This window comes from Amphiura filiformis, chromosome 7 (genome assembly GCF_039555335.1).
Source record: "Amphiura filiformis chromosome 7, Afil_fr2py, whole genome shotgun sequence".
Lineage (NCBI taxonomy): Eukaryota > Metazoa > Echinodermata > Ophiuroidea > Amphilepidida > Amphiuridae > Amphiura > Amphiura filiformis.
Window position 1 is genome coordinate 65,688,160 of NC_092634.1, and position 127,538 is coordinate 65,815,697.

General features: G+C 37.0%; 3 protein-coding genes and 1 non-coding gene across 4 annotated transcripts; 2 read left to right on the forward strand and 2 right to left on the reverse strand.

Annotated features, from left to right (window-relative positions):
- Window positions 1–8,400: 8,400 nt before the first annotated feature.
- LOC140156436 (solute carrier organic anion transporter family member 5A1-like) lies at window positions 8,401–34,390 on the reverse strand. Its single transcript, XM_072179385.1, has 10 exons — window positions 34,034–34,390; window positions 29,475–29,786; window positions 18,758–19,093; window positions 18,033–18,185; window positions 16,832–17,051; window positions 15,535–15,709; window positions 13,709–13,905; window positions 12,896–12,960; window positions 10,444–10,661; window positions 8,401–8,723 (listed from the first exon to the last, which is right to left on the reverse strand). The coding sequence occupies exons 1-10, from the start codon at window positions 34,371–34,373 to the stop codon at window positions 8,646–8,648; spliced, it is 2,094 nt and encodes a 697-aa protein (XP_072035486.1). The 5' UTR covers window positions 34,374–34,390; the 3' UTR covers window positions 8,401–8,645.
- Window positions 34,391–66,537: 32,147 nt separating this feature from the next.
- LOC140157489 (sodium- and chloride-dependent glycine transporter 2-like) lies at window positions 66,538–97,221 on the forward strand. Its single transcript, XM_072180692.1, has 13 exons — window positions 66,538–66,751; window positions 81,505–81,636; window positions 81,833–82,151; window positions 83,528–83,660; window positions 84,099–84,233; window positions 85,834–85,937; window positions 87,379–87,503; window positions 87,925–88,037; window positions 89,300–89,440; window positions 90,530–90,629; window positions 91,049–91,149; window positions 92,629–92,799; window positions 95,111–97,221. The coding sequence occupies exons 1-13, from the start codon at window positions 66,637–66,639 to the stop codon at window positions 95,309–95,311; spliced, it is 1,890 nt and encodes a 629-aa protein (XP_072036793.1). The 5' UTR covers window positions 66,538–66,636; the 3' UTR covers window positions 95,312–97,221.
- Trnat-agu (transfer RNA threonine (anticodon AGU)) lies at window positions 88,291–88,363 on the reverse strand. Its single transcript has one exon. It is a non-coding gene; the product is annotated as a tRNA-Thr (tRNA).
- Window positions 97,222–107,039: 9,818 nt separating the features above from the next.
- On the forward strand, window positions 107,040–121,193 carry LOC140156522 (sodium- and chloride-dependent glycine transporter 2-like). Its single transcript, XM_072179463.1, has 7 exons — window positions 107,040–107,294; window positions 109,040–109,174; window positions 111,978–112,081; window positions 113,041–113,165; window positions 114,763–114,875; window positions 120,342–120,482; window positions 121,170–121,193. Exons 1-7 carry the CDS (start codon window positions 107,118–107,120, stop codon window positions 121,191–121,193), a joined length of 819 nt encoding a protein of 272 aa, XP_072035564.1. The 5' UTR covers window positions 107,040–107,117.
- Window positions 121,194–127,538: the final 6,345 nt, after the last annotated feature.

Genomic DNA, 127,538 nt, shown 5'->3' on the forward strand with positions numbered 1-127,538 from the left:
TTTAATTCTATCGATTTCTTTTTATTTTATTAAGTAAGAGGAAATAATAATGGTAATAAACTCGTGTTATATCTAGCCTCATAGGCCTATAATTTACATGTATGTACTACGTGTTATCGCATTGCGGCCCATTATGGTTGCAGAAAGAAATAACGCGTCCTGGACGCGGATTATTTTACCGTAGTTCACATTTGAATAGGGAGCCTGTTTAGGCAATTATATACCTATTAATATTGATCGGAGATTATACCGTATTCACTAGTAATAGTATATCGTGTGTTTGCGCTTTATTCCGTAATCAATAAGTATGTTAAACAGACGCATTTCTTGCAGAGCTACTCGTAGCACAGTGGTAAAGCGTCTGACTATGCATACATAGGTTGTTGGTTCGAACCCCGATCAATCCTTTGGTAGAATTTTAAATCTAATGTATTTAATTTCTTTTTGTTAAGTAAGAAGAAATTAATCGCAATGTGGTGGAACCTAGCCTATAATACATGTAACACTATACATGTACATTATGCATTATAAGTTTCTCCTATTCAAATGTTAACTACGGAAAAAAATATTGCGTCCTGGACAGGTAAGCAGAAGCATTGGCAATACCTTTATTGGATTGTATGTATAATTAGAAATGTCATCACTGATCATATGATAATTGTACTTTGGAGTTAAAGAAAAGGTGAGCTGATAAAACAAAATAAATGATGGTACGTTTCTAGATTCAATAGAAATTAAACGGGACATGTGTCCAGTGTACAATTTTAGGGGAGTTATATTTTTTATTGAATCACCTTTCAAGGGTGGGGTTTGAATGTTTGGGCAGTATTTTTTGTGGGACATGAGAGCACATCAGACATATCTAATTGAATTCTGAATACGAACAATGATATCAAATAATTTTGATTTTTTTTTTTTTTAATTTGCGATAATTATAATACACATTTTATGACGAATGATTAAAAATTGATACTTTTGATATTTAATAATTATCAAAGTAAAAATGACATATAATTAAAATGTATGTAGCTGGGATAAAAAGCCAAAATGAATTGAGCATTTTGACGTTTCGTATTGAAGATATGGATCTTTCCCCCCAAAACACACGAAAAATTTGTTTGGGGGGATGTATATATTCAATATATCAATTAATTTTTAATTGATCGTCGGCTTTACCCCAGCAAGTTGCCACCGCCGGGGATTGAACCCATGTCCTCATGAACCCGAGGCATGTACCCGAACTACTGCGCCACGTTATCCCTCCGTTTGTTATATGTGATGTTATCAAGCAAAATCAGTTGGAAGTTGGTAATATTGATTTTGAGATGTAGCCAAACAAAGGATATATTTTCTTTTATCTCCTGTTGTTTTGGAAACTCTTTAACAGCGCATATCTTTTGAACTGGTTGTCCAAATTCCACGGGGTTTTCTGCAAAATGTAGCTGTTTACAATCCTATAAGACACTGAAACTTGATTTTGTCCGACTTCAGACTCATTTTGCTTGATCACATTACGTGTGTGAGTAAAGCAGCAAATACTGATTTAAGGCTAACTTTAAATAAAATGGTAATATTTTGCATTCGTGCAGGTATCATCTCTGTGTGAAAGAAACTCAAAAATAGTTGATTTACTCGATATCCAGAGGATGTTTAAAGGCATTCCCACAACCCAATGGGGCTTCTGACCTTGTATGTCTGGCTTTTGTACACATGTGGTACAGTTGATCATACCTTGCATTGGGAATGTGTGCAAATATCTGGTGTTTTCATCCTATTATTTAACATTCAAATCATCGAGACTTAGGAATAAAATTAATGCAGTGGGACAATGTGAATGTTTCCTGTAAGAAAATAAAATATCAGTCCTAAGTCTCAACTATTAACTCGTTGGCTGCAGTTTTAAAATTACCATTTTGTGTGTGTGGCAATGGGGACTTTGCCTTTAAAATTAGGTTATATTGATCAAATTTCCCAATCATAGTGCATTGTAGGAATGCCTTTAAGCCTCCTCTGCTCGATATCACATTAATCATCACTTCAACAATAATACAATGTTGTCGATTTATTAGTTAATCTTTTGTTGTGTCTCAATATCATAGCGAAATAAGGTTTGCATTGAGTAAATTCTACTAAGAAAGCACATGGCTTTGTACATTCATAATGTAGTTTTTTGTGAATAGTCAAGTGGCTGCAGCAACGGTCCTCTCAAAATGCACAGCAGCTTGTGCCCACCAGATCTGAAGACACTTCTGCTACCAAAACCATTTGCAGTCAGAAGAGCTATCAGTTCCAGCTTGTCCATGCCTGACCATGCTCTCACAGTACCCGTTTCTAGAACCATATCTACTGGCAGGACCTTCATCCACACTGCAGTTCATGTTTGGAAAAGCCTACCAGATGGAGTAGTCGGAGACATATCTGACAACGGCGTACCATCCTTCAAGAGCAGAGTGCAAATTAAATTTAAGCGTCTTATTTCTTGTGTCTGATGCTTACACTGTACCCCTAATACTCTTATTGTCCCTAAACTGCTGCTGTGGTCTTTTATATAGTGCCTAGGTGCTTATATGTGATGCGATTAAGCAAAATCAGTCGGAACTCGGAAATATTAATTTTTCAGTTTCTTATAGGATAGTAAAAAGCATTTATAAATCTGGATTTGGCAGAAAACACCACTGAAATTGAAGATATGAACAATTAAAAGGTTTCCAAAACAAGAGAAAACAAAAGGAAATATTTCCTTTGTATGGCTATATCTCAAAATCAATATTTCCTAGTTCCGACTGATTTTGCTTGATCGCATCTCATATAACGGATGTGGTGATGAACTATTAAAAGTAAGTCACTATTTTGTTGAGAGAACTGTTTAAAATGTTCATTCTAACATGTTCTTGACCTGTGTCACTCCTCATGGGCTTATGAATGGCCAAGTGGACCAAAAAACGTGTAAGATTATACGTGTAACCTTACACGTATAAGATGCAATCTTACGCGTATAAGATGCAATCTTACACGTGTAACCTTACACGTTTATCTTACGCATTTTTGGACCACTTGGTCATTCATAAGCTATTGCTCTCTCTAGCAAAACCAGAATCCATACGTCCACACATCAGCACAGTAACAGCACATACACATAGAGTGATTATTTTGAATATGAAAAGAATTCCCATTCCGTACATTATTTTATTGATAAGAATGTTATTGCATCCATGCGTGTAAATAATGTTTCCTGCTTCGGTCGGAGTGTCTGATGCGTTCGCGAACTCGCAGGCTACAACATCCGTTTTACAACATGATTTCGGCACAGTATGGGCCATTCTTGTAGAGTTACATCTCTTACACAGGGTAAACCAATCTGTGTAATCATTATAACCACAACATTTGAAATCCCGATGAAGTTGGTCCATTTGTACGTTGGAGTCGACGTATGGATTGTAGTTTTCCATAAGTTCGTAAATATGATCATCAATGTCCGTTTTCAAATCGCGGTTGTGCTGCTGTCTAGTTATCGATAATATTAATGTTCCCATGAAAATAGCATATAATATTAACAAGTATATTACCGAGCAGCAACCGTAAGGTAGACGACCATCAGCAGCACGGGGATGAGCTCCCCAGCGACGAGCTCTAGATCTTGAGTCATGACGGAGGTCTTCAACTTTACTGCACTTTGTTAGGTCAATAATTATATAAACAACAGAGGTTACGACGGCAAAAACACCAACAGCTGTTCCACCAACGATGCCCTTGGTATAGAGATAAGAATGCTTGTTTAGAATAGAATACTTGTATAAGTCATTCATTACAATAGATCCTCCAAAAACTAGTGAAATACCGCAAACCAGAAGTACGAAGCTGATAGATATTCGTATTAAACGAAAGGTTGTAGATGAGTCCGCCATATTGGTATAACCAATTAACTGTTATGATCAATGTCATTTGATTGCATTGATGCCGCACATTTTATCACCACGTCACTGAGGCTGATAAGGCACCCAATTTTTAGCACGGTGATACCTATGGAATCGAAATTCTCTCTAGGCGTGACGTGACGTACCTATTTCGATATTTTTATGTCCCCAAAGGTAAACACAATTAAGCAACCGTTAGCGTTTAGCCATTTATAGGCCCTACAGATCACGAATATCTCTTGGGCGAAACCGTGATCGTTAGAATCGCCCAATGTGGCGGAAAACACAGCTTTGGCAACAGTGTCAGTTAATACAGTAGCTATAATAACAATTGATCATTGCCCATTTTGATATAGGATTCATTATCTAATATCGGGTCAAATCTACAAGATTATACATGATTTTTTTTTATCTCACTCGAATTTGTATCTCGTAATAGATGCACTTTGGAGCTAATGGACCAGGGGAAAGATAAATAAAACCATTATGATACAGTTTCCGTTTTAATATTGTAGCCAACTTTTTTTTTGTTAAGAAAAGTGGGGGATGATGTTGCGGGATCACGAAATGCCCTTTTAGATGTTTAGATTGTTGACGCACGGTGTTACTGCGGTTAGGCATTATGAGGTATACATAACTCGTCAAAAAACTACATACATTGATAGCAGTGTTGTAGTCCTCGAGTACTGTCCTTGGCCTCGAGGACTCCTCGAGGACAGGTTTTGAAGTCCTTGGTCCTCGGACATGTAGTCCTTGGCCTCGGACTTGTAGTCCTTGGCCTTGGCCTTGGCCTTGGACCTCAAAGTCCTTGGTCCTCGACAACAAGGACACGACAAGGACAGGCAAAATCATCAAAAATGCAGGCGAATGTTTAAAGAGTGATAGAGTTACAGAATTTGCTGTTTAGTTATCAATTTAAACTTTTAGAGAAACATGACAAGGATAGCTTTTTATTTTACCTGGTACTCTGTAACTATCATCTTTGCTTTTTGCAATATGTCATGCACATGGAAGCCAAATATGTGGTTTTATGTTAAAATTCCACTCAGCCAATATGATTCCTAAAATAGGAATATCGAATAGACACAAGAGGTTCCTTGAATATTTTAAGAAACTGTAGGACGCGTTTCGATTAACTGTGATCAAATTAATTTGATCTATTTTGGTTGATCTCATCTCTTACATTTTGCGGCGTTTGATCTTTTGATAGATGCACATTTTAGGCTGCTTTGTCGCACATATACCACATTTAACTGTCTAGCTTTTTGACATCAAAATGGTAGCTATTCAGATCAAACACATTGCTTGATCAAATTGCTTGGCGTGAGACACCAGTGGCGGATCTAGGGCAGTGAAAAATATGCGGCCATCGCATCGCGCTTGCGGGACGCAGGGGGGTGTTTGAGGGGGATGTGGCCCCTCAGATTTAAGAAACTTTTATAAAATGAAGACCTACATGTATTTGAAGCGATTTGGTGGCCCATCTTTGGCACTATTAGTGTGTAAAATTTTAGTTTGTAAAAGCGATTTTGTGGACAAGTTTCCCCTATTATTGTAGACCTATAAATTGCTTTAAACATACATTGGCAAATGTTGAAAGCAGAAGCAAAAATGGCGACTTGTTTATTCACTACGCATGGGGGTGTCTTAAAAGTTGGAAAATTTTGCAAAATGAAGACATAATTCAAGCCATTTTGGCACTATAGTGTGTAACATTTTAGTTTGAAAAAGCTGAAAATTTACTAAATGATGATTCATCAACCCTGTCGTGGACAAGTTTTCCCTATTGTTGTAGGCTTATAGGCTTATATTGTGTTAATTTAAATATAAATTGGCAAATGTCGAAAGCAGAAGCGAAAATGGCGACTTGTTTATTCACTAAGCGGGGAGGGGGTGTCTGAGGGAGGATGTTGCTCCCTAGGGAAGTTGGAAATTGTGCAAAATGAAGCCAAGGTCCAATTGAAGCCAATTGGTACCTCATTTTTAAATCCCGGGGTTGAAATCATTGCTTATTAGGCCTAAAGAGAAATTTACTGCCTGGGCATGAGATTATACTACCTTGGCGTGAGACTGTGAGAAAGTGACCGAATGCGTGAGACTCACGCCCAATGCGTGAGAGTTTATAGCCCTGTAAGTGTGTGATATTATAATCTTCACTACTTATATGGATGCATCTTGGCTAGATAAAACTAAGAAACAAACCGATATAATGAACAATTAGTTTGAAAATACAACATACTTGGGTTTTGTTGGTTGAAACTAGGATAAAGAGCCCATTTTAGGCATGTTTACATGTATTTCATAAAGTTCTATAGGCCTAATAGGCATACCGTGCAACGTTATGTAATGTGCATATAAAATTGCCTCATGTTGACACCAATATGGCCCCGCTCGGGCGTGGTTTAGTATGGGTCATTATTATGAAAGTCCTTGGTCCTTGGCCTTGGCCTCGGAGACAAAAGTCCTTGGCCTCGGAGGGTTGTCCTTGGCCTCGGACACAAAGTCCTTGGCCTTGGCCTCGGACACCAAGTCCTTGGCCTTGGCCTTGGCCTCGGACATGAGGTCCTCGACTACAACACTGATTGATAGCAATGACGCTGTAATAAGAATAATTTTTAGAAATAGAAATAAACGTTCTCCGCCCCACCAACACTACATTATAAACAGTTTTTACTCACATTATATAGTTTCTGTGACATTTTGCATAATCCCTTGCAACATGGACCTGCGGAATGATTATTTTATGATAGGCCTTCTCTTATGGTTTTTACATGTTATGATTAAACGTCTTGTAAATATTGGTCACAAAGAATATATTTTAATAAATTTGATTGAAGGTGGCCCTATCGGCTAATGCAAAAATTTAGATTCTCTTTTAATTTAAATATGTTAAAGCTCTTACCTTGTAGATTACAAGACTGAAAATTTTGTTTCAATCGGACATTCGGTTCTCGAGATATGGCATGTCAAAATGGCGCGAAACCAACAAATTGGCAACAACTTTCTTTTTATTTTCTATTTTTCCAGTTAAGTCCAGTTGCCAGGTAATTTTCTAATTATATATGCATGAATTATGCAAAGTAAAGTTTTCAGATACAATTAAAAGAGCTATGGTACTGAGGCTTGGTACATGGGTAGTACACACAAGGTGCTACAAAATTAAGGTTGCGTTTGGCAAATTTCAATTTGCATAATTAATTAGGGCCACTAATTAGAAAAGTTGATTAGGGCCCTAATTAATTATGCAAATGAAAATTTGCCAAACGCGACCGTAGGTTTGTTGCATTTCATATGTACTACCTATGTACCAAAATTTCAGTGCCATACCTCTTCTAATTGTATCTGAAAACTTAACTTTGCATAATTCATGCATATATAATTAGAAAATTACCTGGCAACACTGCATGCCGAAAAATTACATTTTAAAATGCGATAGAAATAGCACGCTTGCAGTATTTCATAGTAACTTTGAACTACAAAAATAATCGGCAATCATAATAATATTGTTTTGACTTTTCCATTATTTCATAATCTTATGAAGTCACTTGCACGCGAAGTAAGTCAGATGTAAAAATAGACCTTTTATAAAATAAAAACTTAAAATTGACTTCATGTGATATTTATTTCAAATTACAGAATTTTACCTTAAAATACTATTGAAATAATTTCATTATAGTCAGTAAAACAAGAAACTACTTTATAATAAATATTTTACATAATACTAGTTAATAAGATAAATAAAAAATACCGTTTAATATCACCACTTTTATAAAAGGCCGACTATGCCTTCTTAGGCCGACTATGCCTTTTTAAATGGACCGTCATGCCTAAGAAACAAATATAGACCTAGCTTTATTTATAAAATATATAAACCATTATAAAATGGATAGACCTATAGCCTTTATTATTTTCCTGTGTTATTAATTTCCTCTTGCCCAACCTTTACCAAAATTGAGTATAGATTACATTACATAACAAAGTTACACTTTATCCGATAAATAAATAGGTAACCAAATGAGAGATGTGTAACGCTATCACCATTTCAATTACAGCATAATTTTCTTTTTCATGAAATTTTACATTTTTTGGATTTCATTTTGTTATCTTGATTATTATTTTATTTATCTTTCTTTTCCCTCGTTATTTAATTCTGCCTTCATTTTTCTTTCCTTTCCTTCTTCTGTCTTTACGGGGTTTTTTTTCTTTGTTATTTCACTTTGTCTTTCTTTGTTTATCTTCCGACCATTTCTTTATTTCTTTCTTTTCCTTCCTTTTATTATGTACTTTTCTTTCTTTCTTTCTTTCTTTCTTTCTTTCTTTCTTTCTTTCTTTCTTTCTTTCTTTCTTTCTTTCTTTCTTTCTTTCTTTCTTTCTTTCTTTCTTTCTTTCTTTCTTTCTTTCTTTCTTTCTTTCTTTCTTTCTTTCTTTCTTTCTTTCTTTTTCTTTCTTTCTTTCTTTCTTTCTTTCTTTCTTTCTTTCTTTCTTTACCTCTGTAATTGTTTCTTTCTTTCTTCTACTCTTTGAGTAGCGTATTAGATTGAATTCCCAAACTCTATTGTGTAATATTCGACATGGCGGGCGAACACGTAGTAGGGGAATGAAATAGTAACACAACACCAGATTACATATTGTTCAGATTTACAGCAACTGTACATCGCCAAATGTTGCAGTGTTTTGTCCATAGTAGAATGAATAGCCTCCATCTGATATCAAGATATCTCTGGGTGATTTCTAGGCAGTGTTCAATACGCCTAATTTAGTGCCGTCGTTCTCATATCCCTGGTTGTCCCAACCATCATTCTGCATATTCTGGAAATAATTAGAGAATAAAGGTATTATTTTAGCCGCTGTCGTGCATCTATCATCTCATATAACACGGGCGACATCATTATTTTAAGTAAAACAACGAGGCGAAGCCGAGTTGTTTTACGCCAAAAATAATGATGTCGCGTGTTATATGAGACGATATATTCTTTATTCTCAGTCTTAAACACTTCAATTCAAATAAATATATTAATCATAAGTATACCATATTTTAATTGAATTAAATCCTACATTTTACAAGGAATTACCCAGGGCTTAGAATCGATCAGTCCTGTTGTTGCTATGCACATCCAATTGGTTCAAATAGCGTATCGCATCGACACGCACGCGCTATGGTGTGTGATATCGTGTCATATCACACGGGTATTAAGAACCAATAAGATTGCAAGAACATTCACAAGTGTTTAAGAATACGATATAATTGGGCTATTCCAGTTGAAATCCACACTACCCCTGTGGATGATGTTGGAAATATATCTTCCACAGAGTATGTTTTTCAAATGTAATTTGTCATTTTGAAACCCATACTCCCCCTGTATAATGGCTTTACCTATAATATAGATATTATCTTTCACAAAATGGAGTGAGTAGCAGGTTACGCAATTGTCTATTCTATTCAAAACTCATACTCCCTCTGTGAAAGATTGTAGCTAAATCATCCACAGGGGTAAGGGACCGTTCACAAACACTTGTTATGGGGGCTGATGCAAAAAGAGGGGGCCTGAAAATCTTGTGGATTTTAAAGGGAACAACTCTACATTTGAATATTGTGACTAGATTAATCGAAATTGGGACAATGTTGGCCATTTGTCTTGAAATACTAGTCAAAGCCTTAACGGTTGTTTCATAGATTATGTTTTTTTATTGTTTAAGGCAAGTAGGGTAGCGGAAGCTATATTTTTCCTATAGGGTCCACAACTTATAAGTTCCCCGTAAAATACTTTTTAAAATAAATCGAAAAATATTTGACGAAATGCAAAGGTGTAAAAAAGTATGGGTAACCTTATTTGTTTTACACATATGGACCAAATTATAGCGTCACACGTCATTGCGTTCAGTCACAATGGTTCATTATGTAAAGAAGACTGAGACCGTTTTAAACAGTGTTAAAAGTTGTATCTGAGTCTATAGGAGTCAGCTCTCAAACAATACAGTAGGCCAGGTCTATCCATGTGTTTGTTAAAGAAAACCTGACAGCTATGGATTCAGGTGCAACTTTTAAAACGGCCTCTTTTCTTACACAATTAACCATTGTGACTGAACCCAATGACGTGTGACGCTATAAATTGGTCCGCATGTGTAAAACAAATATAGGGCTAATACAAACCTTTTGTATTTTTGGACTTATTTTAAAAAGTATTAGGGGGAAACTTTAGGCAATGAACTAAAAAACTTCAGTGTATTTCTTAATATTAAAACATTGATCTATATAGGAAATGATATAATGAGTAAGAAAATCGCAACTATATTTATTTCCTTCTTGGGTCAGGAGCAATAATATATCAAAATTAACGTTTTGGGTGTTTTCCCCCTCCAGGCAGAAATTATGCACATGGGGCGAAAATGACACGCCTTATATCAAGCCTTGGGATTCCCTTTATAGAACGCATACTATTAATTACTCTTGTGTGTCAGCTTCGTTTGTCTCAATATATGAGTGAAAACACCGTTAGGTCAGACAGAAAGAAAGAGAGACATACGGTACCTTATCAGCACTGTTTGCTCGCCGTTTCAAAGCTACAGCAACAACGACCATGCATATTATGAAGAAAATACGCAGTCCAAACAAAGTCCCAAAGTATCCAATACGGTATGCTTCAATATCATACAGCCAACATACACCACGTTCACCACATGAACGTTGCCAAAATATGCATGCCGAGTTGATGATTGCCCCAAAATAGACTGGAGTTGGGAAGGAACCTGTGCGAAATTAAATTAAATTCGGACAGATTTGTTGCAACACTATTAAATACGTGTCATGTCAAAAGGAGACACTTTTGGGCATGATCGTAAATGGAGAAATAGCCAAAAATCTGCCCGGGGAGATTTTTTCACAATTTGGGTTTGTTGCGACTTTGTGATGTTATTACTGTTTAAAATATTGTCTGACAGTTTCAGACCGGGATATAACTCGCATCTTGTATTTTTTGAGACATTTTTCTAGGTAATTCCTACTCTCAACATAGTCAATAATATTTTTAAAGACCGATATCTTAATTTCCAATTTTATAATACCATAACTTACGAACTCAATATCTTCGCTTAGGAATGTCCGATTTCATTGGGAAAAACAGCATTGTGGAGCGAAATATCTCTATATTTAAGATATGTAAAAACCTCAAAATTGATAACCTGCCCAAAAGTGTCTCCTTTTGACATGATACGTCACATTTTTCCTCATTAAGTTACGATTTGATTCACATGGCAATACATAAAGTTTGTTCGGCTTATATAAGGCGGAAATTATTCGGGTTTTCTTACTGTGCGCGTCAACTCATGCTCGCTTCACAGAGTGGTGGTAAACAATATCTTACCCCTAGCCTCATAACTCCATGGCCTACCCATTTTATCTTATTATCAAGCACTTTAAAGTCCCTACTTTAGCGTAGCGAAGAGAAGAGGACGTATCCCCGGGGACGTATGCCTGTCAAATGTTACCCTTCCAGTATCACCCGTCCCTGCACCACTGATATTGGGCTATTCCATTTAAAATCCACATTACCCTGTGGAAGATTTTGGAAATATCTTCCACAGCGGGAGTATGAATTTCAAACGGAATGAACATATTAGCAGCTCCATTTGAATTTCATACACCCCCTGAAAAAGATTAAACCTAAATCTTCTACTGAGGGAGGATGTGTTTCAAATGGAGCTGCTAATTTGTTCATTCAATTTGAAATTCATACTCCCCCTGTGAAAGATATTTCCAACATTTTCCACAGGGGTAGTGTGGGTGTGGATTTTTAGTGGAACAGCCCATTGCAGCGATATCAGTATACTCACGTATATCAGATTTACTCGGGGAGCTAGGACCACTTTCTGTGCACCCCCACAGGACCAAACCAAACCAAATTTTTTAGGTTCCTAAGATGACCCTAACACATAATCAGGATATTCCCAAAAATATAAACTGGCCCCAAGGGGGGTAAAAGGTCATCGAACTTTGCATAGGGTCAAAATTTCAAACTTGCTCAAATTGTCTTGAAAACCATTCCAATGTATTCCCCTAGTCACAAAGATTCAGAAAATGCATAGTTTGACCTATCTAGGATGTACCGTTCTTGAGTTATAACCAAAAAGGTCAAAGGTCACGTTTTTGTCTCAATGGGGTTCGAAAACATCAAAGTGCTCCGATTTTGCCAAAAGAGGTGTCAAAATGTTCGTTTTGATGAAACAAATCAAATAAGGATAGGATTGCACCATCTTGGATATTTCGTTACCTAGGTAATACAGCAAAATAGGTCAAGGTCAATAGGCCTCAATGGTAGGGCCTACTTGAGCTATTTTGCTGTGTTACCTAGGTAACGAAGCATCCAAGATATTACAATCCTATCCTTATTTGATTTGTTTAACTAAAACGAACAATTTGACACCTCTTTTGGCAAAATCGGAGCACTTTGTTGTTTTCGACCCCTATAGAGGCAAAAAATGTGACCTTAGTGACCTTTTTGGTTATAACTCAAGAACAATACGTCCTAGATAGGTCAAACTATACATTTTCTGAATCCTTGTGACTAGGGGAATACATTGGAATGGTTTTTAACACAATTTTTGACCCTATGCAAAGTTCCATGACCTTTTACCCCCCTTGGGGCCAGTTTATATTTTTGGGAACATCCTGATTATGTTTTGGGGTCATCTCAGGAACCTAAAAAAGTTGCTTTGGTTTGGTCCTGTGGGGGTGCACAGAAAGTGGTCCTAGCTCCCCGAGTAATTACTGGAAAAGGTGCACTACGTGTTTACAAATTTAGATTGATTTGAAAAATTGTTGCATAGTAATATCAACGTCAAAATGTATGGTATCATGACCACCATCGCCTCATTTTTGCAAAGCTCCTTTCATTCGTTTTATTTCTTTAAATAAAATATGGAAAGTTCAATCTGAGGCCATATTTTCCAAGATCCCATTAATAATCAAATCATATTGCACTTACCTAGTGCACTTGAGATAACTTGTTTTAAAGCTAAAGCAACAGATCTGTCTTTTTCGTCAACAACTCTAGAAAAACCAAAAAATATACAAACAAAGTCATGAATTATGTGAAATGCCTAAATGCTTTTAAAGAAACATTTACAGCATTAAGTGAAAAGAATATTTTTTCCCATTGAACATGCCAAAGAATCACTCATGCAATATATGCTGCATTCTTGGACCCCACACTAGAAAGTTGGAATTGTCAACCTATGTTATGTCAGCACAGCGAGAAACATGTTTTGCATGATTTGACTGTTATCGTTCTATTTGTCCTTTTTGATAATAAATTTGAGGATTTGTAGTGCATCGATGCCAACCCACAGGCCTCAGCACACTTTACAGATTTTACTTTACAACATTTAGGGACGCAGCTCAATATATATGCGCAGTCTCCTCGTCTATCCACAAATAACCATCGCAACCAGAATCGGTTCCCCAAGTAACGTACACGTATAAACAGATACAATAAGGTAGCTTCTTCCATATCCAGTGGATATTCATGTTAGCGCAATTATTTTAACGAGAATATATGCCAACCACACTGGGGCTCGAACTCAGGACTTCTCGCACTGAAGTCTGCTGCCCATCAACCGCGCTAACTTGACTGCGCGTAACTATTTTGCCAACCTTCCCTTGTCAAAAATGATTTTCGGATGAAAAAGTAATTTCTTTAGATTCCCAAACATTCATTTATATAGATTTCAATGTGTACAAATATAAATTTAATGCCAGTATCGAAACCAAATTGTATTAATCGATCGTCGCCACTCACCGCAAAGTTATGTAAATAAATGGATTAGCTACCATGGTTCCAAAAGCTATACCAAGGAATACCAGAACCAGAAAGGTAGTTAACATCCTATTTGTGTCACAGTCCCCAAAACATTGCCCGGAAGTCGCAGTACCTAATGGGATACTTTCAGTTGCCATGGAAACATCGGGCATGATGCAGTGACAATTGCTGTAAGTCTGAAAAACAAGTCATAAGGGAGACAATCAGATTGAAAACGAGGACAACCTTGTTTTTGTTTTATTAAACGAATCTAATTTAACATCGTCCGATCTAATGTCTCAGCCGCTTGAACTTACCTTTTTTCACGCAATGAGAATAAAATTCTACGGGCGGACGTGTCTTTAAAGTAGGCTCAGCCGGTCGGGCGTTTTGTTTTTGTTTGTTGTTTGTTTTCTGGAGGCTAAGATTAGATTTCAGGTTTTTGCCAGCCTAAAAATCGCTCGGGGCCGTAGAACATTGAAGTTTTTCGTCGTCTAAAGGAAACATTAATTGTCAGTTTGCCGAATCTCTATACTAATAGGCCAACCTAGTGCCCTGCAAGAGATATTATTATTATAATACTATAAATATGCACGAGGGAGTCCACATTGACAGCCATTGTATGCAGACACGGTGTGAATTTGAAATGCCAACACATCTTACTAAGGGGAAATAAGCAACCAAATAACTTTGGTTAATCTTAGAACCATTCTTGCGGTTATTTTGGCCAATAATCTTGCCCGTGATTAGGGTGGACGATAAGCATTCGATGGTAAGGAGGAGTTTGTTTTTTGCTCACATTAAAAGTGATATTGAGTTCAAACTTATTTTTTCATTACGTTTCACTACCTGAAGATAATTGAATAAAAATTGAATTCCCTCCTGAGGTTAGTATCTGTTAATGAATTCGCCAGATCACCAGACTGTCATTATAGCTAGAGGCAGTATATAGCACACATGGGTCAATGAGTTACATAAAAATGACCTTGCGTGGTATTTAGTTCCCAGGAAGTGAGTTTTGCCTGAGGCAATTTGTGGTTAAATGTTGATCCCTCACTATAAGACTTATTAACATCGATTTGGTTGAAAAAGGAGCTAGGTGAGACATGATCAATTCTATTTTGGCAGTGAAACCTAATGTATGATTAGATTAAATACGTGATTTAGTTTATATCTCGCACGTTTGTACAATTTTTTATTTGTAGCCAATTTATACATAGCTAAGATTTGTGATTTTCTCAAAAAGTTGTTTATTCGCGGTGGCCCACCTGTATGCCACTATGTAATGAAGCCGACGAATTAAGCTGCCGGTTGGATATATTTAGGGGAACTGTCATTTTCTTCGGAAGGGGGTGGGTTCGGTCATGAATATACTGGGGGTCATAGAATTTTTACACCAAGATTAGGGGGGTATAGAATTATTACGGGCTGGTGACCCAAAATTTTTGCGAGCTGCGCGCGCATTCTTTTATCTTACTATCGAAATGTATGCACAATCTTTAGTTATATGAGTCCAAATTTTTGCGTGCTTCGCGCGGCTTCTTTACACTTACGATCAAAATTTTAATGCGCTCCAAACACTTTCTTCGCATTAAAAGTTTTGGGACGCTCCGGGCCTTGGTTCTGGCGATGAATAATTTGTCATCAGTCTGTGTAAGCGGGTGGGGTTGGGGTCATACATTTTTTGAGCCGAGATAGGGGGGTAGTAATATAATTTAGCCCGCGATAAGGGGGGTCATAAAAAATTTACTCCGGTCACCGACCTATTCATGACCCCCACCCCTTCTGAAGAAAATGACATCCCCCTATGACCAGGAAAACCTTACGGTATTGGTCTCAGCGAGGAAACCTGGGCCAGTAGAACCGTCTGCAGTGCTAGTAGTACACCCGGCGTGACACGGAGATATATAGGTAAGTCCATCTGAACCACAAACAGGTCGAAATATCTCGGATGGACAACTACAATCAGCGTTACATGAGCCATCTATATGAACTTCATTACTGGAAAAAATACAAACCGTATAGGTTTTAATTTTGTTATAAATTATTGCTAAATTAATAACCAGAGGATGATTTAAGGAAGCCCCATCATGCACTGTAAAAGTGTTATCACTAGAGTTTCAACAGCCACTTTACTTTTCAAATCCCATTGAACTCTGTGCAAAAGATGTTGTTTTAGAATTGCCCGTGTGTCATTATTAGTTGGTCGATTTCAGATCTAAAGTGATGTATGCACGAAGGATCATTCACACCTTCTGTAGATAACATAAAATGTGAAATCGACCAACCTTTCAAAGGTGTTTTTACTGTAAATATATCTGTCCAAATTCAAATTTAACCATGCACGTGTGTATGCAGTGGGCGGGCAGTGGTGTCATGTTCACTCACGCAGCTGTGCTAACCGCAAGACTTGCTGGGAAGTGCTTAAATCATCCTCTGATTAATAACTAGCTGTATAATATTCTGTTCATATTTCGAGGGGTCAGTGACACAAAGACGTAACTCCATTTTGGCCATTATGGGAAAAATGAGTTTAAAGATAATTGTCCACATTGACTTATGTAGTTAAGTCTATGTTTCACTGGACACTGATTTCAATGGGGCGCTAAATGGAGTTACTTCTAGGTGTTTATTGGAAAGTCCTCTTGTTTCTGAAATTGTTGATATCAAAATCTCATTTTTGTAAAAAAAAATGGAATTACGTCTTTGTGTTACTGACCCCTCGATTCGCTTTGTGCTTGCTGTTTCTTCGTTTTTCTTAGGTTTCTGTATTTTTTTCAAGAGAGAGCTACGACCATGATTTATCAGCTCGTGTAGGTAGTCTATGTGTGCACAATGTGTACCGTTAATGCATGTCGCTTTTAATATTACAAGTATATGCCACAAAAAGGTTCCTTTCGGACTAAAATGCCTTAATCATATTAGTGCAGCCTTGGCCATGTTGGCTCAAATATAAATTGCCTGGAAGAAGCGCGCTTGTTTTCTTTTAGTCTCGGTCCAAGCCGGTTTGTGCTCCTTTGTCACCTTAACGGAGCTCAAACCGAGACTAGTGACGAGGGAGTACAACCAGCTGGGACCGAGACCAGCGCTAATAGCATGAATGGCATGTTTGTCTTTACGTACCTGGCAGATCCAGTAACCAATAAATCCGTATAGGGAACATTCACACCCGCTACTCCACGATTGCTGCACCCGATGAAGATAAGTACAAGCATCATTAAGGCGGCACATATATTGCTTACGAGGATTAACACGGCACATCCATAAGATTCGAGCTTGAACTTCCTACAGATGAAAGCCGATGCCGCCTGAGCAATTATAGATGCAACAAAAACTATAGCACCTGTAAAAGAAACACAAATCCCCTCTCAAGAAGTTATACACCTGAACATTGTATCTTTAGAACAATTTAAAAATATTTGAGTTGTTTTTTAAGCATGCTTAAATTTGCGGCAAATGGGGTTAAAGCGCCCTCTTGAATCCTCCGTCAGTAGACTTTGCATTGAAAATACCCATTTCAGCCCATTAAAAAAAGTTCCATTAAAAAGAATCCAATTCAATTGTGATATTAAACTACTCTTAATTTGCACAAAATGCTAATTGACAAGTATAATTATGTATTGTATGTAAAGGAGTCAATTGTGCCAATGAAATCAAATCAGGGAACTGGATCTCCGGGAATTGCGACTGAAAAAGGTCACGATTAACACAAGTGGTATATCATATCTACGATCTGAATTGACATAGGTCAGTATATTTCTCGGCATTTAATAAACGTTTGGTCACATATTATCAATGATAAAATATAAATACAAAAAACATGGTATAGGAACTATTCTATAGTAAATCAGTTACAACAAGTAACGGATGAGGCAATAATTATGAGGATATCAATAACAGACGTGGCTTTTTACTTTCGCAAATAAATAGCCGTTGGTCATGTTGGTGGTACATCATCTCTTCTCAAGTTCGACAAGTTGTGACCTGCAATCCCGAAAAAAGGTTGGCACACTTAATTTGCCTGTCTTTTAGTATATCTCGGTCCCCGCTCCCCCAATTCAATGATGGACCAAGCCATGTTGTCAACAGGTCCGTGAGACCCTCCAACATTGAAAGATAGGGAGTGGGGAAGGGTGAAATATAGAGGGGAGTCTGTACTTCACATATATTGCATGCATCTTTCACTCGCCTCTCCAATTTTGATAGGGCACGCATTTCCATTGTTTAGTGCAAGTGTGCCAACTATTTTTTCCTTGATTGTAGGTCCCGATATTTAACCCTGTGCAGTCTCATCCTCCTGCTCGCTCAGATTTAGGTCACTTACCGAAAATTGGGGCAGCCACTGCTACACTAACAACGAACTGAACTTGAAGAGTCTTAATGAGGAAAGAACCCAGCGCGGCTACAGATGCAATATCCACGAAGGAGCCCACACACAAAAACATCAACGGAACATTGGTGACCATGCGCTTGAGAGCTAAAGTGACAAAACAAAAGCAAAGAGATTTGAACCAAAGAATACTGACTCCGCCATGGAAGGTAAAATATCATAACTCAGGATCGTTTTACAATGCGTCCGACGCTCGGTTAAAGTGCGAGCTTGTTGGAGTTCTACGCCTAGTGCGTTGTGCCAATAACGTGAGCCAAGAAGGTCTCCTGCGCGCTGAAACTTTTTTAAAGCTTAAGCTTAAAGACTGAAATCGTCGTTCGATTCCGGACTTTGCCGATAAATGCCGAAAGTAACCCTTGCATGCTAAACCATTCCTAATTTGCATGAATAGTAGATTGGTTAGGCAAAAAAGTATTTCTCAAAGCTTGCGCGCGCATTTGGAAAAAAAGAAATGCGGATTTTTTTTATTTCAATTTTTTTTTTTTTAGTTTTTTCCGGAAAATTAACATAAAAAAAGTTGGGGGGAAATATATCGTATTTCTCATTTGTTTTCAAACCACTCGTGAGCTTTGACACAAACCTTTTTGGGGTCTTATATGAGGTTTTTCCAGCCCTGGTTGACAAATTTCGAACCGATGATAAATTTCAGGATTATTTACCTTTTGAAACGCCGACAACGTGATGCAGAAACTGCTTGAAGACAGGCCTCTTGTCCTCGTTAGTTTTTTCTGTAACTCCACTACCATTTGACTTTTGACCTGACGACCTCGGCATTTGTTTTGGATAAAAGCACATTGGCAACGATACCAAAATCCATAGGAATGCACATGCTATCAATCCTAGCCACCAGGCTCCTATCCACCGTGGATCAAACTGAGGAATGTCGGGAATGGTTTCCGCGGGAATCCTGTCGAAGTCAACAAAGAAGGATGTCGTCTGCGCGCTAAGCATAAAGCCTGCTGGTGCACCTAAGGATCCAATCACGAACACGATTGCTGAAACAGAAGTGAATGATCAACGGATAAGGTTAGTTTGTGTAATAAAATTAGGTAGTGGCGTAGCGTGGGTCGTCATATGGGGGCATGATTGGGGCACCGTGTCTGATAGGGGCACAAGCCGTTTTCGGTAATTTTCCTATGGGATTTTCTAAATTTTGCAATCGATTGGGGGCACCCCCATGCCCCTATGACGCTACGCCACTGAAATTAGGAGGGGCACAGTGGCGCAGTGGTAAAAACTTCCACACATTTTCCGCTCGATGCCTGGCAGCGCTAACGTGATATACACTTGAGCAAGGCACTTCACCTCACTTGTTTCATTCACACCACTACGGAATAATAGCGAGCTGTTTGGGGCTAATTACAATCTAAGCACTGAGATGAGCTGTTCTTTGGGTTGAACCTTGTAAAAAGCAAAATGAGATTCTTTTGTATCTCAGTGCAGCGGAATAAATTGTTGTAAGTGAGCTGGTCAACGAGAAGTTCACGTTCAATTCCAAACTTGTACTAATTTATTTTAGGTAGTTACAGTTTGACAGAGTACAGGAAATTCTTTACTTGAGATTTGGCCACAGTTTAAATGTACCTTCCATTGTCGTCGTCTGTGGCTTATATAGGCCTACCACTTCCCCCTTTGTAATGTTTGTATAGCGATCAAGGTCAGGAGTCGCAGTCATGACATAAAAAAAAATCGGCACCGAGAGGTCTGGGTGAAACCTGGATATCACCATCTAGAGCTTCACTCTGAACTTTGATAGGTGCTTAAAAATGACAAGACACTATTCTTTGGTTCACCTCAAGTTCGGTACTGACGTCAATGCTTTTTCGCGCTTGCGCTACATGCGTGCCCACAAATCACCCTTAATCAATGAGGTAGAAAGGATAGAGTGCCCTGCTCGCCGAATCTGTGAAGCAGGTTTGGGTAACGGTTTGGGTGCTGTATAAATACACAAAGTTGAACAAATCATTTATTAAAACGCATTAAATTTCCCAGTATACCATTGTTTTTATCAAAAAATTGCTGAATTATAAAGGCAAGCACGCCTGAATCTGGTATATCACCAGTTTTGCCACGCTAAACAACTCTACCACTTTGCGAAATTTCGCCTTCAGTCGCCGTTCCTGTAGAGCCCTCATGGCAACGGGCGAATGAACTAGATTTAGGAGCGTGCTTGCCTTTATTATTCAGCAATTTTTTGATAAAAAAATGGTACACAGTAAAGTTGAATATGCTAAAACAAGTAATTTATTTAATTTTATTAATCCATACATGCTAGAGTAAATTCAATTCCCATTTTAGTTATATTTAGGCACATGCATATTTGCCTACATAGAGTTAAAGAGAGCCCTCAAGGATTATTTTCAGACTTTCTGGTTGGATGGGTTTTCATCTCTAGAGGGGGCTATTATTGATTCTCAGCAGTCTTCATCAGGTGATGAGCTAATTTGCATATTGCCTGGTGGAAAATTTTAAAGTGCCACATGTACACATGTGGCATCTTCATTGGGCAGGCTGCTTGGAAATAGAATCACTTTTGTGAATGCTGTTGGAGTATCAACACCTTGGACAAGTTTGCTGCTGACAAGAAGCAGTTTGTAATTTTCTCATCGGTTACTGCATGGAGATAGAAGATTTTCTTAATTTTTCATCGGTGACTGTGTGGAGATAGAAGATTTTCGAATTTTTTCATCGTTGACTGAGTGGAGATAGAAGATTTTCTGAATTTTGACTGTGTCGGATATCGAGTACGGTGTGGAGAGAGAAGAGATCCTCAGTATCAGTAATTGGAATACTGGTAGGTTGAATTGAAATTTTTTTGTGATACATGGGGAAAGTAAATTATTATCGTTGCATTTCGTTATCACTGCTGTGTAGCCAATTTGAGAGAGAATAGTATGCGTGTTATGGGAGCATGGTACGGTGTTTAGCCGTGGGTGCTTAAATTTTGTTGTATTTTTACGCTTGAGCTATTGGGCAGATGGGGCAGTGGTGAGAGGGCTCCCACATGGGAATCACATGTTTGAATCCTGCTGCAGCACATTTTTTCCTATTCATGCAGAGTCATATTATTTGGGTTAAGTTTCTTCTCTTCGCTCAGGAAGAAGAAGAAAAATAAATAAATAAATAAATAAATAAATAAATAAAAAATGCTATAGTTTATATTGCAAGGGTTTTATGATTGCAATTCATATACTGCTTGTCAGCGAACCAAGGTGGTATTTCTTTGATTTTGTATGACCAAATGGTGTACAAGTTCAATTTTGCTAATGGCTAGCGTGTGTCTCAGTTCATTTGTAGATCCTAGGATGCCGAAAGCAAGACGTGGTCGGAGCTGTCGGTGGGCCAGTGCGACAAGGAAGAAGTTTGGGTCAACAACGGAGACAGATGGCGGAGCCGCAGCTTGAGGAACCATTCCAACTTGTGCGGCAAGGGACTGAAGAAGCTCAGCACCAGTCTCTTCGAGTTGCCAGTCCTCAAAGACGAGTTTCCGAGAGTACAGGACCCCAAGCTCAAAATCCAGGGCCTTCCTGTGGTCTAGGGCAATGTCGCCCAAACAGTAGTGACGGGATGTTAAACCCCACAAATGGTGAGTTCAATTGTATACCTCATTTTGCTTTTGTTAATAATGAAGGAGTTTCTTCGAAACCTGAAGAATCTCGTCAGTAGATTGTCTCCACTTTCTACTGCGTTTTTATAGAGGGTGGGGGAGTTTCTTCGAAACCTGAAGAATCTCGTCAGTAGATTGTCTCCACTTTCTACTGCGTTTTATGGTATTGATTGGTTTTATTGGGCTATTGAATGCTTTGTATGGAGTTTCTTCAAAACCTGAAGAATCTCGTCAGTAGATTGTCTCCACTTTCTACTGCGTTTTATGGTATTGATTGGTTTTATGGGGCTATCGAATGCTTTGTATGGAGTTTCTTCAAATCCTGAAGAATCTCGTCAGTAGATTGTCTCCACTTTCTACTGCGTTTAATGGTATTGGTTGGTTTTATTGTGCTATTGATTGCTTTGAATGGAGTTTCTTCAAAACCTGAAGAATCTCGTCAGTAGATTGTCTCCACTTTCTACTGCGTTTTATGGTATTGAATGGTTTTATTGGGCTATTGAAAGCTTTGTATGGAGTTTCTTAAAACCTGAAGAATCTCGTCAGTAGATTGTCTCCACTTTCTACTGCGTTTTATGGTATTTGTTGGTTTTATTGGGCTATTGATTGCTTTGTATGGAGTTTCTTCAAAACCTGAAGAATCTCGTCAGTAGATTGTCTCCACTTTCTACTGCGTTTTTATAGAGGGTGGTGGAGTTTCTTCAAAACCTGAAGAATCTCGTCAGTAGATTGTCTCCACTTTCTACTGCGTTTTTATTGAGGGTGGTGGAGTTTCTTCAAAACCTGAAGAATCTCGTCAGTAGATTGTCTCCACTTTCTACTGCGTTTTATAGTGGGCTATTGGTTGCCTTCATGCTTTCCTCCCTTTCTACTGCGTTTTTATACCAGGGTTATAAATGCTTGTTGCTTATTTGGAGTATCTTTATTTACTTGGTTGTAAATAACGGTGGATTTAATATATTATATATCAGTAAATGGTTTAAGCATTGATGCCAGATCTTGCTGAATACAAAATGTTCGTTTGCTAGTGTTGGCATTGTTTATTCTTTTGGAGATTTCTAATTATTTAATTGCGGTTAAAAATGCTGTTTTCCAATCCAATCCTCTGTTTGATCCAAAGATGTATCTGTTTAAGATATGCTTAAGATTTGCTTAAGATGAAATTGGTTAAATGTGATTCAGAAGTCAACTTTTGTTTGTCCAGCCTGTATGGTTGGCTTGTACACATTTTTCCAATAATTTGTGTGTTTATTGATTTATATGAAGATAATCAATAATTCCAAATGCTTGCTGCAATTAATTATCTCAATGTATATAATTTGTTTAATTGATATGAATTCTGTTATTATCTCAATATAGTCTTAATTTCTATGAGATTGTGAAATTATTATAAATAAGCTTATGGGTATTAAATGGTCCTCATGATCGTGGGGCAATGCGGAGTCTATTCTTTGCGTTGTTGTGCTTTCCTGCTGTCTCGAGACAATTGGATGTGAAAGTCTTTAGAATGTCTGGTATCTTGGGTATGGATGTCTTCATTAGTAGTAAAGAAGTTGTCGTAGAGGTTATCTGGTAGCATTTTGTAATGAAGTTTATGCATAAAAATTGCTGTTTGAAATTTGAACATGATGGATTTTAAGGGCATTTAATTGGACGAAAAGTGGGTCAGTGGTAGGAGAAAAAGAGAATCCAGATTGAGTTGTTTTTATCTGCCCAGACAATTGCACAGTAAGTTAAATAGGGAAGGACAATTGTATTTTATAAGGTTTGCAAAGAGGCCTCCGGTAGAAAAGGGCGGACTTCACGTTTAATACCATTATATTTTGACACACTTTTAGTGACGTGTATAGTGTGGGATTTCCAGCTGAGGTTATCATCAATAAGTAGGCCTAGAAATTTGGTAGTATGAACCAGATTTAATTCTGTGTTATCTATCTGTTAGTACTTTTATATTTGTTTCAGATTTATTATTGTATTTATTTCTGAAAGCATGAGTGAACATTTAATTTAAATCAATTTGATATTAAATTAAGCTTAGCATTAATAATGATTCGAGGTGATGGTGATTTTAATGCGAAAAAAGTGTGGGACTTTGGAACAAAGGGGAAGGTCATTAATATATAATAAGAAGAGGAGGGGACCAAGAATTGACCCCTGTGGAACTCTGCAGGTGATATTAGTGAGAGGAGAAACTGCTTCATTCAATACCACACATTGTTTCCAATCACTGAGATAATTTCGAATCCATGTATTGGCCAGACCTCTGATACCATAATGATCGAGTTTGTTCAAAAGGATGTTGTGGTTTAAGGTATCGAATGCCTAATTACTGAGGTCAAGGAAAATGCCTACTACGTGTTGCTTTTTATCAAGGTTTTCGGCAATTTTGCAATAAAGCTCTTAGAATATCATGGGTTGAAATAAAATTTAAAATACGATTATAAATGACTTTTTCAAGAAGTTTGATAGTGATGGTAGAATTGATATAGGCCTATAATTAGAGAAATTGTGACAATCGTATACTTTAAAAAATGGGTGTGACTTTAGCAATTTTTAGTTTTGTGGGCACAATACTGGTTGATATTGAGGAATTAGAGATGTGGGTGAGAGTAACGCTTATTTTGAAGATAATTGATTTTAGAAGATTGGAGCTTATTCCGGCTACACCAGAGCTATGTGTTGTTTTTTGAAGAGAGCTTGATAATTTACTCAATTGATGTTGGGGAAAGGAAGAGTCTTTTGTTGTTTGGAAAGTCATTGAAGGTTGACGGTTGACTGTGTCATTGTTGTTTGTAATGAATGACCATTGACCAATCCACAAGTGCAAGAGCATTTAAAAACCTCTGATGCTATGGGAAAGTACTTGGAAGTTGCCTCCCAATCTAAAAAGATTTTGCCACTTTCAAGAGCATCCATTTCAGTCTCATTCACTTCGAATTGGTGCAGCAACAACTGCTGGGCAAATAGGCATATCGGACCAACCGATTCAGGCAATGGGATATGCATATGTTATATTGCATGGAAGCCTAAATGGGGTGATCTGCAGGAGCTTCTAGTATCTTCAGATGACGTCCCCGACTTGCTTGTCTTTCACCTTGGGTGCAACAATTTGAATTTTATTAGCAGTTCAGGTAAAGCATTTCACTATATGGTGAGCAACCTTTTCTCTTTCTGTGCGGATTTTTTGCCTCCTACCCAACTCATTTGGTCCTGCATATTCCCTCGGAAAATTTGTAGATTTTGTAGATACGATGGGTTGGAAGTTGACGCAAGTGAACAGGAATGCAAAAAATCCCTTCCTCAGGGCAGGTGGCAAGGCCATTGGCCATCCGGAAATCCATCCCTTTGGGTGCAGAATTTGTTTAGGGGCGATAATGTTCATTGGGACACGCTTGGATTAGACTTGTTTGTCAATAACCTGAAAGGTGCCTTGTGAGTTTTTCCACCTTCAACCTTAGGCCTTGGTATTTCCACATTGGATGCTGCGGTAAGCTTACAGACAGTTTGGGCGACATTGGTGGGCCCAAAAAGCGTCTTTTTGGGGTGGGTCAGTTTGTTTATAACAAGTTCATTATTCAGCAAATAAAGTAATAAGGTTAAGCAATGTTCAGGCTCTCCACAAGCACATTGTATCCAGTAAACGGGATAATTTTAAATTCCAATTTGAAATGTTGGAATTTCACAATTCCATCAAAAAGAGACAATCCTCAAGTCACAATCAAAAATTACATAAGTTTGCAATTGCAATAATGCAACAATTAAAGAATAAGAAAGGAATCATCAAGTGCACAAGCACAAATACTGTAATTTCACAATGTTAATCTTAAAGAATAGTAAAACAATCGTCAAGTGCACACGCATGAATTTTATTGATTTTCACACATTGTCTTTTAATGACCAAACCGTGTGCCATGAGCTTGAGTACTTGGCACATGTTGATTGTAGTCTGGTATGATCAGTATGATCATGGTCATCGGAAATAAACTTGCATTCACAAATGGCAATACATTTTGTGTTTTCAGCTTCTTTCTTGAGGTGTCTTATTTAATTATATTTAGGCACATGCATATTTGCCTACATAGAGTTAAAGAGAGCCCTCAAGGATTATTTTCAGACTTTCTGGTTGGATGGGTTTTTATCTCTAGAGGGGGCTATTATTGATTCTCAGCAGTCTTCATCAGGTGATGAGCTAATTTGCATATTGCCTGGTGGAAAATTTTAAAGTGCCACATGTACACATGTGGCATCTTCATTGGGCAGGCTGCTTGGAAATAGAATCACTTTTGTGAATGCTGTTGGAGTATCAACACCTTGGACAAGTTTGCTGCTGACAAGAAGCAGTTTGTAATTTTCCTCCCACCCTCCCATATATTTTCTCTGGGAGGCAGCTATCTTGCCGGCAGTTTGGAGGTAGTGGTTAATTAAATCTGTGTGGTTTGGAGGAGTTCATGTAAAGATGGAGCCATGGATTTGGGTGGTTGGCCTTTTAAAGGCTGAGCTATACTCAGGGAATGTATATACTTCTTATTTCAAGTAATATTTCGGGAGGAATAATGTTCAGTATGGACTAGTTTTATGCAACCCTTGTGTCTACATACTGGGTAAAGCAATGTTATGGAATTGCGACTGCCTTAAATCATATTGTTCCTTTTTACAGGTTATGCTTTAATAAGGTCTTGGAGGATCTAATTAGTCACATGTCTTGAGCCTACGCACTTGGCAAAGCAAAAAGATGGCATTGTGACAGGCCTGAAAGGTCCGTGATGGGCGATTTATATGCAAGCCATGAGCCTTTGTACTTGGCAAAGCAAAACATGGCTTTGTGAAATGCCTTAAATGTAGTCCAGGATGGGCTAATTATATGCAATTATGCCTTGAGCCTGTAGATGTACTTGGCAAAGCAAGATATGGCTTTGTGAAAAGCCTTAAATATAGTCCATGATGGGCTAATTATATGCAATTATGCCTTGAGCCTGTAGATGTACTTGGCAAAGCAAGATATGGCTTTGTGAAATGCCTTAAATGTAGTCCATGATGGGCTAATTATATGCAATTATGCCTTGAGCCTGTAGATGTACTTGGCAAAGCAAGATATGGCTTTGTGAAATGCCTTAAATATAGTCCATGATGGGCTAATTATATGCAATTATGCCTTGAGCCTGTAGATGTACTTGGCAAAGCAAGATATGGCTTTGTGAAATGCCTTAAATGTAGTCCATGATGGGCTAATTATATGCAATTATGCCTTGAGCCTGTAGATGTACTTGGCAATTATTTACATTTACTGGTATAACAAGATGCATGGAAAGTGTACCTATGTAAGGTGTATTCCGTTATGAATGACTATCTACGTTGATATGTACATATTCTAACTATGATGGTTTGCTTTATTCCAGATTGAGAGCTTCAGGAGCAGCGAGTTACGGTCGAGTACGGTGCTCAATAGGATGTCGAGTCAATATTGGAGGGTTGGGATGGGTCAGTTTGTTTATAACAAGTTCATTATTCAGCAAATAAAGTAATAAGGTTAAGCAATGTTCAGGCTCTCCACAAGCACATTGTATCCAGTAAACGGGATAATTTTAAATTCCAATTTGAAATGTTGGAATTTCACAATTCCATCAAAAAGAGACAATCCTCAAGTCACAATCAAAAATTACATAAGTTTGCAATTGCAATAATGCAACAATTAAAGAATAAGAAAGGAATCATCAAGTGCACAAGCACAAATACTGTAATTTCACAATGTTAATCTTAAAGAATAGTAAAACAATCGTCAAATGCACACGCATGAATTTTATTGATTTTCACACATTGTCTTTTAATGACCAAACCGTGTGCCATGAGCTTGAGTACTTGGCACATGTTGATTGTAGTCTGGTATGATCAGTATGATCATGGTCATCGGAAATAAACTTGCATTCACAAATGGCAATACATTTTGTGTTTTCAGCTTCTTTCTTGAGGTGTCTTATTTAATTGCATTTGATGCTGATTTTGTTAGGTCCATTCATTTCATAATGGCTTATTCAGTGTGTGATTGTCAATGAAACGGCAACGTACCAGTTCGAGCTCAGCGATCTATGTTTTTCTACGTCATTGCCCTTAATTGTACGCGTGTGTGAAGGCTCTGCGCGATTTACTTTACGCACGCGATTCGATATTACGACCAGCATATACGCACCAACGTCACTACCGAACTTGATTCGAATATATATCTTCTGTCTGTCCAATTAACTTAGAGACTCGGTTTTTATTATTTATTTGGAAAAATATATGGGTTAAAAAAAGTCATGAAAGAAAATATTCTAGTGGACCTCGGACCTAACAAGATTTTTGGTAACATAATTTAGAAAATGTTTTTCTTCATGTCGACGATAATTCAATTTTGGTCATATTAAAAAATAGAACGGGACCATACAATTATTCCTAATGATTAAAAACTTTTGAAAGGAAAGTCCATTTCAAAGGTAGGGGCGATTAAAATCGAGGTCACGAAGTGGCAAATTATATTGATCAGCAAAATAGGCCGCTGCAACTGATTCACGATTTGAACCAAGTACTTAAGGGCTAATCAAAATTCTGGATGTATTTTTTCAATTTCTATAACACAATATTACAATAACACATAATACATAACACTATACCCTTTTCAACATGATAAATAAAGATATATAATGCGGTATACAGGTAGATCATTTAGAGGTCGTTGTCTCTCAAGGGCAAGCAGAATAGCATTTATTGTATGTCTATTCGCAGTAGAGGTGACGTCATAATCGGATTAACTACCATACATAGCAATAGATGAATACAATTTTTGAATAGATCGCTCTGCACTACCAGCAGATTGCACTAATCACCTGTGTATGTCAGCACACATAGATTGAATACAATACCGCTCTTTTTAAAGATACTAATCTAACAGGTGCGAGTGATCAGCCTTTCTTTGACATCTATGGTTCAATGCATCGGTACCGCGTGAACGTTGTAGTGCAGGGTGATATAGTCAAAATTGTAATCGTCTATTGCTATGGTAGTTAACCCGATTAACTACGTCACCTCTACGGCGATTAGACATACAATAAATGCTATACGCTGGCGAAGTTACGTAATTAATCAGATTAACTACCATAGCAATAGGTACAAACAATTTTGAATATACCGCGCTGCACTACAAGCAGGTTGCACTCATCACCTGTCTTCAATCATATAATAGATTGAATACAATACCGCTCTTTTCAAAGAGACTAATCTTACAGGTGCAAGTGATTAGCATTTCTTTGACATCTACGGTTCAATGCAGAGGTACCGCAAGAACGTAGTAGTGCAGCGCGATATAATCAAAAATTGTTTGTACCTATTGCTATGGTAGTTAGTCCGATTATTACGTAACTTCGCCAGCGTATTCTGCTTGTCCTTGAGTGACAACAATCTACCTGAATACCGTATTGATCGAAAATGGTTTTCCTTCATTTAACTGTTACATCCGTAGGACCTCTACCTTCGAAGTAAAATCATCGAACAGTCCATATACGTATTTGGTAAATGGTAACCAACGTTTCACGGCTCATTTTCAAACTTGCCGTGAGATTGCTTAAATTTCAATAGATGTGTGGTTATAATGTATATCAAATATCTTTGGAACAAGAAATATTCTTAGGTCTGAAAGTCACTAACAACTTTTCTTTCATGACTTTTTTCGAAAACATATATTTAAATAAGTAATAAAAAACAGATCTCTAAGTTAATTGGACAGACAGTAGTCTTACCGGTATATGTAGTAAGATGCTGTTTGCTAACCCCGTCGTCCAGATAGGAAAATATAAGAGGGATAATACACGCCGAGCCGGCACCAGATATAACCCTGCCAATAATCATCAATGCTATAGAGCGTACACGTTCATTATCACTGCCAGCACATGGATTAAAACTAGAAGCATTCATGAAACCAGTAGCGGCACTGCAAAGGCCATTTCCCCTTGGAAACATGTCACTTCCGAAGATAATGGATGCGGGATCTAATGGCTCTGTCACATAGTGAGGCATGCCACTTATCAACAAGCCAATCCCATAGATTGTACCTATATATAGAAATAATAATCAAGGTATTCGTTAGGTATAACATCTTTTTGGCCCTATAGCGCTATTGGTGCCCAAGAGGTACCGATGACACTTTTTATCGTATCCTGAACATTTATACAGTGTATTCGTTTTTATTTAAATGAAAAACAATAACACTATGCAAATGTTAATTATTATGCTTGATACAATGTATTACATCTCCAGGGAGTGATGTTAAGAGTCTTCGGTACCTAATCGGGCACCGATAGTTCTATAGGACCAAATTGGATGTGGTGCCTTACACCAAATAAAAAAGGACATTTGTCTTAGGAGCAAATAAAGACATGAGCGCAAGAAGACCGTAAATCCACTTGGCCCCTCAACATGTATACATTAAAGTTGTGTATAGTTTCGAATAGTTTGGTAATGTTTCATACATGTTCAGGGCCCAAACAAGTCTTTCACAACCTTTCATGATGTTTTCAACCTGGAACATGTATTAAACATTATAAAACCCTAAAAAAACTATACGTAACTTTAGTATATGATCCTGTGCCATATACTGGGGTACACAAAAAGGTGGCTTTGTTACATTTTGATGTGCAGTTTGGATTTCAAAACACTGTCTCTTGAGTATTCCTTCACTTAGAAGATTCAATTAGGTCTTAAATTGAGGCTAATTTATTCTATATTACTCATGTTTTTATCCTGTTTTCAAATATTTTTCAATTATTTTCTTATGACGTTTGGCATGAAATGTGCCAAGGGTGGCTGAGGATTAGGGGAGGAGGATTAGGGGAGGGATTCATATTGTAAATTTGATTTAAAACCCCCTTTAAAAATTTGAATCTAGTATAAAAATGTCTAAATGAACTCCCAGACATCTAAACCAAGTGAATAAATACAAAAGTTCATTTAAAAGACCAATACTTGCTCAGAATGATTGTAAATGTGGAAAAAAGAGGTGGGGTTACATCCTCCCTACTTTGTGATTGTTTTTGCCCGCACTCTCTCATTTTTTAACCGATTTCCATAAAAAAGGTGTCAAAATGCTCAGAAGGATGAACCACTTCAAATGAGATGTGTAGGTAAAATGTATGAACCATTTCATTTTTTTACTATGTAACACAAAGGTACCCGAGGTTGTGACACAGGACCATATACATGTTGAAGGTCAAAGTAGACTAACGGTATTCTTGCGCTCATTGTCAAATGGGAAAAAGACACAGCGGTTTGCCCTCCCCCTTTTTTGAAGTAAAAAGGCTTTGCACTGTTAAAACCCCTCTCTCTTCAAAATTGTATTTTTGACCAACTTTTTTTTTCGGCCACATGGCAAACAACAACAAATCCATTAAACATGGAAACAAATTATGCAGTAAAATACGAATTTTATAAGCACGGTCTCCTGAGACAAAATTCTTTTTCATTCCTCCTATTGGAGAAATTGTTGCTGTGCACTCACAATATAATCGCAAAATCTTTTACGGTCAGTGTTAAAACCCAACCGCCAGTTGAACACCGACTCCCTGGTTGAACCGTTGATTTAACCATACACTTTACAAATTGTGTTCTTTTGTTCAAAGGAAGCCAGATTCATTCGCCGGTTACTACCTGGGTGCAGGCGCTTGGGTTTTAAAGCAACCTCTAACAGCGACAGAAACGTCATGTTACAAACCCCAAAATTAATTCCAAGTTGGTGTCTATTTGGTTCATAATGCATTATATGAGAGGTCAGATGCATGACTGTAATCACCATTTGATGCTTCGAATTGAGTCTAAGTGGCAGACGCTTTTAAAATTGGTAATTATATGATATCGTAACAATTGACGAAGACGTGATTCAGGAACAAGAGGGAAAATATTATATGAGAGGGATGAAGGGCGCCTTCTGGGAGCGGATTGAACAGCTATCACTAAATAAGAAAAGGGGACTCTGATTGCAAGGGACCGGGCCATTAAGATATTACCTAACCGTCTATCACGTGACCATTCCAGCGGCTCAGATGCCTGATGAATTCTGGAGTTTCCATTCCAGACGTAGCGAGTTTGAAAGTTCAAGTAAGATTTGTCAAGTTTCGACTTTATCTACGCTGTAAACTTATATTTAAAAACACACAAACAAAATAACAAACAAACACATAAAGCACTTTACTGTTATTTGGCTATTCCAGTTGAAATCCATACAACCCCTATGGAAGACATGATCTAAATCTCCCAAACAGGGAGTGTGAATTTCAAATGGGGTTACCTGAATGGGTGATTTCATTAAGGTTATAGCAACTATTTTAACCTGTTGTGATTTGTTAGTTCACAGCATCTTGTAAATGGTAGTGAGCTTCGGCAAAATTGCATTAATCATTTCATAGCGAGTGTGTAGAAGAATTTAAATATCACATACTTTTGTAGGTCCTGTGATTCTTGAGTTATGTTGTAAAGAGGGCTGGAAAAAACAACACTTTTGTAAAACTCATATGTGATGCGATCAAGCCAAATCAGTCGGAACTCGGAAATATTGATTTTGAGATATAGCCAAACAAAGGAAATTTTTCCTTTTGTTTCCTCTTGTTTTGGAAACTCTTTAATTGCTCATATCTTTGGAACTGGTTGTTCAATTGCAATGGGGTTTTCTGCGAAATCCAGCTTTGTACATGCTTTTTACTATCCAATAGGATAAATGTATTATTGCCGAGTTCCGACTGACTTTACTTGATCGCATCACATATAACAACAATAAATCAAGCAAGTTTTGAAAGAATGAAATTTTGCAAAACATCAAAGTGTTATTTTTGACTATTGACTTTGACTTAAAATATATTGACTAAAAAAATGAAAGATATTTTGGCTGCTTCGACCAACAATACTGAGTCTACCCTTAAGTATATACGGGATATTAAGACTGTGTCTTCCATAGGGAATGGATTGATTTCAACTGGAGTAACCCATTCTCTGTTTCAGCTACCGTGTCACCTCATGCATATCCTCAGGAGTAGGATTTTGAGGACGGAACCTTGTGTTGATTTGTGTTATTGTACTTTTAAAATAACTATACCGTAGAATTCCGTCTAGAAGCATATATGCCTCTAAATGAGGTTTTTTTAACGAAAGATATGAAAGGCCAATACTCTTCTCAAAAACATTGCAATAGATTGGTCTTACAAATATACATGTTTGTACAGCCGCCTTTATCAGTAATATAGTTGTTCAAACTCCAAATAACGTTTTTGTTGAGAGTGTCTGCCTCTTGTCTCTTGTGTCAAAAAAACCTCGTTTAGAGGCATGCTTGTAGACGGAATTTTACGGTATACTAGCACTGATTCCCCGGGCATTATTCCACTCAGAACGCTAGTCACTAGCCACTCCTCCCTACGTCATACATAAATTCCTACATTTCAATTTCCCTGTAATGAAATTTAATATATATAAATTTATATATATGTTCGGCAGAGGTGGGCCTGGAACCCACGCTATATAATTTTACCGTCTTTTCCAGCTTTTATTTTCACTAAAAAGGCGTAAGTAGAATTTAAATAAATACTCTACCTTTCATACTAATTCAATATTATTGTGAAGTATCAAAATCAAGTTGGATCTGAACGCACGCATTCTAGAATCTCTTGCCGAATGGCGTGGACTGTTGTGGTCACTCGTGGCTAGTGTTATACTCACTAAGTCATTTTAATTAGGCTATGCACCGATCGAATTCGGGGGTTGAAATGAGCGAATTTTCCTCGGCTAAATAAAACACAATAATTTTCATTCTTTCAGTAAAATATCAGAAGAAAACAATAATGCTTGATTCTATATTTTTATTTTAAATCCTGGTGTTAACTTAGGTGTGAAATTTAGTCGCCTGGTTTAAGTGTTCGATTTTTACATGCCTGAACTTCGCCCATGAGCTTTTGTTTTGGCGTCAACTTTTTAGCTTTTAAAAGCAATATAATTTGCTACTGAAAGAAATTTCCCATCTTTCTAAAGCACATCATACTGGGCTATAGCCTTTATGCGTTACGTAATTAAAACGTTCAGACAGATGTATTTCACACCTGCCAAACACATGTCACCCAATTTTGAAAATATACACTTTCATGAATATTGATTGGCAATATTTTCCAATATGTCCGCGCTCTAATCGGAAACAATAGAACAATAAGTCCTGCAGTGCGTTGGTCAGTTGCGTTCTGAGTGATGAAGCATGATTCGACCTATTACTATTATAAATGATGGGATGACATTGGAGCTGAAACAGTTCATACCTTTGTTTACATACCTCCGGCTGCAAGGATTCGTGGTCTGTGAGCATTGTGTGCAAAATATGAAATAAAGAAGATTAGCGACAATTGAACAACATCGTCGATAATCAGCAAAGCACCGGCAGTAGAACTCGAAATCTTGAAAGCTCGTTCGATTGATGAAACTGCGCCACCAAGGTATGTGCTCGCCATAATGTTGAGAGCAAACATGATACCGGCGTGAACGACGAAAACGTTGGGGTGTGCGAGTCGACGAGCCCATGACGGTGAGCAAGGACCACATCCGCAAGACATAGAAGTTGAATCCTGCCCATCCTTTGTGTTTGGGTGCTTTTTATTCTGATTGACTTCGGTCATTTTTCCCAAATGGCTTACCAGCTACCTGTTATATGGGTACGAGAATAACAACATAAATAATATGAACTTCTGTTTAGCAATAAATAAATTTTAATAGTTTTTAATAATACGTCTGGAATAGTAATGAACACACCAACCTTTATAGTGACGTTATCATTTGGCTGTCTACCACCAAAGGATCCGTAAAAAATGTTCAGTATGATATAAATGTCAATGAAGCCTATTAGGCAGGTCCATCCGAGGAAAAAGCTACTGCCTTTTCCTACCAAAACCATACTTGACATGTATGTTACTTTGGATGAAAGAAGTAAAATAAGCCTTTGGGTCACCTCAATTTTTTCCTTAAATCCAGGATGGCGTTCAAACTCCCCAAAATCCACTAAAATCTCTAAAAACTAGAGTCTTACAGTTTTAGAATGTTATGGAACTATTTCATTTTACCTTGGACTTCGGTTAACATAGTCAATCAAAGGGTTCTTATAAATTGCACTTACTGTGTATACGTTTCGATAACCAACTCTGTTATCTTTATCAACACTGAATGAAGACTGCTACTGTGAACTGGTCATCCAATCACCTATTGGTTTTTTGGTGATTGATTTGGTGTTGCCAGTTGATTTTTTCCCTGTTTGATGTTTTAATGGATTTTTAACAGGGAGTAGCAGTTCATTAAAAATGTGAGAAAGTTGATGTTGGCCTTCATCTCTGCTCATGGTGGTATTTACGCGAGCGACATTTTGAGTGTGTAAAATGCATTGAAAATTTTGGCTAAAGAGTGCATAAATTTAAATCGCGAACGGTAATATCAACAATAACAATCTACATTCCATTCAGAAATATATCATTATTAAATTTCAGGCAATCGGATAACCCTAGTTAAAAAGAGCGTGAACACATTTTACTATGAACTTGGGACATCACAGCACATGTTTTAATTGGTGTCAGACCTATTATAATGATACGATAATTATGCCCCCAATAATGGCTTTCATTTTAACCATTATTTGTTAAACGGCTATTTTTACTTTTTGAGAATAATGAATGTATCGAAAAACTTTTCGGAGAGTACTACCTTTATGACCAGTCCCCTTAACACGCGAAAAAAAATGCATAGCCATGTATCAAGAATGATAAGAGATGAAAAAAATAGGCCTATATGAGAGCTGCACCCCAATGAAAGAATTACTTAAAATTAAAACAATGAAAAATCATAAAATGTGAAATGTATGATGATACACTTATAGAGAAAGTAATACTCACAATTCTGAAATTAAAAAAAGAGAACATGCCCCTATCAAGAATTGGTTTGAAATAAAATAATAAAATATCTTAAATATGTAAAATGTGTATCATGAATGATATACACTTGAAACAAAAATAAAGAAATACACGACCATGATAATGTGACATTAAGGGCGCACACCACTAATTAAGCGTCCCATTTGAATATACGTAAAAATTGGGGCCTTTTGGGCTATCATGTATAGTTGCCTGATGTACATTTATTAGGAACCAACGTAGCATAGTTCCTCACCTTTGAGTTTGCATGCATTTGGATATAAACATGTGCATAAGAATGATTATTTTAATATTCGATCTTTTCTTTTGTATGTTTTATGTAATTAGATTTTGGTTTTTTGATATATTTTAGCGGAATTTGTAAAATAAAATAAATTAAAATAAATATTAGGCCCAGTGGCGTAGCTGGGATTTTTTTTTCCAGGGGGGGCGCAAGCCTGTATGGGCGGGGCCCAAATCCACCAAACAAAAAAAACAAAAAAAGTACACTTTCAAATATCAATGATAAATAAAAAACAAAGGTAATAAGTTTCAATTTGGCAATACAGTGGCCCAAGAGAGAAAATGGTAAACTGAGTTATTACTTTTTCAAAGAAATTGCGCGCTCCACAAGAAAAATTTGCTTTTTTATTACTAATTTGGTCTTAATAGAAATGAATTTTGGCCACAATTCTTGCTAATTTCCTGGTTAAAGTGCGAAGCGCGCTAAAAATGTCCAATTTCAGACAATTTTAGCCCAAAATGAAGGTAAATTTGACGTAAAGGCCAGTGCGCGCGAAGCGCGCAAAATTTTGCAATGTTACCATATTTCGGTCCAAAACATGGTGTTTTGGGGAACATACCTTAGGCTATTTTAGGGGCCTGGACCCGTACCCATCTGGTCTAATGGTAAATCTGGCCCTATAGTTTGAAATAGCTCAATGGTAAATGACTTAATCGGCCAATTTTGTGGGATGATACTGAACATTTCCGGTTGGGGCATGCAATACAAGAAACATGTCGGCCACAGCCTTCTTGACCACCATTTTCGACTTTTCTTTTTGGGTTGGCCATTTTATTGTTTTATTTGTTTTAGTCAATATACTGCTCCTATAGGTGCTTTCCGGGAGTACTTTTGTGCAATTAGCATTTCAAAAGATTTCTATTTCTTTGTCTTCAAGAAGTCAAGTATATTCAGATATTGTCGAGTATATTGAAAATAATCGTATGGCACTACATATCGTAGGCCTATGGATTCCCTCTTTCTCTTTCCCTTCTCCTCCCCCATCTTAACCTCTCTCTCTCTCTCTCTCCCTCCTTTCTCTTTTTTCCCTGCACTAGGGGGGCGGGGGCCCAAAATATTTGCCAGGCTTATTGACAATAATAATCGCATGGTTTTGCATATCGTCTGGATTCCCCATCTCTTTTCCCCCTCCTCTCCCTCTCTCTTTTCCCCTCCTCTCCCTCTCTCCTCCTCTCTTTTTCATCTCTCTCTCTCTCTCCTTTTTCCTCTTTTTTCCTTGTGCCCCACCCCACCCCCCGGCAGCTACGCCACTGATTAGGCCTATAATAACAAAAACAACTGCTAAACTAAATCTTTGTATACTCTTGACAAAGAAAAAGAAGAAGAAAACTTTGTACTTCAAATATTATAGATCTTGTGAAGTTCATAGGAATATCAAATGTTGACTGCTATGAGCATGAGGACCGTGGTTAAAATTATAGGCTCAAGATAACTTCGAAACCATGCAATGACATTGCTTCAAGACCGCTGAGGGTTTATGATTATAATATAAAGCTAGCAGTCAATAAAATATTCAAAATAATGTATCGTATGAACCCAAAGCTGAATACATTGGGGTTTTTTTTTATACCATATGCCTATTTAAAAAAAGCTTCTTTGTTTTGTGGGTGTTTGTATGGGGAGGGGTGAACTTGTTTTCCGTTATGGCCTTAACGAATGCAATTAACTTTTACAACAACGCGCATCAAAGTGGAGTCATTTTGATCCACGCTCAAATTACAATCTTCAAAAAGGATGAAGATTTCAAATCCATTCTGTTCAACTAACAAATCCTCTCTACCATTAGTATTATTTCAAAATCAAACTATATGGTATTTCTTGCTTTGGTTGTTCCAATGGCACAGACAGACAAGCAACACATAGCCTAACATGTCACAAAGAAAAAAAATTAACATTGGGCTCATACAAGGCTCTGAACAGAAACATCACATGCAGACCAAAGACCTAAACCAATCAATCAAGACACACCAACCAGAATCACACATGGCTCCCCTTCCACAACCCACATGTACCGAGAACCGCGAATGCAGAGAACCGCGAAAGCCGAGAACCGCTCTAGAGTGGGTCAATGGCAGAACAAAATATTTGCCCAAGTTTTCCATGGGTAATGGTAGTGGGTAAAAAGCACGCATGGCCGTGTTGATAGGGGTGTACATGTATGCACAGAGGGGAGGGGGAGATGAAAAAGAAAAGTAAATAATGATATTGAAATGTAATCAATAATGCAAGTATAATGACCTTGGTAACAATTAAACTTAATCACCACCTTTCAAGTTGCCTCATGCAGCCATCCCCTTATACAGAAAAGCTCTTAAACACTCATAACCATATATTATTTTTCCATTCTCGCTCACCCCCTCCCCATCAAACACCCCCAAACACACCCCACACACCACCACCTCCACCCAACACACCCCACCCCTACCCCCACACACCCCCATAAACACTCCCTCTCAAACATGAATAGTGGTAAAAATTGAATATATGAATACAAAAGCCACCTAAGTCCATACTTCGGCCAAATTGAGTTAAGCATGGGAAATTGTTGCTATACATAGGCCTGTCATATGTATGAAAGAACAACTCAAATTCATTCTCTGTGTCTATTAAGTGAGTGAAAAATAGCATGTATGAAAGAATCACCCAATTCCATGATTTGAGTCTTGTAACACATTGATTGAAATCCAGTATGTATAAAAGTCCACTTGTAACACATTCATTGCTAGAGAGTGACTTTTGAACAAAAAATGGGTTTAATAAAGGAAAGCGTGTGGTTTATATTACATGGCAGAATGCTTATCAACATTATACATACCTGTGTGCTTTATTTTGTATTATCTTACTAGTGGTAATCTCATTCTAACATTGTTGTCTTTGTATATGATTCAAAAACCACCTAAGTCCAAAATTTAAAATGAACCCCACGAAGTCCCTGAAATGCTAATCGTCATACCTAATACAGGTTAATCCACTCATTTGCACGTAAAACTTACCATATTAACCAGGTAAATCTAACTGAAGGAATTAAAATGATACACAGGTTTTTCTCTCAAAATCACTTCCTATGGACTTAGGTGGCTTTTGTATTCATGTATTCAATTGGTAGTATAATATTATATAGAGCTCGGAGCCCAACCTAGCACAACAATAGTTTAGAATCTAAACTTTTTCAACCAGACTGGGGAGACCCCCCCCTCCGAGACCCCCCCCCCCCGAGACCCCCTCCCCGTTTGAAAAGGGTTACAGAAGCAGTTTGGGATGTGAAAAGTTAATTTGGTATATTTAAAAATAACTGGGCATGTTAAAAAGAAGCGAATTTTTAGCAAATAGGGCCGGGGTAAAAGTCGGTATTATATAGTATCCCAAAAAAGTGAGAACAATTTTGACCCCCCCCAACACACGCACCCCATTCTATTGGCTCAGCGACGCGTCGCGACGGCCCTGGGTCGCATCACCAATATATTAGGGGTCAAGCAGGGATGCAAATTGTGCGGGAGCGGGGAGCACCGCTCCTAGGAAATTATAGTCAGAATTGAGGAAATAATGCTGTGGGAAGAAAAGGCAGTGAAGCTACTGAATGGAAGAGAGGAAATCTTTAAAGATAATTTGGAGGAATTCGCATTATTGTTCAAGAAATAAGAGCAAAAAAGAGGAAGGTGTTGGTGTTAGAATATATGGAAATGTGATATGAGGAAATTCACCACCATAGGAAGTATTCAAGGTAATTTAACAGGAAAAAAAGTTGGATGGTGGCAGGTGGAAACAGGGCACATATTTGAGGAAACTTACAGAGAGGCGGCAATCATATCTGAGGAAATTTACAGGGAAGCGGCAATGAGGATTTTATGGAACAAAAGTCATGAAGGAATTCAGTGTATCAATACTAATGCCACTGAGAAGAGGACAAACTGGAAAATATTGAGGAAATTTATAAAAAGAAGAACCATAAAGCACTGAACAAGTTGAACTCCCTCTGACAAAAAATGAAAGAGGAAATGGGGATAAACGAAAATAAAAGGGGAAAGGAGCCTCTGTCCCACCAAAATCAGGGGCTATTTTAACGTGCCTCACCGTCACGTTCGTGCAATGAGATAAAAGTGTTGATGAAGTAGAGTGCGTTTCAAAAAAAAAAAAATTGACATTTTTACCTGAATGTGACCGTAAGAAAGGCTCTACCATTGTCTACTATTAAAGCATATCTACACGGATGGTTAATTGTCACTGCACGAATATTTTATCTCGTCACGTACGTGACAGTGAGGCACGTTAAAATAGCCCCTGGCCAAAATTGACCCCAAACTAGTGTAAAATACCTAATTTTTGCGCGCTACATGCGCACATTGTCCCCGTGAAGCCTTTTTTGGAAGCTCCAAGACTTAACATAAAGTCGCTCTAAAAATAAATGCTATGTTTACATTCTCATCTTTTGAAGTGCAGATTAAAGCTATTTTATCGTGTGGTTGATAAGTGCATGAGCGGTAATGACACACGGCACCAGGGCATTCGCTTAACTGACTTGGCCCACCCAGTATCAAAGAGTGGGTAGATAAAATAATTTTTTGAGCAATTTTCAAACAACCCCTGAACGTATATCGCGCATTTATGGAGCCCATAAAATTCGAGTTCTAAAAACTTGATTTGAAATATATTCACTTTACTGTATGTCAAGAGTCGTGGGAAAATTCCCTTGTCTAAACATTGATCATAGCGACCCAAACAAAAGGTCCTACTCCTCACCATGGTTGTTCATCACAATATGAACCAAAATGATTATTATTGATAAGACTGTAGTTATCCTTGATTTTAGATTTTAGATTTTCATTTTCATTATAATTATTACATCCTAAACAAATAATGTGCAAAAATTAAAATTAAAATGTATATACAAAGAGCCGGCCGTGACTCGATCAAGTCCAAATAGCTGGGAGGAAGAGGACTTGAGCCAAAGGCAAAAGCCGGGGGTTTTCATTTATAGACTGAATTGCCTGGTTAGGGACTGTTAGCCGGAATTTTACAAACAAATATTGCCCCGTCGGGCGGGGACTTGGCCAAGAGTAAGCAATTTAGCCCCGGCATAAATTTCAACCCCCCCCCCCTGTAGCCTGGGGCTGGGAATTGACAGGTGCATAATAGCCAAATCATTGATAACATGGACAAGAAGTGAAATCCTACATTATAGCTGCATAATGAGTTTTACGCACAATTTCACGGATTTACCTTCTGTACGTAGGAAGCTGCCATCATTTACAAAACTGAAATGGCTGCAATTTTGCAATGAAAAGTCAAACCACAAAAACAATTTCAAGTTTGGGCTCCTTTTTCCTATTAATTTTTTCTCTTATTTTTTTTTTAAATCATAAAATTGTCGGGGACAGTCAGTGTACGGGTACGGTGTACTGGAATTTGTGACTGATGATTCCTATTAAAACAATCTATTTCACTACTCTACTGTTACTGCATTTACTGCATACTGTACATGTATGAAGGCATTGAAGGGAAAAATCAAAACACATTCATAATCATAATGGTGAATTTGTCTAGCTTGACATTTCAATAGAGTCTGAACAAATCCATAGAAATGCATAAGCTAAAATGTCCTTGTACTAAAGTAAACATTCTTTACAGGCTTTAGCCGTCTATACATGTACAAACACACCCCGATGGTAATGGCAAAAATTATATTCCAAAATACATTTATTATGCATATTTGCTTACATTTTTATAAAACACAACAACTTTATTTTGTCCGAGGTAAGTGCAGACTCCGGTCCTCCCCTAACCCTAAACCCTATAAACTCAGGGCTATAAACATCCAGGCCTTAACACTAGCCCTAACCTAACACTAACCACAATGCTAACCCTAAGCTAACCTACTCCTAAAATGCATATACCCCTAATCCTAACTCTATTCATATCCTACCTCTAATCCTAACCCTAATCATATAGCCTACCATTAAGGAGGTAAAATGGGATTATGGATATTGATCCCTGAATTATATTTGCAACACATTCTGTATTTTCTTTAATTCTCTTCACGCGGGTGTAGACTGCAGACGACAAGTTTCAAAAAATTTTAAAAATTCAAAAATTTCATAATTGTAAATTTTTATGACTATATTTGGAATCAGCATGAAAAATGCATTAAAATGAGTACAAACAAGCCTACTGTTGGTTCAGTAGTTCTTAAGATAGCTCTTGATATTTTGAGAAAATATTTCAAAACTTCAACTTTTTCCGTTGAAGCGCATGGCTAGCACGCAGAGCATTAAAGTTTCCTAGTAAAGTGGACTTAATGTGTCTACAATGGAAGAATACATCTTGGCATGTATTAGACTTACCTAACTATAAAAGTATCTGGTGAGCACGACCAGTGATGACAAGTCCAATTGCTTTTTCTTGGTTGATGTCCAGTGTGAAAGTGTTTCACCATTGAGTAGATACAAACCTTTACATAGGCCTACCTAAAATTGGCGATGTTATAGCATTGCTATAGTTCAGTGATTTATATGTATGCTACATTTTTTTATTATTATTATCCAAGACCAGAGAAGAGATCTTACGCTTCCCATAATGCATTTCTCATATTTCAATTTTCTGTACGGTACTGATCGATTGCAACATGAGTGACACACAAGCTTAATGAACAGAGCACATCCAAATCTTACAAAAATATGTTTATTTCTTGACTATCAACGCATGCTTAGCCAGTCAATACTCAAAATGAAAACAAAGGGAACCTGTACAAAATATCATGGTAGTGTCAGTTGATGAAATTGAGGTGATGTGCACAAAGGATTCTGGGAGGGGCGAGATATCTTCTGATCCCAGACTGCTATTGTGCGTCTTATGTGAATAGCTTTTAATTATTAAAGTGAGGTCGAATTCAAACCAAAATGAATTGTCTTCGTTGAGAAATTAGTTTTCTGGCCTTGTGTATAATTTTGGTTATTTTTCACAGCCTTCTGTTTAATACTTATTTGCTTCACTTGGTTGCACAGCATAATGGTTTAATGTGCACTTTTTTGTGCGGTCAGATTCCATTATCTGTAGTTAAACAGGCTGAACGCTAGTCAGTCGATGCCTATTGTTAAACAAGACCCACTCAGTCACTTAAGGGTACTTGCCCATCAATTTCATTCAGGGGCGTGTTTGAAAAACGGCACAGCGCATTAGTAAAAAGAATAAAAAGTACTAAAATTTTCTACTCCATAGAGTTGTACACATTGTTGATTTCGCATGTAATGACTCTTAATGTACAACTCTATGGAGTAGGCAAACCTAACTGATGTGTTAAAGCCATCGAGACCCCAAGCCAATATCTCTCAGAAATGTTGTCCAATGACATATTTTCAACATACCTGAAGTTGATGGTGGGGCATAATGTCTGACATTGGTTTTCAGGGGGGTCAAAATGTACAAAAAATGTACAATTGGAGTTTTGCATGGGTAATATCTCAGCTAATAGTATTCTAATAGGCTCAATATGGGATAAGAGTAATGTCCCACCAAAAGGCTTTGACTGACCAAAAAATGGACAATAAAATTATTTTTACTTTTGGAGTTCTGACCCCCTGAAGTTGGTCCTGGATGGATGAAGTTGCATTTTGAGGGCCCTATATCTTTTTAAGTAAAGGACTTACAAGTCTGCTGATGGCAGATTTGAATTCTACACAAAGAAGTACCCCAGGATACATATTTTTAAAAGTTGTATGGGTTCCCTTTATACATTTATGGCCCTCCAAACATCGTCTTTCGCGTAGCGACACATTTTTTACGCTGACCCACCTAAATTTCAACTTGCTACACGGGAAAACGAAATGGAATATGAAGCTCAAATTTTCAGGATTTTACTTTCTCACCAATATCTAGCACCACACTGAAAAAGAAAAAAAATTGAAGAGGTGCTGCGGTGCACATCCCTGGAGTTGACATGGATTGCCTCTAATATTATATATTTTATGACTGCAATTTGGTGTTTTCAAAGCGTTTTAAACGTATCATGAAATTAACGCAAATATCTAGTCACGCTGCTTTTAGAATTTTTACCTGATCGTCGGCTTTTGCAGGCATCATAATGCAGATTGGCTCACGATAGATGTCGTATTCCTCTATGTGGGTCACTTGATGATAAAATTACTTTGAATTCCTTGTAACAACACGCACATTGTCCTCTGGAAACCGGGTCTGATTTTGGAATAGCTTTAGACTTCAGCGCCGTATCAAATCTCATAAAAACCACACGACTGGCGCGGACTATGTTTTTATGTTTCCCGCACGAAAGCTTGCGTCTACATCTATTATTATATCACTCATACATAAATTCTAGACAGTTCATTGGTTGATTACCATTTGCCATTTTTACTATCACCCTCTCCGTGTGGTAGTCTTTACCATCATAGTGCTGTGCCGTAGTGCGCCTGCGCCAGGCCGTGCGCTGACTCTTAGACTCGCCGATTTAGTTATGGGGTGGGCAGCAAATTGTGAATTATGTCACTGCAAAACATGTATTCCGGCTCGTGGAATGGAACAATCCATCTTTCACCTCCTGATTATATTTCGACCATTACACTCATAGACAGTTAATATTTGTATACTATACTTCTTTGGAAACGTTGACCTTTGACCATTCTTTGTATAACGCCCTGCTATGACCTTGATATGTTCGCTTGATTGGGTACGTTATAGCATCCATTTCATTGAGTTGTTTAGCACCTGGTCAGTAGATAATCCTACAGGGATACCGTAGTTTAACTATGGTGTGAGCATGGTGGAAGACTCATTATTGATTAGGCGCGGACATATTAAAGGCACAGGTCCTTTGCGTGTATAGCAGAAAATTATAATAGAATGTTTGGAATTTTGTAACTAAAATACTAACTGCATTCTGCATTATGTATTTATTTATTTATTTATTTATTTATTTAGGCCTATGCCTATTTATTTATTTACTGACTTATTTATTTATTTATTTATTTGGTATATTAGTTAGTAATTAGTAATATTCCATGATTCATCGGTTTATTATTGATTGATTGATTGTTGATAACTTGAAAACTTGATTGATTGATCGATTGATAGTCATTTCACATTATATTCCTAGTTTACAGTCCCCTATGTAACGTCTATTAATTTTGAATAGCATCACAAGGTTTTGAATTAAAACAAATACTGGAACTTACATTTTTTGCAACTTCCTACGTTGCGTATGAAACCATCAGACTTCATCAGGCAACTGACCCGCTGGGCTGGTCATGTGACACTTTGAGACAGCTAGGGATCGTCTTAATGGCCCGGTCCCATGCGTGAGATAGGTTGTATCTCAGTCCCCCTTTCTTATTCAGTGACGGCTGTTCTACTCTTTCCCAGATGGCTTCCTTGATGCCTCTCCTATGCCACTGTTCCTCCTTATCGCATCGCACAGTGTCGACAGCCAGTGTTATAAATATAAACTTAATACTCCGTTGGTGAGCGACGGGCGATTGGTATTTCACCGAACGCAAGAAAAGGAGGCCTACCGTATCTGATTGGCTAGAAATCGATCGCTTGAACGCTCAGAGGTGTAGTACAAACTCAAAATGAAGACATGTATTCAATTCGATTGAAATCGATATTCTGTTATTGACGCAGATAAAGAAAGTCGGTAATGTACATTGTATTATAGATACAGCAGCTGGATCTTACACGGGTTCCTTTGTATATATAATTCATTTCTCAAACAGTTGAAAATATCACAATGTTTACTTTGGATTTCAAAATCTTTACTTATAAAATGCAGTAAAATATATCCACAGCAAACAGTAAGGCCCCGCTAATTAGTGTATTACTTTTCGAGTTAGTGTACTGGAAACAAAACCTGCGTTTTACCTGACCACAAATCGAATTTTCTATAATGGCAACACCATGTGGTACTGATCATTATGCACAAATCGTAGAATAGAAACTATGCGGACGGCTCTGTGTGATATCTCATATCATGTAAATGGTATGCTTAGCCTGAGTCGCTCGGCCTATCTCAAACAAAATCGCCATGCGTAGCTTTTGAAAAACGAGAGGATTCGCCGTACTATCACGGCAATTTTTGACACGAAGATATAGGGATGATGACGATGTGCATCGTACATTAGATAAATAGGTCTATCAGTATTGATTTATTTGGCGCGCGATCGGAGCTGGTCCTTTTCTGGTGGCTGTGTCTCTTACAGGCACACTCGACTCCCTCTGGAATCCAAACCAGGTTCACGCCCATTACACCTCCCACAGTGTCATCGCCCCGATATCTTCATGGCAGAAATCGCCATGGTAGGTTGAATCCACAGCCACGTATGGCCATTTTGTTCCTACCTTTGAGACGCATAATGAGCCGAGGGACATGACTAAAGCTACTGAAAATAGCCTGGTAATTGACCTCTCTGTGTGTGAGTAAGCTTGTATACGCCATTGAGGTCAATGGTCATCGACTTTTATACTGCCTCCACGGGAGTAGTGAGTGCAGCTAGCCTACGCGCTGTAGTCCATACAGGACCAACGCAATATAAAATCAGAATTTTGGTCAGGTTTTGAGTTCAAGACGCACGCTTCTTTCTCAATACTCAAGCTAATGACTATCATATCCTTTCAACACAGGATAGGAATGAGAGGGGAAAAAAGTAAGAGAGGTGGAGAAGTGAAGGGAGAAAGGAAGATGGAGTGATACTTTAGCAAGGAAAGAATAAGTACAGAGAAAGGAAAAGAAAGGAATGCAAATAAATGTAGGCCTTATAATAATTATTATAGAAACTAAACACAGCCCCCCATAGGCCTAACACTAACAGCACTATAGGCAGCCATTCCATGATGTCAATGCCTTTATGCGTTACGTAATTAAAACGCCCAGTCAGATGTATTTCACACCTGCCAAGCACAAGTCACCCAATTTCGAAAATTGGACGTTGAATGTACACACTCATGAATATTGCTTGGCAACATTTTCCAATATATCAGCGCTCAAATCGGACACAATAGAACAATAGACCATTCAGTGCGTTGGTGTGGACACTCTTTACTTGCAAACCATCAAAATTCGTAATCTTTTTGCGTTGAAAAAAAAACACGTGAATAGAGTGTCCTCTCAAGGACGCGTGTGCTCTGTGGCCATGGGTACGTGTACGAGTACGGGTACGGGTACTACAAGTCTGGTGAATACCACAAAATCCGCATGAAAAGCGACTTCCGGCAATGAAGTTTATGACTCCTATAGATCTAAGTTTGCATAATATCATTAGCACTATTGTTTTTATTCAACATTTCCATGTTCAAAAATGGTGTCAAATAATTACTCCAGGACACGTAATCCATGCAGAAAATGGTTTTTAACGCAAACTTTAGCCTAGTAGCGAATGTCCAAAAAATTTGGCGTATTGGGGGTCAACATTTTTAAATGTCCAAAAATGGTGTCAAATAACTCCAAGACACGTGATCAATTGTGCATGTATAGGGTAAGCTATGTCTGAGGTCAATGATGGGGTCAAAGATGTACAGGTCAAAGGTCATTTGCGGTAATTTTCAAAAATGAAGTAAATCAGTATATTATTTCTAGGCCTACCCCTACACAAATACACATTTTCTGAAGGGAATGATAGGGAGTTCAAATATGATGAGAAATTTTAAGGTTAAAAAAATTAATTTCTTAGCTACCATTTTCAGTTTTGGCAACTTCACATTAACCCTACACTGTTTTAAATTACATATTTGGATTCCTCATGCAATTTTCTTTCAGAAAATGTTTACTTTGGCGTAAAATTTTGGGTGTGCATCGCGAAAGGGGGCGAGTTCAAAACGCATGGTCTAAAAGCCGCTTGCAAGCGTGCCTCTTCTGCCTTTTCAATTAAAATATTGATATTAAAAGTAGAATATATCTTCTGTGTTATCAAATTACCTTAAGGTTACTATTTTACATTAAGATTACTCTTTGCATTCTTGCCCTGCGGGGCCCTTATATTCGGGTCCCACTTGGAGTGTTTAGTCGTCATATGGGATGTTTTTTGTTGATAATGAATATATATTTTAAGTTCATTATTAATATTTTTATCATTTACCCTTTGATTTCCCTCATTCTTCAAGCCCTGCCATCTATCGGGGGCTAATTTGTAGTTTAAGCTTGTTGGATTTATCCATATTTCGTGGTTAGTGATTCTTTGTAGCCCTGCGGGGTAAGAAGTTGGATATCCTAAATAAGCGGTTGGTGGTACGTGTTGTAACGCCCCGTAGCCATCAACAGCCAGCCTCATACATCATGAGAAAGAAAGAAAGAAAGAAGGGAAGAAGAGCCAGGGAGTGATAAAGTTAGTGTAGGCCTAGGAAAGAATATAAAGTACAGAGAAAGAAAAGAAAGGAATGATAAATAAATGTTATAATAATTATTATAGAACTAAATACATAACAGCACTAAGCAGCCATTCGATGACATCAATGCCGTTATGCGTTACGTAATTATAACTCCCAGTCAGATGTATTTGGCACCTGTCAAACACAAGTAACCCAATTTCGAAAACTGGACTTTGAATGTACACTCATGAATATTGGTTGGCAACATTTTCCAATATGTCAGCGCTCTAATCAGACATAATAGAACAATGAACGTTAGGCCCTGTATCCATATCGGCTGTTCCCTTGTGGCGTGTGCCCTTGTTCCGTGTTCACCTGTTCCCATGTGACCTGCCACACAGACAACGAACCTTTGTTTTGCTTAGTGGCCGTAAGCAAAACAAAGGTTCGTTGTCTGTGTGGCAGGTCACATGGGAACAAGTGAACACGGAACAAGGGCACACGCCACAAGGGAACAGCCTATGGATACAGCAACGCACTGAAGGGTCTATTGTTCTATTGTGTCCGATTTGAGCGCTGACATATTAGAAAATGTTGCCAATCAATATTCATGAGAGTGTACATTCAACGTCCAGTTATCGAAATTGGGTGACATGTGTTTGGCAGGTGTGAAATATATCTGACTGGGTGTTTTAATTACGTAACGTATTAAGGTTTTGGCATCATTAAATGGCTGCCTAGTGCTGTTATATGCTTAGATTCTATAATAATAATAATAATTATTTTCTTTATTCATTCCTTTCTTTTCCTTCTCTGCACTTATTCTTTCTTATGCACACACTTAAGCAGTGGCGTAGATTTATTTTTGACATGGGGGGGGGGTTAAGTACCCAGTACAGTACCCCTTATGGTACAAATGCGCGGGAAAATTTTAGCACAGGCCTATTGAAACTAAACTTGTGAAATATGGGACAAACGTGTAATTAAAAATGGCATTTTGTGGCTAAAATGACCAAATATGAGGTTAATTTTGACAGAAACCAATACACAGGCGTCAATATTGGGAGGGGGGTGATTATATCGACCATCCCCCCTGGCAAAATATTGGGGGGATTTATCCCCCCGATCTACGCCTACGTAATTTAGAGCCCTGTGACTGCATCGCTCTCCTTCTACCTCTCTCTCCTTCTCCCCTCTTCCTTTCTTTTTTGCGCTAAAATGGATTTACCCCGGCCCTCAACTCCCCCCCCACTCCCCCCTCACCCATCCGCTTCTCCTCTTTTCTTCTCTCGATCCTCCATCACTACCTCAATTGGACCTGGCTTTTAAAATGGATATTCGTGATATTAAGAAATCCATTTGATTTTATTGAACAGGCCTATATAACCATGATAACAACACAATAGCTGCGAAGTAGTTAATTATAGAAAGTGACACAGATAGACCTATATACCTGGCAGCAATGACACGTTGTTACGGGTAATCGATCAGCAACTCTATTGAATTTATTTAAATGAGGCGCCTAAATTAAGATGGGCGGTCAATAATTCTATGTCGACGGTAAAGTGTGTTTTTGTGTGTATGCGACAACTCGATCACACCCTTGTGTGGTATTATAACAAAAGGTACCTCTCGTCCATGTAGACGCTTTCACGTGACTTTCATTTGATCACTTAATGACAGTGGCCTGCCAATATAGCGTTAATACGCTGTCAGGTCAGTTACCGATTTAATGGCGGAAGCCCTTTGTCTCGAACAAAAGGTACCTCTCGATGAATAGCGTGTCGAGAACTCCAATTGGCACAAAGGAACAATAGGCGTTACATAATCTATTTCCTCTCCTTCCTATATAAGCTCCTTCGGATACAGGGCCTTACAGCCTGTTGGTTAATCCTATTATTATATCACTTCGACAGCGAAGAAGCAAACGCTTGCAAGCGGCTTAGCAAGCAGCGGCTTTCATAGTGCTCATCATACTGCAGTTACTGTCCGTTTTCCTATACACAATACACAGTGCTCTCACCATTGACGCGTGACCACGGAATAGGCCTGGAAGCGGCACTAGAAATTAGCATGAAGCCGCATTTATATGTAAATAGCGTATTGTTATTTAAATTTGCGCCCAGACGTATTGAGGGCGACAGTCATGTTATCCAGACAGAGAATGTCTTGATGCGCCAGGCATGTCAAATTGCTGAGTGAATGTGTATAAATCCCCTTTCTGTATAGGTAATAAGCTAGTACATTTTGGTGTTCCAGTTTGTTATAACAAAAAAATAAGTATTATATTAAATATATTAAGTGTATAAACTTTGAAATTGACGTGAATTTGAAGTGCTGAGCTCCAAATCTAGCTAAATCGTGTAGTGTGAAGTTATGCTGTGTGACCCCCTCTGCGTGGTAGAATTATATTCATAAAACATTGAATTTAACATATAATATGGGCAGCCAACCACGATTTATCAGCATTTAAAAGATATATTAATTAACAAAGATAAATAATCAACAGTACAAATGACAATTTAACTAGTAAACAAGTCTGAAATCTTAAAATGTTGCCACGTGATTTCCCGAACACATGATATGTCTACATGTGACCATTATTCAGATTTACCGAAGTATTTGGAGTATGGTGCACGGCTTGCAGGCAACTGTGTATTTCTTTACCTCCGTATAAAATCAATAATTCATGCTGGGAGCCAAGTAACATTCTGTCTGCTTAGTGCATATTGGTATTTTATTTTACTTGAGAGCATATAGAAATACATAAAGACGAATAAGGCGCCATGATAGAAAGCTATGGAAGGTCAGGTCGGGTATCAAAGGTTATTTTAACTTCAAATACTACTTGTGTTTCACACCTTGCCTCTGTCACGTATTTCCTTCATATTATTGACCTCAAGTCCTAATTTTGACTTTGCTATTGCAAAATGTCAATTCATATCAAATTAGTAGACTTTCTTTGAAAAAAACATATCACTGGTGCCTGATGGGAATATCCGTCCGCCATTTCATTAAACTGGATCGTTTTCGCCTGGTTTGCGCCCAGATGTATTGAGGGCGCGCTATATTCTCATTGAACAGGCAAAGTTCGCAAAACTAACAACGTTGTTATTTGCCAATATCAATTAACATGATCCAAGGGGTCGAACATGAATTATTCATAACGGATCGATAACTGGCCTCACTTTCTAGCTAGTAAACCAGCGGAATTTTTCATAGGTTTTGCGTTGCTAATAGAACAACCGTGAATTTAGTGTCACCCCCTTGGCGTGACCCCTACAAATGATGTACGTTGCAAGAATGGGCACTTGCCTAGTTAACATCACTGTGTGAAAAATAACCAGCCAATATGTTAGGTATTCTCCAAACTTCTAGCAAATATATTTCTCTAACATGACCTAAAATTACAGCTAGGTTAGATGTTCAGAAATAGTCGCACTGTTGTAAAATATGAGTGAGGGCAAGGCATAGCTAGCCAACTCCCCGTGTTAATTGAATGGAGATTTGACCGAAAATATTGGTATCGGACTGCTCACTTCTGAAGGATGCCACAAAAAAACGGTACAAGCTACATCTTAACTATTCTCTGGCAATCATCATGATGAGTGTCTTATATAGTATGCCGAAATTGGGTACTGTAGGTGATTGACAAAGGGTCGCACTTTTCTGATAAATAAGTGACAGTGAACATGAAATATCAGCGCCCATAAACCCAAGTTAGTAGCTAGTTAGTGGAGGCCGTCACGGGACTGATTATTGATTATTGAAGTGCCTTATTAATAGATACGCACGATTTAGGGCAAGAAAAACAAACCGGGACACTTTTGGAGACATCATCATCATCATCATCATCATCATCATCATCATCATCATCATCGACATCATCATCATCATCACTTTCTACATTTTTTCTAAACAACATAGGGCCTACCGTTTTAATAAGATTTTTTTCTTGAAATGCATGTAACTATAATTATTGTTTAGAGCGTGATGAAATAAAACATCACGATTTTCATCACAAAACAAATATAATGCATAAGAAATCGTTTGTTTTAGAGCGTGATGATGAAATAAAACATCACGATTTTCATCCCGAAACAAAGTAATACATAAGAAATCAATTTTTCGTGAGTGATGAAATAAAACATCAAAATTGTCATCACGAAACAAAGTAATACATGAGAAATCGTTTGTTTTAAAGCGTGATGAAATAAAACATCACGATTTTCATCACAAAACAAAGTAATAGACCTACAAAAGAAATACATTTTTCGAGAGTGATTAAATAAAACATCACGATTTTCATCACGGAACAAAGTAATACGTAAGACATCGTTTGTTTGATTGCAATCAACCGCGACAGTTCGTCTCACACACATAACAATGCACTGCGATCAAATAGGTTGATGACAACATTTGATTGAATGGACTGCACTGCGCCATGATTACGTCATGGAAGAAAGAGATAAGAAGGAACCACAACGAACGCATTCACTTTGTACACTCCCTTTACCGACAGTTTAATTGACATTGTTATTCATGAGGATTTACTTTGATCAATACCCCGCGTTAAATAGGTAATTGGTATTGTATTCCATGTATTTGCATGTCTTCTGGAGCGTGTGCGAAGGATGATTTGAACTAATGACCTTCCGTGCAAGCACACTATAGGATTTTCTTTGGTGACGTGATCATCGGTCATTGATGGCCTACATCTTTTTCTTCCATTTTGCCAAATTTTTCCGAACTTTGATGACTTTTTTCTCAGAGTTGGCAGTCTTTGGCACTGAAACGAGTTAGCTAGTTACGATTATACACATATAAACTATCAAATTAAACAAGTTTTATGTACCGGACTCAACCGGAACATTGTGCATTATTTAAGAACATTTTACATCTATTTTTCATCGAAAAAGTCACCAAAATCTTACCTTATTTGCTAAAGATGAAACTCAGCAAAAAAACGGCCGATTTTGATTATCTTTTCGATGTTTTATAGGACATTTTCTACACAACACGATCAAGAAAACAGTTTGACTGTAGATCCCAAAACAAAGCTACTATACATGTTCAGAGCATCAGTGAAATTCCATAATATTACTTCTGGGTAGCGTTTGTTTGTTCGTGAATGGGTTTGTTATAAATTTTTTCCAGTAATGATTTTGCCAAGCATCGATCGCGGTAAATGGATCATACATGAAAGTAAGTACCATTGATAGCTTTTCTTTTCATGCGTCAATAGATAAGCGGATTAAAACTTGGCCGATCGAAGTCGTTGTGGTTCCTTCTCATCTCTTTCTTCCACGATTACGTGCACCGGTTCAAATCCTTTGTTTGGAGCCAATCAATAATTTCACGTACAGCCTCTATGCAAATTAGAGTTTACACACGCTGCAGCTGGGGTAATCGACCGAAGCTGGTTGCCGTTAGTGATCGAATGCATGAGCTTATTTGCTTTACTGAATCGATTTACTGGATTAATTTCCTGTTAACTGGGTTTAATGCCACAAAGGTCGAATCGCCTTTGCCATGGACCATGACTGCATCATGTGCGATCAAAAGTGTGACAACCGGGTGGTTATAGCGCTCCCATCCACTGCCTTTTCTAATTCATACTATATTTAAAGAGGGCTCCCTTTATCGCTCTTTGTTAACCAAACACTCGTATTTAGCCCAATCAAATAAAGAAAAATAAAGGGTTAAGCCACCACTAATCCAACAGAATCCATTTAATCACAATTCAAATCAGAAAAGCATATTTAATAACACACTAAGTCCCCAAAATTCAAAATCCAGGTAGAACACTGCCTAATTTGCTTAAATTCACCCCACCCAGGTGCGAAGCTGTTAGGGGTAGTCACAGTCGTTGTTACTGATGAACCCTGCGCCATTTGTAGGCTGCAAACGTGGTTCCGACATACTCTAATGACGGCGGAATAAATGTAAAGCGCTTTGAGGCTGTTTACGGCATAAAGCGCTATAAAATATCTACATTTTTTAAATTTAAAATGGCCACTTATGCATAGGGTGAAATTTCAAATTTGGTCAAACCACATTGCTCTAGCTCTCATCATAAAGACGCAGAAAAAGTATAGTTTGACCTATCTCCTATCTCCGACAAACAGTTCTTGAGTTATAGGCAAAAAGGGTCAACATTTGGGGTCTACTGGTCTACAACGATAACAAGTGTGACAACTGGGTGGTTATAGCGCTCCCATCCACTGCCTTTTCTAATTCATACTATATTAAGAGAGGCTCCCTTTATCGCTCTTTGTCCACCAATTGTATTTAGCCCAGTCAAATTAAGAAAAATTAGGGGTTAACATTAATTGCAACAGAATCCATTTAATCACCATTCAAAACAGAAAATCATATTAAATAACACACTAAAAGTTCCCAAAATTCGAAATCCAGATGGAACACTGCCTAATTTGCTTAAATTCAAAATGGCCGCTTATACAGAGGGTGAAATTTCAAATTTGGTCAAACCACATTGCTCTCAATTGTCAAGATCAACAGAGCACAATGGATTTCGATTTTTTTTGCCATGTAACAAACCACCTGAAGATATGCCAAACTATTCTTTTTTAAATGTTTTTGCAAGCGGAGTAATCTGAGAACATTTTGATCAAAATCAGATAATATTTTTAATTTTTTGTCCCCCGTGGAACTCAAATGTTGACATTTTCCCCCTATAAATCAAGAACTGTACATCGGTGATGTGTCAAACTATACATTTTTCTGAATACTTATGATGAGAGGAATACGTTGGTATGCTTTTAACAAGATGTGACCAACTTTGAGATTTCACCCCTGCATAAGTGTCCCTTTTGGATTTATGCAAATTAGGCACCGTTCCACTACGGACATAAAACAATACCTGGAAGCGGCAGCTTTAATTAGCATGAGGCCGCATTGATATGTAAATAGCGTATTGTTATTTAAACGTGTGCCCAGACGTATTGAGGGCGACAGTCATGTTGGCCAGACGGAGAATGCCTGGATCCCGGGGCCTGGATATGCCGGGCATGTCAAATTGCTGAGTGAAGGCTGATAATCACCTTTCTGTATAGGTAATAAGCTAGTATATTTCGTGTACCAGTTGGTTATAACAAAAAATTAGTATCATATTAAATATATTAAGTGTATAAACTTTGAAATTTACATGATTTTGAAGAGCAGAGCTTCGAAATCTAGCTAAGTCAGGTGGTGTGAAATTCTGCTGCATGACCCCCTCTGCGTGGTAGAATTATATTCATAAAACATTGAATTCAACAGATATCATGGGCAGCCAACCACGATTTATCAGCATTTAAAATATATGTTTTAACATTAACAAAGATAAATAATAAAGAGTACAAATGGCAATTAACTTGTAAACAAGACTGAAATCTGAAAATGTTGCCACGTGATTTCCCGAACACATGGTATGTCAACATGTGACCACTATTCAGATTTACTGTAAATATTTGGAGTATTGTTGCACGGCTTGCACATACACTGTGCATTTCTTTACCTCCGTATAAATCAATCAATAATTCATGCTGGGAGCCAAGTAACATTCTGTCTGCTTAGTGCAGATTGGTATTTTATTTTACTTGAGAGCATAATAGAAATACATAAGACGAATAAGGCGCCATGATGGAAGGTCAGGTCGGGCATCAAAGGTTATTGTAACTCAAATACTACTTGTATTTCACACCTTGCCTCTGTCATATATTTCCTTCATATTATTGACAGCAAGTCCTAAATTTGACTTTGCTATTGCAAAATGACATTTCATATCAAATTAGTAGACTTTCTTTGAAAAAACATATCACTGGTGCCTGATGGGAATACCCGTCCGCCATTTCATTAAACTGGATCGTTTTCGCCTGGTTTGTGCCCAGATGTATTGGGGGCGCGCTATACTCTCATTGAACAGGCAAAGTTCGCAAAACTAACAACGTTGTTATTTGCCAATATCAATTAACATGATCCAAGGGGTCGAACATGAATTATTCATAACGGATCGATAACTGGCCTCACTTTCTAGCTAGTAAACCAGCGGAATTTTTCATAGGTTTTGCGTTGCTAATAGAACAACCGTGAATTTAGTGTCACCCCCTTGCTACGGAGTTCCCGGGACTTTTGATATACTTTTGTGTGAGCATTTGGGAGATGGACGCATGTAAAATGGATTGTGTTGCAACTAGTGTTGGCTGATTTCATAATTTGACTGGGTTAATTCAGCTTGTTCAGTCTTCAGTGACCACTCCCCTCGAAATGGGACCGATTCAAATCATACAGTAATATAAATACTAGAGGAAGTTTTGGATGAGAAAACGGACATTTTGATGAGAAACGGCCAAAATGGAAAGAATTTAAATTTTCTCATTCTTTTGGATGAGAAACTTCCTGATGTGTGTGTCAATCATTATTGTCTAAAAACTGGTGAGAATTGGTAATCCCCGCTGAGCTCAAAATAAACATTATGAGAGAATGAGGAAATTAATTTCTTTCCATTTTGGCCGTTTCTCACCAAAATGTCCGTTTTCTCATCCAAAACTTCTTCTAGTGAAAAGATCCCTCTCTTGATAAGCATCGATGTATGAAAAATAACGGTGTACGTATACAGCGCCCTCTTTAGCTAGTTCTTTGGGCATAGCAAAGGGCAATAATAATAATTGTACTTAGTTTTTAAAGAATAAAAAAAACACGAATATTTTTTTTATCGGACTACAGCGTAGTCTAAAGGCCTATAGGTTCGGATTTGATATGCAATGTTGTATGCATTTCGTGTTCAAAGTGAAAAACAACTTTTTAGGATAATTTGATGGTACTGAATTCAAATTGTTAAAACCATATTATAACATTTTCATACAAAATAGATTAGCATTTCTTTGCCATAAAATTTTTTACTGTCAGATATATCCCCTTTTATTTTTGAGCCGAACAACTACGGCAGAGCAAAGAAAATTGGAATTTACTACCAGCGCATATGTCGCCAATACGTACCACTCCTTCGGTCATGTTATGGTACGGCCATTTGTTGTGTAGATCACCGTCGCGCACGCCGTGTACGTACTGTGTGTTATGAACATCGTGTATGCGTTCGACTAATAATTCCATCGTAATAATAAAACGCTGATTCCGGCGTTTTATTCAAAATCTCGGATTTTGACAAAACTACAGCACCTAGAGTCTTGATTTTTTCAGGGTATATTGGTTTAATAAAGTACAATATAATCGTGTAAAAAAATTAATTTTAAAAAATCAGTGAGGGCGTCCTCCTCAGCAAATGTTATAATATAGCTTTAAGTGTTAACCTTAAAAACAAAACAAAAAATGCCCTTTTCAACATAATTTTGCCTTGCGACTCGGCTAGTTTATTTTAATTTTCTTTTTATTCGGCTGCAAAGCAGGCGACTACAAAGTTTATCCATGTACTGCGATTTTAAGCCAAAGTGGTAATGGCATCTGCACTCATAGAAATGACTTATTCGCCTTGTTGGCGCAATTCAAAAGGAGTAAGTTTGGACAACTCAAAAATAGTGTAAAAGTTGCCAAAACAAAATTCATTTTAGTTATCCGAACTTAAAAATGCTGAAAAAGCTCAAAAGTTCCGTCAACTAATCAACTTTGTTGGCATTACTTAAAAAGTTGATGTAAGTCGTTGCGTCAACTTTTGAAGTAATACCAACTTCTGAATTCAAGTTCAGGGAACTTGGAAAAATAAACAAGGTTCAAAGAACCAATTAGTTGAGTTATTGTAACTCAACATGTAAGTTGATGTAACTCGTTCATATTAAGTTACTGGTACTGATTGTTTTGAGTTATTCCAATTTGGTACTTTGTTACTTAATTCACGTAATTGGATCATTTTCTGCACAATTAGCAGTATTCAAATATTTATTTTTGTAATCAGTGCAAAATTTTGTATACTATAGCACACCTCTAGAAAATTATGCTAACCTAGGCTAGTTTCATTTTCTGAGTTGTAACAACTCAATAAAGTAAGTGCAAATGAGTGCGACCAACATAATGATATCGAGTCAGCGTTACTCAAAATTGTACGCGACGTTGGCATTACTCGGAAAGTTGACGCAACGACTTACATCAACTTACTGCGTAATACCAACGAACAATTTCTATGAGTGTTGGCAGTTAAAAGTTTCCGAAGTCCCAACATGTTTTGCACATAAGATGGATAGGATGTTCTTTGCCTTCCAGGTCTTCTTTTATCATGCAATGTGGTATAAAGAGCAAATCTTTGGCATATTTCATCTTCCTGCATCCTCAGGATATGTCCCAGGAACCGTAGTTGTCATGGTTGTCGTGACTTAACAGAGTTACATAGTGCAGTTACGTCCACGGCAAATTCACCGTGACCTTTCCAGCCATAAACCCGCTTATTGAAAATTAAACCGATATATGCAGTACTAAACCATTATATAGTAATCTATTGTCCAATGCAAATTTATTACCACCTGATAATATTACGGACGACTAATCCAATCGATAATGATGCTATTGACATGTACGAGCGGAGCTCCACTGACCGAGTTTTGGAGTATTTTTCATTGGTTTGCAGCTGTTTGCTGTCATTTACTCATCAAGGCGGAGTACCGTTATTATAAGGACTATGCCAATTATTTAAAGATTGACATGTAGAGAATAAGCCATAATTGATTGACAGAAAGTACTAAATTTGTACCTATGACGGTTTTGTGACGCCAATCTTCAAAATACGATCAAAAAATGGCTGCCCGGTGAAGTGCATTGGAATAACACGGCGAGTTTGGATAGATGGTAGGATTTCTTTTTAATAAAAATGTATGTTCCCCGTTATTAAAGCTTGTACCGGGTTGAAGATTCAGATATTTGGAAAAGAATAAGTAATTGAAACATAGAGCAAGTACTAAAATCATAGCTTTTATACTTTTTGATATATGATGCTAACTAGTTCATCCGCTATAGCTACAACACAGCGCTGCCAGTAGGGTTCAATTGCCTATTGTGAGTGTCCCTGTGTTGTGTGCATACATGTAGTTAACAATAACTGCATGATGGATTGTATAGATCCTTTCATTACCATTTTGCTGGTGTAAATATCCCCAAAAGAAATCCCCTTTTCTCACCCTCCGCGCTCCGGGCGATTACTAATTAAATTGGTTGGGATCCCAGACACTATACTAATCGTCTATACTCTTTGTGTTAAACCTCTGTACAAAGGTATAGGGACGGGTGGTGAAACACAATTAGTATATAGTGTCGTGGATAGCATCATGCTTATATACTAATCGTGGGGGAGGGGGATAATTATACCAGCAAAAGAGGGGCACGGTAGTTTTGGGGGAAGAAGGTAATTATTTATTTATTTATCTTTCTTTATTCTGGATAGCTCTTTCAATACATAATGTACTGGTCTCCCAAGAGGTCCAAATAACTGTTACATACAAAATGTTAACAAAATAAGTATACAAAATTACAAATAATACATATAACATATTAAAAAACAATCATGCGATTATGGATTATGAATCTTACTTAAACAATAGCATTTTTAAACATGTGTAGACTCAAAGAGTCATAATCAAAACGCACGCCAACTGGAGGGTTATTCCACAACTTAGTTCCTCTATAGTGAATGGTACGTTTACTCAGAGTGTTCTTCCAAAGTGGAACAACTAAAGTTTTTGAAGATTGACTACGGGTACCTTTTGTATGCATACATTCAGTAAAAATGATTTTTCCACCTTTCATCCAGTTTTGTCCAATTTAATGATTTCATTAAGTCATTTATTGGAGTTCTTATGTCAGCAGCCAGCAACATCCTAGCTAATCTATTATGCAGTATCTGAAGAGAATTGGATAAATGAGCACTACAATTCGACCAAACAGTACTGCAATAATCAAAGTGTGGCATTACAAGTGCATTGGCAAGCATGTTAAGTGTTCTTGGAGGAAGGTAATATTTAACTAGCGAATAATACCAATGCGTTTGGAAATATTGGATGATATACATTAACATGACTGTCCCAACTTAGTTGTCGATCAAACACTACACTCATAGAAATTGTTCGTTGGCATTACTCAGTAAGTTGATGTAAGTCGTTGCGTCAACTTTCCGAGTAATGCCAACGCGTACAATTTGAGTAACGCTGACTCGATATCATTATGTTGGTCGCACTCATTTGCACTTACTTTATTGAGTTGTTACAACTCAGAAAATGAAACTAGCCTAGGTTAGCATAATTTTCTAGAGGTGTGCTATAGTATACAAAATTTTGCACTGATTACAAAAATAAATATTTGAATACTGCTAATTGTGCAGAAAATGATCCAATTACGTGAATTAAGTAACAAAGTACAAAATTGGAATAACTCAAAACAATAAGTACCAGTAACTTAATATGAACGAGTTACATCAACTTACATGTTGAGTTACAATAACTCAACTAATTGGTTCTTTGAACCTTGTTTATTTTTCTAAGTTCCCTGAACTTGAATTCAGAAGTTGGCATTACTTAAAAAGTTGACGCAACGACTTACATCAACTTTTAAGTAATGCCAACAAAGTTGATTAGTTGACGGAACTTTTGAGCTTTTTCAGCATTTTTAAGTTCGGATAACTAAAATGAATTTTGTTTTGGCAACTTTTACACTATTTTTGAGTTGTCCAAACTTACTCCTTTTGAATTGCGCCAACAAAGCGAACAAGTCATTTCTATGAGTGTACACCTAAATACTTAAATATACTCTATCCACAATATTATTTGCATATGAAAGTGAAATATTATCAGTTACCAAGTAAATGCCTAGTACCAAATACCATAAGCTTAGTTTTTTTGATATTAAGTGTGAGCTTATTTTCATGAAACCATCAAGCAATACTGTTCATATTTCTGTCAAGTTCAGTATGTAGTATACTAGGGTCAGATGAGCTACATAGCAGGGTAGTGTCATCTGCTATCAGGCAAAGAGTTTACAAAAATGATCAATAATAATGGTCCCAGTATGGATCCTTGTGGAATGCCAATATTAATTTGTTTAAAGTCAGACAGAGATGACTTTATGTTAACGGTTTAAGATCTGTTCTTTAAGTATGAGACAAACCAATTTAAGGCATAATCTTTGATAGTTATACAATTTACTAATAAGAATTTCATGATTTACAGTATCAAATGCCTTTTTCAGGTCCAGAAAAATAGCGGCAGTTGCTTTCCCGTTATTCATATTTTGAAGAATACGATCAGATACATCAAGAAGTGTGGAATTAGTTGAATGGTTACATCGAAATCCTGATTGAGCTGGATTCAAAATATTACACATAGTTAAATATTGATCATAAAGAGCACGCTCAATTATTTTTGAAATAATAGGTAACACAGATATGGGCCTATAGTTGCTTACATCAGATTTACAACATTCTTTATAAATAGGGATTACTTTGGCTTGTTTCCAGTCTGAAGGGAATGTAGCAGTAAGTAAAGACAAGTTGCATATATAAGCGAGAGAGTGACATATAACTGGAGCAGCAAGTTTAAGTAATTTTGCATCAAAATTATCAAGCCCAGAAGACTTATTGTTAGAGAAACTGCAAATCTGATCAAACACACCTATCACTATTTGTCTGTCTATCAAACCTGCAAATATCATAACCATCAATGTGAATTTCATTATTATCAATTTCATTACAGTTTTAGATACACACAAAATATCAAAATCGTTATCGTGAAGGAAAATGGCTAGTAGATGATCTGTCTTATATCGTAGGCTCCTGATATTTATATGAGCTATTTTTAAAGCTTTTATATGAGCTATTTTTAAAGCTTTTATATGAGCTATTTTTAAACCTTTGTCAAGGTAAAGCAAGAAGGAACGAGTGATCTACGGGTGGTATAAAATATTCCACACATTTTCTCAGATTTTTAATCAGCCGTGTTTTAGTTTGGCATATGATCCTGTGTCATATACTGGGGTACCCAAAAAAAGTGGATTTGTTACATTTTGATGTGCAGCTTGGATTTCAAAACACTGTCTCTTTGAGTATTCCTTCACTTAGAAGATTCAACTAGGTCTTAAATTGAGGCTAATTTATTCTAAATTACTCATGTTTTTATCCTGTTTTAAAATATTGTTTAATTATTTTCTTATGACGTTTGGCATGAAATGTGCCAAGGGTGGCTGAGGATTGGGGGGAGGAGGATTAGGGGGAGGGATTCATATCGTAAGTTTGATTTAAAACCCCATTAAAAATTTGAATCTAGTAAAAAAATGTCTAAATGTACTCCCAGACATCTAAACCAAGTAAATAAATACAAAAGTTCATTTAAAAGACCAATACTTACTCAAAATGATTGTAAATGTGGAAAAAAAGGTGGGGTTACATCATCCCTACTTTGTGATTGTTTTTGCCCTCACTTTCTCATTTTTTTAACCGATTTCCATAAAAAAAAAGGTGTCAAAATGCTCAGGAGGATGAACCACTTCAAATGAGATGCGTAGGTAAAATGTTTGAACCATTTAATTGTTTTACTATGTAACACAAAGGTACCCCAGGTTGTGACACAGGACCATATAGACCTATCATGCTTGAAATAAAACATTTTTAATACTAAAAATGTTTAAAACTGTCTGTTTTAGAAATCGGAATAAATCAAAATATGACAGATTGTCACGTACGTATTTTGAAAATGTTAAAACCTTTGAATAAAATTTAAATAATTATAAATTTCTGACTTTAATCCGTTTGAAATCTGATCAAAAACAATATGTATAAATCTTGATACTATCCAAGGCAATTAGGCCTATATGGAACGGAATAAATCAAAATAATTATTACACAATCCTGCTTTAATCAAGTTTAAGTTTCAAAATAAATATATGTGACTTTAATCCGTTAAAAAATAAAACAATTTGGTTAGTATGAAGCTTGATACTTTCCAAAACACTATACAGGGTATCCCAGCGTGTAAGTTTACTGGAATCGGTTGACTGATTACAAAGAAATGAGCGATTACATAACGCATGCGTCAATTCACTTCATTCCATGTTTGAGAGAAAGATCATTCAACACAAGTTTGTTCCTGATTTTGTTCGGTGCCGGTGAAATCCTTTTCGTTGTTTTAAACAATCTGTTTCTTTCAAAACATTTAATTAGGTTTTGTACAAATTTGAAAATCTGCACGATATTGGAAATGAAAACTTGCATGAAAGATGATGCTACTTGTAAATGTCTTTTTTCGTTAATATTGATAGGAAGCTGTATAAAGAATTATTGCATAAAGAATTCTAGCTGGCTTAAGGGAAGGGGTATGAGCGTTTGGACAGTATTTATTGTGGGACATGAGAGCACATCAGACCTATCGAATTGCATTCTGAATACGAAGAATGACCTTCTGATATCAAATAATTTTGATTTTTTGAAATTCGCAATGTAATACACATTTTATTGCAAATCATTAAAAATTGATATTTTTGATATTTAACAATACTCGAAGTAAACTTTATAAATCTGATGATATGTACTTAAAGTGTATGTAGGTGGGATGAAGAGCCGACGATCAATTGAAAATTTTGACCTTTCGTATTGAAGATATGGATTTTTTTTCCCAAAACACCAAACAAAAATTGGGTCTTTGTGGGAAAAATCCATATCTTCAATATGAAACGTTAACATTTTCAATTGATCGTCGGCTTTTCCTCCCAGCTACATACACTTTAAGAATATATCATTAAATTTATCAAATTTAAATACTTCGAGGACGGTTATATATCAAAAATGTGAAAAATATCAACTTTTAATAATTTGTCATAAAATTTGTATTATACCGTGAATTTCAAAAAATGAAAATTATTTGATATCAGAAAGACATTCTTCGTATTCAGAATGCAATTCGATATGTCTGATGTGCTCTCATGTCCCACAAAAAATGATGTCGAAACACCCAAAACGCTCATTCCAGATCCCTTAACAAAATTCTCACACACATTAATGTTTTTGAAATATTTCCAAGAAATTGTAATGCAAAGTTTAAATCTTTTACACTTCAACATTAATGTTGCATGGTATCAAAAAGTCACATGTAAAGCTGTAAGCATGGTAAGCACTAGTTTATTGTCATTCTTGGATCAAATGTTCTTTGCAAAGTTAAATATAACATATTTGCACACCCTAATGAATTAAAGTTGGAAAGCTTCAATGCAAAAATCAAAGTTTTCTGGGACAAACTGTTATTTATCTTCAACATGAATAACATAACACCGGATTATAAAATAGATAATAAATTTATTGAGATACACAAACTTTAGGAAGCGGTGAGCGAGTATGAAAAAAAACGCCTGTTGATCAACATGATCAAACTTGGATGCGCGCTTTATGTAATCGTTAATTTCTTCGCAACCAGTCAAATGAATCAAATACAATTTTCGTATGTGATGCATAATAAAATAGGCTTTGCGCTACATATTGAATTTGTTGATTCTGATGTCTATTTCGCTTGGTAATTTTTTCTGGGACACCCTGTGTACTAATCGTGTTTCACCACCCGTGTCTATACTTTTGTACAGAGGTTTACCGCAGCGAGTATAGGGAACGGGTGGTGAAACACGATTAGTATATAGCGTCATGAAAACGGAATGAAACAAAATATTGCTAAAATGTTTCAAAATAAAATGAAATCTTGTTTTGACTCAAATCTGTTTAATAATCATGAAACGCGACAAATATAAAGCTTGATACTATCCCAGCCATATATACTAATCGGGGGCTGGAAGTTGAGGTTCGGGCAAGTTTTTTCCCCGCGGCAAGCTTTTTTTTTGTGTGTGTGCACCAGATATTGTCCAAGAATTATTTTTTTAACTTTTTAATGCATTATTTATACACAGTTTAGTGGGGAAAGTGTTTTTTAATTATTTATTTATTTTCCATGTAGTGTGGAATTTTTTTTTCAAAAAACCTTCGGAAGCATATGATGCGCGTCCTGTGTCCTCTGTTGTCCGGTAATTGTATAGATAAAAACCGAGATCAAATTGGTAATCATTTCCTGCCTCTTTAATCAGTTTAATTAGTTCAGTATTTCTGTGAAGTACACATACCCCAATTGATATCCTAAATTCACAAGAGTGCTAAGTGGCAGAAATAGGAAGTGCAATAGCTGCCCTGTTAACATTTGGCAATTTTACACACAGTGTATTTTACTCATCTACACATGGCAGCCACACATTGCAGCTATTGTACTGACTGTCCCACTTCTGGCACTGAGCAGTCATCTGTTGAGCTTCACAAGATGATTATGAATTAATTTTTGATGCATTTTTATATCATTACTTGGGCCCAATAAAGGGTCGGTGAATTAAAACTATTCTTAGAGTGGCTTTTTAGGTCAGTCCCAAAAATTACCTTTTACGCCCCAAAAATTACCTTTTAATAGACTTGTACGTCCAGCAAGACATTTTTATTGGTTTTTGTTTGCTACATAAATTGCTCATAACAGTGTCATAAGGTTTGTTCAGACGGCCATCCCTAGCCACGAGACTACCGTCAAATTCGCTAGTTAAACTCCGGGGTTGTAGTATTATTATTTTTTAATAATACACGTTTTTAATAGTGACACCAATAAAGGGTTGGAAAATTAAAACTATTCTTACAGTGGCTTTTTAGGTCCCAAAAGTTACCTTTTAATAGACTTGTACGTCAGCAAGACGTTTATATTGGTTTTTGTTTGCTACATAAATTGATCATAAGGTGCGTTCAGACGGCCATCCCTAGCCACGAGACTAGCGTCAAATTCGCTAGTTAAACTCCGGGGTTAAACTCTGTACTATATATCATTATATTTTAATAATATACGTTTTTAATAGTGACATCAATAAAGGGTTGGAGAATTAAAACTATTCTTACAGTGGCTTTTAGGTCCCAAAAATTACCTTTTACGTCCCAAAAATTACCTTTTAATAGACTTGTACGTCAGCAACACGTTTATATTGGTTTTTGTTGCTACATAAATTGCTCATAAAGTGCGTTCAGACGGCCATCCCTAGCCACAAGACTAGCGTCAAATTTGCTAGTTTAACTCCGGGGTTAAACTCTGTACACTATTAATTATAATTTTTAAATAATAAAAGTAACAAAAAAATATATCTCACGCAAATTGTTAACGCAAGTTTGCATGGTTAGTCATGCAGTCGTATAGAATACTTTGGTCGTATATATATAAAGACATTCAAACAAAACCTTGAAATAAAATTAATGAGCTACTGACCTGTAAGGTTCGCACGTGTGCTGTAAAATTTTCCGATATCTCTTAGTTTTTTCCACTCGCGCTGTGACTCGCGCCAGTAATAATTCTGTTTAATTGTGTAAGCATTCTTTATACCAACAAAATAACCATGGCGAGAGAAACGTGGAATAGTAAGGCTGAATTTATCCTCTCTACTGTGGGGTATTCCGTTGGTTTGGGAAATGTTTGGCGTTTCCCCTATGTGTGTTATGCCAATGGAGGAGGTAAGAAAGAATTTATTTATTTATTTTATTTTTTCCATTTGAAATAATATTTTATATTTTATCATTTATACTTTTCTTTGTATCGAAACGCCTATAACATACGTGTTAGGGTTTTGAACTGAGGTCTATTTGAACCCATAAGAATGCCGAACCATTTTATCAACTTTAGAGAGGGCCCTTAGGGGCCTACTATTCAAAATAAATAATGCGCAGGACATGAATTTCATGCAGCAGGATCGTATTACATGCTGGCATACTGCATATATTTCTGGCATACTGCATATTATTTCTAGACCTTCTCAGTGGGTTTCTTAGTGGCGAGTTATAAGCATCAAATGTTGCAGCGCGAGTTACAGTGGACATACGTTGGCAATCAATTTTTGGCACACATTCACGGGAGACCTTTTAAACAACACGCTCTAAAAAGAATTAACAATACAGAAACGTTCAACTTATAGTGCAAAATATTCTGCTCTATAAGCTTGCATCATACATCTAGACCATTTCAATTTTGCTACTTTGGACCCCATAAAGTTGTCATGTGCAGGGGGAGGCAAAGATTTGTTTGACATACCGAGAGGGGGAACCAGCAATTTTTGGAAAGCCAAGAGGGGGCAGGCAATTTCTGGCACGCCATTTTAAAATTTTACCCCCCCCCGGGCTCATAATAATTGCACATGCAGCCCATTACCCCACCCCCAATAAAGACCACACTGGTGAACTTGACATGGCATCATTTGTTAAATAATTTGTGTCGTGAGTGTGAATACATTTTCTAGGTGTTTGTTATTCAATTTAACAATAAAAAAAAAACCATCAGTCTAATCATTTCAGCATCACCTTAAGCCAAAATATTCCATTCATCAAAACATTTGACCTGAACAATACTTCCGAGAATGTGAATTATTCAAGGAGATAATGTCACAACGACGTCCTTGGCATAATTCCAGAAGACTGGGGAAATGGGGTATGAACGTTTGGACAGTATTTATTGTGGGACATTAGAGCACATCAGACATATCGAATTGCATTCTGAATACGAAGAATGTCCTTCTGATATCAAATAATTTTGATTTTTGAAATTCTAAATGTAATACACATTTTATGGCAAATGATTACAAATTGATATTTTTCATATTTAACAGTACTCGAAGTGAATTTTATATGTAGGTGGGAAGTGTATGTAGGTGGGAAGAAAAGCCGACGTTCAATTGAAAATTTTGACCTTTTGTATTGAAGATATGGATTTTTTTCCCAAAATACCAAAAAAATTAGGTCTTTTTGGGAAAAAACCATATCTTCAATGTGAAAGGTCAACATTTTCAATTGATCGTCGGCTTTTCCTCCCAGCTACATATACGTTAAGAATATATCATTATATTTATAAAATTTACTTCGAGGACTGTTATATATCAAAATGTGAAAATATCAAATTTTAATAATTTGTCATAAAATTTGTATTATATCGTGAATTTCAAAAATGAAAATTATTTGATATCAGAAAGACATTCTTCGTATTCAGAATGCAATTCGATATGTCTAATGTGCTCTCATGTCCCACAAAAAATACTGTCCAAACGCTCAAAACGCTCATTCCAGATTAAAATACATCGTTCATATCCATAAAATGAGTAGTAGACTTACAGAATAGTGTAATCATATCCCACAATGCTATGCTGGGATGATTTATGCTTATACCGTGATACTAAAGGCAGGGATGGCCAACTGAATTTTGGGACATAAAACTGAGACCCAGATTGTTGAGGTTGGTTAACTTGCTACCATACATTACGGGTTAAGCGCACTTACAAGTAGCTTCATGCAAATTACTATTTCGACGAAAGAAATAGTTAACTTGCCCTTTAGATGCCAACACCTGGGTCGGTCGGTAGGTCGATTAATTAATTAATTAATTTATTAATTTATTAATTTATTAATTTATTAATTTATTAATTGATTAATTGATTAATTAATTAATTAATTAATTAATTAATTAATTAATTAATTAATTAATTAATTTATTTATTTATTTATTTATTTATTTATTTATTTATTTATTTATTTATTTATTTATTTATTTATTTATTTATTTATTTATTTATTTATTTATTTTAAATTTCTGCAAAATACGACATATAGGCAATGCTGCAATGTAATATTGTCAGTTTTGCTATCACTATGGACCACAATGGCCTCATCCCAGTGGCATAGTTCAATAACCTCAATTAAACAATCATAGTGCAAAATGTGACCTTACGTTGCAGAGTGTGAGTTTTTGTACCCAAATTTTCATAGGTCATTCAGTGAATGTACAAATGCATTGGGGTTAAATAACTGTGCCCCGATAGATGGGCATGTTGACTTGTTGTGGATCCTAGTGTATACAAGCTGCACAGTGTGTCGGTAATTGAAGCTTGACCTCAGCGCATGGCTCTGTGTTGTAGGTATAGGACACCAACCGTGCTCACGTCGTGGGGGATGTGTTATTTTTCATTCAGTGGCCTAGATACCCAGATCATCATTTGCAGAAATTTGTTGTGATTACTATTATCTTTTCAAAATATAAAATAGAGCATGTTTTCAAAATAATCACAGGGTTTATAATTATGAAACGCAAACACAGAAATCGAGGCAAAATTTGTTTATACCGCAGTTAAACATAAATAAAACAGATATTTTGAAATTATAATTTATAATTTCAAACAAAATATCCAAATCTGACATTAAAAAAAAAAAGGGGCGACTCTGTTTTTTTTCAGATTTTGGGTCGGTCGATAAGAGCAAGCCTTTTTTAATAAGCTGAAGCCATATTTCCCATGTAACGAGCTACTTTCAAAAGTAAGGCCAGTGTGAACAAGGTTATTTGGAGCACACATTATTACATTTATATTTGGTGGCCTTCACATGCTCATTGGCTTGAAACCGACACATTGAGTTCTTTTTATCAGTTTTGTTTAAAAGGTGGAAAATATCAAAACATATAACAATGTTATTTAAATAGTGGTGATGCCCGGTGGAGATACTGACTGAAATGGAGGTCAGCGATGGTGTTTCGAGCACATTGTTAAATTTGCATATTATTGTTTACGGATTGTTTTATTGATTATCTGTCTGAACGCATATGGTCACTGGAATTTGTCAACATTGGGCTATTCTAATTGAAATCCACACCACCCCTGTGTAAGATTTTGGAAATATCTAACACAGAGGGAGTATGTTTTTCAAATGTAATTGGTCAGGGTTAATCATTTTGAAACCCATAATACTGTATTATGGCTTTGGCTATATCTTCAGTATCTGAAGTGAGTATTTCAAAATTACTCAATTGTTTTGAAACAATTGAGTAATTTTAAAATTAAAAAACTCATACTCATTCTGTGGAAGACTTTTAAGTTAAGATTAAAATCTACATCTTCCACAGGGGTAGTGTGGATATTAAATGGAATAGCCCATTTGGCAAAAGGGTAAACATTTGACCATTTACTTCTAAAAAACTTTCGGACAAGTTCAAATCCCAATACAATAGTTAATAGGTTTAACTGATTAATTTCTAATTAACAATGATCGATTAATAGGTGAAAATTAAAATGTTCTTTACCATGAACAGTAATAGAAAGTAAACATGACCATCCAGGCGTATTCCGTGATTTTTGGCTTTTACAGGCTGTAACAATATACAATTGTAATTTCGATTTTTAGACAATTAAAAGAAACAATTTCGAAAGCAAAAATTTTATTTTAATTTAAAATTTAAAAAGTTACATTTAAAAGAAAATTTAAAAAGATTTACAGTATTGTAAATAATAACAACTTGGCTAAACGCCAAACAAAAATTAGTAATTTTGGATATCAGATGATTCGTAGTCCAAAACAGTTATTAAATGAGTTTGCACAATATGTGTACATAAATACATCAAATTCTAATTTGTATAATTTTAAATTTAAATTTATATTTATGAAACAGTGGTCCAGCATGACTTCGATAGTGACTATTTGATATATTTGATATATGGTTCACATATATCCCATTTTTGAAGCTTATGCATTTTTCAAGATAATTACGTTTTACACGTGTTCCCCAAATGAGAATCCCGCAATTAATATACGGCAGGTGCAGTAAAACCACACAGGCATGTAAATTTAAGTTTATTGATTTTGCCAATTTATTTAAATTTGTTGATTTTGGCAATATTCCTCTAAATAAATGACAGGTGCAAACAATCCAGGAAAGTGTAAAATTTAACTTTGTTGATTTTGCCTATTTAAATTTGTTGATTTGACCAATATTCCGCTAAATATAAGGCAGGTGCAAACCATTCAGGCATGTAAAATGTTTAGTTTGTTGATTTTGGCAATATGAAAATTGTTGTTAATATTCCATCAATAATAAATATAAGATTTTCATCCTTTAAAATTCCTACAGATTGGTATTTGTTACTCTTTGTAATTTAACATTGTAATATAATATCTATATTTTTGTGAGACGTGCCATCATCAGAATTTTGGGTACCGATAACCATATACTCTACTAGCATTAAAAGAGAGCATTTTTAATTGACTTAACCCTCTGGACACTACTGGTCATATAACAGCATTTCTGATTGGTTGATATCTTGAAATGGCCATTTCAAAAGCCAATTATAACTAGGCTTTAAATATTCATGGTCAAACTTGCATTTGCAGATGATCTTATTAATACTCTCCTTGATTGGTTCAAAATTGGACACAATATTCATTTTGGCCAATCGGCAGGTAGTTCTCATGGGGTTAAACCAGTTGCTTACTTCTAATAGTTCCTTGTTAATCAACGATGTATCATTACCATTGTCATCTCTTGAGGATAATGTTGTGGTAAATATATCGGCAAATAGGGTGAAATCCAACAAACTCGACGCATGAATTATATCATTATTGTCCGGAATAAAGAGTAGAGGGTCTAGTATTGAGCCTCGTTGGACCCCGCATATTGTACTTTGAAAGCTCAGATTTGCTGGTATTATATTATTTACATACTCTTTTCTATCACTTAGATAATTCATGAACCAGTCATTATAATTAACTATTCCCCTGAATCCATAGTCCTCCATCTTTAGTAAAATATTGTGTTCAATTGTATCAAATGCCTTTGATAAGTCTGCATGGTCTATATCGCAATAATTGGGTTTCTGCGTTGTTTAATTGATCAAAAATACGCATGATTAGCATGATGCCATATGGATGGAATGACTGGCTCTAAAACCAAACTGTTTTTCACTTAAAATATAGTTTTTGTCAATAAATTCAATCAATCTGTTGGAAACTAATCTTTCCAGGATTGTGAATATAATACCGTGTAATTTGATATCAGTACACCAGCTGTGTACTTTTAACGAGCTACAGCTAGGTAAAAATGACAAGTCAATTAAATGGATTAACATTAACTGAAAACCTACACTTCTAAATACATCCAAATATTTTTTTTTCTGTGATTGTAATTTTATGATTTTGTAGGTCTCAGTGTGAATTTTTTGAAAGTTTTTGTGCGTTTAAGCATCTTAGGGGCTGTGCAATAATTATAAATGAGCCCGGGGGGAAATTGGGTTTGGGCAAGACATTTTTGGCGAGCCAAAAGGGTACGGGGCAAGCAATTTTTGGCTAGCCGAGAGGGGGGTTGGTGCAAGCGATTTTTGACACACATTCATGGGACGCCTTTTAAAAGTAGACTTCGGTTATATTATATAAATGCGCTTTTATAAATGCGCACGTGACCAGATGGCCAGCGCCATATTTGCATTACATCACTGTCAATCACTGACATGGCGACCATTGAGGGAGCGGCTACAGTTGTGACCTTGTTTCGTGGCTAGCACTGGCAAGGAACATTAAAAACACATTTTGAATTTGTTTTTTGTCCATTTTTATACTTAATTGAAGGTGAGCGAGCGAATGCGTAAGTTAGGGTTTATTGAGTTGAGGAGGTCGGGCGGGGACATCTAGCCTATTAGTTCGAGAGGGTCATTATTCCGAAATGGGCCAAAAATTAAAATTTTGTCAATTTACGTTAAAATTAGAGTTAAAATTAGGGTCAGGGTTGCGTTCAGTGGCGGCACTACGGGGGGGGGGGGGTACTTATCTTGACTCCCAAATAAATAAATCCATGACACATTCCTTCCGAAGAAAATGACAGCCCCCTAAAGTTCCCTATCATCACGTTCAAAAATTATCAAATATATAACATCATCGGCAGCTACTCAGTTCTGACCGTAATGCCAGTAAGAATCACATTTCGTCATCAATATGGCCAATTGCCACGCCCATTTAGCACGGATTCCGTCATTAATTTTTTTTCCGTAATGGAAAATCCAAATAAAGAGTTTATGTTTCGGGTCAAATTATTTTGCCCTTTGCAATCAATGCCACTATTTTGCAAAAGCAATTTTCCTTGTAACCTGTCATTATGGCCTATACTTTTGCGTGTGGAATTTGTGTACATCCGGGTACCTCACATCGTTGAACACGGTATGGCGACTTGTAGATGTCACATGCGCATTATATATATACCCGAAGTCAACTGTTTAAATAAAACGCTCTAAAAGGATCCCAAAAATTGGCATGTGCAAAGGGGGGCGGGGAAGATTTTTGGCGGGTCGAGAGGGGCACGCGATTTTTGGCAGGCCAAGAGGGGGGCGAGCGATTTTTGGCGGGCTGCTCGGAAATTTTACCCCTCCCCCGGCTCCTAATTATTACACAGCCCATTAGTAAATCAGGTGGGTATACTTCATCGAGCTTATGTGAATTTACGCGAGCGTGAGTTGGGACTTTATTGACGCGCGCAGTAACAAAAGCCGAATAATTTCCGCCTTATATAAGCCGAACAAACTTTAGGTGTAAAAAAATAACAACAGAAATCAGTCGCGTGCAGTTCATATATTTATGTTGCTACCCAGCAAACACAAAAACGTTTTTAAAACGTTTTAATTAAGTTATATTTTGGGTTTTGGTTTAGGTAAAAACGTTTTAATAACATTAAAATGTCGGGTTATATAAAGGTCATGAAATCGTTTTAAAACGTTTTCTATGAAAACACACTACAACAATATTTTTAAAATGTTTTCGAAATGTCATTGTAAACTATTTTTGCAAACATTTTTGGCCAAATATTTTGTCAACTCTTATATAACATTATGTTAAAATATTTGCACCCAGCAAACACAGAAATGTTCTTAAAATGTTTTTTACAAAACGTTTTAATAACATTTAAATGTCGGGTTATATAAAGGTCGTGAAAACATTTTTAAAACGTTATTGTAAATATTTTGGGCAAACATTTTTTGCAAAATATTTTTTCAACCCTAAAATAACATTATGTTTAGAATGATTTGTACCAAGATTTCAAAAATGTTTTTGGAATGTTATTAAAACGTTTTTATACCCTTTATATAACCCGACATTTAAATGTTTTCTGTAAAACATTTGTGTTTGCTGTGCAGTAAATTATCAACAAATGTTATTTAATGTTATGAAAACGTTCTATACCATTATTGTACCCTTTATATAACCCGACATATAAACGTTTTCTGACAACCTTTTATAACCTTTTGCGAATGATGTCGAAAACGTTTTGTGTTTGCTGGGTAACGAGCCGTTTGGTTAACATGTTTATTACTTGAAAAAATCTAAATCGTGCGACCAATCGTCAAGGTGTAAAATATTACAAGAACACCAAGAAGTTGATATGACAATGGTATTAAGCCAGCATTTGGAAAAATTGTAATTCATAATGCGTTTAACTAAAGTAACCATGCATATGCACCAAATTCACTTCAATTTATTATGGAGGGCAGAATTAACCATTTCTTGCCGACATTTTGGACATATTAGAGATCTCTTTTTTTTTTACAATAGTTTTTGTGATTTGGTGGAGGTATTATCATAATATGATGTCATGGATGTGAACTGACTAGTTACTTAATTCACAACCTGAGTGTAAAGTCGTGTTCCCTCGATCTTCTTGCAATTGTCTATCCCAGAATGTTTTCTTTGTCATTTTACATGTAGAACTACACTGTCTTTAGACTGGTTATATTTTAGAAAAATCACGGTCCGACCAGCAACTTTACGTAAAACTGTATGATCATGTAGGGTTTTTTGGGGGTGGTCTTTTTTAGGATCACGTGGTTCAAATACAGCTTGACAGTCATAATGTTTGAATTCAGCATACCAAATTAACCAAAAACAATTTCCGCTTGATGTTAAAACTCGAGGGTTCAGAACCAGAAAGCCGTATAAACTCACTATGACCAGCTCTCACAAAATGAGCATAAAGTTGGCTCCTTGCTTTGGTCTTCAAAAATCAAAATTTCCACCACTCTCTTTTGTTTTCTTTTGAATTTTGTCATGATAATTGGAATGATCGCCCTAAACTACAACGTTCACGCATTGAACAATAGATGTCAAAGAAATACTTATCACTCGCACCTGTAAGATTAGAATCTTTGAGAAGAGCGGTATTGTATTCAGTCTATGATTGCAGACATAAGCTGTATTCAAACATGTAGTTATTACCGGTAATATTTTGTCCGATGCAATTAAAAATTGTCTGCTAATCCATCGGCGCGTCCACATTAGTCGGCAATAGCGCTAGATCCGACGTCTTTATGCCCGTCAAGCTTATTACCGGTCATAACTAACCGGAAATGGTCCTTGACCCCCTTTTTCAGCATCGCTGTCACCCAAAGACCCCATATTCTTTACGAACACATGCTTTGTCACCCGAAGAGCCCCTATTTTTCCATTTGATTTGTCACCCAAAGACCCTTATTTTTCAATTTGAACATCAACTTTCATTTATCACTGATTTTGTTACTTATTTTGAAAAAAAGAAAGAAAAAGCAATGCAAAGCCATTTAGAACTATAGAAATTCGATGTTCGAGGTTTCTGTGGCGCTGTTTCGGCTCTCACCCAAAGAAAAAAAAAAAAAAAAGGTCATGTTCTCACCCAATGACCCCATATTTTTAAATTTTGCTCTCTCCGAATGCCAAAAATGATGCTCTCACCGATAGACCCCATATTTTTAACATTTTGCTCTCACCGAATGCCTCAATACTGCAAAAAGGCTAGCCCTACACCGGGGCCCTACACCTATATATATCCATTTCATATTGAAGTGCCCCCGGGCCTTGCAACAATATACATTCAAAACGATAGTTACACTGGTTGAAATTTATAATGAGAATTCTTTCAAAGCGATGAGAATTGGGACAAAAGTATGAGAATTGAAAATTTTCTCATTTCTATGAAACTTTCTCATCCAAATGAATGAGAAATACTAATTAACGTGTCAACCACCTGTCACATTGTTTAAAAGGAGAAAATTCAACATGCGTTGACTAGTGTCACTTGCTTGCTATTGTTATACAAGGCCCATTCAGTCATTAAATTAGGTACATGGAACTAATCGAATTCGGTGTTGGAATGGGCAAAATTTGAGTTACACCTTTTCACTTTAAAATTAATTTGCTCGGTCAAATGAAAAGCAATTAATGTTCATCTTTTCAGTAAATGTCAGACGCCAATATGTAATGCATGATACCATATAATGATGTCAGCAGACCCTGGGCGTCTTTGTCGGAGGCAAAATAAAAAATTCATGGTCAAAAACCAAAAATAATTCCCGGTTGCATCATTTTGACCCGGTATTATCGGTGGGATGTGATATAGGCCTATACCGACTGTAAGCATGGTAAGAACGTGTATTGTTAAGTCTTCAAGCTTCAAAAAAAAAAAGCTCTATTGGGAAAAGTGACGCGCCAAAATTGGATGTTTTAATTTATTTTGATTCATGATCGGGGTGAAATTTCGTGAGAAACGGGCTCCTTGCACATTTTTCCTGGAAAGAAAAAAGAGCAAGTACACCAACTAAGACTCAACTAGAAACAAGTAAAATATATATAGACTAGACCATGTAGACTGTACGCAGAGTGGCCAACAACATAGGCATAGAAGTAGGTATAAAGTTCATGGCCAAAAATTACCAATTCCACGGCCCACAGAGGTGTTAAACAGGGATCAATGGGAATACAAAGGTACACTAGAACAAGTGATGAAAATTCCCGGTTTTCCCTTTCACTTTTTGTCAGCGGGGCACTGTAATTAATAATAATAATACACACTGCATTTAGAACGCTATACACAAAAGTACCATAGCGTCCGGGAATAGCATGTACAAATATCATAAAAACAAACATAATACATAATTAACCTAACAAGCTGCACTAATTAAAGTTCAATTAACCCAATATCAATATTGTGGGTCGCCAACAACACAGTACAAGTACGAGGAAGTAATACTTGGTTAATTCGTCCTTGGGATGCACATGGTAATGGTATTGGAGATTAATGGGTCACGCCCAGAGGTTGATTCAATGTAATCCCAGCATGCAGTATGGTTTTATGTGCAATGTAATAAAGAAGCCATTTCAACACCATTTCACATTCGAATTTATGTACAAAATAAGAACCAGTAGTTTTGATGGAATATTCATCGAGACTTTTATGTTTTGAATTGATAATTGGGTACGGCTAATGTTTGTGGATACATTGCCACCAAGAAAGTTAAATTTTATTTTAGATATTTTAAATGCTTGGGAAAAGAAGATGAAATCAGCAAAGTTTTCTTGCACATGCATGCATGCAGACACATAGCTTATCTTGTTGTATAACAACCTTGACCATGCACAGCAGGAGCCCAGTGGCTGCAATGTATTCTGGGGTTACATTTAAACAACCTCTGGGTCACGCCATTGAAATCTATACTGTTATTACTTCCTGTGTGGAAGATTAAAGTCTCGTATTCCATAGGGGGTGTATGTATTTCAGCTGGAATAGCCCATTGGGAATCTGTTGTCTTAAGGTTAGCAACTAGTTTAAACTGTTGCGATTTGGTAGTTCACGGCAAATCGAGCTTTGGCAAAAATTGCATTGATAATATCATAGCGAGTATGTAGAAGTATGTAGAAGAATTCAAATATCACATACTTTTGTTGCTCCTGTGGTTCTTGAGTTATGTTGTATGGGCTGAAACAACAACACTTTTGTAAAACGTACATAACTCATTCACAACAATAAATCAAGCAAATTTTCAAAGTATGATTTGTTGAATGAACTTTTGCAAAACATCTAAGTGTTATTTTTCAATAATGTAATGTAATCAAAGAGTACGCCGATTTGTGATCAACCAACCATAGCAGAACACTGTCAAGTAAAATCCTCCAAAAGTTGCTGTATTTAAAAAAACTAGTATCTAAAATATCTTGAAACATCTATCACATGAAGAATTATTCGCTATTAAATCAGTAAAATGATTACAAAGTTATACGTCAGTATGTAAAAACGTGAAAACTTGTCTTGCGCATAAAAGTCGGACCAAGGAAGGACTTCGAAGCATCCGTCGGTTCTTTACACTTATTATTCTACGCTTTTTTCATGATAAAACCGACTCGTCACGAGTGCCCACGACATACATGGCATATTGTATTTGAGTATTTACTCCTGATCTTACTAGTACTCACTCTCATGATATAGCTAATCACACAAGCTGTAACTTCTTTTTACAAAGCGCCAATGATTGTATTCAATTTTTTCCCAATTTACACTGTATTATCTGTAAATTTGGAGCCGCCTCTAAACGCCTCTGAACATATTTTGATCATTTTTCAATAACCTACTCATTAAAAAGGATCATATTTTCATTTTTTATTACTTAATCATCCCTTTTATATTGTAAAGCTTTGAAATAATGTCTCTAAATAATTGTCGAATCAACTCGAACCATTAAAAATTTATTAAAAGTGATATTTTACTAAAATAATGATCCATTGAATATCTGCTCTACGTAAAAGTTTTTGGTTTATACCCAGTTATCAACATCCGTCAAGAAATCATGTAGGTTTCAATGAACAATATTGAATTACGTACGTTCAAATTGAAAAATAATGTTTTTACATAGTGACGGATGTGACAGATACGCCATACAATTTAGTTGTTTTTCCGAGTAAACGGCGTTTTACATAGTGACGGATGTTTAGATACGCAACTATGTAAAACGTCGGGTAATGTAATATATCAACATCCGTCATTTGCATAATTAATTAACTAATTGATTATGCAAACTTGAGCTTCAAATCTTGGTAATATTATACTACTCACTATTTAAAATACATTGGCCAATTTTCGAATTACATTGGCCATTTTTCGAATTATTATATCAATATTATTGATTTAGATAATGAAAATCGATTACTTTTGGCTGCTACGACCAACAATACCTCGTCTACTCTTAATTCCACGGGCTTGATTCTGTTGGAAACAAATTAATGTTCCACGAACTCGTAAGACGGGTCATATACTGGTTAACTGGTAGCGACTGGTAACAGGTGCAATAATGGTACCTACACATCACGCAAACTATTATCTTAATGTTATTAACTATTTCAAACTGTTGCGATTTGGTAGTTCACAGCATCTTGCGAATGGTAGTGAGATTTGGCAAAAACTGCATTGCTCATTTCATAGCGAGCGTGTAGAAGAATTCAAATATCACAGATATACTTTTGTAGGTCTTGTGGTTCTTGAGTTATGTTGTAAAGAGGGCTGAAACAACAACACTTTTGTAAAACGTACATAACGCAATAACAACAATAAATTAAGCAAGTTTGCAAAGAATAGAATTTGTAGAATGAACTTTTGCAAAACATCAAGGTGTTATTTGTCAATAATATATTGATCTAGATAATGAAAATCGGTTTTTTTGGTTGCTTCGACCAACAACACTTCGTCTACCAGGAGACCAAATCAGTTCGGGGCACTCATAATTCACGGACGTCTCTGATATCAAATACCCTTGAAGTGTCATGTCACATAATAGCATCATATTTTAGAGACGTCTCATAAATCACATACTCCCTAGTTTCAAAATTTTGTAATTTTGGTCAACGTGCCAGCGCAGTGGGAATATTTTATCAGGGTTGTAGCTAGCCCAAGTTGAGTGTCTGCTAATTTTATTATAGAATTCATGAATTAGAGCGCAGACCCGGGTACTCTTGGGATTTTTTACTTCAAAACATTTGGTTTTGGCCATTGCAATCTAAGTGTGTTCTGGGACCATTTGTCAGAATTTGCACAGATAGATATAATTTTTGCACAGATAGATATTTGCTAAACATAGGAAAGCTTATTCTAATACACTCAGCTTTGTTCCGATGTGCTGCATAGAGAGCCCAGCTGTCAACAAAGCTCGACGTATGTGATATCACAGACCCCCGTATGTGAAATCACTGATCCGTGAGACGTCCGTGAATTACGAGTGCCCCCGAAATAAAATTGCAACAAACGAAATAACAAAAACTGTCTTTAAAAAAGGCAACGCCACGTACGATTTTGTATTGTTTTGTGTATGACTATGAAATAAATTATCCAGACTGGAAATAGGCTTAATGGTATTTTGGGGTAATACCTCCAAAGAAAATACCTTACTCAAGTTTTATGTGGACACCTGAATTCACTTTGTGTGCTAAATACATTTTAGCTCAATGAAATCACATCCACAAAGTTCCATGGCAATTCAGCAATCTATATTCAGTTTGTTTCTTTGTTTGTTTGTTTGTTTGTTTGTTTGTTTGTTTGTTTGTTAGTTTAACCAGTCTGACCTCAGATGATCTCAGAATGATCTTGAAAAATTGTTTGCTGCTCAAAGGGTGATTACATCCACGTAGTTTCATGACAATACAACTATTGACCTCAGATGTCCCTAACATGACCTTGAACATTTTGCAGACTCAAAAGTAATCATACCCACCGAGTTTCATGACAATCCGACATTCTATACTTTTTGCTTTTCTGTGAATCTCTATGCCCCTCCCCCTGGTTACGCTACTGCGGCAGACCATGAAGGTATTATAGTGGGCAGACAGGGCTTGACTTTAAAGTCTGATGACATCTCACCTAGGTTTCATTATCATTGAGGTATAGGACTTTTTATTTTTTCGGAGAAGAGCAGGTAGGGTAACTACTTGATTATATTTCTACATGTTCATACTACATAATCTAAATTTTAGAAAATTCGCACGAGGCCGTTTTTTTTAAATCACATTTTAGTTCCTAAAATGGGGGTTATAGCGCCCTCAACGGGCACTCTCTCCATAGGGCTACATGTAAAGACCAGTTATAGACAAATGGCCCTAAAATAAAACCGCCTCGTTCATTTTCCCTCAAATTTTGCATATGATGTAGATTTAACATCTGGAATGTAATGCAAGTGGTGTCGTTGCTGCTCTTCTAAATTCATTTTTAAAATGTCCGCCCCAGACCAAGGTGATCTCCTTACGAAATAAAATGTAATCATTTAATTTATTATGTTTAATCTTTGAAGTTTACGTGACCTTTTAGCATCTAATACTATTACCTTAAAACCTCGTCTACAAGCACATAGAGTGTTTTGATGAAAGCTTAATTAATACAAAACAGCCGTAAATATGGCAATAAAATAGATTGGTCTGCCAATAGTACTTATTTGTATATTCTTGAATCTTGTATCGGTAATATTATTTGCTCAAAATACATAATGTTAGGCTATCATTTTGTCGATGAATGGTAAATGGATTAATTTAGCTTTCATCAAAATCTTTCTATATGCTTGTAAACGAGGTTTTACGGTATGTCACTTTGTTTCCCAACTTTAATAACGTTCATCATCTTTTAACAATTTCCCCTACAGGTGCATTCCTGATTCCATATTTGGTCATAATGGCTATTGGTGTTATCCCTGTGATGATACTGGAAACATCTTTGGGTCAATTTACAAGCTTAGGGACTCTCAGTTGCTGGCAAATGGCACCTCTGTTTAAAGGTTGGTAGAGTGACAATTGTTTTTTACCAGAGGAAGAAATTAACTTTTTTTTGATTTTGTTAAAATTCGTCGGCTGTTAGATGGTGCATAATGTATCTGTACTTTTTTCATCATATTAAAAACAGCTCGAAGTTTGTATATTTACAATGCGGGCAAAATCACCCTTACAAATTGCTCTTTATATGTTTTGTTTTAGGTGTGGGGATCGCAATGCTTATGGTTACCACATATTGCGCTCTATACTACCCTATAATCATCGCTTACATCATCCGCTACATGATTGCTTCTTTTTCTAACCCCTTGCCTTGGGTGGGTTGCAATCATTCGTGGAACACGCCGAATTGTTACGAACTTGGCTCACCAGATGGCAATAAGACAACATACTCTACCAATGATTCAACAGCAGAAACAGTGACACGTGGGACTATTGTAAATGAAACTGTGTCTGGCTTGGACAACAAAACAGTTGTTAATACCACGCAGGTCAGAGTCAGAGCCAGTGAAGAATACTGGGAGTAAGTCATAACAAAATAAAACCGATGCCATTGGGAGTGGTGTGCCACTAGTGCCAATTGACCTTTTCGGTTAATCCCATAACCCTTTGCGAGTACACCTGAGAACTCGTCATTTGACGTCACGCCGACTAGCAATGCGCAGTAGCGATGTTCGATAAACGATGTGCGCATCGGCGCGGAACGGCGTGACGCAGAATGACGAGTTCTTAGGTGTACTCGCAAAGGCTTATGGGATTTACCGAAAAGGTCAATTCGCAGTGGACAGAGCCATACAAATCGAAGCAGAAAGACCTGTGAATTGATGAAAATAAACCAAAATCACAGGTTATATATACTCGTCATCCTAACCTTTCATCTGTTTTAACCAATCAATAACACCAACACTATGGACCACAATCACCTCATCCCAATGGCATAGTTCAATAACCTCAATTAATCAATCATAGTGCAATATTGGACCTCATTTTGCAGAGTATGAGTTTTTGTACTCAAATTGTCAAAGGTCATTCAATGAATGTACAAATGTATTGGGGTTAAAGAACTGTACCCTGATAGATGAGCATGTTGTGGATTCTAGTGCAAGCCCTACTGTGCTATTGACTTGTTCAAACAAAAACAGGTGAAAGATCAAGATGACAAATAAATATTACCTGTCATTTTGGTTTTTTCACAGGTCGTTGTGCTTCGATTTTTGAGGCACTGTCTATGTAATGTATAGCCTATACATAGCGCCGCTTAGCCGAATGTATGCACGTCACAGCCATGCGGTAATTTATTCTGCAATATGCCAACCCGACATGTGATCCACACGGTCTCAGCACACCTTGCAGATTTCTGCCAGCTACTGCTGCCCGAGATCCGTAAGCTTTTGTACCCCCGCTTGTACCTTATGCATGTCCATAATATAGTCATCATCATGATGTTTTTACCAGAATATCTTTACACCATCCTTCGTACGAGTAAACCTACATGGTTTTATCTCCCCCTGCACTATCTTGCAAAAATACACCTCGCAACAAAAGCGCGCTAATTCCCCTCCCAGCATTCCTATTCCTATGTTATAACAAGCGGCTCCAGTTTTGCCATTCCTTGCCATTTTCTTACATTATACAGAAGCCCAAATTCCTGTGTACGTAGATCTAAGATTCCTGTCCGAAGTCTCTATTTAACTTGGGGAGTGAAGTGAAAGGAAGAAAATTGAGGAATTTTGAGCCCTCATTTAGAGTTCGGAGCAGTTCAGATTTTAGCTATAGAATACTGTATTTCCAGTGTTTCTCGTAACTTTTTTAAGTGTAACTTTTGCTATGGAATTGTATTTTCAAAATGTCCCGGCAAAATGTTTTATTTACATGTACAATTTGAACTTTTGTTTAAAGACATGGTGTACTCGGAATAACCAATGGACTTCACGATATGGGAGGAATGAATTGGCAATTGATGTTGTGCTTCTTGTTCACATGGCTCCTGGTCTTCGTCTGTATCGCAAAAGGAATTAAGTCATCGGGAAAGGTAATTGCAAATTTACGAAATTATCATAAAAATAGCCTATATAAGTATAATTGCGGTGACTTATAGTGTACTATGCCAACCCGACTTAATCAACACGGCCTCAGCACACTTTACTTTTGATTGCATTAAGGTGGTACTACATTCCTTGATACTTTGTGACTATATTTTGCATTTTTCTCAAAATATAATTGGATTCCTTGCCCCTATAATATACATAACTTTTGTTACCAGTGTGTAAATATTTTTTGAGAAAAATGCAAAAAAATAGTCCCAAATTGATTAAGGGATATAGTACCGCCTTAATGACGTAATTACGTAGCGTTTGAGGTTTGATTTGCACGAAATATTTGGTTGCAATAATGTCTTGGTAACGAATTACTAAGAACATTTGCCTCTTTAATAGAATACTAATGTTTTAATTGATTCTTTTCTTTATAGGTCGTGTATTTCACAGCTACATTTCCGTATGTTGTTTTGTTTATACTACTCATACGAGGCGTAACACTCCCAGGAGCCATGGATGGTATTCTTCTTTACATCAGACCACAATGGAAATACCTACTCACATCGAAAGTAAGATTTTTTTCTTTAACCCTATCCGCCGGATGAAAAAAAAAATTAAAACCTGTTTGTTAGGCCTGCTTTAGTGGGCGGAAGTGTTTGGGAGAAGAAGATGAAGAACACAGTTATTGTGGTCCATTCTGTCCGGTTTTGAACCACCAATCCCACTGGTGTGGTGCACCATGTCTGTAATCAGATGTAATATCGAATTGATTAATTCGAATTAAACAATTCATTGATGTTAGCACTGGGTAGTAGCCATTACTGCCAGTAGACAGAAAGTCTAGAAAGTTGACCTCAACGCTGTAGGTGGTCTTCCTGTGAGAGTTTGTGAGAGCATAACAAGACTATCCGTCGATGGATTTTTATTTCCGTCGGTAAATATTTTCTAAATTACGTTTTTCATAACATATTAAAAAGGCAGTGTGTGTACAGTCCATCACCTGTCACTTGGTAGTCTTGTAACATGTCTAATGGCGCTGTCCATGGCCACTCGATGAATTGTTTAATTCGAATTTATCAATTCTGACGCAATCACAAGCTCTTGGGATGCAGCGGCTGCCAGGGGATTCGTGATGTAGTACCGTAGAATTCCGTCTAGAAGCATTATGCCTCTAAACGAGGGTTTTTTTAACGAAAGATATGAAAGGCCAATACCCTTCTCAAAAACATTGCAATAGATTGGTCTTACAAATATACATGTTTGTACAGCCGCCTTTATCAGTAATATAGTTGTTCAAACTCCAAATAACGTTTTTGTTGAGAGTGTCTGCCTCTTGTCTCTTGTGTCAAAAAAAAACACCTCGTTTAGAGGCATATATATGCTTGTAGACGGAATGTTACGGTATATTTTCTTGTGCTTTGATTTAAAATATTCGCAGTACTTTACACGCCTCAATAAATCACGTTGGGTGTCGACTGCAGACGACAAGTTTCAAATTTTTCAAAAATTTCAGAATTGTAAATTTGCATGACCATATTTGGAGTCAGCATGAAAAAATGCTTTAAAGTGAGTACAGAAAAGCCTAGTATTGGTTTTGGTTCTTGAGACTTTTTATGTTGAGGCATACGCCGAGCATTGTATTTCATATCTGTCATGCATTTCTTTCGTATTATTGACAAAGTCCGAATTTCGACAATACCATAAGCTAAAAGACACTCTCTTATCAAATTTGTAGACTTTCTTTAACTCTCTCCACGCGGGTGTCGACTGCAGACGACAAGATTCAAATTTTATTCGGACCATATTTGATATCAGCATGAAAAATGCATGAAAATGAGTACACACAAGCCTAGTATTGGTTCAGTGGTTATTAAGATAGCTCTTGATATTTTGAGAAAATTTCTAAAAATTTGGTATTTTTATGTTGAAGCTTATGACTTATCACTGCTGCCTGATTGGATCAACAAGTACGATTTGCTACACTTACGACACCTTTATGTGGTCACCACAATACATATGGGCCGATCAAGAGTTCATTTGAACATTGCCTCGCTTTGTTCAGAGCAAACCAACAAAATTCGTTATAGGCTTACGTTGCTAATAGAAAACCCGTGAATTTAGTGTCATACCCCTGCATATAATAATCTTGTTTATGTTTTTCTTCAACAGGTATGGAAGGCGGCAGCTAATCAGGTATTTTACTCCTATGGAGCAGGATGGGGACCAATATTGACTCTAGCTAGCTACAATAAATTCAAAAATAACTGTTACAGGTATATAGTAAACGTACTTCATTTTATTTCTATATAGCTTGTTCATATCATCTCAGTATACGTACCAAATGAACCATTTTAAATAGGTCTAAATAGATGGCGGTTGTTGCAACCCCTCTCCTGATTTTCGGTAAAAAGAATTAAATGCAGGCCTAGATAAAGGTTTCCTCTTTTCCTGCATACTAACATAAATAACAGCAGATTTTAAATGACGTCACAATGACCGTCATGAATGAAAGTGAGACATGGCAAAATGGGAAATCAATGATATTTTTCGCAACAAGTTGAACAAATAAACTATTTCCACGTTTTGTATTGTTTTGTTAACAACTTGAACACTACACGGCTAGGTTCGGGGGATACATCACTAAATTATTGCTGGGAGGAGCAAAAAAAATTCATTGGGTCACCATGGTCACACCAAACTCCTCACTCCTACAGTTTGCATCCTATCCTACCACCGGGGTCATAACCCCAGAACATTTGGTTCGCTTAGATGAGTCGTCTGTTGATTAGCACAAAGGATAGACCTACAATAATCCGAAGCCATGTGGCCTCATTTGAAATGTGGAAAGAAACAGACTCTTCAAATTCAGATGGTATGGGTAGGGGTAATCACCCACACACGTTACAAGCCACCTAAGGAACGAATCCATAAAATTCAGCGCAGCTCCGAGCAGTAACGGTTCAGGGGGGGGGGGTCCGTACATGTACGGACCTCTTCACCTGAAAGGCTTCGCAAAACCAGCAAACCTTCACATTCAGATGGTGTGGGCAGGGGTAACCACCCACACACGTCGTTTGGAACTAAGATCAATCTCAGAATCTAAAGTTACATGCCGCTAAAGAAACGAATCTATGCTGACCAAACGTCAACTTGAAATTCGGCACAGCTCTGAGTAGTAACGGGGGAAATTGTACTTGTACGGCCCTGATCTGCACCTGAAAGACCTGTAAAACCTGCACACCAGTTTGGTACGCACATTATTTCAGCCAGGTGAACTACATCAACTTGTATATAGCTGGATGTGACTAATGCAACATTAACATATTCTCCATTCAAGAACGTCGTTGGCTCACTGACAAAGAAATAGACCAGCGTAGGACGAGGAAAAGAATTGGCTATGCCTTGACAACAAGTGTGCGAGTTGGCGGTGTGGGACCCCTTTGACAAAAGAAATGACCAAGTATCTACAACATGCGGAGAAATCTCCGATAGAATCTATCGCTAAACGGGATTCAAACCAGCGATCACATGAACCCGAGCCCCAGTGCGCTACCATCTGAAATACCAAACGATGGACGGAATGCAGCCTAATTACCAATGTCGTTCTCTAGCACTGGTCAAAGCATCCTACGCTTGCTATCTTATGGCCGGAGATCACGCTAACAGACACGGGATCAACATGCGCTAATTAAACTTTTGTTTTATTTGTACCAGAGATGCAATCATCTTCAGTTGCTGCTGTGGTGCAAGTAGTATATTGGCTGGTTTTGTTATATTTCCTATCATTGGTTTCATGGCTCAAGATTCACAGACACCCATTGAAGACGTGGTTGCTGCAGGTGAGTATACAAAAAGGACATTGACAGGCTCACGACCGGAAAATTGGATTGATTATGACGTACCGAACTCATCAGATTTTGGTATTTTCAAAGTTCAGCAGAATGCCGGTACGCCGACGTGCGACTGCTGTCTGCTGACTACCCCTATATTGATCAATGTTGACTGCACTATATTTAAAATCACTGGTCACTGAATGGCGTTTCAACTTGATTACCGCGTTGCTACCAAATTATGAGGCATTGGAGAATATAGCAAAGTCTCGTGTTTTTCATGAAATGAATATACTCAATGTTACGCAATTGCGCACAACTAAAAAGGTTCTTTTCTTTAGACGAAAATGTTCCAAGACTTTCCCCCAAGATTGTAGGTCGATGGAAACTTCGACCCTTTACATTAACATTTGGTTTACTTCTCTTTTAGGTCCGGGGCTTGTATTTGTGGCTTATCCTGAAGCCTTGTCTAGGCTGCCGGTGTCTCAGCTGTGGTCATTTCTTTTCTTCTTTATGTTATTAACGGTTGGACTCGATTCTCAGGTAAGCGAAACAACTTTGCATTTTTTAAATATTGTTTAAACTGTATCAAAATATGCACGTACTCTACAGTCGGCCATTTTAAGCTTCAAAGTATCTTCAGTAGTTTAATAAACCTAACGTACTTTACAAGACGACGAACAAGGTTTTATACTCTGAAAATTATATACTTAGTTCTCTGGGTTGATAGGATGAACAAATTGTAATCTTTACCCAAGGCAGCCAGCGCACATAAACGTTGAAAAAAATAAACCAGTGCATCTGGCCGGATTCGAACCGGCGACCTTCGTATTACTAGCACGACACTCTGCCAATTGAGCCACAGAGGCACACTGGAGAAGAGCGGAAGATTTTTTGTAAATGCAGTTCTGATGCCTTCCGCTACGAATGCGATGAACACCATTCGAACATAATACCTATGGATTAAAAATCTCCCGCTCTTCTCCAGTGTGCCTATAGTGGCTCAATTGGCAGAGCGTCGTGCTAGTAATATGAAGGTCACCTTTTTTGCTCTAATTTCGTCTCATTTGCTTTTGGCATTGCAGAGATAAGCCATTTACCACAATGACCGAAGTTCATTGTGTGCCCCTTTCTTTCACCATCTTGCATAATATGTACATTATTTATTCTACCGATCTGTTCGGAGTGAATGGAAGCATTCACTTTCACTTGTAAACCATGTTTGATGAAGTTTAATCTGGTTTATCTCTTGATAAGATTTGTGCAATATTTGTCCCATTTTGATCTGGACATCGTATTTCATGTGGGCGGGGAATGGTATAATTGAAGACAGATATAAAAAGACTAGTTTTCGTCTGACGTCATCTGTCAATCAAACTCCAGCACGGTTTGTTTACAAGTGTCGTGATGATGAGTTGCTGAACCCGGTGGTAAAACCGGACGCCTTATTGTTAATTTTGCACCTTCAAACATATAAACCATCTCATAAGTTAGGTCAATATAGTAGGAAACTTTCTTTCCCAAAGGCACCATGTCAACAATGCCTAAAATAGTTGCTTTTTGCCTTGTAAAAGTACATCATTTTTCGCCACTTTCCGCTATTCCTTTTCTCCGATCGGCACCAGATAAATCGACCTTCCTTTTTACGCGCTATCAACCAATCAAGGATCGTACTGAATACGGGATTTGATTGACAGTGACCTGACGTTAGATGCATTTTAGTCTTTCTTTTTTTTTTTATCTCTGTCTAATGTTATAGTGTGACTTTGTTTTGCTATGTAAAATCTTTAAATTTTCATTTACAGTTTGTTCAAATGGAAGCCGTCCTCACTGGCTTCATTGACGAGTTTTCAATGTATCGTCCTCGCATCAGAGATCACAAAACAAAAATTACATTGGCAGCTTGTTTGTTCTTTGCATCTATTGGTCTTCTCTTTGCAACTCAGGTAAGATATTTGCTAAAAAATGTGCCAAACGCATTCGAAATATTACGTTGGAGGCTATACATTACTTAAATGACTTCTTGTTGTGAACAGAGAATCAACAGATCGTTGACCATCCTTTGGTTGCACACTTGGCATTGATCTCCAGTGCGGCACCTGGAAAAGTCAATTGACCTGAAAAAGTCAATTTCAGGCGGGACTCAACAAATGTTGTGCACATTTGCAGCAAAAAGTGTAAATTTTAGGTTTTTACTGTACGGGTGAAAATATTTAGGAGGGGGAAATAAGTGTGACATCCCTCCCCTTGTCCCCCCCCCCTCCCGAAGTGCAGCCACTGTTGATTTTGCCTCTTTTTATGACTTTTTGCTCTTTGTTCTGACAATGTCAAGAAACTTCTTCTGTTCATTTGTCAGCTGTGTAAACATAACTTGCTAGACTTGAGTCCAGTCCTCGTTTACGGAGTTTAGGGTTAGGATTAGGGTTTGGGGTTGTGGTAGGGTAGTCTTGTAATACGACTAGTAGAGTTGCACCGTATTCGGTAATCGCTTCACATTTTGAACTTCGGAAAGTGTAAAAGTATTATTCTTAAACACTTGAGAACGTTACTGCAATCTTATTGGTTCTTACCCGTGTGATATGACACGATATCACAGTGGTTAGTGCGTGTGCATCGACGCTATACGCGTACTCGCTATTTGAACCAATCGAAGGCTCATAGCAACAACGGGACTGATCGATTTTAAGCCCTAGGTAATTCCTTGCAAAATGTAGGATTTAATTCGATTAAAATTTGTAATACTTATAATAGTTTTATTTGGATTGAAGTGTTAAAGAATGAGAATAAAGGTATTGTTTTTAGCCGCTGATGTCGTCCGTGTTATATCATGTATATGAGACGATAGATGCACTCCAGCGGCTAAAAACATTACATTTATTCTCTAATTATGATAATTATTGAAATTCTCCAGCGACAAAAGTTAATATTTTTAAATATTATTTTATTATTCTATTTTCTACATGATGTTACGTTGAATCGCCAAATAGTCAAAAAATTTCAATATAACTATTATTGTCTATTCATTTCGTTTACAGGGTGGTTTATATCTCATGACACTGTTCGATTGGTATTCAGCAGGTTTCAGTCCTATGTTATTGTCCTTCATGGAGATAATGGTCATCTCCTACGTTTATGGTGAGATATTTGATAACATTATGCTTTGATGATGATGATGTTCATTATGATTGATGACGATGATGATGATGATGATGATGATGATGATGATGATGATGATGATGATGTTGATGATGATAATAATGAGGACAGTGGTGATGATGATGTTGTTGATGACGATGAAGATAAAAAATGATCTTTTTCTAATTGTTGACTCTTTTGACCAAAAAGGTATAAAAAAACTCTATTATTGATCTTTGGCGATTTTGGGTGGCCGTTGCCCCCCCTAGTTACGGTGATGATGATGATGAAGATGAAGATGATGATGAAGATGATGATGATGATGATGATGATGATGATGATGATGATGATGATGATGATGATGATAAATCCCCAAATCAGAAAAATTAACACAATAGGTTTTTTGTTTCTCTTGACAGGTGCCAATCGATTTTACCGTGATATACGTTCGATGATTGGATACACACCCTGGCCGTATGCAAAGTATAGCTGGATGTTTGTAGCACCTGTTATTGTTGTGGTGAGTGGTGAATTTCAGTCAAACAGTGGCAGCACCAGGGGGCAAATGTCAAAGTCAGACCTCCCCCCGTAAAAGCAAGCAAGTTTGCGCAAAATTGGATGATTTTGCAACTACCACCCATCCCCACCCCTGAAATTGACTTTGCACCCCCCCCACAAAAAAACGCCGCCACTGGTCAAATATCAAATATTAAAAAGGAAAATAGTACAATAACTCTCCTGTGACAGAGCCAGGTCACTTCTTTAGCCATCGGTATTCCTCACGTAGACGGTGCACAAAGATTATCCGTTTTACCTGTGGTTTTACAATATATTAAAGACAGTCAAGGACATTGAACATACGACGGAATGTCTAATTATTAATATGACCCATTTTTTGTTTATGGGGAACTCGATATGTACGCACGTACAGCCTGTCTCAAAAAAAATTGTGCAAGTGAAAAGCGCCCTCTCTGGCAATTACAACATACTGTTGTGACATAATGCTTATATCAGCGTCAAGGGCGTAGTCTTAGCTCTGAAATGCTGTTTGTTCTGTTCAATTTGCTTGTTTTAATCTCGAGATAAGTTTAGTTAAAGACGAAAGGGTAAAATCACAATTGTGCCACTTTTACTAGGGAAGAGGGCTTTACATGTAACAGTGATAGCATCAAGTTTATCAAGAGTTCCTTCGTGAAATCAAAAGAATGCATCAATAACACAACACAAATTTTTTTTGACTGTTTTATCATGATGCAGGAATGATGATTCTCTTTTTCCACTTAAAAGAGATTAAAAGATAAATAAATATTTCACATTCTGCTGTAAAAATTAAATACATGTGCATGTCAATGATTTTATCATAAATTTTATCATGGTAAATGCTGTTCTCTTAGTCACTTAATATTGCGCACTTATACATGTTATAGGTTAATGAACGCGTATTACTTGTTGGGAGAGATATTAGACAAAATAATGCATGCGTGCTGATGTTGATGCGTCTAATGCGTGCGCCCCGAAAGAAGGAGTGCAATAGACGCATCAACATCAGCTATCATTGATTTACATGTATAGCTCTCTTCCCTAGTAAAAGTGGCACAATTGTGATTTTACCCTTTCTTTGTTAATTAAACATATCTCCAAATTGGAACAAGCAAATTGAACAGAACAAACAGCATTTGAGAGCTAAGACTGTGCCCGTGCAATTGATGTAAGCATTATGTCACAACGGTATTCTCTAATTGCCATAGAGGGCGCTTTTCACTTGCACAATTTTTTTTGAGACAGGCTGTATAATAGACGCGGTATAAAGCGCACCATCAGTGCATATTTTTGAGGCCTAAAATTCTAAATTGAATGAGTGACACAAACAATTTACATGCCCAGTCTGGTGCTTTTGCACTTTAAATCTGTCCCCTTTATTTTCTGTTACCCTACCTGACTACATTATTATGCGATTGTCTTATGTTGACATATTACTTATTATTTCCTCCCTATTCAGTTAGTCATCATATTCAGCTTTGTAGATGTCACTGCAGCCACTGTTGGCAATTACGTGTTCCCACCATGGGCACAAGCTGTCGGATGGACACTGACGATGTCATCTATAGTTCCCGTGATAGGATACGCTATCCTTCATCTATGGCGCATAGAAGGATCGAGCTTCAAGCAGGTAGGTTGTCGTAGAATGATTATGATCGATAAATGAAAAATACTTCCTGTAAAAATGTCCCCTTCAACATGAGTTTTCAGAAGTAGTGATCTTGTTTGGTGCTCAATTAATTGAGCAGAGGGCAGTAGCGTAACGTGAGTCATCCTGGGTGCGGGCACCGACCATGATTGAGCGTCACCAGGCCTAATGGGGGGTGCACAAGCCATTTTCGGCAATTTCCTAGGCGATTTTCTAAATTTTCAAATCGATTGAGGGACACGTGCCCCTACGGCATTGCAGGGGGCATAATTCCGTTGTTAAAGTGTGCTGAGGCTTGGCCGTCTTGGCGTTGTAGCTGTGCGCAGCGCACTTTGAATCATTGCGCAGACTTGCGAGGTCTGCATGTTCTCTGTTGACACGAAGTAATCTTCAGTGAACGGCTCTTTTCAGAGTAACCACCTATATATTTAGCTCTAAAGGGGCGGTCTTCAGTGAAGGGCTCTTTTCAGAGCTTTCCTTTCACAACCTTTTACATTAGGTGAGGTCTGCTTATTCACTGTTCACTATAGTCAGTCTTCAGCGAACGGCTCTTTTCAGATCCATCAGTAGGCAATGGTAGCCTACATGTCTCATACTTAGGTACTTTGTCCTGAAGAAGTCCGAGCTACTCCTGACAAAGACTTGACAGTTCTAAACTTGTCCGACGGCGAACCCCGCTAAAAACTTTTGTTGTAAACTCCCACCGTAAAAACCTATCCCGCAATCTAAACCCTAAACCTAATTCTACCGTTCAAATCATTTTCTTACTTCACAATTAAACTCGTAGCTCGAACCAAATGTAATCTGAATGACACTGATTTATTGGCTGTAGTAGGTCTAGTTTCATTATAATTATGGGTGTGGCCAAAAACAATTGTTTATCAACTCTCGGAGAATTTTACTAAGGTACATGCTACAACCCTTATGAAATTCATAATGTGTTTTTTATAGAAATAATTTTCAATAATATATAATGTGTTTTCAAATTTTGACTTGAATTTGTTTTTAAACTACAGCATGTAGTTTTCGCTGTTGGATTTTATATTTTGTTGTCTGTCCCTGAAGAAGAACAGTTTATCTGCTCGAAACGTCGGTTTTTTGTTGTTGTCTGTTTGGTCTGCTTTGGTCTGTTCGGTTTGCACAGTGATTTTCATCACTTGTAAACTTTTGAACTGTTTTCCTGACACTTCTGTGGGCTAATTGGCAATTTTTGGCCATCGAACTTTGCCTGTTGTTTGGTTCTCTATGTCTGCTTATGTGCATAGTGATTTTCATCACTTGTTCCCAGTGCACTTTTGTATTCCTATTGATCCCTGTTGTTTTTGCAGGTTTAACCCTTCTGTGGGCCTTGGAATTGGTAATTCTGGAGCTATCGAACTTTATCTACTTCTATGCCTACATTTGTTGTTTTTAGTCTCCCTCTGCATACTGTCTAGTCTGTATTTTGTGTCCCCACATCAAGTTGGTATACGTTGCTCTCTTTCTTTTTCAGTTGTTCGTATATTCAAGGTATCCTCTTGTATCATTTATTGATCCTTGATATGCATGTTTTGTGTCCTCGTCCGTTGGATTCACCATTACCCACTTTTTTTTATAATGCATTCCTTTTAAAATTCTCCGAGAGTTCCTGCAAGTTGATCCAAGAAAAAACGTGTTTTTCACCACATATATTGTGTTTGTCAATTGGCATTATCATGAGTGTTTTTGAGATTAGTATGTGCAGACGTATGTGAATGCGATATTTGAAAAATAGTTATACTCGTCGTCAAAACATCCCTTTCTTTCATAAACTCAATATTGTGTCATAACCTTGGTTATCTGTAGTTTGTAGCCATGTATATAGAAAAGAGCACATTGGCGTTCACTAAATATGATATGTGACCGTACAGCACGAATGAGCCGTAAATGTCCTCAATTGTATTATGAGTTACAGTGTAAAATGGGCATGAAGGTCGTATTCATAGGTACCTCAATTGGGTGCTACGTGTACCTCATTTAATGAGATACACGTAGCACCAAATTGAAATACCTATGAATATGACCTTCATGCCCATTTTACACTGTAACTCAGAATACAATTGAGGACATTTACGGCTCATTCGTGCTGTACGGTCACATATTGGTTATTAACCTCTGAGGATATTGCCACATGCACAATTTCTTCCGTCAATCTCCAGTGTTCAGGAAGGGCATTTTTGGACGATGAGTATAATTGGACAGTCTGAAACTTATGACGAATTAAGTAATAATTTTTATTGTTATAATATTGAATTCGGCAAATTACTTTTTGCAGCGGCTGAGAATATCGGTGACACCAACTCCTGAGTGGGGCCCAGCCCTCAATGAAGATAGAATTGCAGCTGGTTACCAAATAATCAAACAACCGGGATTGCATCAGGACAATGAAGCTTGCCATGACAATGTGTCTTCAAATAAAATATATATTCCATTAACTTCTACAGACGGAGATGTAGAAAAGGATCAACTCAAATGAATACATGTTTGAAAGGACACGGAGAGAGTCAACTCAGGAATGGAAATATGTATTAGTATTTTTCAATTTGAAAAATTAAGTTGTTAAATTGTGCCTATTTTTAAAGTGTTGCAGATAATGTGGCAATAAAGGTTGCCAACCCCACTGCTCTTATTTTCTTAGCAAAGCATATTATCGACAATCAAATTGGACAATATCTCGGAGAAGGTATTTCGACAGATGTCATTTGTCGTCGTCAACCACTCCTGATGTTTTTATACATCCCGGCACGAGACATATAGAGGGCGCTATGGATGGAATAATAAAACGCCAGAGAACCAAGATTAAGAAGGCCTATTTCATGATTGTAAACTTTGGTTAATTTGATGAATAAAGTAATCACATAATGACACATTAAGACACATAATGAGTGTCGCTGTTACCTGGTAAAGAAAGTGGTATCAACGTGTATTTTGAATTACCATCTGGTCCGAATTGCTTTCTTAGGCCTCGTATCCATAGGCTGTTCCCTTGTGGCGTGTGCCCTTGTTCCGTGTTCACTTGTTCCCATGTAATCTGCCACACAGACAACCTATGGATACGGCCACTAAGCAAAACAAAGGTTCGTTGTCTGTGTGGCAGGTCACATGAGAACAAGTGAACACGGAACAAGGGCACACGCCACAAGAGAACAGCATATGGATACAGGGCCTTATACGACGCTTATATTTGAGGCAACAATATTTCGAATAGAGGAATTAAATACCACGTGGAAACTCAGGACTCAGCTTTGCTTAAAGCCATAATGTGTGATTTGGTTCACAGCGACGCCCTCAATTTTACTCGGATTTCAATTTTTTGCATAATTATAATGCCCAGTGGTGTACTAAAATACCACGTAAAAGACTAAGCCTGTAGTGCTTTAATAATAGTAAAATTGAACTTTTTATATTAAAACCGGGTTGACCCGGTTTTACTTAGAGTTCATCGATCGACTGCTTGCTAACATCTCCCGTGGATGTCAGCTTATGTGTACACACGTCGAGCGCGATGCTCCGTGCAGTATTACATGTTACGATCGGCGAGCGTAGTATACACATTGTAGGCGCTGGAATGAAATCGCAATTTTCTTCGTTATACCTCATTTGTTTGGCTCGAAATTAAAAGAGGATAATGTGATCAGTGAAAACAAACATTTAAATAGGAATCTATTCTTTATGCAAATCCCACATTATTGCTTTAACTAAATGATACCAGGACCTAGAAATTAAATGATAACCCATTTCCCACGGTTGTTTGATGTAAAATGTAGTCATTTGTAAGAAAATTTGAACAATGATGGCGCTATTTATCTTAAATCTTGTTTGAATCTTTACAAGAGGTAGACAATTGTATAATGGAATTAAAACATCAGAAAAAAGACTAACAAATGGCAACGAAAATTTTTTTAAACTTTTTATCTTAAAATGTAACTCATTTTAATTGGCTAATTTAAATTTAAACATGTGTAAATAACGCCCCAAATTTGAACACAAATGTACAGTTTATAGAATAAAAATTACCACAAAAAAGCAGAAAAATATGTAAAATTTGATATAGAAACGAAAATCTATGTTTAAAATAGCTTAAATATATATGTGTATATTAGTGTGATATCTGCTGATATTGTCCAAGTCTAGAATTGAACATTTTATAATGTTTTGTGTAAAAATAAATATTCACCAAGTCCGTATAAATGAGCCTGAATAATTTGAAGTGTTTCTTAAAGCTTCACATGCTTTCAGCTTAACTTTACTTATACTCTTGCTTTCATTGAAACTGGAATAAAACATCAAACAAGCCTATAAGATAAGCACGGTTGCGATGCAAGCCCTTCTCTTTTAACCCTGGAACTACGAATGGGGAGTTGTACCATCCCATAAGATTTTTATCCGTCATAAAAAAAACGGCATTTGTTTACGCCCAAACGACCTAAACTAATCGTAGATCCATCCTTTGCGCTCATTTTACCGCTCATTTTTACGGCTCATTTCTTACCCGGGGGTAGGACCCGCCATCAAAAATGACCGGGGGTTGGCGAGGCCCACAATTATTGGTGTCTACAGTAACATCAATTATTTTCATTTCGCTCGATCTTGTAAAATAATTATTCCAAGAGCTACTGACAGGACATATTGGCCCTGCCTGATCAAAATACCCAGTACCAGTTCTGAGCATATCCTCTTTTTGTAAAACTTGCTTGAAGCGTGAATAATATGTGTGAGAAAGATATTGGTAAGGGGTAAAATGCTGTCGCTTGTACACTATGATAATAGTTTCTTGGTGTAATAGTCATGATCATGATGATAGTGCATTTAGGCCAGGAGATGTAGCAGATACATTTACCCTCTGTTTAGTATGTAACAAGTCATCTCATTGGTCCTGCTGTTTGACGATACAGTGGCTGAGTTCTCAGCTCATTGACTCTTATTTGTATTAACCCTAACGCCCCAGTTGCTTTTTGGCGAGGGGGAAGGAAAGAAGGAGGAAAGAAAGAAGAAGAAGAGAAAACTTTTTTCTCGGATGCGGTTTTGAACCCCCGACCCTTCGGGTGCCACGCCCGTACACGGTCCTATATCTTGCCACGGGGGCGTAGCTTGCCCGGTCAAGCTTTCCGTCGCCATATCTGTTCGCGTGATGACGCAATATCATCACGTTGGATACCTGCTTGTGCTACGCTTTCTGAATTGAGGGTTTTTGATGTTTGGTACGGTTTGGGTTAATTGTTATTGGATTTGGGATGTGATCCAAAGTAATGACTGTAATACAATACCGTACAATCAATACCCAAAGACAACAAACATTTTTACCATGTAAACTTTGTTACTTTGCCTTCCAGAGATTCCGCTAAATTTATAAACTATCTATGATTTAGATTCTGTGTTTGCTCAGAACTCTTTGGCTGAATGACCTGCGTACCTGTCTTAAAGGCTTAATGTACGATTTCCTTCAAATTTTAAATTTGTCATGCATTATATACTCAAAATGCTGAAATAATACTAGTAATAATGATCGGGAATGGTTTCTGTCCATTTTGAGCTGAAATAACGAGGTAACGTGAAAGAAACACTGCTTGTTATTTTGGCCGTTTAACACGCAGTTCTATGGGCGGACATAAAGTCATAATTTCTTGAATCATGACTTTATGTCGAACTTTGCTCTGTTTACCTACAAACACAACAAATTTGGCTGATTCCATTTAGGTGCAAGTTGTGACATGTGTAAACATTACAAATATGCCAAAAATCAGGTTTGAAAAAAATTAACCAAATTCATATTATAAGATCGTACATTATGACTTTAAATCAACACTTGGATTCTTATCAGTACAGATATTATATTGGTATAATATTGACACAAATGTTACTTTTCATTAAAAAATACATAAATTGAAAATTTCAAATACTAGAACTTACGTTTCGTTAACACGACGACGTTACGACCGAAAGCATTGGACATCATCAGGTGACTGATTAGGTCGATTGGTCACGTGAGAGACGGCGATCAATTCCTTTCAGTGCCTGGTCCCACGCGTGCGAGAGTTGAAAGCGTGGGACCAGGCAGAATTTTGGGTTTTAGCAATAATAGTAACTTTGTATTTGTAATATGTCTAAGCCTAGATAATAAGCTTTTGAAATTATTGTATTGTTATGTATGTTTGTTTATGCACGGCCCCAAGGAATTACAACTTTAGTTGAATTGGGCTTTCCGTGTTGAAATAAAGTCTAATATATAAGCGAATTGTAAACATGTTTCCTACACTGAACAGTCTCACTGCAGGATTAAATGGGCTAAATAGTCCTTGTCATGTGGGACAGGATCAGAAAAAGGCATACAAACGAGGGTATGAGATATCAGGAATTATTTACTAGCCTCATAGCCACATGGTTTGTGGTCTACAATAGCTATTCAAGACACAAGGTATGTAGGGGATAAACTGTGCATATGAGATATGGGTTCAAATGGAAACATAGTTCACTCCATGAACAATAATTAATATATTCAATTATGCGCCAGTGATTCTGCAACAAGCATATTTCTATACCGGCAAAAAAATCATGGCGAGGGAAACGTGGAACAGTAAGGCTGAATTTATCCTCTCTACTGTGGGATATTCCGTTGGTTTAGGAAATGTTTGGCGTTTCCCCTACGTGTGTTATGCCAATGGAGGAGGTAAGAAAGAATTATATTAAAAAACATTTTTTTTTTCATTTGAAATAATATTTAGTATTTTATTATACTTTTCTCTGTATCGAACGCGGGTTTAAAACAGAGGTTCGTTTTTGACACAAATTCTATACTTGCATTTGGTACCCCAGTATACCAACTTTGGAGAGGGCCCTTTTTTCGACATACGGGGTTCAAGTACCCCTCCTTCATTCGACAATTAAGATTCATCTTGTGTTCATGCTCAAACCCTAAGAAGAGCACTGTGAATTGGTATAGAGCTCTGCTCAGACTTTCTCACTTCAATATAATAGATCGATAATATACGTATGGTCTAGTACAAAAGACAGCCAAGTCTTCTTCTTTCATGAAGAATTTAATATTAATTTAAAGAAAAATGATACAAATCCGTCATTTGGTGTTGAAAATAAAATGGTGACGTAGTTAATCTATAGGGCACGGTCTGACGGTGGCTCAGTGGTTATGACCTTGGACTCATAATCTGAGAGCTTGCTCGACGTGCGTGGGTTCGAGTCCCCGTCCCACCACCGTGTTGCGCCCTTGGGAAAGGCGCTTTACCTCGCTTGCCTCACCCCACCCAGGTGCAATGGGAAGCTGTTAGGGTTAGTCACAGTTGTTGTACTGATGAACCCTACGCCATTTGTAGGCTGCAAACGTGGTTCCGGCATAATCTAATGACGGCGGAATAAATGTAAAGCGCTTTGAGGCTGTTTACGGCATAAAGCGCTATATAAATATCTACATTTAAATATCTACATTTAATCGGATTAACTACCATAGCAATAGAGGAGTACAATTGCGACTATATCGCCCTGCACTACAATATTCACGCGGTGCCGATGCATTGAACCATAGATGTTAAAGAAAGGCTGATCACTCGCACCTGTAAAATTAGTATCTTTGAAAAGATCCGTATTGTATTCAATCTATGTTTACAGACATACATAGGTGATTAGTGCAATCTGCTTGTAGTGCTGGGCGATCTATTCAAAAATTGCATTCCTCTATTACTATAGTAGGCCCTAGTTAATCCGATTATGTCATCACTTCTATTGAGAACATATGGCAAAAATTAACCAGAACTACCTTGCTTGTGCCCCGGGTGAAGTGAAAATTCATGGAGAACATACCCACCAACATTTTTGATGTGCCCCCCCCCCCCGGGCTTGTGCATTTCTGTTGTAGGACGTTAAACACCGTGATGGGGGGGGGGGGATATGTATTTATCGATATATTCTGTCCCAGAATGTTTTCTTTTCTCGAATCCTAAAAATGAGGTATTTGGTCAACATACTTTAGTTGATAGCTGAATCAACATCTTGTCCTCCACAACTGTAAAATAACTGGCGTGTGACCATTAATAAGGACCATGGAAAATCTCCTGGAAGTGGCATCCTTAATTAGCATGAGGCGCATTGATATGTAAATAGCGTATTGTTATTCATATTTGCGCCTTGACTTATAAAGGGTGGTAGCCATGTTATGCAGACGGAGAATGGCTCGATGCGCTAGGCATGTCAAATTGCATTGTTTAGTGAATGTGTATAATATATTTTCTATTAGGTAATAAGCTGCTATATTTCGTGTACCCTTTTGTTATAACAAAAAAAATAGTATCATATTAAATACAGGGTGTCCCAAAAAAAAAGAGGCCCCTCATTGCGCCCTCTTTTTCTCCTATTTCAGAAAAGTTGATCAAGTATATGTTGATATGTAAAGAATCCTTTATCAGTTAGCTTTAATAAACCGAAACAATTATTTCAATCGGCTCATAACTTTTGAAGATATGCCCTTTTAAAGAAATGTATCCGTTTTTCACTCTGTCCACGGAGGAGGTTTGGCTACTTCAAAGATTGAAAAGTGCATATACCATGCATGAATATAAACCATTCCTCGAAGATAACTTTATAAAATAACAACTTTATTTTAGGGAGTGGGCTTTACCGGTGGGCTTATGGGTTATGGATTTAGTTAAGTGTAATTAATTTGGGCGAAATTGATGTGGGATGGGACTTCTTTTGCTATACTTGCAATTACTTATGTTTTTCTCGTTTATTTTACGCCTTTTTGACTATTATGTTTCTTACTTTCTTACTTCATTGTTTCTTGCTTCCATTTATTGACAACATACGTCATTTCTCTTTTGGCATAAAAGGTAGCCTGAAAAGAGCTGTTTATTTGTCTTTGGTTCTTTTGAATTGAGTTTACTGTGCTGCTCTGCCCTCTACCTGTTTGCCTCCTTGACGAATACAGGTTTCAGCCCTAGTCCTCATTGCATCAATTGCGTTGCGTACCAACCTTATGCGCCGGATACTTGCGAATATAGCAGTAATACGTTTGCAAAGATCTTGGATATTGCCACAAATGAAGCAATCAAGTGGTGTGAGGTCTGGTGATCTTGCAGGCCACTCCACAGTATGACCCATCCCAACCACTATGTTTGCTATCCATAGACAGAATGAAAAATGGGTACTTGTCTTTAAACGGGCATATCTACAAAAGTTGTGAGCCGATTGAAATAATTGTTTTGGTTTATTAAAGCATACCAAAATATATTTGATAAACTTGTCAGAAATAGGCGAAAAAGAGGGCGCAATGAGGGCCTCTTTTTTTGGGACACCCTGTATATTAAATGTATAATCTTTGAAATTTACGTGCATTTGAAGTGCAGAGCTCAGCAATCTAGCTAAGCCGGGTGGTGTGAAATTCTGCTGCGTGACCCCCTCTGCGTGGTATTATATTCATAAAACATTGAATTAAACAGATATATGAGCAGCCAAACACGATTTATCAGTATTTAAAAGATATGTTAATCAACAAAGATAAATACATGTAATCGAGAATACAAATGACAATTCAACTAGTAAACAAGCCTGAAATCATAAAATGTTGCTACGTGATTTCCCGAATACATGATATGTCAACATCTGACCATTAGTCAGATTTACCGTGAATATTTAGAGTATTGGTGCATGGCTGGCACACAGTCGAAGTCAACTCTGATCTAATAGTGGTGTAAGAATTTACCCTTGGGGTACAGGTTAAATCCTAAACTTTACAAAACTTAAACTCTAAAAATTGAATAACAGCATTATTATCTAGAAAGCAAAATTAAACTTCTTGATTTTTTTCAGATTTTGGTGTAATATCATCGTAAGAACTTGTTGCTTCTAAGAATATGTGACCCCTCGGCACAACTGAGCCCTGAAGTCGCCAATCATCATTTTTGAGATATTCAACCAAAATATTCTGCTTGAAATTAGCTTTAAAATGATGTATATCATGTCTATAGTACTTGACATTTAAGTAGTGAAAAATCAATAAAACAGTCAATAAATCATTTGTTTCCTATTGTTTATTGTTAAGTTAAATGGAGCATATCTCAATACTGGCACTGGCGACATCCGGGGTCACATATTTTACACGATTCGTCACATGGCTCTTTAGACCACCATTCTTGTCATTTTCTTTTTGCCATAAATAGCTACATAAAATAATAGATTTTGAAAGTGCAATGACTCGATTTTTATTGTCATTGTTTGAGCATAGCTACAGCTCGATGAAAGTGCACATCTGGTTTACGAATATGCCAAATTAACGGTATTTTATTTTATAAAACATCAATCAGAAAAGAAATTGGTTGGAGTTATTTAGAAGGGTAGGTTGCATTACAAATATATATCCATTTAATTGACTTGTCATTATTTTTAGCTCTGTGACAGTACACATCTGGTTCATTAATATCACGTTAACAGTTATGTTTTAAAAAATGTAAAAATAAAGAAACTGCAAAATTGCATAAAATTCACACCAATGTGCCAACAATGTCATAAAATTACAATCTTTTAAAATGGATTGATTTAGAAGGGCGGGGTTTCAATTGAAACGTTAATCCATTTAAAGGCGCAGTCCACCGGAATTAATGCAGATTAGATCAATTTACATGCCAAGTATAAATATTCTATTGTGTTAAATGGTATTTCTTGGGAAAATACTCTCTTTGTTCACCTAAGTTAATTTCTGTCATTATTACACAGTCTAATTTGGGCTTGTTTCTGAACATACAGCAAAGTTTTTCAACTGCCTATACTAAGCACAAATGGAAATTATATTTGAATTCTGGATGGACATCAACACTGCCCCTTTTGGAGAATCTACGACACTAACCAATGTAAGTCACTTGGGGGCAGTGTTGAAGTCAGCTCAAAACTCAAATATAATTTCCGTTTGTGCTTAAAGGGCATTTCGTGATCCACAGCCTCATCCCCCCACTTTTCTCAAAAAAAGTTGAGATTTTTATATCACTGGAAACCTGTGGCTACATAATGTTTATGTACAAAATATTTCTTGCAGATTAATTCGTTTAGCAAAGATATCGTGAAATTTGAATTTCGTTCTGGTGCACCAACTGAAATTTTGGGAATAGGTTTTTTCGTCGATATCTAATGAAAAATGACATAAATAGAGGATGCTAGGATCACGAAATACTCTTTTAATACAAACAGTTGAAAGACTTTATAGTATGTCCAGAAACAAACCAAAATATAGAACTATTAAACTACGAAAGAAATTTCAAAAATATATGAAACAAAAGTGAGAAAAAGTGCATTTTCTCAGAAATACAACTTAACACTACTGAATATATATACATGTCATGGACTGAATCTAATCTGCATTAACTCCGGTGGACTGTGCCTTTAATTGCCGATTTTCACGTAGCTGCATCTCAATGAAAGTACACAGTTGGTTTACTGATATCAAGTTTAACGTTATTATGTTTTAAAAAAATTAATTAGAATACAAAAACGCATGCAAGGTTGCATAAAATGCACACAGGTGCCTCCAATTTGTTAAAATGTCACACAGTGGCATAAATTGTCAAAAATGTGATAAGATTTCTGTACTTTCCGCAACTTTACATTATATTACTTTACGCAACTTTACTTTACGCAACTTTACATTACTTTACGCAAAGGTGCATAAAAGACATCGACAAAATATATAAAATTGAACATAGTTGTATACAAATTTTGTTACCAAAAATTTAACACAGTTTTTAAAAACTAAATGTATATATAGTGCATTACTTTCAATACAAAGATGTTTAGTTCATGATACAATAAATGATTAGATATGTTTATCATTTAGTGTTTCTTAATTTTCCCTGCACGGATTTTTATTCTCACTGCACGAACATGACGAACGTGCCAGGAGGCACGTTTAAATAGCCCCTACCCAGGCAGGACAGGCCTCTCATAAGACGTGGTGTGAATGCCATGTTGGGGAGAGCTGATATCTAAATACAGTGGTCCATGTTCACATATAACTTTTGTTTCCCATCTTTAACGTGTATCATCTTTGAATAATTTTCCCTATAGGCGCATTCTTGATTCCATATTTGCTCATAATGGCTACTGGTGTTATCCCTGTGATGATACTTGAAACATCTTTGGGTCAATTTACAAGCTTAGGGGCTCTCAGTTGTTGGCAAATGGCACCTCTGTTTAAAGGTTGGTACAATGACAATTGTTCTTTTACCAGAAAACCTCTTATTGAAAATTATTTTACAATTAATGTTATTTCTGAGTTGAATTCTGTGCATGAGATATTTGACATTTGACCTTATTAACACTATAACTCCTGAAGCACCCTATTACAATATAACAATTTACTTGTTTTCCCTAGCAATAAGAGACACAATTAGAGGTTAAAATAGAAGTCCTTTTTTACAATACTAAATCGCCATTATTAATTAGGGGTTCATTCATAGGATTGAGGGCATGATCGCTGTTTATGCCCGAGGCGTGAGCCGAGGGCATAAACAGCGATCATGCCCGAAATCCTATGAATGAACCCCGTTCATACATACCCAACATTCTTAGCAATTCAATACAGATGAAAATAAGGGTTTACAAGTTTAAAGGGGCATTTCGTGATCCACAGCCTCATCCCCCACTTTTCCCAAAAAAAAGTTGAGATTTTTACACCACTGGATACCTCTGGCTACATAATGTTTATGTACCAAATATTTCTTGCAGATTAATTCCTTTAGCAAAAATATCGCCAAATTTGAATTTCGTTCTGGTGCACCAGAACGAAATTACAACACATTGTCTATGGAGCAGTGTAATACACATAATCATGCATAACTCGCAAACGCAAAATCGGAATCAACTGAAATTTGGGAAATAAGCTTTTTCGTGGATATCTACTGAAAATGTCATAAAAAGAGGATGCTAGGATCACGAAATCCTCCTTTAAATAACATTTCCATACCGTTTTCCTTCATAAATTGGAAGAAAATTAGTAGGCCTACTTGCAGGAAGCAGCTCGGCTCGTGAGGTCAACGGCCGGGAGTCAACGCGTGATACGCGTCATCTTTTGCGCTCCGCGTGAGATTCGCGCGGTGACATGCGCGTGTACGCAACACTAGCAAATCGTGGATCGTGTTAATTGGGTTCCAACGCTGCGTGACGCAGCTTGTTTATGCCCTGCGTACTGGTCATAAACGGAATTTATGACCAGTAAAAAAGGGCCCAAATCCAATCAGAAACGTCGTTATATCGTGAGTATGTATGAACGCACTTTATTAAAAATACCATAATTTGTTACTTACATCATGCTTCTCTTTTTATGGTTTGTTTTAGGTGTAGGGATCGCAATGCTTATGGTTACTGTCTACTGTAGTCTCTACTACCCTATAATCATCGCTTACACCATCCGCTACATGGTTGCATCTTTTTCCAACCCCTTGCCTTGGGTGGGTTGCAATCATTCTTGGAATACGCCGAATTGCTACGAGCCTGGTAAAGGCTCACATGATGTCAATATGACAACATACTCTACCAATGATTCAACAGCAGAAACAGTGACACGTGGGACTATTGTAAATGAAACTGTGTCTGTCTTGGACAACAAAACAGTTGTTAATAGCACGCAAGTCAGAGTCAGAGCCAGCGAAGAATACTGGGAGTAAGTCATAAAGAGAGAAAAACAAGTGCCAATTCCCTAAGTTGCCGCTTTGCATTATACGTGAACATTGGATAGTGCCTCAAAATTATAAACAGAAATACCTGTCAAAATTAACCGGTCACAGATCATATAGAGTATAATTTGAAGAAAGTGTCCTCAGAGTCAAGGAAGTATGTCGTCCAAGACATACGAAACTGTCAGGTCAGTGTTCAAAAGTTTGGTTTTGTAATATGAAAACTCCAAATTATAATTATCTACAAACCTGATGAATCTCTTCACAAGATCATATAGAGCTTGTGCATATGACGTATCATACCGTAAATATGGCGGACTACTCAAATGCATTCAACAAAAGCATGATTGCAATATACCGCGACAGTTCGTCTCACATAACATATGCACTACGATCAAATAGGTTAATGGCAACATTTGATTGAATGGACTACACTGCGCCATGATTACGGTGAAGGACACCGGTTCAAATCCTTTGCTTGGAGCCAATCAATAATTTTTCGCACAACCTCTATTATATTATTCGTCATTCCAATCTTTCACCTGCATCAAGTAAAAGATTAGGATGACGATATGACCTGCGACTGGTTTATTTTATCAGGTATTTCTGTTTAGAATGGCCTTTTATTTACATAAACAATTTGAACTTTTTTTTCAAAGACACGCTGTGCTCGGAATAACCAACGGATTTGACGATATGGGAGATATGAATTGGCAATTGGTGTTGTGCCTCTTTTTCACATGGTTCCTAGTCTTCATATGTATCGGTAAAGGAATTAAGTCATCGGGAAAGGTAATTGCAACTTAGGAAAAATAGGAACGAAAAATATATAAATAAATAATGCTCTTACTGCTCTATGCCAACCGACTGGATTTACACATGGGCCAGCACACTTTAATTTTGGCTGTTGAAGTTGAAAATATTATAAATAATCTCAACGTAATGACGTAATGACGTAGCGCTTGGTGTTTGATTTGCGCGTCATATTTGGCTGCAATGGGCTGTATCAGTTGAAATCCATATACCCCCTATAGAGGACATGATCTTAATCTTCCACACAGGGAGTGTAGATTTCAAACGGAGCACCCTTTCCAGTAACCCAATTCACACTGCACTCCATTTGTGGGAGATTAAAGTCATATCTTCCATAGGGGGGTATGGATTTCAACCGGAATAACCCAATAATGTCTTGCTATGTAGGCTAGTATATGAAGAGCTTATTTCCAAACCGTGTTAAGTCCACCCACCTTCAAAATTGAGATTTTGATGAAAATGGGTAGTGAGTAACTAGGGCTATCCAGCAATGGGTGTGTTTTTTTCCAAAATTAGTCAAGCTCCGAAATATTGACACACAAAGTATCGATTTGTTTCCAAAACGTGTTAAGTCCAATCCAGTTTGGTAGCAAAATGTGTTAAGTCCAAGAACACTGCCCTTGTGGACAGCTTGTAGGCAAGTAGCACGGCATAGGGCTTCCAATAGTTAATCGCCCCAAGTACTGCATGATAAACACTGCCTTGCTTTGCGTCTTCGTTCTTGTTTGGTCCTGAATTTGGTCTGCATAAAAAGTTGTTGTTGTTTGTTTGTTTTTGTTGTTTTTGTTATATTAGTAGGCCTAGTTTGTATAGGATTATAAATATTTGAAAGATACCTCCAGAAAGACATGAACAGGGTGGGAAGGGGGAGAGGGAGAGGTTGTGATAGTAGAATTAATGTTAGAGGATGGTGGTAGAGTTAGTTTTTGATTTTTTGATATTATTATTTTGTATGATTATCAAAATGTGCTACTAAATTCAAGGTATTATTTTAAAGTTAAAGGTATAAAAAAATTAAGACCTAAAAACTTAAAAACTTATGACTGTCAATATGAGGTTAGGGTGGCAGCATGGGGAGGGAGAAATTGTGATAATGTGATAAAACAAGTGGATATTCATGATCACTTATTGTCAGTGAAATGATGTTTATTCAATTCTGAGAAATGCAATACGTTTGAATTTTGAACTATTTTCAACATCAAATTTTGGTAAAAAATGGGCGGGAGGAGGGGGTTCGAGATGCAAGGTGTTTTGTGCAAAATTGTGTTTTATAGTAGAGAGAATCACATTTTGTATGTTTTTAATAAATTTGTTATATTTTAAGACTAGTTTGAGAAAAATTTGGTTAGTTCTGTGTTACAGATACTATGTTTTGTGTCAAAATGTGTTAAGTCCATGCCAGAAATTGCGTTTTGTGTCAAAACGTGTTAAGTCCATGCTATTTTTAAAACAAATTAATTCATTAAAAAAATCAAAAGTCTCTAGATTTTAACTTAACATGTTTTTATGGTCCTATATATGTCACCTTCACTTCACTGTAATTTTATAGAAATCTAACTTTTTTTCATTGCCATAAGGAAAATTCCTGATTTTCTTCAAAGTGAATCTTGTGGACTTAACACGGTTTGGAAATAAGCTCTTCATATACAGGTTACAAAGATCATACGCCTCTGTAGCCCAGGCTCTGTAGTAGGATAATAATATTTGACTTTTTTTCTTTATAGGCAGTTTATTTCACAGCTACATTTCCGTATGTTGTTTTGTTCATACTTCTCATACGAGGAGTAACACTCCCTGGAGCCAAAGATGGTATTCTTCTATATATCAGGCCTCAATGGAAATACCTACTCACGTCAAAAGTAAGATTTATTCATTTCCTAACCCCAGATGAAAAAATCAATGCAAGAACAGGTCTTAGGCCTCAGACCGCTTTTGTAGGCGGGGGTGTGAGGAAAAAGGAAGATGTTGTTCTTGTTGTTGTTGGGCCTTTCTGCCCGGTGCTTAAATGCTTAAAGCCATATTATAATATTCTGTTTTTACACGATTGTTATGTACTTTAGTGAACTGATAAACTCTGCAAAAATCAAGGCTTTAGGTGTCGTAGTTTTGTTGAAATCCGAAATTTTGAATAAACTGCAGGAACAGTCGTTTTATTATCACGATGGAAATATTAATCGAATGCGTACACGATGTGCATAACACAGTGCATAGATGGCGTGCGGGCAGTCGTGACATATCAAAAGAGCCGACACGACTCACGTTCGAATGAGTGGCTTGCATTGGCATTGGCGACATATGAGCTGGTGTTAAATAGCGATTTTCTTTGTACTACCTCGTCTGTTTGGGCCCAAATTAAAAGAGGACATATCGTCGGCCGTATCACATACTGACACATTTGCAAAATACGCATTTCGAGAAAATCGAACTTGAAAATCTAGCGATTTTCATTTGCTGCATAATCTTGATTAAAATATTATTGTCGATTAAAACCAGTTTAACAGTAATGCAAATAAACCATATTTTCAATATTATTCACTTATCACTATCAGAGCATAACCAAACAATCAATTTTAAATAAAATACGTCACTATGTGAAAAGGACTAATGTCAATTTCGCCGTTCAAATGACAAATACGTCGCGCAAATACGTCAGTATGTGAAACAGTTGCGCAAATACGTCAGTATGTGAAAAGGACAAAACAACAATTTTGCTGTGCATTGACAGAGTCGCGCAAATACTAGACTATGCCATAGTCGATTTTTGATAAATAAAAGCATGCTATTAATCATGATGAAAGCATTCAGTTGAACTCGAAATTATACTGATATTTATTACATCAAAATACTAGTATAAAATTGTGAAGAAAACGTTTATATAATTATATTAGTGACAGTAAAGTAAAAGTGTACGTAGGCTTATATTATTGAATGCAACATATCATAATGTCATAATTATATTGGCACTTCAATACTGAACAATTCTGATTTTAGAATCTACGAGTTAAAAATCGACTATGGACATTGCATTTTAAAACGGGACTTTGAACGGGCAAAGTCCCTAACATATGCACTGTCAATCATACTTGTTTATCAATCCAATTTAACCGCAAGCAAATACAAGACGCGCTCATGTACTTACTGAGAGTTCAATGATCCCGCCAACACAAATGCCGCATAGTTGTGTACCATGTAGTTATTAATGGTAGTGGCAGGTGCCCGGAGGATTTAAACCATAACGAGATCTGGGCGACCAATCACAAGCCAGATCCAATTAAAGATGCATTACATCATGGCCAATTATAGTTAGGCCAGAAATTGGCCTAACTCTCCATAGAGTCCCGTGTTAAAAATGTTAACCGCAAGTCAAAGTCAGTAGTCCACTTGGGAAGCTAACAAACAGAGGGTGTACGGTAACTGAAAAGATCAGTTGTGATCAGTTGTTCAGAGTATACACAATGGGCAAGTGGACTACGGAGTAGTCTACGCAAATACGTCAGTATGTGAAACGGTAAATTCTTCAAATAGCAGATACGATATACTGGACTTGGGCAGTATAGGTGATCGGCAAATACGTCGTTATGTGATGCAGACATTTCAAGGTTTTGTAAATACGACATAATTAAATAAATTAATATCTTACTAATTAAGCCACTTTGAGGCAAGATTTTTGGTGAATATATAGAGTAGAACATAACAAACTAACATACCAATTTTCTCAAAAATGTTAAAAATGTCGAATACGTCAGTATGTGATACGGCCGACGATATCTGACTTTTTATACCAAATAAATACAATTTTATTTCTTATGGAAATTATAATAACATGGCTTTACGTATCATACAATGTGAATCCATCAAAAGCGGTGTCTTCCACCTGAAGATAATTCCATCATAATGTAATTTATATTAGTAATCTGTAAAATATACATATTGTTATTAATAGCTTTATCTTTAATTAACATAAAATGGCAGCATCCTTTATGCTGGTTTCATACTTTCTGCCGCTTGCCGCTGAGCGGCGTGGCGCTTCACCATACCGCTTGCACTTGTCTGAAAGCGGAGCGGCACACCACTGAACGGCAGCGGCATGACTGTGAAAGCCACTCTTGCCGCTCAGCACCGCTCCAAAATCGTATTTTGTCCTCGTACGTCAGAGTGGCACCGCTCCGAGTTTACTTGAATTCAACTCCCAGCGGTGCTGCCGCCGCGGCAAAGCGGTGGAGTGATCGATATATCGGCTTGCTTCTGGTCACCGCTAGCGTTTCTGGTGCGACTGCGCAGTGAAGTAAAATCATCTTCAGAGCGGCAAGCAGCAGGAAAGTATGAAACCAGCATAAGACGTACAGAAGTACACGCTGTATCAAAATAATTGGCACTCATCAGTTGTCAGTGAGCATGACTGCCATATCAAAATGCAACAAAGGATCAGCATAATTTGTAAATTAATGTAATAAACAGTCATATAACTAAAACTCTGGTCATTTCAAGAAGATCTTATGCTGCATTGGGAAGAAACAGGCTTTTCACTAACCATCAATACTTATGGGTACCAATCATTTTGATACAGCCTGTATTTCCATATGTCAATTTTCATCCCGTTATTTAAAAATATTTACCAAATACTTAATATTTTATGCATATACCATGTTTTGTCCTGAACAGGTATGGAAAGCTGCTGCCAATCAGGTATTTTACTCCTATGGGGCAGGCTGGGGACCAGTATTGACTCTAGCTAGCTACAATAAATTCAAAAATAACTGTTACAGGTATAGTTAACTTTCACTTTGCCCATCCATTTCTTGCTGTCTTTGCTGATTATCTCTAATACAGAATGACTTGTTTTAAAGGGTCATTTCGGGATCCATTCCCAGTGACGTAGCGACGAGGTGGGGGCACGTGCCGTGGGCGCCACCCTAACGAGGCGCCGAATTGAGCATGGATCCTGCGCTCCCTCCTACCGATGAAAGCATTTCAGCACAAAATCATTTGAAAGATCAATTTAAGACCGATATTCAACTTCATTGTAACCAGTATTAATGAATGATAGGCCTGTGCAAATTTTAGCGCGCTCCGTGCGCACTTGTTTCAAGAATTGGGAAGGGCGCCATTATGTATCCATAGCCATGGGCGTCACAATCCCTATCTACGCCACTGTCCATTCCTTTACCCCCGCACTTTTAAAAGTCTGAGTAAGTTTAAATGGTTAGCCAGGAGGATTTTGTTGCAACCCCTCTCTTGAATTTAGGTAATAAAAATAAAATATAGATAAGGGACTGTGCAATAATTATGAATGAGCCCCCCCCCGGCGGGAAAAAAAATTCCGATCAGCCGCCAAAAATGCCCCCCCCTCGACCCGCCAAACACGTAATCTACAAAAAATATAGAATAAGGTATATAATATCAAGATCCTTCTCCGTAGTACTTAGCTCCAACTTGTTGTGTGCATACGAACCCAAATGTATATCATACTTGGTTCTTAAGTTATGAAGTTTTTAGAGGGCTATTTTCTTATGTTTTTTTTTACTTCATATTTTCCCTTTATCTCATTTTCAAATTTGCCGCCTTTGGCCCCCCATGGACCAGATCGTATCACAATTACAGTATATTTTGCTCGAACATTGGTCAGAGCATTACTAACTTATTATCTTGTGGCCGGAAATATGCTGACTTATGCAGACACGAGATGAAAATGCGCTAATTATGACTTTTGTTTTATTTGTACCAGAGATGCAATCATCTTCAGTTGCTGTTGTGGTGCAAGTAGTATATTGGCTGGTTTTGTTATATTTCCTATCATTGGATTCATGGCTCAAGATTCACAGACACCCATTGAGGACGTGGTTGCTGCAGGTAAGAAAAAGATATGCAGAGACTAACTTGAGCATAAATATGCTTGTTTTACATACGTTTAATTATTTAATTATTTCGTTATTAAATAGCCTTGATCAAGTCTTCCTCCTTACCTTTTCTCTATTCATGCTCTTCTTAGGACCCATGGTCGAAGTATCATATACTGGACTCCCTCGGATTTTTAGTCAGGTCAGAATTTTTTGTGTAGGAACAGCTAGGGAGGAAGTATACATGTACGTTGTGGGCAGGGTGTGCATTTTGCTCAAACACTACCCCTGCAGTGCACAGTATGCCTGGGGTAAAGTATGATAAGAAAGTCCACTATCTAGCAATTCAAATGTCAAATGGATTTTTACAAAGTTATGATGGCAAATAATTATTTTGAAAGAATAAATAACTTCAAAACTTTGGCAAAGCTTCCATGAATTTTACATTCACTAACTATGGACGCCAAAGGACTTGAAACAAGTCTATTATTAAAACGTTTGGTGCAAACATTCAGCAATTAAGAAGCCAACTGTTACACGGCAACATTTTTAAAACGTATTTAAAACGTTTTACAAAGACGAAACCAAACTATAAACAATTTTAAACGATTTTAAAACGTTTGGTGTTTACTGGGTTTCTTTGTTACGTAATTACAGCCAACCAAACGTTTACTGCAGTATCATTAGCTATCATATTCATGAAATGATACTGAATTTTGAAACACATTTTACAGAGGAAACATATACGTTGAATAATACAATATTGATGTATTTTTGGATATACTCGTTTTGTTTTGTTTTTGGTTTTGATTTGTTTTGTTCTGGGTTGTTTTTTTTTGCTATAAAATGAATAATAAATGGTATAGGATCCTGTGTCATATACTGGGGTACCCAAAAAGGTGGTTTTGTTACATTTTGATGTGCAGTTTGGACTTCAAAACAGTGTCGCTTGAGTATTCCTTCACTTAGAAGATTCAATTAGGTCTTAAATTGAGGCTAATTTATTCTATATTACTCATGTTTTTACCCTGTTTTAAAGTAATTTCTAATTATTTTCTTATTACGTTTGGAATGAAATGTGACAAGGGTGGTTGAGGATTAGGAGGATTAGGAGGAGGATTAGTATCGTAAATTTGATCTAATACCCCCATTAAAAATTTGAATCTAGTAAAAAATCTAAACCAAGTAAATAAATACAAAAGGTCATTTAAAAGACTAATACTTGCTCAGAATGATTGTAAATGTGGAAAAAAGAGATGGGGTTAAATCCCACCTACTTTGTGATTGTTTTTGCCCGCACTCTCTCATTTTTTAACCGATTTCCATAAAATAAAAAAAAATCAGGTGTCAAAATGCTCAGGAGGATGAACCACTTCAAATGAGACGTGTAGGTAAAATGTTTGAAACGTTTCATTTTTTTTTTACTATGTAACACAAAGGTACCGCATGTTGTGACACAAGACCATAGAGCAAAATATGTGTTACTTGAATTCTGTTATTCGTTAGAGTAACGCATAGCCCCCGTAGCATATAAAGTGAAGCAGAATTCTGTCAAACAGAGACCAATAGTACGTTTAGATACTTTCACATTAAGCCTACTTCTCTTTCAGGTCCGGGGCTTGCATTTGTGGCTTATCCTGAGGCCTTGTCCAGGCTGCCAGTGTCTCAGCTGTGGTCATTTCTTTTCTTCTTCATGTTATTAACGGTTGGACTCGATTCTCAGGTGAGCAAAACAACTTATATCAACTCCTCAACAAAGTTTGGAAAGTTTTTTCAAGCATATATATCTCAGATTATTTCTGACATGTTCATATCATGTTGCATATCATGAGGGCGCACTATAACGTATAAACACGTATAATTTTAATCGTGTGTATTGACTCAAAATAATCATCAAATATCACCATTTGGTTTTGCCATCAATATTTCATTTTCATCATCACCTACTATTTGTATCCTGCGGATCATACTTGGACCATATTTGACTGGTTTTGTTACTTTCAACGATATTTAAGTGACTTTTTGTGTCCGGAATGGGTCCACCAACACCAACAATGGAACTGAGAGGTAGGAGCGGGAAAGTTAAAACCGTGAAAGATGATGATGTGAGTACTGATATTCAACCTCAAACAGAGCCTGACTTCGAAACCTTTGTCAGAAGCTCCCTAAGAACTATAATTGATGGTCAGAATTCCTTACGTGAGTCAATTACTAGCCTCCAAAAACGTCAAGACAAACTGGAAGCTATGGTTAAAGAAAACGAACAGAATTTTGATGAATCGATTGAATTTCAATCATCCCGTACATCAGACATAGAAAAACAGGTCTCAGCTTTAAAACAACAAAACTCTAAGCTGATACACCAAATAGACCAACACAAATGTGATGTGAAGAAATTGCGTGAATCAAGTGATAATCTAGAAAGGCATTCACGGCGTCATAATTTGTTGTTATGCAACTATGGTCCTGAGAAGAAAGATGAGGTCCCTGCAGAGATCGTAAACAGAGTTCTGAAAAAAGATCTTGGGCTTAACATTTCGGTAGAGGTTGCCCATCGGACGGGTAGACAGAGTCAAGACAAGAATCGTCATAGGCCAATCATTTTTAAAGTACTTTCGCTAATCGATAAAGATTCCATTATCACAGCAAAGAAGGAACTTAAAAAGGCCCCGTATTACATCAAGACCGACGAAATCGAGTCAGACAGAAAGGAACGGTTCAGACTGAAATCAGTTGCGGAGACCGCGTATAAAGCTGGCAAGAAAACAGTTTTCAAACGCGGTAAACTGTTCATAGATAACAAACTGTACAAAGAATCAAGTGACAACGCTGAGAATACGGGTTCTCAAGAGAACACGGGTTCTCATCACGATCATTCGGACTAGGACAGAGTTGGCTGTCATCATTCATTACGAATTGGATGCTGGAACATTGGGGGTTGGTACTTAGAAAACTGTGAATTGCGTAAAAATATTATTGCTAAGTGTGATTTTGATATTATGTGTCTTGTAGAAACTCATATGAAAGAAAATGATGTTATAAATGTTCCCAACTATATGTGGTTTGGTCATAATAGATCCGTTCTCCATTGTAAAGCAAGAAAAGGTTCAGGTGGCGTTGGTATCCTTGTACATAAACGTATTCTTAAATCTTTCACAATCAAAACTGTGGAAAAAACGCATGATGGTATATTGTGGTTGAAATTTACTAACAAAAGTGCCAAGGAAAGTTTTATGTTTGCTGTTGTTATCTACCACCCGAAAATTCAAGTCGCGGTGGTCACGCTGAAGAGTTTTTTGATGCATTAATTTCTGATATTTACAAATTTCAAGATACTGGTTCGTTGCAAATATGTGGTGATTTTAATGCCAGAATTGGTGACAGTGTAGATTATATTGAAGGTGTTGATGAAGTTAAAACTCGTAAAGTCATTGATTTTAGTACGAACCCACAAGGTAAACCATTCATTGACTTTTGTATAAGTGCTAATATGTGTTGCCTAAACGGTAGAAATGATGATGTAATAGATAATTTTACTTGTGTTTCAACAAAAGGTAAATCAGTTGTTGATTACTGTCTCGTTCCATATGATGGCTACGTGAACTTTGCTCAGTTTGAAGTGTCACTTGTTCAAGATCTTATTGAAAAGTATAGTGTACCTGTGTGTAGCACTATACCTGATCATTCAATGTTATCATGGGTGTTCAAAACTAATGTTTTCTCTTGTTATGAAAAATCTGTGAATAAGTCAAATGTCGACTTGAAAAGTCTGGCTAAATTGTATGATATGCGTGAAATACCGTCCACTTTTCTTATGGATGAGTCTAGTGTGTCAAAAGCAAATGAATTGATTGCTGAAATAAATACCAACCAAGGCAATCAGAGTGAGGTTGACAGTGTATATGACAAGTTTGAAACTTACATTAAGTCTGCAGTTGAAAAGAACTTTAAGAAAAAGAACAATAAGCGTGGTAAACACAATAAGGGTATGAGACATACTCCTAAACCTTGGTGGAACGAATCACTTCAATTGATTTGGGATGAGGTGTGTTGTAAACAAAAATCTTGGCTGAGATGTAAAATACCTAACATGCGTAATACCTTATTTGTGCAATATAAATCAGCTCATAGACAATTTGATAAAGCTGTGAAGAAAGCTAAACGACAGTTTCAATACAGTAAGATCAAAGATATTGATGATATGTTGAATGGTGACCAATCTATGTTTTGGAAAGAGATCGGTAAAATTGGTGTTAACAGTTGTAAACAAAGTAGTAGTATACCAATGGAGGTAATAACAGTTACTGGTGAAACTACAGATAATACTGACCATGTTTTAAACAAATGGTGTAATGAATTTGAATCGCTTTTCAAAGCTGATGCAAATAATTTTGATGACGAGTTTTTGTCACATATAAAGACAAAATTGAAAGATCTTGAAGCTAGTTCGTCTGAGAAAGATTATACTGCAGTTAATCTCAATAAACCTCTTGAGCTTGATGAAGTTATTGGTGCAATTAATAGAGCTAAATTGAATAAAGCTGCTGGTGTTGATGGTATTGTAACAGAATTACTTAAGAACAAAACTATGACAGTTGTTCTCCATGCTCTCTTTAGCCGTTGTTTTACATGTGGTATTTGTCCATCCAAATGGAGATTTGGTTTAATAAACCCAATACCTAAATCTGGTAATAATGATCCTAGAGATCCGATGAGTTACAGAGGTATAACGCTGATTTCAGTGGTATGTAAAATATATTGTGATGTGATCCGTAAAAGGCTCACAGATTGGCTTGAAGAAAATAACATTATCAATGAAGAGCAGAATGGATTTAGAAAGAATCGTAGTTGTCTTGATCATTTATACACATTTTCATCTATTGTACAGAATAGAAATCTTTGCAAAAAAGACACATTTGCTTGTTTTATCGATGCCAAGAAGGCATTTGACCGTGTCAATCGTGATTGTTTATGGTATAAACTTAGAAGTATAGGTATTAATGGTAACTTTTATAACTGTATTAAAAGTCTTTATGAAGATGTGAAATGTTCTGTAAGGGTTAATAACTTTATGACAAATTGGTTTGATGTTGAAATCGGTGTGAAACAAGGTTGTTTACTTTCTCCCGTGCTCTTTAACATTTATTTGAATAGTATTGTGAATGAAATAAAAGAATTAAAATGTGGTGTTCCTGTGCTTGACACAAAAATTGATCTGCTAATGTATGCAGATGATATTGTACTTGTTGCTGAAAGTGAAAGTTCACTTCAAAGAATGTTAGACTGTGTATCAAACTGGACTAAAAGGTGGCGTATAAGTTTAAATGACACAAAGACTCAGGTAGTTCATTTTCGCACTAAAAGCCGTGATAAATCAAATGTACAATTTACATGCTGTGATACTAACATCTCTACAGTAAATGGTTATAAATATTTAGGCATTTGGTTTGACGAATATCTTGATTTTCATGTGTCTACCCGAAATCTAGCTGCTTCTGCATCCAGAGCTCTGGGAATGGTCATCAGTAAAGTCAAAGCCCTGGGTGGTATCAATTTCAATTCTTTCACCAAGCTTTTTGACTCTTTCGTTGGTCCAATTTTAGACTACGGCAGTGGGGTCTGGGGTATTGATGAGTTTTCCTCGATTAATTCTGTGTTCTACCGCGCTTGCCGATTTTTCCTTGGTGTTGGGAAATATGTTCCAAATGACGCCATGCTTGGTGACTTGGGATGGGTTTCCCCTTTTGAGCGTCAAATGCAGTCAGTGGCTAGATTGTGGAGTCGTCTTTCAAAACTAGACAGCAATCGTTACCCAAGTAAAGTTTTTCAATGGTCCCAACATTTAGCAGGTAAAGGTATTAAGAACTGGTGTTACAAAGTAAGATCGTTATGTTCTAAGTTGAATTGTGATCTAATTCTGAGTATTTCTGAACAGATCGGTACTCGAAACTTAGTTAATCATATATCCGATGCTGCTAAATTGTTTGTAGAAAATCGTTGGAAAGAGGCAATCTTTAATGACCGAAGAAAGAACCCAAATGCTCGCAATAAACTTCGTACGTATCGCACCTTTAAAGCCACTTATGGCACTGCTGAGTATGTAAACACCATTATGAAGAAGTGTAATAGACGGGCTTTAGCCCTCTTCAGGTGTGGATGCGCTCCAATTGCCATTGAAACGGGTCGTTATAATAACACTCAGGTACAGAACCGAATTTGTAATATTTGTAATATGAATTGTATTGAAGATGAGTTCCACTGTTTTATAATTTGTTCGACGTATAATGATATCAGATCCAATTTCTTTAATGACATGGTTAAATTTAACCCAAGTTTCTCAAATCTTTCAGATTACAATAAATTCATTTTTGTAATGTCAGATGGCAACCATTGTTGCAAGGTAGCAAAATTTGCAAATGAAATTCTCACACTTCGTCAATCTATTGTGTACACTAAGGGATAAATAAATTGTAATTATTATTTAGCTGTCTCCTCATGTACACGTCAACATCATGCTTGCTTCTGCCATGTTGCGCATTTGCGGCTTCTAGCATTTATTTTGTTCTTTTGATCTAGGCCTAAAAGCATGATGGGCGTTTGATGAGGTTTCAGCTAACATTGCCTTGTGTTTATTTTTTAAAAATGTATATGCATGTTATTGTTTTTAAAAAACCTTGACTATATTTACATGTATTATTATGTGCTATTTATATGTATTATTTATGTGCTATATTTTTATATTGTATATTATTGTTTTGTCACTCATAAGCCAGAATTGGCTGGTCTCTATGTGAGAGTGTGACGTTAATAAAGATTTAAACTAAACTAAACTATCAATGGAGACCTCACTACATTCATAAGACGTGTACTCAGCCGTGATTGATTTCTTCACGGGTCTTTCTGCTTTGATTTCAAGGCACTGTTCACGTAATGTCACCGCCTGCATCCATGTTTGGAAACATAATTATTAAAAGCGAACTTTTAAAAATACCTAGACGCATATTTTTATTGGGTTTTGTGTAATATTTGTCAGATTTTATGATATGATGCTAAGCATTGTGTTTGATGAAGGAGGAATATGGTAGACCTTCGTGAATTGTTTAAAATATTCTCCACAATAATGCTTTCATTAATTTTATGTAAACATTTTAGTGTGACGTGGTTTTGCTGTATTGATTTTTGTTTACAGTTTGTTGGAACGGAAACCATCCTCACTGCCTTCTTTGACGAGTTTGGAATGTACTATCCTAATATCAGGGACCACAAAACAAAAATTACATTGGCAACTTGTTTGTTATTTTCTTGTATTGGTCTTCTCTTTGCAACACAGGTAAGATAAAAAAAGTGTTTCAACGCATTCAAGATCTTACGTTCAATGCTACAAAATTAATGACCTCTGGTTGCAAAATTTGGTTCTACCTTCATGTAAGTTTTATCATGAAGGTTTAGGGTTATAGTTATTTGTGATCATTTATTAATTTTTCTAACAAAACATTATATATTTTTCTGTTCTAGACCTGGACAATACCAACAGCTATCTCACTAATATTCACACATATTTTTTGTAGCTATTTTAACATATATTATAAATCTTTTTTTATATTTCATTATACAAGTGTCTACCGCTTGTAAAGATGCAAACAAGATTTAAGATAAATAGCGCCATCATTGTTCAACTTTTCTTTAAAATGGCACAGTTTTACATGCCATCAACATGATGAAACAATCGCGAGGGTTAGGGTAAGGGTTAAGGACTACGTGAAGGTAAGACCCACATTTGGCATTTATCTTGCCTCTCTTTATGACTTGTGCTCTTAGGTCTGACAATGAAAAAACTTCTTTGTGACCCTCCTGCTCATTCGTCAGCTGATTATATATTCTGAAAGTGTAGAAGTATTATGATAATGCAATGATATTGAAATTCTTCAGCGACTAAGCGAAATGGAAGTGCGAGTAGAGATAATGTTTGGTACACATGTTATATCAATTATAATTTAATTTTCTTGTGTTATATTAGGTCGTCAAATTCTTAACAATTTGAATATATCCCCGCTGCGCTTATTAATTTCGTTAACAGGGTGGTTTATACCTCATGACACTGTTCGATTGGTATTCAGCAGGTTTCAGTCCTATGTTAGTGTCTTTCATGGAGATAGTGGTCATCTCTTACGTTTATGGTAAGATATTTGATCATATTATGTTTTGACGATGACAATGGCGAGAAGATGATGATGATGACGATGATGATGATGATGATGATGATGATAGTGATGATGATGATGATGATGACGATGATGATGATGATGATAGTGATGATGATGATGATGATGATGATGATGATGATGATGATGATGATGATGATGATGATGATGAACTGTGTCTTCCTTTTTAGCATGAAAAACATCAAGTTTTTGGCCCAAATAGGGTATATTGCAAACTGTTGCAGGCTTGTATGCACTAGCCCATGAAATAGTAGAACACACTTTCATTTGTGGCTATAAAATAGTCTGACATTGACATTTTCACGCGCCCCAAAAAACCGGAACAAAAAAATTATGCTCATCACCACCCCGCCACTGTTTTTAACAATCAAATTTGCTTTTTTTGAGCTTGCTGTAAAGTAAATAAAATAAAAACAAAAAGAGGACAAAGTATTGGTAAATTGTGTTTACAAGTCCAAAAATTTACTCACGTTTAGACGTTTCATCTTCCGATCGGAAGACTTCATCAGTAATGCGATGAACCAGCAACACTCCTACTCTCATCTCCAGAGTGCACAGTTCTTTGCTGGTCGTATACATGATTGAGAGTATGTCCCTTCATCGCGGTTGATAACGTTGCCCCCCGTTTCCTGATCCACATGGCTTCTCTGATCCATCTAGTTTGCTTGCAAGAGTCTTTGTAATAATCACTACCGCATACGATATTAGCACTAGATTGGTGATGCTTTGTTTTATGGGAAACAAAGAAAAAATCTAGTGAAAAAAACCCATATCCCATGTACACTGAACGGGTCAAAATTGAAGATGAAATTCCCCGCCTTGGCCTGGGAGTTCTCCTGGGGCTCGAACCCACGCTTCACTGATGCACTCGGAGTTTCCGATAGGTTCAGCGTCGCAAACCACTCGGTCACCTTGCTTATGGAGTGACATTTAATGCATTGGTAAATTATAAGTGTTTTGAGTTAGTCGTAGGGTAACAAAATGCACATGCAGCGTGAACAATTCGGGTAAAATACAGACACAACCGCCGATTTTTACCATATTTGTTACTACAACATATCACTCGTTCGTTTTTGGCTGAGTGACGAACTTTTTCTTTTACCATCACAGCTAGCTCATCGCCATTATTTGCTTTTAGAAAATGACCACAGTTCTTACGTTTTCACCCACTGAGCTACTATATTTCTATATTTGTCGCTTATTTATTGTTAGACAATAATGATCATCAATGAATTTCTCAATGTTTTATGATTTAGGATATTTTATTCATAGCCAAAACTCACGAGCATTGTACAACAGCTACTTACTTATCCATGAACTTCATTTAAATGCATGGTTTTAACAAAGGCGATTGTCACTGGCGTATTACTTGGATACATCTTACTCAAATTATAAAGCACCAGTTCTAGTCCCCAAATCAGAAAAGTTAACACAATAGGTTTTTTTTTGTCTGGACAGGTGCCAAGCGATTTTACCGTGATATACGTTCAATGATTGGATACACACCCTGGCCGTATGCAAAGTTTAGCTGGATGTTTGTAGCCCCTGTTGTAGTTGTGGTGAGTTCAGTCAAATATGAAACATACTGAATGCTGCTGAAGATGTGCAATTCGTTATCCTAGTCCATCCTTCCCGCTCTCGAAACTATTAAGCTTGATAGAAATATCAAAGCATAAACACTTGAGAACATTCCTGCAATCTTATTGGTTCTTACCTGTGTGATATGACACGATATGACGCGATACGCGTACTCGCTATTTGAACCAATCGGAGGCACATAGCAACAACGGGACTGATCGATTTTAAGCCCTAGGTAATTCCTTGTAAAATGTAGAATTTAATTTAATTAAAATTTGTAATACTTAAGATATTTTTATTTGAATTGAAGTGTTTAAGAATGAGAATAAAGATATTGTTTTTAGCCGCTGGAATGCATGATCTATCGTCTCATATAAAACGGGCGACATCATTATTTTAAGTAAAACAACGAGGCGGTTTTATTTATGACATGTTCAGAGCGTGTTGCACATCAATGGACAGCAAATGTATCCCCCTTTACTGGCACCACATATAACAATCAAATTGTGCAATTTTGCAAGTTGCAATTCTATATCTTCGAAATCTGGGACCTAAATGCAAGATGACAAAGCTCGCCTCTATAGAGCCAGGTTTATTAACAACTACCTATAATCATGATAATTATGGGAGTAGAGAGAATGGAATGGCGTGCCATCAAGTCCAGACCTCAACCGGATTGAACACAATGACCTGCAACAACGGTTTAGGAATGGAATACGAGATGGAATGACATGCCACACAACGTTTGACCAGGTTGGTGTGCAGTATAACATGTATGAGGTGCTCGACTGTTGTGGCTGCGTATGGTCCACCCCCGGGGTCCACCTGCGATTAAGTTTAGTGATAAGTGTTGGACAGAACATGGTCAATTGGCACATTCTGTTTGAGAACCCACTACATTCACAAGACATTTACAGAGCCGTGAAAAAGGTTATCGTTACAAATGTGGTATTATTGTAAAGGGAACTATAAAATTAGCTGTCCGTTGATCATGATGCAGTCATGGTCCATGGCAAAGGCGATTCGACCTTTGTGGCATTAAACCCAGTTATCAGGAAATTAATCCAGTAAATCGATTCAGTAAAGCAAATAAGCTCATGCATTCGATCACTAATGGCAACCAGCTTCGGTCGATTACCCCAGCTGCAGCGTGTGTAAACTCTAATTTGCATAGAGGCTGTACGTGAAATTATTGATTGGCTCCAAACAAAGGATTTGAACCGGTGCACGTAATCATGGCGCAGTGCAGTCCATTCAATCAAATGTTGTCATCAACCTATTTGATCGCAGTGCATTGTTATGTGTGTGAGACGAACTGTCGCGGTTGATTGCAATCAAACAAACGATGTCTTTTACTTTGCTCCGTGATGAAAATCGTGATGTTTTATTTAATCACTCTCGAAAAATGTATTTCTTTTGTAGGCCTATTACTTTGTTTTGTGATGAAAATCGTGATGTTTTATTTCATCACGCTTTAAACAAACGATTTCTCATGTATTACTTTGTTTCGTGATGACAATTTTGATGTTTTATTTCATCACTCACGAAAAATTGATTTCTTATGTATTACTTTGTTTCGAGATGAAAATCGTGATGTTTTATTTCATCATCACGCTCTAAAACAAACGATTTCTTATGCATTATATTTGTTTTGTGATGAAAATCGTGATGTTTTATTTCATCACGCTCTAAACAATAATTATAGTTACATTTCAAGAAAAAAATCTTATTAAAACGGTAGGCCCTATGTTGTTTAGAAAAAATGTAGAAAGTGATGATGATGATGATGTCGATGATGATGATGATGATGATGATGATGATGATAGTGATGATGATGATGATGATGATGTCTCCAAAAGTGTCTCGGTTTGTTTTTCTTGCCCTATATCGTGCGTATCTATTAATAAGGCACTTCAATAATCAATAATCAGTCCCGTGACGGCCTCCACTAACTAGCTACTAACTTGGGTTTATGGGCGCTGATATTTCATGTTCACTGTCACTTATTTATCAGAAAAGTGCGACCCTTTGTCAATCACCTACAGTACCCAATTTCGGCATACTATATAAGAAACTCATCATGATGATTGCCAGAGAATAGTTAAAATGTAGCTTGTACCGTTTTTTTGTGGCATCCTTCAGAAGTGAGCGGTCCGATACCAATATTTTCGTTCAAATCTCCATTCAATTAACACGGGGAGTTGGCTAGCTATGCCTTGCCCTCACTCATATTTTACAAAAGTGCGACTATTTCTGAACATCTAACCTAGCTGTAATTTTAGGTCATGTTAGAGAAATATATTTGCTAGAAGTTTGGAGAATAGCTAACATATTGGCTGGTTATTTTTCACACAGTGATGTTAACTAGGCAAGTGCCCATTCTTCCAACGTACATCATTTGTAGAGGTCACACGTCAATGGTGAGAGCACTGTGTATTGTGTATAGGAAAACGGACAGTAACTGCAGTATGTAAATGCAACTTACACAATGTGAAATAATCTGAGATATCATAGCTGCTTGAAAAACACTTCCAAACTTTGTTAAGGAGTTTAATAACTCTGTATTTTGCTCCCTGTTTAGTTGGTCATCATATTCAGCTTTGTAGACAACACTGCAGCCACTGTTGGCAATTATGTGTTCCCACCATGGGCACAAGCTGTTGGCTGGACACTGACGATGTCATCTATAGTTCCCGTGATAGGATACGCCATCCTTCATCTATGGCGCATAGAAGGATCGAGCTTCATGCAGGTAGGTTGTTCTGGAGTGATTATGATCGTAGATGAAAAATGCTTCCTGTCAAAATGACACTGCGGGGGACGGGGGAATAATTCCGTCATTAGAGTGTGCTGAGGCTTGTACGACTTAGCGTTATATGATTTTGGGGCAGCCATGTTTTGACCATTTACCAGAGGTCAAAAGGTCAAATGGCCTTGAATATTTACTGCAAATCGGTTATGACCCTTGAAAGCCTGGTCAAGATAGAGGTGCCTTAAAACATGTAAAATGCTCTCTCATTTACCTTTTGCAGTTCATATCCATTCAAAAGTACTATAACTATAACAATGGACTGTGAGTGAAACTAGGAAAATGCTCCATGTAATACTACCGCGACCGCTTAAATTAGCAACCCTTATACCATAGGTATTTACTTACTTCATGTGTACATACGGAAGCACCCGGCGACGCCATCGTGTTGTGCCCTTGAGTAAGTCACTTTATCTCGATTACTCCTCTCCACCCAGGTGTATAAATGGGTACCGGCATTCTTAAATGCTGGGAAGGTAACAGACTCGCTCTAGAGGAGGTGTAGCGATCCCCTATAGCAACATTACATGGAGAAGTCTGGCCCAATCGCCAATAAAAGAGAGATGGGCACTTCGATCACTGTTTATACAGGATCGTCTCCTTTACCTTTACCTTACATGCCTGTCTGCAGCGAACAATAATGGTAACCGAGTGGAGACTACTTACTACCTGGTAATGATATGCAGAGCTCTGGAGGGTCCAAACAAGCTACCCAAAGTGTTTATTGTTGGCTATGATGTCATCTGAATGCATATTTCCCCCATGCATGTTGTTTCTACTGATTTTTCTCTAGTACAAAATAACAAATAAAATAGATTTTGTGTAAATCTTCAGTGTTCAGGGAGGAGAATTTTTGACGATGAGTATAATTAGACAGTGTGAACATTATGGCAAATAAAGTAATACATTGTTAAATTCAATTCGGCGATTTGCTTTTTTTACAGCGTCTAAGAATATCGGTGACACCAACTCCTGAGTGGGGTCCAGCCCTCAATGAAGATAGAATTGCAGCTGGTTACCAAAAAATCAAACAACTTGGATTGCATCAGGACAATGAAGCTGGTCATGACAATATGTCTTCCAATGAAATACATATTCCATTAACTGCTACAGACTTAGATGAAGAAAAGGATCAACTCAAAACAATTCATGATATATGATAGAAAGATCACGGAGCGGGTGAACTGAATGGAAACATATTGGTCCGATCCAATTTCAATTTCAAAAACCGCCAAATTAAGTTGATAAATTATGCCGTGTTGCAGACAATGTGGTAATAAAAGTTGTTGCCAACACCAGAATTTTCTCAGCAGAGCATAGTAAGACAAGAAAATTGAATAACAAAACTTTAGCATTACTTGTAAACATAATACATCTCGTAGGAGATCTTTTCAACAGAAATCTAAACTGGGCTCAAAAAGAAACTTTTTCACAAGGTCATATCTTAAAATCCTGTCCATAATAATAAACCAAAATTGCACACAGGATTACATCCAACTGACACAACAGCAAAATGCACTGACATTGAAAAACCTTCCTGGACCACATTCACGGTACCCAACACACGAAATCTGTGAATAAGTGGAATAGCGTGGAACGATACCTGTTTCTTGAAGAAAGTGTGTCAAAAACAGAAGCAGCCCGTTCCACACTATTCGTATACTATCCATGTGTGCAGGTCAGGAAAGTCAAGAAGTTCCTTCACATTATGAGAGTCTGCCTTAAACCCTGGCCTATTTTGTGCCTATTTTTGCATTTTTCTCAAAAGTTATAGCAC

What these genes read in the sequence shown, in the direction of transcription:
- LOC140156436 (XM_072179385.1), bottom strand. Translation starts at nt 34,373, where the DNA reads ATGACCGAAGTCAATCAGAATAAAAAGCACCCAAACACAAAGGATGGG. An exon ending in CGTTGTCGGCGTTTCAAAAG is followed by an intron (nt 18,186 to 18,757) that starts GTAAATAATCCT and finishes TTGTCACTTTAG; the next exon opens with CTCTCAAGCGCATGGTCACC. An exon ending in AGTTATCTCAAGTGCACTAG is followed by an intron (nt 10,662 to 12,895) that starts GTAAGTGCAATA and finishes AATTTCGCACAG; the next exon opens with GTTCCTTCCCAACTCCAGTC.
- LOC140157489 (XM_072180692.1), top strand. Translation starts at nt 66,637, where the DNA reads ATGGCGAGAGAAACGTGGAATAGTAAGGCTGAATTTATCCTCTCTACT. An exon ending in AATACCTACTCACATCGAAA is followed by an intron (nt 84,234 to 85,833) that starts GTAAGATTTTTT and finishes TTTCTTCAACAG; the next exon opens with GTATGGAAGGCGGCAGCTAA. An exon ending in TTCAAAAATAACTGTTACAG is followed by an intron (nt 85,938 to 87,378) that starts GTATATAGTAAA and finishes TATTTGTACCAG; the next exon opens with AGATGCAATCATCTTCAGTT.
- LOC140156522 (XM_072179463.1), top strand. Translation starts at nt 107,118, where the DNA reads ATGGCCTTTTATTTACATAAACAATTTGAACTTTTTTTTCAAAGACAC. An exon ending in GAATTAAGTCATCGGGAAAG is followed by an intron (nt 107,295 to 109,039) that starts GTAATTGCAACT and finishes TTTTCTTTATAG; the next exon opens with GCAGTTTATTTCACAGCTAC. An exon ending in GTCTTCTCTTTGCAACACAG is followed by an intron (nt 120,483 to 121,169) that starts GTAAGATAAAAA and finishes GTGTTATATTAG; the next exon opens with GTCGTCAAATTCTTAACAAT.